Source organism: Salmo trutta, chromosome 28 (assembly GCF_901001165.1).
Source record: "Salmo trutta chromosome 28, fSalTru1.1, whole genome shotgun sequence".
NCBI classification, from domain to species: Eukaryota; Metazoa; Chordata; class Actinopteri; order Salmoniformes; family Salmonidae; genus Salmo; species Salmo trutta.
In genome coordinates this window covers 14,739,571-14,852,333 of record NC_042984.1, presented here as the reverse complement: position 1 = coordinate 14,852,333, position 112,763 = coordinate 14,739,571, and the positions used below count along the sequence as shown (strand labels likewise).

Genomic DNA, 112,763 nt, shown 5'->3' with positions numbered 1-112,763 from the left:
TACATAAGAGTACAGCATATTCCATAAAAATAACATTATCAAAAATAACATGGACGTACAGTATAGGCTACATGTAATATGTGATCGATTTCTTATTCATTTTTGTGTCTCAATTGTAAAGTGTGAGTCCATAACCATATTTCTTAAGAGTTATATGTATTGGAGGTATATTGGTGCTCAGCACTGGGTTGCAATTTTCTGTATAAAAGAATGAAGGAATATGTATCTGTACGTAGTTATTATGTGCTCCGTCTCTCACAAATGTATTTCTAAGAACATAGTAATTAGTGTGTAAAAAAATCTTACGTTTGTTTTATTTTTTGCTATTGATTGCTAAATGTTTTAAACTTATTTTTGTCTTTAAAGTTTAACTGAACTTAATCTGATCTGCCTCATGATTGCTTGGACTTATTTGTAATTTATTGACTTTTCTGCTATTTCCTAATCATTTATATGCCTATTTTCAAAACACAGCAGATTAAATCAAATCAAATTAAATCTATTTGTCACATGTGTCACATATTTGTCACATGTGCTGAATACAACAGGTGTAGACTTTACCGTGAAATGCTTACCTACAAGCCTTTTAACAATGCATTATTAAAAATTAAGAAACATTTTCTAAATGAAAAAAGGAAATAGTAACACAATAAAATAACAATAACGAGGCTATATACAAGGAGTACTGGTACTGAGTCAATGTTCAGGGGGTTTGAGGAAATTGAGGTAGTTGAGAAAATTGAGGTAATATGTACATGTAGGTAACGGTTAAAGTGTCTAGGAAATCAGAATAGATAAAAATAGGTAGCAGCAGCGTACATGTAGAGGGTGAAAGTGTGTCTATGTGTGTGCATGTGTATGTGTGTGTTGGTGTGTCAGTGTAGTATGTGTTAGTGTGTCGGTAGGGTCCAGTGAGTATGCATAGAGCCAGTGCAAGAGAAGCAGTGCAAATCAAAATGGATCAATGCAAATACACCGGGTAGCCACTTGATTAACTGTTCAGAAGTCGCATGGCTTGGGGGTAGAAGCTGTTCAGGAGCCTTTTGGTCCCAGACGTTGCGTTCTGGTACAGCTTGCAGTGTGGTAGCAGAGAGAACAGTCTATGACTTTGGTAGCTGGAGTATTTGGCCATTTTTAGAGCCTTCCTCTGACACCGCCTGGTATAGAGGTCCTGGATGGCAGGGAGCTTGGCCCCAGTGATGAACTATCCTCTGTAGCGCCTTATGGTCAGATGCCAAGCAGTTGCCCTACCAAGCAGTGATGCTGCCAGTCAAGATGCTCTCAAAGGGTGCAGCTGTAGAACTTTTTGAGGATCTGAAGGCCCATGGCAAATCTTTTCACTTCCTTAGGTCCTTAGTGATGTGGAAACCGAGGACCTTGAAGCTCTTGACCCGCTCCACTACAGCCTTGTCTATGTGAATGGGAGGCATGCACGGCCCTCAGTTTCCTGTATTCCAGGATCAGCTCCTTTGTCTTGCTGACGTTGAGAGAAAGGTTGTTGTCCTGGCACCACACTGCCAGGTCTCTGACCTACTCCCTATAGGTTGTCTCATCGTCGTCGGTGATCAGGCCTACCACTGTCGTGTCGTCGGCAAACTTGGAGTCATGGGTGAACAGGGAGTACAGGATGGGACTAAGCACACACCCCGTGTTGAGGGTCAGCGTGGAGGATGTGTTGTTACCTTCCTGGCCCACCAGGAAGTCCAGGATCCAGTTGCAGAGGGAGGTGTTCACTCTCAGGGTCCTTAGCTTAGTGATGAGCTTGTCCAGGTGGGAGAGGGCAGTATGGAGTGCAGTAGAGATTGCGTCATCTGTGGATCTATTGGTGCGGTATGCGAATTGGAGTGGGTCCAAGGTGTCTGGGAGGATGACGTGAGCCAAGACCAGCCTTTCAAAGCATTTCATGGCTACAGATGTGAGTGCTACAGGTTACCGTGGCGTTCTTGGGCACAGGTGGTCTGCTTGAAACATGTTGGTATTACAGGCTCAGTCAGGGAGAGTTTGAAAATGTCAGTAAAGACACATGCCAGCTGCCTTGCGTGTCCTGGTAATCTGTCTGGCCCTGCTGCCTTGTGAATGTTAACCTGTTTAAAGGTCTTACATCGTCTATGGAGAGAATGATCACACAGTCCTCTGGAACAGCTGGTGCTCTCATGCATGGTTCAGTGTTGCTTTCCTCACAGCGAGCATAGAAGGAATTTAGCTCATCTGGTAGGCTCACGTCACTAGACAGCTCGCTGCTGGGTTTCCCTTTCTAATCCGTGGTAGTTTGCAAGCCCTGCCACATCCAACGAACATCAGAGTCGGTGTAATAGGATTCAATCTTAGTCCTGTATTGATGATTTGCCTGTTTAATGGTTCGTCGATGCATATAGCGGGATTTCGTATAAGCGTCTGGATTAGTGTCCCTCTCCTTGAAAGCGGCAGCTCCTTAGCTCAGTGCTAAATCCATGGCTTCTTTGCCAATGGCCCTATAGAGCTCGTTGAGTGCGGTCTTAGTGCCAGCATCGGTTTGTGGTGGAAAAAAAACAGCAATGAAAAATATGGATAAAAACTCTCTTGGTAAATAGTATGGTCTACAGCTTATCATGAAGTATTGTAACTCAGGCGAGCAGCACCTAGAGACTTCCTTAATATTAGAGATCGCACACCAGCTGTTGTTAACAAAGAGACACACACCACCTCTCTTGAGTTTACCCGACGCTGCCGCTCTGTCCTGCCGATGTGTAGAATAACCATCTAGATTTATATTTTCCATGTCCTTATTCAGCCACGACTCAGAGAAACATAGAATATTATGGTTCTTCAGATCACATTGATAGGATAGTTTAGATTGGAGCTCGTCCAGTTTATTCTCTAGTGATTGCACATTCACCAATAGAACAGAGGGTAGAGGCGGTTTATCCACTCGCCGATGTAGTCTCGTTACGGATCCCACACGCCGGCCTCTATAACGCCTGGTCCGGGATGAGCAGTATATCCTTCGCCGCCGACTCATTGAAGAAGAAATCCTCATCCAAATCGAGGTTAGTGATCGCTGTTCTGATGTCCAGAAGCTCTTTTCAGTCATAGGAAACGTTGGCGGAAACATTATGTACAAAAAAAGTAAAGATCAAAGACAAAAATATGTATAGCACAGTTGGTCAGCACAAAATGGCTGCTATTCCCTCCATCGCCATTCTTATTAGAATGGCTCATTAATTTGTCTACTTTAGTGTGTTTTCATGGTTTTCACACTAGAATGTTCTCCTCAAGCCTGTAATGATGATTCCTATGAAATGCACAAGTTGAGAGCAGTTCATGACGAGTCCACATAGAATTTGCTTTCCAGACAGAGATCCTATGGTTGAGTGATGTTACCATTTCTTGTATATAAAAGTAGAAATGTAAATGTATTTAAAAGTACACTGTATATAAAAGATAAGAGACATACAGCTACTTTTCATTGATAAATACAGTACCATGTTTTAATAAACACTACTTTTACGCCACTTCGATACAGCTACAACTAAAAGTGATGTTCTCGTAGCAGTTTAAGAGAACTTACGCAGCAGGTTAGGAGAATTAAGGGTTTGGGTTAGCAAAAATGCTGGATCGAAGTGGCGTGAAAAGAGTGTGCCCCACCATGTTTTCCCCTCTCACCTGTACTGACAATTCCTGGTCACCTGAGTAACTGTAATCATGTGACAAGTGACCCATAGATTCAAGTTTCAAGTTTTATTAGTTGTATGTATGGAATACGCATGTTATACACTGAGTATACAAAACATTAACAAATCCTGCTCTTTCCATGACAAAGACTGACCAGGTGAATCCAGGTGAAAGCTATGATCCCTTATTGATGCCACTTGTTAAATCCACTTCAATCAGTGTAGATGATGGGGAAGAGACAGGTTAAAACCTCTTACATCTAGATGTGCCGCTAGCGGAACGCCTCGCCAATATCCAATGATAGAGCGTGGCGCAAATTACAAACTCAAAAATCCCAAAACTTCAATTTTTCAAACATACAACTATTTTACACCATTTTAAAGATACACTTCTCCTTGATGTAACCACATTGTCCGATTTCAAAAAGGCTTTACAACGAAAGCAAAACATTAGATTATGTCAGGAGAGTACCCAGCCAGAAATAATCACATACCCATTTTTCAAGCTAGCATTTAATGTCACAAAAACCAAAACCACAGCTAAATGCAGCACTAACCTTTGATGATCTTCATCAGATGACACTCCTAGGACATTATGTTATACAATACATGCATGTTTTGTTCAATCAAGTTCATATTTATATCAAAAAAACAGCTTTTTACATTAGCATGTGACGTTCAGAACTAGCATACCCACCGAAAACTTCCGGTGAATTTACTAAATTACTCACGATAAACGTTCACAAAAAACATAACAATTATTTTAAGAATTATAGATACAGAACTCCTTTATGCAATCGTGGTGTCCGATTTTAAAATAGCTTTTCGGTGAAAGCACATTTTGCAATATTCTGAGTAGATAGCCCGGCCATCATGGCTAGCTATTTTGACACCCACCAAGTTTGGCACTCACCAAACTCAGATTTACTATAAGAAAAATTGGATTACCTTTGCTGTTCTTCGTCAGAATGCACTCCCAGGACTTGTACTTCAACACCTAATGTTGTTTTGGTTCCAAATAATCCATAGTTATATCCAAATAGCTGCGTTTTGTTCTTGCGTTCAAGACACTATCCGAAGGGTGATGCGCCGGCGCGTATCGTGACAATAAAATGTAAAATATTCCATTACCGTACTTCGAAGCATGTCAAACGCTGTTTAAAATCAATTTTTATGCGATTTTTCTCATAAAATAGCGATAATATTCCAACCGGGAGACCTTGTTTTCGTTCAAACACTGAAAATAGAAAATGGAGTCTTCACATGCACATGCGCTGCCGTGTCATTGTTCTCAGAACGACCACTTTCCAAAACCCCTACTGTTTTTCGCCCAGGGACTGCAGAGTCATCATTCCCCGTTCTGGCGCCTTCTGAGAGCCTATGGGAGCCTTAGAAAATGTCACGTTACAGCAGAGATCCTCTTTTTTCGATAAAGAGGCTATAGAAGGCCAAGAAATGGTCAGAGAGGGCACTTCCTGTATGGAATCTTCTCAGGTTTTGGCCTGCCATATGAGTTCTGTTATACTCACAGACACCATTCAAACAGTTTGTCACGGTTGTCGTCTGGAATGGAGGACCAAAACGCAGCAGGAATGTGGATGCTCATCTTGTAGTTTATTTTAAATCAAAGAGAACACCAAAATAACAAACAAAAGAACGAACGATCAACAAAACAGTCTTGTCAAGCATAGACACGCAAAACAAGAGACAATCTCCCACAAACACTAAACCAAACAATTACCCATATATAGGACTCTCAATCAGAGGCAACGAGAAACACCTGCCTCCAATTGAGAGTCCAGCACCCAAACCTAAACATAGAAAACCTAAACTAGACAACATGCAGAAATCCAACCTAGAACAACTAACCTAGAACATACACCCAACACCCAGGAACACATAAATCAAACACCCCTCTCTAACACACACAAAACCCCCACCATACAAAACAAACATCCCTCTGCCACGTCCTGACCAAAATACTAAACAACTACTCCCTCTGCTGGTCAGGACGTGACAGTACCCCCCCCCCCCCCCCTAAAGGTGCAGACCCCGGATGCACCTCACAACTAAACAAAAAACCCAAAACAACAACAACAAAAAATCCCCCTAATCTAAAGGGAGGGTGGGGGGGGTGGCTGCCGTCACCGGCGGCACTTGTGCTACACCCCCCCTCCCCAACCCACCTATACAGGTGGTGGTTCAGGCTCCGGCCTACTCTCCTCCAGAATGCAGACAGACTTGATCAGTTTTGGGCGTAGGCAGACTCCCCTCGTTCCGGATCGTAGGCAGACCTCTTCCGTTCCACACTGTAGGCAGACTCATTTGAAACACAGTTACTTATATTTAGTTCTGGATCGTCGATATACTTACTCAGTTCCGCATTGCTGATAGACTCCCTTGGTTCCGGGTCATAGGCAGACTCACCCGGTTCTGGGTCACAGGCAGACTCACCCGGTTCTGGGTCACAGGCAGACCCCTTCGGTTCCGGGTCACAGGCAGACCCCTTCGGTTCCGGGTCACAGGCAGATTCCCTCCGTCCCGGGTCGCAGGCCGACCCCCTCGGTTCCGGGTCACAGGCAGACCCCTTTTGTTCCGGGTCACAGGCAGACCCCCTCGGTTCCGGGTCGTAGGCAGACCCCCTCGGTTCCGGGACGCAGGCAGACTCCCTCGGTTCCGGGTCGCAGGCAGACTCCCTCGGTTCCGGGTCACAGGCAGACTCCCTCGGTTCCGGGTCGCAGGCAGACTCCCTTGGTTCCGGATCACAGGCAGTCTCCCTCGGTTCCGGACTAGACACTGCTGCCGGATACTCTGGACTGCACACTGGTGCCGGATACTCTGGACCGCACACTGTTGCCGGATACTCTGGACCGCACACTGTTGCCAGATACTCTGGACTGCATACTGTTGCCGGATACTCTGGACTGCACACTATTGCCGAACTCTCGAGGCTGGGCTGACGCACTGGAAGCCTGATGCGTGGTGCTGGTACTGGAGGTATCAGCCTGGGAACACGCACCTCAGGGCTAGTGCGGGGAGCGGGAACAGGCCGAGTCGGACTGGGTTGACGCACTGGAAGCCTGATGCGTGGTGCTGGTACTGGAGGTATCAGCCTGGGAACACGCACCTCAGGGCTAGTGCGGGGAGCGGGAACAGGCCGAGTCGGACTGGGCTGACGCACTGGAAGCCTGATGCGTGGTGCTGGTACTGGAGGTATTAGCCTGGGAACACGCACCTCAGGGCTAGTGCGGAGAGCGGGAACAGGCCGAATCGGACTGGGTTGATGCACTGGACCGTAGAGGCTTACTGGCGGTCTCGAGCGCAGAACTGGTATCACTTTTACGGGCTGGATGCCCACTACCCCCTGGCAAATGCGGGGTGCTGGTATAGCGCGTACCGGCCTAAAAATACTTGGCCTCGCCACAGTACCCATTACCCCGAAGCACGGGACCTGTCCATTCACTGGTTGCCCAGAAAAGGTACGGGGATTTGGCCTGGGGCTCAAACCTCGCCCAGCCAAACTACCCATATGCCCCCCCAAAAAAAATTATTGGGGCTGCCTCTCGGGCAGGTTAAAGAAGGATTTTTAATCCTTGAGAGAATTGAGATATGGATTGTGTATGTGTGCCATTCAGAGGGTGAATGGGTAAGACAACATATTTAAGTGCCTTTGAATGGGTTTGAGTAAAAAACTGCAATGCTGCTCGGTTTTTCACGCTCAACAGTTTCCCATGTGTATCAAAAATGGTTCACCACCCAAAAGATATCCAGCCAAGTTGACACAACTGTGGGAAGCTGTCACGTTCGTCATAAGGATGGAACCAAGGCGCAGCGGGAATGTGTATGCTCATCTTCTTTATTCAGATGAAAACCAAAATAAACACTTAATACAAAAACAACGACGAGAAAACAGTCCTGTGAGGCACACAGCTACACACATGGAACAACTACCCACAAAAACCCAAGAAAAACACCCCTACTAAATAGGACCTTCAATTAGCGGCAACGAGAAACAGCTGCCTCCAATTGAAGGTCAAACCAATAAACTAATCATAGAAATAGATAAACTAGATACAGACATAGAAATAGACTAACATAGAACATTGCCCAACAAACCCCGAAACACATTAAACAAACACCCCCTGCCACGTCCTGACCCAACTACAATAACAAATAACCTCTTTACTGGTCAGGACGTGACAGTACCCCCCCCCCCCCCCCCCCCCCCCCCCCAAAGGTGCAGACCCCGGATGCACCTCAACCAAAAAAAACACCAAAATAAACACAAAAATAAACCCCAAAACAAAAATAATCCCAAACTAAAGGGAGGGAAGGGAGGGTGGCCACCGTCACCGACGGTTCTTGTGCAACACCCCCCCGATCCTCCTACTATGGAGGTGGCTCAGGCTCTGGCCTTAGTCCCCAACCTAACCTGTCCGCCCCCGCTGAAGGCTCAGGGCTAAGGCACGTTGCTGGAGACCTCAGGCTGATGCGCGTCGATGGAGACCTCGGGCTGATACGCGACGATGGAGACCTCGGACTGGAGGGCGACTCTGGCTGCGCCGGTTCCGGACTGGAGGGCGACTCTGGCTGCGCCGGTTCCGGACTGGAGGGCGACTCTGGCTGCGCCGGTTCCGGACTGGAGGGCGACTCTGGCTGCGCCGGTTCCGGACTGGAGGGCGACTCTTGCTGCGCCGGTTCCGGACTGGAGGGCGACTCTCGCTGCGCCGGTTGCGGACTGGAGGGCGACTCTGGCAGCACCGGTTGCGGACTGTGGGCCGTCTCTGCAGGCTCCGGACTGTGGGCTGTCTCTGCAGGCTCCGGACTGTGGGCCGTCTCTGTAGGCTCCGGACTGTGGGCCGTCTCTGCACGCTCCGGACTGTGGGCCGTCTGCAGGCTCCGGACTGTGGGCCGTCTCTGCAGGCTCCAGACTGTGGGCCGTCTCTGCAGGCTCCGGACTGTGGGCCATCTCTGCAGGCTCCGGACTGTGGGCCGTCTCTGCAGGCTCCAGACTGTGGGCCGTCTCTGCAGGCTCCGGACTGTGGGCCATCTTTGCAGGCTCCGGACTGTGGGCCGTCTTTGCAGGCTCCAGACTGTAGGACATTGCCGGAAGCACAGGACGGGGAACTGTCTCCGGAAGCTATAGACGGGGAATTGTCGCCGGAAGCTCTAGACGGGGAACAGTCGTCGGAAGCTCTAGACCGGGAACTGTCGTCGGAAGCTCTGGACGGGGACTGTGCACTGCAGGCCTGATGCATGGTGCTGGCTTTGGAGGCACCAGACTATTTTCACGCACCACAGGGCTAGTGCGAGGAGCAGGAACAGGACGTACTGGACTGGGCTGACGCACTGGAGGCCTTGTGCATGGTGCTGGCTTTGGAGGCCCCAGACTGGAGACACGCACCTCAAGGCTAGTGCGAGGAGCAGGGACTGGATACACCGGGCCATGAACAAGCACTGGAGGTCTGGAGCGCACAGCCTGCACAACCCGTCCTGGCTGGGTGGTAACAGTAGCCCTGCACCCGGCGGAATGCAGGCACAGGGCGAACTGGGCTGTGCAGAGGCCTGATGGCTGCCGTACGTAGAGCAGGCGTAGGGTAGCCTGGGCCTAGGAGACGTGCTGGTGGCCAGATGTACTGCGCAGGTATACTCCTACGTGGCTGGATGCCCACTCTAGCACGGCACTTGCGAGGGGCTGGAATCGCTCGCACCGGACTGTGCGTGCGCATGGGCGAGATTGTGCCACTTCCGCATAGACCGGCGCTCTTCTGATCCGCTGCTCCCCATAATAAGCACAGGGAGTTGGCTTAGGGCTTGGCCCAGCCAAACTACCCGTGTGCACCCCCATTTCTTGGGGGTGCCTCTCGTGCTTCAGTCGTTGTGGACACTCTTCGTACTTTCGCCGTTCCTCCCTTGCTGTCTCCACCTGTTTCCATGGCAGGGTCTTGTCCCCTGCCATTACCTCCTCCCATGTCCATGATGTCCTCCACTCCCTTCTCTCCCTGGCCCAGGATCCTTGCTCCTCCTGGGCCCGCTGCTTGGTCCTTTGGTGGTGGGTAGTTCTGTCACGTTCGTCGTAAGGATGGGACCAAGGCGCAGCGGGAATGTGTATGCTCATCTTCTTTACTCAGATGAAAACCAAAATAAACACTTAATGCAAAAACAACGACGAAAAAGCAGTCCTGTGAGGCACACAGCTACACACACGGAACAACTACCCACAAAAATCCATGAAAAAACACCCCTACTAAATAGGACCTTCAATTAGAGGCAACGAAAAACAGCTGCCTCCAATTGAAGGTCAAACCAATAAACTAAGCATAGAAATAGATAAACTAGACACAGACATAGAAATAGACTAACATAGAACATTGCCCAACAAACCCCGAAACACATTAAACAAACACCCCTGCCACGTCCTGACCCAACTACAATAACAAATAACCTCTTTACCGGTCAGGACGAGACAGAAGCACTGGAGTCAACATGGGCCAGCATTCCTGTGGAACGTATTCCATACCTGGGGGGTACAACTCAATATAGGAAGGTGTTCCTAATGTTTGGTATACTCAGTGTACATCGTCTGATGAAATGCTTACTTGCAGGTTCCTTCTTGACAATGCAACAACAATAAGAAATAAGAAAAGTCCAAAATGTACACGTGTATTGGGGAAGGGGGTATGGTGGGCAGTGTATCAACTGAGCAGTATAATAACAGCAGTTGTGATGTGTGTGTAGCATGAATGTACTGTATATGTGTGTCTAGTTGGGTGTGTGCACGAGTGAGTGCATGAGTGCTAAGCTGCAGAGAATCAGAGCAGGTGGTCAGTCCAGTTCAAGTGTAGCAGTCTGATGGCTTGTAGATAGAAACTGTCTCTGAGCCTGTTGGTATCAGACCTCATGCTCCGATACCGTCTGTCCAACAGTAAGGGAGAAAACAACTCGTGGCTGGGGTGTGTGGGGTCCTTGATGGTGCTGCGTACCTTCCTCAGGCACCATTTTGAGTAGATGTCCTGGATGGGTTGTAGCACGGCCCCAGTGATGTATTGGACCGTGTTCACCACCTCTCATACCAGTCTGTGATGCAACCGGTCAGGACCCTCTCGTTGGTGTAGCAGTATTGTTTGGAGAGGACCCAGGGTGGCATGCCGAATTTCTTGAAGTTTGGGATAGGGGGCAGTATTTTCACGGCCGGATAAAAAACGTACCTGATTTAATCTGGTTACTACTGTTTCCCAGAAACTAAAATATGCATATAATTAGTAGATTTGGATAGAAAACACTCTGAAGTTTCTAAAACTGTTTGAATGGTGTCTGTGAGTATAACAGAAGTCATATGGCAGGCAAGAACCTGAGAAGATTCCAGGCAGGAAGTGGCCTGTCTGACAATTTGGAGTCCTTCTGTTGCATCTCTATCAAAATTACAGCATCTGTGCTGTTACGTGACACTTTCTAAGATTCCATTGGCTCTCTAAAGCCTTTAGAAAGTGAAATGACGCGTCTCCTGTCTCTGGGCAAAGTACAGCAGCAGAGTTTGTAAGTGGGCTGCCTGGGGACCGTGCGCATTCACGAGACCTCACAATTTTTTTCTTTCACTCTTTGAATGAATACAACATTGCCCGGTTGGAATATTATCGCTATTTTATGAGAAAAATAGCATTAAAAATATTTTGAAATTTTTTGTCACGAAATGCGCTCGCGCGTTACCCTTTGGATAGTGACCTGAACGCACGAACAAAACGGAGGTATTTGGATATAACTCTGGATTATTTGGAACCAAAACAACATTTGATGTTGAAGTAGAAGTCCTGGGAGTGCATTCTGACGAAGAACAGCAAAGGTAATCCAATTTTTCTAATAGTAATTCTGAGTTTAGGTTGCCCCAAACTTGGTGGGTGTTTAATTAGCTAGCCGTGATGGCTGAGCTATGTACTCAGAATATTGCAAAATGTGCTTTCGCCGAAAAGCTATTTTAAAATCGGACATAGCGATTGCATAAAGGAGTTCTGTATCTATAATTCTTAAAATAATTGTTATGTATTTTGTCAACGTTTATCATGAGTAATTTAGTAAATTCACCGGAGGTTTTCGGTGGGTATGCTAGTTCTGAACATCACATGCTAATGTAAAAAGCTGTTTTTTGATATAAATATGAACTTGATTGAACAAAACATGCATGTATTGTATAACATAATGTCCTAGGAGTGTCATCTGATGAAGATCATCAAAGGTTAGTGCTGCATTTAGCTGTGGTTTGGGTTTTTGTGACATATATGCTTGGTTTGAAAATGGCTGTGTGATTATTTGGGGCTGGGTACTCTCCTGACATAATCTAATGTTTTGCTTTCGCTGTAAAGCCTTTTTGAAATTGGACAATGTGGTTACATCAAGGAGAAGTGTATCTTTAAAATGGTGTAAAATAGTTGTATGTTTGAGAAAGTTGAATTATGACATTTTGTTCTTTTTGAATTTGCCGCCCTGATATTTCACTGGCTGTGTCCCGCAGGTGGGACGCGTTCCACGTAGCCCATAGAAGTTAAGTAGTCTGTGATTGTCTATAGTCCTTGCTTCATGTGATGCTAGTCTGAGTTGTCGAATATCACTTAAAGTAAGCTACAGGACTGTTTTGCTAGCACAGACTGGAATATGTTCTGGTATTATCTGATGGCATTGAGGAGTACACCACATCAATCACTGGCTTCATCAATAAGTGTATCGATGACATCGTCCCCACAGTGACCGTACGTACATACCCCAACCAGAAGCCATTGATTTACAGGCAACATCCGCACTGAACTAAAGGGTAGAGCTGACGTTTTCAAGGAGCGGGACACATCAAGGCCAACAAGCAAACAAGCTATCGGCCAATAGCTTTAACATCACATGTATGTAAGATCATGGAACGTATGATTACGGAGAGGCTAACTTACTTCCTGGAGAGCAGGGGGCTAGTGTCACCCCATTAGAGTGGGTTCAGGAAGCGTAGGGGAACTACGGACCCAGTATTCTGCTTAGAGTACCGCTTCCAGACAAACTAAACACCTTCTTTGCCCGCTTTGCGGATAATACAGTGCCACCGTTGCGGCTTTCTAACAAAGACAGCACCCCCCCCCTCCTTCACCGTGGCCAACGTGAGTAAAACATTTGAACTTGTTAACCCTCGCAAAGCTGCTGGCCCAGACGGCATCCCTAGCCGCGTCCTCAGAGCATGCGCAGACCAGCTGGCTGGTGTGTTTACGGACATTTTTAATCGTTCCCTATCCCAGTCTGTTGTCCCCACATGCTTCAAGATGGCTACCATTGTTCCTGTACCCAAGAAGGTAAAGATAACTGAACTAAATGACTACCGCCCTGTAGCACTCACTTCTGTTATCATGAAGTGCTTTGAGAGGCTAGTCAAGTATCATATCACCATGTAACGCTAGGGCGTAGTGGGTGCAGAGTCAGGAGCAGGAGGCAGAGAATGCAGGGTAGTGTTATTTATTTAACACACAACGGCAAAACACAAGCCGCCTCAACAGCGAACTAGAGCACACACCAAAACCAACGTGCCCAAACACATGGGAAAAAAACAGGTTGGCGCAAAATACGCACTCCAAAAATACAAATGAGCGTGTATACACAAGCAATACAGTACCAAACAATCCCGCACACAGAGCAGGCGGGCCTCCTGGCTAAAATAGCCCAGCTAATCAGCCCAAACCAAAAACAGGTGCACACAATCAACAAAAAGGGGGGAAAGGAAATCAGTAGTAGGCCGGCGACGACGACCGCCGAGCACAACCCGAACAGGAGGGGGAGCTACCTACGGTAGTAGTCGTGACACACCACCACCTTACCGGCCACCCTAGACCCACTTCAGTTTGCATACCACCCCAACAGGTCCACAGACCCTATTTAAAATATATATATATATTTCACCTTTGTTTAACCAGGTAGGCTAGTTGAGAACAAGTTCTCATTTGCAACTGCGACCTGGCCAAGATAAAGCGTAGCAATTCGACACATACAACAACACAGAGTTACACATGGAATAAACAAAACATACAGTCAATAATACAGTAGAACAAAAGAAAACAAAAAGTATATATACAGTGAGTGCAAATGAGGTAAGTTAAGGCAATAAATAGGCCATGGTGGCGAAGTAATTACAATATAGCAATTAAACACTGGAATGGTAGATGTGCAGAAGATCAATGTGCAAGTAGAGATACTGGGGTGCAAAGGAGCAAGATAAATAAATAAATACAGTATGGGGATGAGGTAGGTAGATAGATGGGCTGTTTACAGATGGGCTATGTACAGGTGCAGTGATCTGTGAGCTGCTCTGACAGCTGGTGCTTAAAGCTAGTGAGGGAGATATGAGTCTCCAGCTTCAGAGATTTTTGCAGTTCGTTCCAGTCATTGGCAGCAGAGAACTGGAAGGAAAGGCGGCCAAAGGAGGAATTGGCTTTGGGGGTGACGAGTGAGATATACCTGCTGGAGCGCATGCTACGAGTGGGTGCTGCTATGGTGACCAGTGAGCTGAGATAAGGTGGGGCTTTACCTAGCAGAGACTTGTAGATAACCTGTAGCCAGTGGCTTTGACGACAAGTATGAAATGAGGGCCAACCAACGAGAGCGTACAGGTCGCAATGGTGGGTAATGTATGGGGCTTTGGTGACAAAACGGATGGCACTGTGATAGACTGAGTCCTGTATGTTGAGTAGAGTGTTGGAGGCTATTTTATAGATGACATCACCGAAGTCGATGATCGGTAGGATGGTCAGTTTTACGAGGGTGTGTTTGGCAGCATGAGTGAAGGATGCTTTGTTGCGATATAGGAAGGCGATTCTAGATTTAATTTTGGATTAGAGATGCTTAATGTGAGTCTGGAAGGAGAGTTTACAGTCTAACCAGACACCCAGGTATTTGTAGCTGTCAGAGCCGTCCAGAGTAGTGATGCTGGACGGGCAGTGATCGATTGAATAGCATGCATTTAGTTTTACCTGCGTTTAAGAGCAGTTGGAGGCCACGGAAGGAGAGTTGTATGGCATTGAAGCTCATCTGGAGGTTAGTTAACACAGTGTCCAAAGACACCTATCCCATCTGGACAAAAAGAATACCTACGTAAGAATGCTGTTCATTGACTACAGCTCAGCATTCAACACCATAGTATCCGCCAAGCTCATCATCAAGCTGCAGTCCCTGGGTCTTAACCCCGCCCTATGCAACTGGGTCCTGGACTTTCTGACTGGCCGCCTCCAGGTGGCGAAGGTAGGAAACAACATCTCCACTTCGCTGACCGTCAACACTGTGGCCCCACAAGGGTGTGTGCTCAGCCCTCTCCTGTAATCCCTGTTCACCCATGACTGCCTGGCCATGCACGCCTCCAACTCAATCATTACGTTTGCAGACGATACAACAGTAGTGAGCTTGATCACCAACAACAACGAGACAGCCTACAGGGAGGAGGTGAGGGCACTCGGAGTGTGGTGTCAGGAATACAACCTCTCACTCAACGTCAACAAAACAAAGGAGATGATCATGGACTTCAGGAAACAGCAGAGGGAGCACCCCCCATCCACATCGAAGGGACAGCAGTGGAGAAGGTGGAAAGTTTTAAGTTCCTGTGTGTACACATCACAGACAAACAGAAATGGTCCACCCACACAGACAGCATGGTGAAGGCACAACAGTGCCTTTTCAACCTCAGGAGGCTGAAGACATGTGGCTTGTCACCCAAAACCCTGACAAACTTTTACAAATGCACAATCGAGAGCATCCTGTTGGGCTGTATCACAGCTTGGTACGGCAACTGCAACGCCCTCAACCTCAAGGCTCTCCAGAGTGTGGTGCGGTCTGCACCGGGGGCAAATTACCTGCCCTCCGTGACACCTACAGCACCCGATGTCACAGGAAGGCCAAAAGATCATCAAGGACAACAACCACCCGAGCCACTGCCTGTTCACACCGCTAACATCCAGAAGGCGAGGTCAGTACAGGTGCATCAAAGATGGGACCGAGAGATTGAAAAACAGCTTCTATCTCAAGGCCATCAGACTACTAAACAGCAATCACTAACTCAGAGAGGTTACTGCCCACATTGAGACCCAATCACTGGACACTTTAATAAATGGATTACTAGTCTCTTTAAACAATGCCACTTTAAATAGTGACACTTTAATAATGTTTACATATCTTACTCATATCACATGTATATACTGTATTTTATACCTTCTACTGCACCTTGCCTATGCCGTTCGGCCATCACTCATCCATTTACTTATATGTACATATTCTCATTCACCCCTTTAAATTTGTGTGTATTAGGTAGTTGTTGGGGAATTGTTAGATTACTTGTTAGATATTACTGCACTGTCGGAACTGGAAGCACAAGCATTCCGCAAGCATTCTGCTACACTCGCATTAACATCTGCTAACCATGTGTATGTGACCAATAAAAATGTATTTGATTTGATTTGAGAAGCACAAGGAATCTGTTGTAGCTGTCTTTTTTGATGTGGTGAAGGCGTATGATATGATGTGGAAGGAGGGGTTGTTAATCAAGCTTGATATTATGTGGGTAGGAGGAAGAACGGATGAAGGATTTCCTGTTTGGAAGGTGAGGGTAGGGAAGTCTCTATCAGGCAGCTACCTGGTGATATCGATACACCGCAGGGGAATGTGATTAGTCCTCTGTTGTTCTCAATCATGATCAATGATGTTTACTCTCAGGTACAGCCGGATATCGGGAGGTCGTTATTTGCAGATGATGAGGCCTTATGGAAGAGGGGAAGAAATGTGCCAGACATAGTCAGGAAGGTACAGGAAGCAATTGATGAAGTAGAGGGGTGGGTATTAATGTGGGGATTCAGGTTCTCTATAGAGAAAACTCAAGACTGTGTTTACCAGGAGGACGGTGGGAGATGAGGTATGCATGAGGGCAGAACACATTGAGAGAGTGGTGGGAAAGTGTAAGAAGGCGCTAAATGTGATGCGCTGTCTGACAGGGAAGGAGTGGGGGGCTGGGTGTTCCTCATTGAGGACCATGTATGTTGCATTGATTCGATCTGTAATAGACTATGGCAGTATTGTGTATGGTTCAGGCAGCAAGGACCTCATTGGAAAGGCTAGATGTCATCCAGGGGCAAGTATTTCGGACATCCCCAGTGTCTGTACTACAGGTGGAGATGGGGGATATGCCATTGCAGGTTAGGAGACAGCAGCTGGCAATTAATTATTGGGTCAACCTACAGGGACATGGGGTGTCTCATCCTGCGAAAGGGATTTTACAGGCATGCTGAGAACATGAGCGAAGACAGAACACAATCTTTGGGTAGGTGGGTCATACCCAGGCGAAGGAGATGGGACTGTATGGAATGGAGTTTACTCCAATGGTAGCTATTCCTGTATATCCACCATGGCTACTCCTGCCTCCAGTAGTTGATCTAGAAGTGTTGAAGAGACTACAGAAAGATAGGGAGGGAGGGTGTTGATCTATCTAATTTGTTTAAGAGACATCTGAATACTGTCTATCAGGATTTTGTGGCCATTTTCACAGATGGTTCAAAAGATCCAAGGACAGGACATACTGGGCCAGCATTTATAGTGGAGGAATGTGGGATGACAGTCCGGAAACATTACAGATCATCTGACTGTATATATACGAAGGAGCTGATGGCCATACTGTTGGCCTTGCAGTGGATGGAGGAAGTCAAGCCAGACAGAGTAGTTATTTGCTCTGATTCAGGTGCAGTGTTGATGAGTCTCCAGCCCTTTATATCACATATCAGACAAGACCTGCTTTATGAGGTGCTACAAACCCATGGCTGGATTAGACAGATGGGTATACAGATAAGATTTACTTGAATCCCAGCCCATGTGGGGGTGGAGGGGAACGAGGCAGTTGATGTACTGACTAAACAAGCACTTAGTAGTGGGGATGTTGATGTAGTTTCAATGAGCAAGGCAGAGGCAAAAAGCCTGATATGGACAGTGATAGTGCGGAGATGGTGGGAGCAGTGGAATAGAGATACTAAGGGCAGGCATTTATTTCAAGTACAGAGTAAAGTCGAAGAGGGGAGGACGGCAGGAAGGGACAGAAGAGAGGAGGCTATTTTTACAAGATTAAAGGTTGGACACAGCCGGTTGAAGAGGACCTTAAATGTGATAGGAAAGCATCCAACAGGAAAGTGTGATTATTGCCAGGAAACAGAGACTGTGGAGCATGTATTGCTACAGTGTAGGCAGTATCAGAGAGAAAGAGAGAGGCTGAGATATAGTATGAGGGAGAAGGGGATCCTGGAAATTAAAGTATATTGAGAAGTATGGCATTAGATATAGTCTCAAATATTTTGTTATCTTTTTTCAAGAGCAACAGGTCTGGCAGGTAGGATTTAGTTTCTCCCTGTCTCTGACCCACACTCCAGTACAGTACAGTACAGTAGGTGGCAGTAATTCACCATAACTTTGGATGCCAACCACCGATAATCCCCACAGAAGAAGATGCACAACGTTTGTGGGAAGTGGGAGAGGTTGAAACTGGGCCGATGTAATTTTCTCATCGCAATAAATGTTTATGTTCCCAAAATTAGAATCTGTTACGAACACAGTGCACTAAGTTTTATACACTTGGTGCTTTGCCGAAGACCAAAACGTCATAAAATGTCGTCATAATATATGCACTAACTGTTTCGAATGGGAAGCATGTGGACGTCTTTACCCCATCCTCCCCTCCTTTTCACTGTCAATGTTTTGATCCTGAATTCTCTTTGCTTGTGTGATAGGCCTACTATCCGCAGCAGTGAACGCAGGAGCCTAGATATGTTTCTACCACAAAATCTAGTCATATCTATCCTTTGATTTCAAGGCAGTTGGCAAAGAGCTGGATACTCTTTCATAATTAGGGATTCAAATGATTGCTGCAATCAGACTAGTTCCGACTGCTGCCCTGATTCTCAGGCAATCCCCGTCTTGGTCTAGCCCGCCCCTCCGGTTGAATGGGATCCCTCCGCATCAGTTCGACCATCGATTCTCTGCTGTGAACGTCGTCTGAAATCGGTTATAATTTTGGGGTTTACTTCGATGACTGAGTCTGTGACATTTTGTCGTTACATTCGATGAACTATTGCCCATCTCGTAAATAAACAAGCAACGGCAATACACTGGTACTCGTCAGGGTAAGTGACTTGTTATTTTTGTATGTGATGAAACCAATGATTGAACATAAACAATGTATCCGGGCCGTCAAGTTGCATTGAAATCAAATACGTTCTGAACTCAACATTGCCGCAATGCTTCTAATAAAGCTGATGTGAAATAGCTCCCTGGATCAGGATGTTCGGGAAGGTCTTTCTAATCCAATAATTAATGTCTTAATGATAGTAGGCTAAGTGTTGCCTAACATTTTACATAGTTATTAAGTACCTAGTTTTATTATTGGGACAAAGCTATGGAACGCTATTGACCATCACATTATTGGCTCTTCAAGTAGCTACATTCATGCCAAGATATGTCAATCAGCAATACACTAGTCTGTGTGTGTGAGAGAGAAAGAGAGAGATATGTAATAAAGTGTAGCTATATAGGCCATAGAGCTCTCACTAGCTCTCTGCCGGTGGCTATAGCCTACTTCTAAACTATGGGCTGTGTCATATGCTCAGGATTAGTGTTCTCCTACTCAAGATGAGTCAACAAGCCAAATATTGACTCTTGATGAAGCGTAACATGTCTCATTTCAGTTTTTGAACATATATGTTTTTTACTTATTGAGAATGGCTATGACTAAGGACATAAAAAAACTGGTTTCAGTGTTGACAATTGGGAGTGGTATACAGTAATAGGATCACCTTGCCCCATGGCAATTGTATTTATTCAACACAGAGTTGCCATAATCCTAAAACACACACATACACACTATACAGTATACATTCACTTTGTTTCCACCCCCACTGAGTGTTATCTTGTACCTTTTGATCTATCTGAAGTCTAGATAATGTATGAACAAACAAAGCCAAAATCTCCACTGGAATTGTCTCTCCAGGAATTCACTCAGTTAATTTTAGAATCACAAAGAATTTGACATTTCCCAAGGAATTATATTTTTGTTTAGAATGTGCCATTGAATTGGCCAGTACATTGTAAACTGTGGATGATTAGATGAATTGAAGGACCCATCCTTAATTGAATATGAATTATGAACCACTCCGTTTCTGTAATGATGAGAATATGTATCTGTTTCTGCATTATTGAGGAATTCTGTTGTTCGGCAAGAGCATTCTGAAGCTATTAGTCTCTGTATAGGCTAGCCTATATCCCTTCCCAAAATCTGCTCCTCTGTCTCCAAAAATCTGACACGCAAACCAAACGTATGCTCCAAGGAGATTTAGTTCTAATGTCAAAAATCATACATGATGACGAGAAAAGCACTGCAGTGTTTTAGTCACACAATTTCAATTAAATGTGTTTATTTTGTACTAAAACAATGGGAGAATTCAATATGATTTTGCTGCATTCTTGGCAGCCATCCTCTCTCTCTCTGCAGGTCTTTTCAGATGGTCTGTCAGTCATAAGTGTTTTATCAACATGCCTAACTGAATCTTCCCTGGTTGATGTAGGCGCCATTGATAAAGGAAATGCCCCTTGGAATCCTTCGAAAGAATGTCCCTCAGTGAAACCTCTGGAACTTTGTTGGCTCCAATGAGATCACTGCAAAGTGGCAGAATGTCCTGTTAGTTGGTGGATTGACCCCTTTGTCCCCCTATATACTGAAGCATTCTTTTTGACAGAGTAGTACACTACACTGGGCCTGGCGGGAGTCAATGACTCGCTTGTTTCCAAAGCCAGGCGTCCAAGCCTTGAGAATGATCTGCCTATGCAACAATTGTGACTGGTTCTGTTAAAATGTATTTGTGCACTTAATGGAAAGGGCATTTCGAGGGGCCTTGTAGAGCCACTTGAGGAGTGACTATTACTATGAATAAAGTTTTGACCCTATATTGTTACCTTGAATTTGAGAGTTCACCTTATTTAGCTGTAGGAGGCAAACAAGGCAAATAAAATGAAAACAGAACAGGCTAGTTTGCTAGCAAATGTCATTTCAACCGAGTTGTCCTGGTTTCCTTCAGGTCAGACGAGGATTAATTAGCGTAAAGTTCTAACAACTTAATTGGCTATAATATTATGAGTAGGGGGGCTGGTTCTTGGGCCCGAGGAATAGGATTGTAGTGATGCGGGATGGTGAAAAGAAAAACCCAGACACAAGCGTAGACACGTGCTATGTTGTTGGTCCAAGTAGAACAGCACAACGTTCCCTGATGGCTTATTGAGGAGTTCTTAACAAACAAAACACTTATCTGATGCCAACAATGCCTAGAACATTCTCACTTCAATTTGGCCTTTGGATTTATAATTCAGTTACAGCACTCACTGCAGTTGTATTGGTACTTTGGCCGGCTGGCGCGAGGACTGCGACAGCCTCCCACTGAACTCATTGAATTTTTCATGTGGCAGACGTACACACCAAACTTATGTTGCTTTGTCTGGCCCAGTTTTAGTACTAATTAGTGCCCAGTGATTTTGAAGGGCAGCCATTTTAATGGTGAGGGGGAAATGCCACCTGTTCTCTTTCTCTGAAATGGGCTTTGTTTGGGGTAGGTAATCATAAATGGTGGAAGAGGACAACTTATTTTTCAAGAGAGCCCTGGCCACGTGAGTCCTAACCCATCTTCAGGGCGTGGACGTATGCATATAAAAGGGAACCAGACTTATGACCTGAAGTGTACAGTATTACCAAGTTTCACTTCCAGGTTACAGTCAGCTGAGCAGTGAACAGCCCGCAGGATGTCACATGAGTTACGTCAGAAGATTTACTTAAGGGTAACTCCATATGTAAAAGTCAAACCAATGTTAAATCGATATTGTTTAAGTGTTCAGCTTAGAAACCACTGTATATGACAATAAGCAGTCACTCACCCAGCCCTCTCTGCATGCAGCTATCTGATAGCAGTCACTCACCCAGCACTCTTTGCAAGATACAGTTGAAGTCGGAAGTTTACATACACTTATGTTGGAGTCATTAAACTCGTTTTCTACCACTCCACAATTGTATTTTTTGGCAAGTCGGTTAGGACATCTACTTTGTGCATGACACAAGTCATTTGTCCAACAATTGTTTACAGACAGATTATTTCACTTATAATTCACTGTATCACAATTCCAGTGAGTCAGAAGTTTACATACACTAAGTTCACTGTGCCTTTATTCCAGAAAAGGATGTCATGGCTAATTGACATCAATTGCGTCAATTGGAGGTGTACTTGTGGATGTATTTCAAGGCCTACCTTCAAACTCAGTGCCTCTTTGCTTGACATCATGGGAAAATCAAAAGAAATCAGCCAAGACTTCAGAAAACAAATTGTAGACCTCCACAAGTCTGGTTCATCCTTGGGAGCAATTTCCAAATGCCTGAAGGTACCACGTTCATCTGTACAAACAATAGTATGCAAGTATAAACACCATGGGACCACGCAGCCGTCATACCGCTCAGGAAGGAGACGCTTTCTGTCTCCTAGAGATGAACGTACTTTGGTGCGAAAACTGCAAATCAATCCCAGAACAACAGCAAAGGACCTTGTGAAGATGCTGGAGGAAACAGGTACAAAAGTATCTATATCCACAGTAAAACGAGTCCTATATCGACATAATCTGAAAGGCTGCTCAGCAAGGAAGAGCCACTGCTCCAAAACCGCCATAAAAAAGCTAGACTACAGATTGCAACTGCACGTGGGGACAAAGATTGTACTTTTTGGAGAAATGTCCTCTGGTCTGATGAAACAAAAATAGAACTGTTTGGCCATAATGACCATTGTTATGTTTGGAGGAAAAAGGGGGAGGCTTGCAAGCCAAAGAGCACCATCCCAACCGTGAAGCACGGTTGTGGCAGCATCATGTTGTGGGGGTGCTTTGCTGCAGGAGGGACTGGTGCACTTCACTAAATAGATGGCATCATGAGGTAGGAAAATTATGTGTATATATTGAAGCAACATCTCCAGACATCAGTCAGGAAGTTAAAGCTTGGTCGCAAATGGGTCTTCGAAATGGACAATGACCCCACGCATACTTCCAAAATTGTGGCAAAATGGCTTAAGTACAACAAAGTCAAGGTATTGGTGTGGCCATCACAAAGCCCTGACCTCAATCCTATTGAAAATTTGTGGGCAGAACTGAAAAAGCTTGTGCGAGCAAGGAGGCCTACAAACCTGACTCAGTTACACCAGCTCTGTCAGGAGGAATGTGCCAAAATTCACCCAACTTATTGTGGGAAGCTTGTGGAAGGCTACACAAAATGTTTGACCCAAGTTAAACAATTGAAAGGCAATGCTGCCAAATACTAATTGAGTGTATGTAAACTTCTGACCCTCTGGGAATGTGATGAAAGAAATGAAAACTGAAATAGAATGATTTATCTGCTATTATTCTGACATTTCACATTCTTAAAATAAAGTAGTGATCCTAACTGACCTAAAACAGGGAATGTTTACTAGGATTAAATGTCAGGAATTGTGAAAAACTGAGTTTAAATGTATTTGGCTAAGGTGTATGGAGACTTCTGACTTCAACTGTATCTGAAGCCCTATGGCTGGAGACATTTGAATGGAGTATCTGATTGTGGTTCATTGAGTGGAACAGAACAGAGGAGGGACTGTCCTCTCATTCCTCCCAGGGTTCCAGGCTTCCTTAAGCTAGTCACTTCCTGTTCTGGCCTAGCGTGCTCTGTGAACAGTGTGACCGGGCCCATACATCTAATCTCAATCCCTCCACTGTTGCTTGGGAGTAGAGACGGGAGGGTTATCAGTCGAAAGGTCTTGTTTGGATTTTCTTCTCACTCCCACCAGTTCTCTTGACAAGAAAAGGCTCCTTTTCATTCAGAGAGATGTCTCTCTGTGTCTATGCAGTCACAGCTGGGCCACTAAGTCAAGTTATATGACTGCATGACTGCTTGCTGATTGCTTCCTCAGGGCCAAGGCTGACTTGAAAAAGAGACTCCTATCTCAATGGGACCCGCCTGGTTAAATAAAGGATTAATGAACGTTGATATTCATACTCATCCTCTTTGAGATGCTGGACCAGCCTTGATCTTTGTTCCTCTCAGGGTCCCCTGCCTGAAAATCACTATATTGAAATGGGTTTTATGTAAATGTTGTATTGACAAAATGACCCCCTCAAGTTGGACTTGCTGGCCTTTTCCCTGCAGATGTAGTCTAATTGAAGGCACAACACACAGACTTTTTGTGTTTACTGATCTGAAGTACCATGTCATTATGAGTACAACAGGATGTAGGTAGATGACACAATCTCAGATTCTGTCATTTTCAAGGGAATGGAAACACAATTCTCATTTCTGGATTGAGAGTGTGTAGGAGGTCTAGGAATTTAATCAGCAATGCTTGAAGAGTAGCCTATTTTTTTATTTATTTTACTTTTATTTAACTAGGCAAGTCAGTTAAAACCTGTTGAGGAACGCCTAGTCAATATCCAATGGAACAGCGTGGCGCGAAATACAAAACCTCAAATGCAATAATTTATATTTTTCAAACATACGACTATTTTACACAATTTTAAAGATAAGAATCTCGTTAATCTAACCACATCGTCCGATTTCAAAAAGGCTTTACAGCGAAAGCAAAACATTAGATTATGTTAGGAGAGTACATAGACCAAAATAATCACACAGCCATTTTCCAAGCAAGCATATATGTCACAAAAATCCGAAACACAGCTAAATGAAGCACTAACTTTTGATCTTCCTCAGATGACACTCCTAGGACATTGTTATACAATACATGCATGTTTTGTTCAATCAAGTTCATATTTATATCCAAAAACAGCTTTTTACATTGGTGTGTGTGATGTTCAGAACATGCATTCCCACCAAACACTTCCGGTGAATTTACTAAATTACTCATCATAAACGTTGACAAAATACATAATTATTTTAAGAATTATAGATACAGAACTCCTTTATGCAATCGATATGTCAGATTTTAAAATAGCTTTTCGGCGAAAGCACATTTTTCAATATTCTGAGTACATAGCTCAGCCATCACGGCTAGCTATTTTGACACTCGCCAAGTTCGGGGCACACTAAACTCAGAATTAGTATTAGAAATATTGTATTACCTTTGCTGATCTTCGTCAGAATGCACTCCCAGGACTGCTACTTCCACAAGAAATGTTGTTTTTGTTCCAAATATTCCACAGTTATGTCCAAATACCTCCGTTTTGTTCATGCGTTCAGGTCACTATCCAAAGGGTAACGCGCGTGCGCATTTTGAGACAAAAATAATGTTCCATTACCGTACTTAGAAGCATGTCAAACGCTGTTTAAAATCAATTTTTATGGTATTTTTCTCGGAAAATAGCGATAATGTTCCAACTGGACAATGGTGTATTCATTCAAAGAAGAAAAGAAAAAACAGCGTTCTCGCGTGAACGCGCATATCCAATCCCTTTGTCACCAGGCAGACCACTGAGAAACTGAGCTACTATACTCTGCCCAGAGACAGAAGACGCCACAATCCGCTTTCTGAAGGCTTTAGAGAGCCAATGGAAACCTTAGAAAGTGCAACGTAACCCCACAGATACTGTAGTTTCGATAGAGAATCAAAAGAAGAACTACAAATTCTCAGACAGGCCACTTCCTGCTTGGATTTTTCTCAGGTTTTTGCCTGCCATAGGAGTTCTGTTATACTCACAGACACCATTCAAACAGTTTTAGAAACTTCAGAGTGTTTTATTTCCAAATCTACTAATGATATGCATATTCTCGTTTCTGGGCCAGAGTAGTAACCTGTTTAAATTGGGTACGTTTTTCATCCGGCCATGAAAATACTGCCCCCTAGCCCAGACAGGTTAACAGGTTATTAAGAACAAATTCTTATTTACAATGACGGCCATGGGCAGAACGACAGGTTTTTACCTTGTCAGCTCAGGGATTTGATCTAGCAACCTTTCGGTTACTGGCCCAATGTTCTAACCACTAGGCTACCTGCCGCCCCTATCCATCTTAAACTAAAAACCTTTTCCACTCCTCATAGTCCTCACATGGAGGTCAGGCAGGAGCAGTTTTCCTGAGCGGTGGCCATAGTCCCCCCTGATGCTTATCTGTGTGAGTGTGAGAGCCGCTCCATGGGGTCCTTTTCTTCCTCATCAGTCTTGTCGAGGGTGCAACAGCGTCTTTATTTCCTAAGGTGGCTGAAAAAATTCTGCATGCCGCCCTGGGTCCTCTCCAAATACTACCGCTACACCATCGAGAGCGTCACGGCCTGGTACGGGAATTGCTCCATCCACAACCGCAAGGTCCTCCACCCGCCAGCGGGTGGTGAAGACAGCCCAGTACATCACTGGTACCATGCTCCCACCCATCCAGGACATCTACTTGAAATGGTGCCTGAGGAAGGTATGCAGCATCATTAAGGACCCCACACACCCCAGCCTTGAGTTCTTCTCTCCCTTAACGTCGGGCAGACCACGCTTAAAAGTCACTCGTTTTGCCCATTCTAACATTCAAGCGAACAGTAACTGGATGCCTGTCTGCCTGCTTTATATAGCAAGCCACAGGCACGTGACTCACTGTGTGTAGGAGCAAACCATTTTTGTGTTGGTGTACCTAATAAACTGGCAACTGGATGTACATTCATACAGCTGCTACCAGACTTATATTATACTGCTCAATATATACACTTCTAAATATTGGACTATTAATTGTCTTATCTTGTATTATACTTAGGCTAAAATGTATTATTATATTTTACTGCCATTTATACTGAACAAAAATCTAAATGCAATATATTCAAAAGCTGTCCAGAACTTGCAAACTGCTATTTCTACTGTTCAACATACCTTGTGTCAATTGAAGCTTATCCTCAATACTGACAAAACTAAACTAATGGTGTTTTCTAAAGCAAGAAATATACCTCAACTTTTACCTATTATTACCTGTCAGGGCAATGAGATTGAGACTGTAACCTCATATAAATATCTTGGAATTTTAATTATGACTGCCTCTCTTTTTTAAATTGCATATTCAACAACTTACAAAAAAATTGAAGCTGAAATTGGGATTTTATTTTAGGAATAAGGCCTGTTTTTCTTTTGAAGCCAGAAGAAGGCTAGTACCAGCTACATTTATGCCTTTACTAGACTATGGGGATATTTTATATATGAATGCTTCCGCTCAGTGTTTGAGATCAATTGACACCCTTTACCATGGCACTTTGAGATTTATTATAAACTGCAAAACCCTTACGCACCTTGTATACCAGGCTTGGCTGGCTTTCTCTAGTCACTCGTAGGCTCAGTCACTGGTATACTTTTATTTACAAAGCCATTTTGGGTTTATTACCTTTTTATTTGGGCATTTTTATTGTTCAGAAATGTGGTGGGTACTCTCTTCGTTTGCTGGACTTTATCCTGCTAACTGTTCCAAATGTCCGAACTGAATTTGGTAAAAGGGCTTTTATGTACTCTGCGCCATCGTCTTGGAACGCCTTACAAAATACTTTTAAACTGGAAGAACTTGTCCCAATTGGTATTTTTAAATCACTGATGAATGATCTTGAGACTGATGCCCTGACCTGTCAGTATTTTAAATGTGCTGTTTTTGATTGTGTTATACTCTTGTGAATTCTATGGTTTTTACTAGATTACTTGTAGTTTTTCATGTTGTTTGTCTGTAATTTTTGTAATGACTTGGTGCTGCCTATCTTGGCCAGGATGCTCTTGAAAAAGAGCCCAATGAGCCCTTCCTGGTTAAATAAAGGTTAAATAAAATATGCAACAATTTAAAAGATTTTACAGAGTTACAGTTCATATCAGGCCCTGCAAATCAGAACAAGTTTTTCCCCACAAAGGGCTTTAATACAGACAGAAATACTCCTCAGCACCCCCCCCCTAACCCCCGAGGTGAAGATGCTGGATGTAGCGGTCCTGGACATACTGTAATATTTTCGTTGGAGGTGGCTTGTGGTAGAGACATTAACAATAAATTATCTGGCAATAGCTCTGGTGGACATTCATGCAAGTCAGGAAAGGGGGATACCTTGTCAGTTGTACACCTTTATGTATTCAACTCAAATGTGTCTTCGCATTTAACCCAAAACAGCATGCCAATTGCACGCTCCCTCAACTTGAGACATCTGTGGCATTGTGTTCTGTGACAACTGCACATTTTAAAGTGGCCTTTTATTGTCCCCAGCACAAGGTGCACCTGTGTAATGATCATGCTGTTTGATCAGATTATTGATATGCCACACCTGTCAGGTGGATGGATTATATTGCAAAGGAGAAATGCTCACTATCAGGGATGTAAACAAATTTGTGCACAACATTTGAGAGAAATAAGCATTTTTGTACGTATGAAATATTTCTGGGATCTTTTTATTTCAGTTCATGAGACCAAAACTTTACATGTTGCATTTATATTTTTGTTCCGTTTACTTTATCTTCATATTCTTATCTGTTATTGTATTTTCGAGAAGGAACCTGCAGGTAATCATTTCGTTGGATCATGCGTATCCTGTACATTCGACTAATAAAACTTGAAATTTGAGTTGTGTGAGCTGAGCAGCCACGCCCTGTGGACTGGAAGCTGTACAGCTACTGCTACAGCTGCATGTTCTGTCCTGTGAGGAGGGACCACATGCCTGGGGTGTATTCGTTAGTGCACACTGTAGCAAAACATTTTGCAATGAAAAACAACCAAGTGTTTCTTATTGAGTAAGACCAGGTAGTTCCTCCCTGTTTGTCTGTTTCCTTCCATTTAGTGCCGAATGAACACAACCCTGCTGTCCTCTAAGCAAAGGAAGTTTACCCTGGTCTTCACCTATGAATGGATGAAATCGGTTCATTGATGGGGCCCATCTCCCTAAAATCTGTTATGAAAATGCTAGCCTCAGCCGAGTACCCAACAACCGGATGTTCTGGTTTTCAGGGGAAATGAAAAGAGAGCCTGTGACACGACTTCCGCTTTTGGATGTTAACAAAGCCAACACTCTTAACTCCTCCTCCACATTTACTGGATTGGTGCAGAAGAGAACCTCCCCTGACAGTTTAAAAAAAATATATATTCTGGTAAAGACCAGTATGTAGGGGATCTAGTTTCAGGCCTTTCTTTTATCCCTGCTACGTTAGGTTGTGGAAATACTAACCAAGGCGTGGAGGAGACCTGTTATATTTTAATGATCATGCGTGACGATCACATTTGTTTCATGTAGGGAGGGCCTCAGCTGTTGTTTTATTGTCATCTTGTTTATCTACCACTGGCTCTGCTGGAGAAGCATTCCAATCTGTTACAAAGTGCTGAATCTATTGACAAACATTAGAAAAGTGTGGTTCAGCATCTACACCATCAAATGTAGCCATATTGGCTTCCCCCTCCCCCAAATATGTTCATTGTACAGGTCCCATTGGTGCAGTTACTGGCAAGAGAATAGGTCAGGGCTCTCCAACCATGTTCCTGGAGAGACTACCTTACCGTCCTGTAGGTTTTCACTCCAAACCTAATCTAGCACACCTGATTCTAATAATTAGACATGTATAGCTTAATCTTGGTGCAAATCTATAATGAATGTTTGTACTTTTGTAGAAAGGTCATTTATGTTTTTCTGACCTCTTCTATTCTGCTTAAGGATAGTTCTTGTCTCACTGAGGAAGTGCTCTTGGCAGCCTCAAAAAGGGAAAATATGAAGGAAACTTGTAATATTTCCAGACAAGTGACGAACCAAACACTGTCACCTGATTCAGTCGATTCTAAATCCAAACATCCACTAGCCTAAGGAAGTCTGTTGACGAGAACAACAATCAATCTTCTTTTGGTTTAGTACTGCTTATTGGTTTCAGGAATGGAAACTAACGTTTTTCCTACTCTAAGTTGTTGTGAAATGTCCCTGGCTGACGGTGCGGGATGTTAGGATGTTCTGTGATTGAATCAGTGGCCAGTGGCATCATGAACTTCTATCCACGTCCTGGGTGTAGGGTGCCTCTACCTGCTCTCAGAACATTCCTCGTATGGTGTGTGAGATGGAGTGGTGTCAGGACTTGTCTCATTCTTCACTCTGCATTCCACAGACATGACTGGGGCTCACACTGATATCACAAACCTGAGTGTACAGACACCTGAGAGTACACATACAGACATGCACATGCAGTGTTCCCCTAGGACATTTTCCAAAAGCAGTGGCAAAGTTAGTGTGTGTGTGTGTGTGTGTGTGGGGCATGGACAATGGGGCCATCTTCTTGGCCACAGAGACAAAATGGTGCTGTTTTAATGCACATGTTCTGCAATTCTACACATTTTGCCATGGGGCTCAGAGAAAATGTGCAGTTTTAAAGATAATTTCCTGCAATTCTACACATCAGTGACTCAAACATTATAACAAAATCAATGTGGGACCCATGCCATTCAATTTTTTGGATTTTTGATTCTCCCTGACTGCCTAGTTTTTATGTTGGTGGTTGAGAACTAACAAAGATGGTCTTATTTAAAAAATATATGCTCCATTACTTTTCCACATACAGTATATTGTATGTCTTATGGAGTGGTGGCAACGATTTAGCAGGGCAGCCCGCTACTGCTAAAGGAATATAGGGGAAACACTGACGTGTGTGTGTGTGTGTGTGTGTGCGTGCGTGCGTGCGTGCGTGCGCGCACAGACACACACACCAAACCTCTTCAATACACACACCTGCTTGTCTCATTCCTCATACCTGTAATGGAGACTCTAATATTTGGACTTGTGTTTACACACACATGATTATGTTTAGAGTTGCTGTGAACTGCCATTTTACATCCATATGGTTTCCTGCTGGGACCTCAGATTTCAGAGGTACATGGAGTTTTCTTAAATGGTAACAGTACTCGGCACTTCTGCCTAAATCAGACGTTAAACAATCAAAGCCCTGAGTTGGTGGATGCTAGCTGCTTAGAAGTTCCCTCTTTTTAAAATAAGATTAAAAAGAAGGGTCATTGACGGGCTAGGTTATACTTCAAAGCATCTCGGTGCTTTGTGTAAGTTTTTACACCGAGATTTTGACTGGTTCTCTTCTTTATTATCCTAGTTTCTGCCTCTGACATTTATGAGCTAGAGCGGTGTTTTTGCGACGAGGGCAGATCCCGAAGGGGCCGGGTCTTTTTTTTACAGAAACCTATGTAGAGTCAAAGTGTTTGGTTTGAGCTACAAACTATTCATCTATGAAAAGCTGAGACTCTCACAAACACGCACATGTAACATGTTTTGCTCTATGACGCTTACAAGCTACATGAGTCATTTGAAGGGAAGGGGATGTTCTACATACGTGTAGATCATAGGAAATCCCAGGACATAGTGTCTATAATACTGTAATAAGCTCACATAGTTGCTGTCACAAACCCCACACAGTTGGATAATTGGATATTAATTTCCCACTGAGAGAACAATTTATGTTTCTTACAGCATTCATATAAATGCACTTTTATCATATTTTTGCTTTGGCTGACCTAATTGTTTTAATTGACATTTGCCAATGAAACTCATGAATGCAACTTTATGTCAAATTGTTTTGTATTCTATTTGTAGCCTTGGTTGTCCTGAAAGGAAAACGGTAAAACACTTCATTGTGAGGCTGGATCAATAAAAGTCAGATAAATGAAAATCCTATTTTTGTGGGGATTTCAGGACTGATGGGGTTAAGAGGATCTGTGTGTTTTCCCAATACTTAGTGTTGTTTAGTTCAATAACATTTTGGAAGCTGGGAAAGTTTTTTTTTTTTTTTTTGTGTGTGTCACATGCCATAGGTTGTGGAAGGAATTGTATTTTATTTCCATTTGGAAATCTCCTGAAAGGATTGGAGAGGGAGAGAGAAAGAATGGGAGAAAGCTAAACCCTTAGAGGATTCTATTTTTCTTCTGTCTCTCTTGCTCTCTATCTACTTGTCCCTCAAACATATGACCATATTTAGATGAAGGGAAGAGCTGGGAAGGGGATTTGATCGTTTGGGGGTAATGGCAGAAGAACATAGGGTACCCAAACATTACACAGACTTCCATTAAGGCTTCCAAGATTCAAGTGTGAAGCTATGGCAAAGCAGATTTAAACAATAAATCAACCATTGTATTGTTAGTCTAAATATACCATAGTGGAACAATATGGAGCTTCTTATGGTCTCTATAGACCATAATACACACGCGAAGGTCACTGCAGTGCAGTCCCATTGCTGAGGCCCAGGTGCTTAAAGAGACAGTTCAGTTATAGATTTCGATGAACCATCCCTGTAAGATCCTTTACTTTCAGGCAGGAGAAAGTGACTTAGGCTTCGGTTGCTTGCTTCAGTCTCTATATTTATCTGAAGATATATGGCCAAGATAGCAGCCGTGAATCGTGAGGCCAGGCAACCGAACACGCTTTTGTATTAACACGGTTTCACAAGATAACTGGAACCTAACCAACTGCTCTTTATAAGTGTCATTTCTCACATATAGGAATGGCACAACTGCTCTTATAACGGCTACTTCGAAGCTGTCCTTTTACACAACAAGATGAACTGCTGTCACACCTGCCCAGTGACTTCCTTACTGTTAAACAGTAGCCTCTGCAAACTGTAATCTATTTTTAAGGCTTCACTGCTGCTCTGAAGCTGTCCACATAAGTTGTTTTTGTTTGCTACCTTTTTATTAGTTCAGCAGTGATTATCACTTTTGCACCCTCGGATTTATCTCTTTCATAGTCTAAACGGTGTACGCATCATCAGAAAGAGTTATATGTAGCAAATCCACATCCCGAACTTGTGTAATCTAACCAAGTTGAAGCTGATGAAAGGATCTTATTTCTCCATGTCTGTCTCTTAAGAGCCTCTTATAAGCCACTAGGTATGGTACAGCACAGTCGGGGATGGGATAGGTTTAGGCCTATGGCTCAGTCAGTCAAAGTTGCGTGGGAAACGGTGCTGTTTAACATGTGATTTGACATGCCCACAGAGGTCTAATCTGTGGATGATTCACACACACAGCTGATGTTGGACTTGTTTGTGATTCAGATCAGATGGGCCAGGCTGGGCTGGGAGGCTCACTGCAGGGATGAAGTGAGACTGGTGTTCTGCACTCTGCTAGCTCTGCTCTGCTCTCGTCTTGCCACACTCTCATGTTGTCACAGAATAGATGTAATTGTCCTCTACTGACTTTGCTATGTCTCTGAATCATGGTTGCAGGGAGTGTGATAGAAGTTGCTTTTCTCTGCTCTCGCTAGACTCTCATTTTGTCACATGATACTTTGTGATTAAATATTTGATGTGTCCTATATAGAGGTCGACCGATTTATGATTTTTCAACGTCGATACCGATTATTGGAGGACCAAAAAAGCAGTTGCCAATTTTTTATTTTATTTGTTGTAATTGTCATTATTATATATATATATATCGGCCAATTAATCGGCATCGGCTTTTTTGATCCTCCAATAATCGGTATTGGCGTTGAAAAATCATAATCGGTCGACCTCTAATATATATATATATATATATATATACTCCACACAGTTGGACACTCTCTTTTTTATATATATATATATATACATACACACACACACATTTGTAATAATGACAATTACAACAATACTGAATGAACACTTTTTATTTTAACTTAATATAATACATTATAAAAATCTATTTAGTCTCAAATAAATAATGAAACATGTTCAATTTGGTTTAAATAATGCAAAACAAAGTGTTGGAGAAGAAAGTAAAAGTGCAATATGTGCCATGTAAAAAAGCTAACGTTTAAGTTCCTTGCTCAGAACATGAGAACATATGAAAGCTGGTGGTTCCTTTTAACATGAGTCTTCAATATTCCCAGTTAAGAAGTTTTAGGTTCTAGTAATTATAGGACTCTTTCTCTCTATACCATTTATATTTCATATACCTTTGACTATTGGATGTTCTTATAGGCACTTTAGTATTGCCAGCCTAATCTCGGGAGTTGATAGGCTTGAAGTCATAAACAGCGCTGTGCTTCAAGCATTGCAAAGAGCTTGCTGCTGCCTACCACCGCTCAGTCAGTCAGCTTTATCAAATATCAGACTTAATTTTAATACAATAAAACACACTGAAATACGAGCCTTAGGTCATTAATATGGTCAAACACAGAAATACGAGCCTTAGGTCATTAATATGGTCAAATCCGGAAACTATCATTTCGTTATTCTTTCAGTGAAATACGGAACCGTTCCGTATTTTATCGAACGGGTGGCATCCCTAAGTCTAAATATTGCTGTTACATTGCACAGCCTTCAATGTTATGTCATAATTATGTCAAATTCTGGCAAATTAATTACGGTCTTTAGGAAGAAATGGTCTTCACACAGTTCGCAACGAGCAAGGTGGCCCAAACTGCTGCATATACCCTGACTCTCTGCTTGCACAAAACGCAAGTGAAGTGACACAATTTCCCTAGTTAATATTGCCTGCTAACATGAATTTCATTTAACTGAATATGCACGTTTAAAAAAATATACTTGTGTATTGATTTTAAGAAAGGCATTGATGTTAATGGTTAGGTTCATTGGTGCAACGATTGTGCTTTTTTTGCGAATGCGCTTGTTAAATCATCACCCATTTTGTGAAGTAGCCTGTGATTCGATGTTCTAGTCTTTAATTTCTATGTTGGTGTGAGTATGGTTCCCAATTGGAGGCAGCTGATGATCGTTGCCTCATACTTAGTGTGGTCTTTTTCCCACCTGCATTGTGGGATATTGTTTTGTTTAGCGCTATGTGCGCTACGAACGGCACGTTCGTTTATTTATTTGCTGCTTTGAAGTTTCATTAAAATAAATATGTGGAACTCTGCCTTGGTCCACTCATTATAACGAACGTGACAGACAAGCTAGTTAAACTAGTAATATCATCAACCATGTGTAGTTTACTAGTGATTATGTTAAGATTGATTGATTGTTTTTTATAAGATAAGTTTAATGCTAGCTAGCAACTTACCTTGGCTCCTTGCTGCACTCGCGTAACAGGTGGTCAGCTTGCCACATAGTCTCCTCGTGGAGTGCAATGTAATCGGCCATAATTGGCATCCAAAAATGCCGATTACCGATTGTTATGGAAACTTGAAATCTGCCCTAATTAATCGGCCACGCTGATTAATCGGTCAACCTCTAGTCCTATAATGAGTAACTTGACTGAGTAATCTGTCTGTGCCCTTGAGCAAGGCACTTAACCCTAAATGCTCCTGTAAATCGCTCTGCATAAGAGTGTCTGCTGAATGACTAAAATAAAAAAGTTAATGATTAAAGAAAGCATAAGTAGGGAAAGATGAAAATGGTGAGAAATATCTAACCTTTTTGTTGCTTGATGTGAAGTTAACTTTGGGACTTCAACATTCTCTTCTGTTTTGGTTCATTCAGCACTTCCTCCCTCCGTGACGCTCCTCCCTCCACGACGCTCCTCCCTCCACGACGCTCCTCCCTCCCTCCACGACGCTCCTCCCTCCCTCCACGACGTCACAGGAACTGTCCTCTAAACGAATCCCCTCCTAATACAAAATGGCCTAGATATTTTCGAGTTGAGCCTCAATTCCAAAATGATTTCATATGTGTTGCAGTGAGATTAGGCACCGGGCATAACTGGCCTTTAGAAAAACCATGGACCTGGGAACCCTGCCAGACCAGTGGCTCGTTTGTTGATTTTCAAGTCGTAAATATGTAACCTGCCTGTGGAGGGAGAGGGTTTTAAGCCCAACCAGCCTCAGCCTTTTTTGAGGGCAGTGTGACTTTTTTATGGTAACACTGACTGGATGTTTTGTTTTGAAAACGGTTAGTGATATGAACTTAGATTGGGTAAAGCAGAAGTATCAGTGCTGCTGACACACACACACACACACACACACACACACACACACACACACACACACACACACTTGAACAGTGGAAGGGATCAGGACTCACAGGCTCTGATCCTATTAAGAACCACAGTACAGTAGTCTCCTAAGAGTGAAAATGAAAAAAGGATAAAGGCTGTGTTTTTCTCTTTATCTGAGAAGCTTGCTACCGTTTTCTGCACGTTTCTCTGACAAATAAGTGTGAGCGTACAAGTGCATCAGAGCCGTTGCTTGTGGAATGCGAGGAATCACCTCCATGGCAACGGCTGGTGTGTTCTGTGTGGAGAGGTAAATATTGGCTCCATTCACTCCCCATCCTGACCGGGTGTCTCTCAGTGATTGGAGAGCAGAGGAGGGTCTCTTTCTGGGCTGACAGCCCTGTTGTCCTCAGGTCAACACTCACTTGCAGCCACTGTCCTCCTCTCCCTGTGGGTGGATGTTTACCTTTGGCCCTTCCAAACATGGGAGAGCTATTTGGCTTTAAGTGTTCCTGGTTTGACTTGATACACACATATCACATGAAAAGAGTTTGAACACAACAAGCTTGAGCGTTTTAAATGGTGTGTGTGTGGATGGACTTCATTGAAACTACACAGAAATAATTAGCCTATTAATGGCTTACTGAATAGGACGCGTGCATAGTGGAGGTAGGCTAGGTCCTGTTACCGAGGTGTAGGTTGGCTGAATCGAATAGAAGGATGTGTAAACACTGCGTGACATTTAACCATTTCAAGTAAAATAAAAATTGTTACATGCTTCGTAGACTAACAGTGCAATGCTTACTTACGAGCCCTTCCCAACAATGCAAAGAGGGTAACATTTTTTTAGAAATAGTAGAAAAATCTTCTTGTTTGTGGGGAAAATAATGAAAAACCCACATTCTGTAACTGAACTTTAAGGGCTATGAACGAGAGCAGCTCTCTGTCTGAGCAGGATAAGCATGACTTAAGTTACTTAATGAATTCTCTGACTGAGTCCAAGCTCTGTGGAGTCTGTAGGGGAGATTTACTGTCGGGTGCCTGCCCGTATTTAGCACACTGCAGCAGATGGATTTGTCTAGGCAGGATGAGATATGTGCTCGGCTGCAGTAGCTGCCTGCAGTGAGTATTCAGGCCCCCTGACTTTTTTCCACATTTTGTTAGGTTATTCTAAAATTGATTAAATTGTTATTTTTCCTCATCAATCTACACACAATGCCTCATAATGACAAATCAAAAACAGGTTTTGAGAAATGTTTAATACTTAATAAAAAAATATAAATCACATTTACATAAGTATTCAGACCCTTTAGTCAGTGCTTTGTTGAAGCACCTTTGGCAGCGATTACAGCCTCGTCTTCTTCGGTATAACGCTACAAGCTTGGCACACCTGTATTTGGTGAGTTTCTCACATTCTTCCCTGCAGATCCTCTCAAGCTCTGTCAGGTTGGATGGGGAGTGTTGCTGCACAGCTATTTTCGGGTCTCTCCAGAGATGTTCGATCGGGGTCAAGTCCGGGCTCTGACTGGGCCACTCAAGGACATTCAGAGACTTGTCCCGAAGTCACTCCAGCGATGTCTTGGCTGTGTGCTCTGGAGCAGGTTTTCATCAAGGATTTCTCTGTACTTTGCTCTGTTCATCTTTGCATCAATCCTGACTAGTCTCCCAGTCCCTGCCACTGAAAAACCATGCTTCACTGTAGGGATGGTGCCAGGTTTCCTCCAGATGTGATGCTTGGCATTCAGGCCAAAGAGTTGAGACTTGGTTTCATCAGACCACAGAATCTTGTTTCTCATAGTCTGAGAGCCTTTAGGTGCCATTTGGCAAACTCCAAGTGGGCTGTCATGTGCCTTTTTACTGAGGAGTGGCTTCCGTCTGGCCACTATATCATAAAGGCCTGGTTGGTGGAGTGCTGCAGAGATGAAAGGTTATCCTAGCACCACAGAAGAACTCTAGAGCTCTGTCAGAGTGACCATTGGGTTCTTGGTCACCTCCCTGACCAAGGCCCTTCTCCCCTGATTGCTCAGTTTGGCTGGACGGCCAGCTCTGTAAAGAGTCTTGGTGGTTCCAAACTTCTTCCATTTAAGAATGATGGAGGCCACTGTGTTCTTGAGGACCTTCAATGCTGCAGAAATGTTTTGGTACCCTTCCCCAGATCTGTGCCTCGACACAATCCTGTCTCGGACAATTCCTTCGAACTCATTGCTTGGTTTTTGCTCTGACATGCACTGTCAACTGTGGGACCTTATATAGACAGGTGTGTGCCTTTCCAGATCATCATGTCCAGTCAATTAAAACATCTCAAGGATGATCAATGGAAACGGGATGCACCTCAGCTCACTTTTGGGTCTCATAGCAAAATGTACTTATGTAATTAAGGTATTTCTGTTCTTTATGTTTAGTTAATACATTGGCAAAAAAAAAAATCTGTTTTTACTTTGTCATTATGGGGTATTGTGTGTAGATTGGTGAGTTTATTTATTTAATCCATTTTAGAATAAGACTGAAAAGTAACAAAATGTAGGAAAAGTCAAGGGGTCTGAATCCAGTCCTTTAACATGTATTGTAACCAATGTTGTTCAGTTACATCTAGTCCTGACTCCCCAGATGGAATGTCATCACGGCATATCCAAATGCAATTACGGAATTGATGTTGATAATCTGGGGAGAACAAGCGGCTGGATTAGGACTGCGATCGGTGGGCAGTGACGCAGGGAGGGCCAAGGCCAAAGCCTCCCACTTTTCCTGCTTTCCCTGGAGTAATTACATAGAGAGCATTAAGATGAAGGAATACTTCTAAGGCCTGATTGAGGGCTGGGTCTGAAAACATCAAATCCTTGTTTCCTCTGTCCTTGTTTTCAATTCCTCTCAAAGTGCTTTGGAGGAGGTCAAAGGTCCCTCCCTCGGACCTCATCCAATTAACTTTGAGCATGCAATGGAGGAAACAAGGACTGGAGAAAGCAAGGATTTTATGGTTAGTAAACTTTTCTGACACAGCCCCACTGGGGTGTTCTACGATGCTAGCTAGATTTACTTCGGATTCTATAAAGCTAGCCAGCTTCAGTTAGCTTCACATTCCTTCTCCGGCTTCATCCATGTTATGAAGGTGGATATTGATCATCCAGCTGCCGTTACATCCAGTCAGGCTTGTAACTGCACTTGCATGTCACACGTGGATAAGCCCAGCGAGTCAAATGCTGAACTCTTCATTGATCCAATGCTGAGGAAATTACCTTGATAACAGCATTTTCAGCTGTTAAATGCAACATCAAAGCACGTGAATGCATCCAACTGGTATTTATGACTTCACAAGTGGTAAATTCCCACCTTCCACTTGGTTACGAATGCAGCATTATCCCCGAGTTACCCTGCCCCGGAGCAGGTTAGTTCTGAGGGATTCGTTGCCACTTTCGTGTCAACTGTTATCCCGATTTGGGTTGAACTCAGAGGAGTTAGTGAGCTAACTCTATCTCGTGTCATAGTACACCCCTCAACTTTAATGCGGCCTAGTCTTTGTTCACTTGATGCCCTCCCTCTACGTTTACGTCATTTAGCAGACGCTCTTATCCAGAGCGACTTACAGGCGAAATTAGGATTAAGTGCCTTGCTCAAGGGCACATCGGCATATTTTTCACCTGGTCTCCTCGGGGATTCAAACCAGAAACCTTTTGGTTACTGGCCCAACACTCTTAACCGCTAGTCTACCTGCTCCCACTCAACTCTTCTTCTCTAGAAGTTGATGTGTACCTTCCGCCTAAATAAGAACATTGAGCAAGGACATGAAACCTAACCCTCAGGGATATTTTACCTAGGATCTGATTGGTCGATTCTTGATCTACAGTACCTCAGTTTTTGATATGTTTTTCTCTGAATTTCATTCTTTAGCATCCCTGTTGAGTATACCTGTGGCTCAGACTTGTCTCCAGCTGATAACGATGGTAGTAGCCTGGGATGCAGGTCACATGTTATGTAACAGGACAGAGTCATTCTGTATGTTGATTTGTTGTCTAGAACCTGTGTGGTTAGATGTACTATAAGTTGCACACCAAGAGAAGGAAGAAGCACATCTAGAGTACATGTTTGTTTCCTGGCCTGATCCTAAAAGCCTCAGTACAGACTGCAGAGCTGTCCAGGGCTCCGATGCATACAGCATATTAAAACAATGTTTGATGTCTGACTCATGCAAATGCAATATAAATGTGATGGCCACCTCGCCAACCTGTTGTTCTGTCACAGGTGTGATGGGAGGACTCACTACGGAAGGAGGTTAGTGGATAGGATGGCGCTTTAATGTCAAACCTTACCACTGATGTCAGACTGACTGTCACAGCAAGGCCACAATGACAGCTTTTTTTGGGGGGGGGGACTCTCTTTGAAGTTCTGTCTCTATTTTCCCACAGGTGATTCTCCTTTCACTGCAATGAGAGTGCAATACTACGTAAATATTGGCTTAAACATTTCCACTGTGAACACCCTATCATCATCATTTTAGTTGGCTATAGGGTTTCAATCTTAGCCTGAACAAATAGAATCAAGCCTGTATGCTGTTTTATTACTTTCATAATATAAGAATGTGCCATATGCTATTTTCTCCAATGCGACTTACAAATGTGCATACAAATTCATTTGGGTGGCCCCAGCGAGAATCAAACCCACAACCCTGGCGTTACACAGGAGCAATATTCATGAGTAAATGAAGACTGCTTGATGATCAAAAAGGGGATTCACGTTTACTTTACAGAAACATTAACTGAATTCATCAGGGAAATGTTATGAATGTGTTATTGAATTAATAGGAAATGTTCAGACAAAGAAGCGATTTAATGCACAGTCTTAAATAGATGAATGACACAATAGCCTTTGAATTGTCTCAGTTTCACTTTCTTATTCAGAGATTAACATTGTTATCCTATCAGAAGAAACATAAAAATGAGAGTGGGGGGGAAAAAAAACGGAATATACAAAAGACAACCCGGCAGCTAAATTAAAAGATGATTCCCCCGTTCAGCCAAAGCCCATGAGACTTGAAGGATTTTGTATCCGTTGCTGGTTTCTTGTGCATAATTAAGCAAATCCATCATCCCCCCCCCATGCCTTGTTGCCAGAGGGATTTTGCTGGGTTTATTTCTGCCTTGTAGTGGGTAGAGCAGGTGCTGAGTGCTTAGTTACCTCAGGCTTATTAGACCCAATAAGGCACAGACTAGACCTCACTGGTTTATCATCACAGAAAGGCAGAATCTGGGTGGTATAGTTCTCGCTCTCTCTCGCCCTTTGTTGTATCTCTGTCTCTCTCTGTCTGTCTCGCTGCCTCGCTCGCTCTCTCTCTCTCTCTCTCGCTGTGTCTCTCTCTCTCGCTGTGTCTCTCTCTCACGCTCTCTCTCTGTGTGTTTCTGTCTCTCGCTCTGTCTCTCTCGCAGTCTCTCGCTCTGTGTATGTCTCGCTATCTCTCTCTCTCGCAGTCTCTCTGCCTTTTTTTCCCTTTTCCCGCCCAAACATGGAGGTCGCTTCATGACTTTAATGATCCATTTCCATAATTTCCGGTGGCTGTCATCTGTGGAGAGGCGGTGTGTGAAGAGAAGATTTTGGTCGATCTCAGTCCATAGCAAGCACAGTGTCTTGCGCATGAGCACGGTGCAGCCTGACTCAAACCATACAGTAGGGCCGAGCCAGCACAGTGCAGCCTGACTCAAACCATACAGTAGGGCCGAGCCAGCACAGTGCAGCCTGACTCAAACCATACAGTAGGGCCGAGCCAGCACAGTGCAGCCTGACTCAAACCATACAGTAGGGCCGAGCCAGCACAGTGCAGCCTGACTCAAACCATACAGTAGGGCCGAGCCAGCACAGTGCAGCCTGACTCAAACCATACAGTAGGGCCGAGCCAGCACAGTGCAGCCTGACTCAAACCATACAGTAGGGCCGAGCCAGCACAGTGCAGCCTGACTCAAACCATACAGTAGGGCCGAGCCAGCACAGTGCAGCCTGACTCAAACCATACAGTAGGGCCGAGCCAGCACAGTGCAGCCTGACTCAAACCATACAGTAGGGTGTGAATTAGGCATATTGTGTTTGATTGCAGGGTTTGCTGTGAGTGTGAGCTGACAATAGACTTGTTTGTTTGACCAGTAGTGTAATCGAGGATGGGTGGAATGCCCCAGAGCCATGACTTAGAGACTTTACTCAGCTGACTGAGACATGGGTAGATTTGGTCAGATCTGACAAACAAGCTCTGTTGGAGTTTTGTTTTGGAGTATTGTGATAGAACACCACTGGCTAGATATTAATGGGATGAAATTCTGTTTTATTTACGGAAAATAGGGAGAAAAAAATGTAATCACATGGTATTTTAAGCAGCTATTCATATTGGTATAGTCTAAAGCTGATTTAGTATTGAGAAATAACATGGTTTCAGCATATTCACAAGCTGTAATGTATATTTAAGCAATAAGGCACGAGGAGGTGTGGTAATGGCCAATATGCCACGGCTAAGGGCTGTTTTATGCACAACGCAACGTGGTGCCTGGATACAGCCCTTAGCCGTGGTATATTGGCCATATATCACAAACCTCTGAGGTGTCTAAACGCTATTATAAACTGGTTACCAACGTAATTAGAACAGTAAAAATGTATGTTTTGTCATACCTGTGGTATACGGTCTGATATACCACAGCTGTCAGACAATCAGCATTCAGGACTCGAACCACCCAGTTTATAATGCTAAATAAATACCTGCGACATATCGTTCAAATAACAACTCCATCATAAAAGTGCCAGTTGTGTGAAATATGAAGGGTTTATTTGATGGAGTGAGATGGGAGAGGAAATGTGTTATTAACCGTGCAACCATTCTAGTGGATGAGACACACAAAGACACAGACCAGCTTGCTGTGCCACCCGTCCTCTTTGTGTCTGCCTGAGTGTGCTCTCTAACCTGACCAGACTGTTAGCTACTTTACAGTAGAACTATCCCGTTGTACAGCCATACCCTTGGGGGACATATCGACCGCCTCTCTATCCTCATTGACCCCCTCTCTCTACCCACCAGCCCCCCTTCCCTCTCAACAACCAGCCCCCTCCCACACCCTGACGCCGGCTGGGCTAGAAATGTAATGAGCCCCGCTGGTTCAGCTTTTCTCCCTCATGAAAAGTGTCTGTGTGGGTGTTTGTGTGTGAGAAAGAAAGAGGATGGGCTGCTGCTGTAGTGTACATCTGATCCATAGGAATCTCCTCAGCTGTTTGATAAGCAGCAAGAGGCTGGGGCCCTCCGTCTCCAATCTCCTGGCTGCCTGCCAGGTGTGTGTGTGTCCTCCGACAGACGTGAAGCATGGATGGGTCTCACAAATTGAGAGATGGGTGTTATTCTTTGTGTGCCATACATTTTTCCAGCATGTGTCTTCAGTACATTGCAACCCTCTGAGAAGCTGTCTCAGCCTTGCTGTCTTACGCTTCAAACACATCGACAGCGTCATTGCATTTTGGTACACCAGAATTACATTAATTTCCAATGAAGCGCTGCATTTGCCTTGCAGCATTGTATTGATTGCAGAGGCAGATGCAGTGCGTTCTGTATGGTGCATACGTTGGATTTATCGAAAGTATGCGTCAAACTGTATGTGTAGACGGCTTGACAGAAATGGTAGCAGAAGGTGAATGTTGTACTGTTGTTACACACATATCCAGATGATGCTGCGTACTATTTTGCGCATTGATGCTGTTGGTGTGTTCGAAGTGTTAGCCTAGCCTTGCTGTCTCAGCCTTGCTGTCTCTGTCTCAGCCTTGCTGTCTCTGTCTCAGCCTTGCTGTCTCTGTCTCAGCCTTGCTGTCTCTGTCTCAGCCTTGCTGTCTCAGCCTAGCCTTGCTTTCCTGCTTTAGCTTAGCAGGCTTCCAGTAAGACATATGTCAGTCTGTTGAATGAGACCACTACCACACACTGACTGACTGACTCCATAGTTAGAGCCACAAAATTGAAAGTAGCTGTAGTAGGGCTGGCACAATAACCGTGTAACTGGCGGTTACAGATGAAGGCCGTCATAAAATAAAAACTGTGTGGCACGAACAGCTGACTGACGACGGGGCGGCCGGGCATTCGTGCGGTTAAGTCCGTTTCTGCTGTAAAAAAAAAAAAAGTGACCCCCGTGGTCATTTGGCTGACCAATAACCGCCATTTAAAATTCCATGACTGTCACGGCCCTTGGCTGTAGTCTCATTAGTATGAATAGCACTAGTAATGAATAGCACTAGGAGTGGCAGGTAGCCTAGTGGTTAGAGCATTGGGGATTCGATCTTGCAACCTGGCCCAATCTGACAAGGTAAAAATCTGTCGTTCTGCCCCTGAACAAGGCAGTTAACCCACCGTTCCTAAGCCGTCATTGTCAATGAATTTGTTCTTAACTGACTTGCCTAGTTAAATAAAGGCCCTGGTAACAGGGCTCATTAGCCCACCTACTGCTACCATAACCATAGAGATGTCGGTTCTAGGTCATAGAAATATCTGACCCCCAGACAAGCAAAAGCAAAAAAAGACGCTACCAGTAATTACCTTATTTCCAGTCAACTTGACACTTTCTAGTTTAGGTGACTACTGCTAGGACTTTGAAAAAAACATCCCAATCCCTGGCCCTGCCTCTTCTCTTCAAATTAGTATTTATACGTAGCAAACCCCTACTGCTAGGCCTATATCCATCCATGACAGTAGTGGAGGGTTGGGTCCCTAAATTATCCTTGTGTAATGATTTCGTGCACTAAACTGTGATTAGAGAAGACTGAAATGCTTAATGTGTTTATAACTGGAGTCTCTAAGAATACAGGCAGGACGCTGAGGAGGAGTAGAGAGCAAGTGTCTTCAAGTGATCTTAGCACCTTACTTTGGGAAACTTCTGTATTTTGGCAATGACTATCTACTTCCCCAGAGTCATATGAATTTGAGGATAACATTTTTATGTCTCTACGTGGATTTTGAAGGAAGTTGCTAACTAACGTTAGCGCAATGACTGGAAGTCTAGTATGCTAGCAGACACCCAGGGACTTCCAGTCATTGCGCTAACGCTAGTTAGCATTAGCTTGAGAAGCTGCCTCTAACTTCCTTCATACTGGACACAGAGACATACAAATGGTATCTACGTGTTCATCTGACTGGGGATTTTTCCGAAATCCTGAAGTATCCCTTTAATTGTGTGTTAAATAGTGTAAACACTCCTCAGTTGTCATTGGTATACGCTTGACAAAATCTCTTGTCTTTGAGAACATCTACTTTATTAATCCAGGTTATTCTCATTGAGAACTGTTTTGTGTACAGCTGCTACAGTACTTATACGCACTGATTCAGCAACGTGTAAATATTTATGCTCAATTGAACTCTAGCCCTTTGTTTATGAGCCCATATGGAGCCGGATGGACTTAGTCACCTTGGGCAACATGATCACAGCATTCATCTGGAGAAAATGAGCTCGAGCGATGACACAGCACCAGGAGGGTGTGAATAAGGGGTTAGGTTGGGTACCGTACTGTACAACCAGCCCTTTGATCTGACTGGGAGGGAGTCTATTGATCCTGACTCATTAATAGGCTATCGAGGACTGCACCCTGTACCATCGACTGTTGTAGTGCCCCTGCAAAACCATGATGGCGGAGAACAATATGTGCTCTGCCACTGAATACTGGAGGCCACACAGTGGCACAAAGCTATGATGACAGCCATGATGGCCTACACAGCCATGTCCATATAAACACTGCCTTGGGAAAGTATTCAGACCCCTTGACTTTTTCCACATTTTGATAGGTTACAGCCTTATTCTCAAATGGATTAAATAAAAATCCTCAAATCTACACACAATAACCCATAATGACAAGAAAAAAAACAAGGGGAAAAAACGATACCTTATTTACGTAAGTATTCAGACCCTTTGCTATGAGACTCAAAATTGATCTCAGGTGCATCCTGTTTTCATTGATCATCCTTGAGATGTTTCTACAACTTGGAGTCCACCTGTGGTAAATTCAATTGATTGGACATAATTTGGAAAGGCACACACCTGTCTATATAAGGTCCCACAGTTGACAGTGCATGTCAGAGCAAAAATCAAGCCATGAGGTCGACGGAATTGTCCATAGAGCTCAGAGACAGGATTGTGTCGAGGCACAGATCTGGGGAAGGGTAACAAAAAATGTCTGCAGTATTGAAGGTCCCCAAGACCAGGAGGATGGGGTGGGACAGGTATATGGGGGTGGGACAGGAGGTGGAGGATGGGGGTGGGACAGGTATATGGGGTGGGACAGGTAATGGAGGATGGGGTGGGACAGGTATATGGGGTGGGACAGGTCATGTGGGTGGAGGATAGGGGTGGGACAGGTATATGGGGTGGGACAGGTAATGGTGGATGGGGTGGGACAGGTATATGGGGGTGGGACAGGTGGGTAGAGGATGGGGATGGGACAGGTATATGGGGTGGGACAGGTATTGGAGGATGGGGGTGGGACAGGTATATGGGGGTGGGACAGGTGAGTGGAGGATGGGGGTGGGACAGGTATATGGAGGATGGGAGTGGGGCAGGGTCTCATAGCCATGGATTCCTGTTTGGTAGCTAAGGAGTGGCAGCTACAAGCCCATCCTTAGGGAAGCTTAGGTTTAGCATGTATTATTACTGCACATGATACTGTATTGCTGTGGTTAGAACATAGCAACTGTATGACTTCACATGTACTTCAGTTTCCACTCTTGGCCCTGCCCTCGGCTAAGCTGCCTAGTGTAAGAGGGTAGTTGGCAAAAAATACTGTAGCTATTCTCTAAGCCTTTACCATCCATGTAGAAAGGAGAAGAACTAGGTTTAACTAGCGAACTGCGTTCTATTTCAATAGACACTTTAGTATATATTTTTTTATTGAATTGCAGAAGCTCATTCGTCTGTCTGTTTGTCTTATAGGTCTAGGCCATGGGGGGAACCAAAAGCAAGCCCAAAGACATCAGCTCGGGAGGAGGGGCTGGCAGCCTCAACTTCAGCCCTGCCCAGCACACCCTCAATCGGAACCCTGCAGTGGACGGGACACGCCAGCCCACTCAGCCCCTGACCAATACCCCGGAGCTGGCCCTGTTTGGGGGTGCGGAGTCCACTAGTAGCGTCACGTCTCCTAACAGAGGGACACTCGCAGGTAAGACACTTGGGCCCAGATTCCCCACTAATAACCTAGTATGGCATAGAAATACATTATTAAATCATTTAACCTTTCTGGGAAGGGGGTTCCGCTAGCGGAACACCTGGCCTACAGCCAGTGAAATTGCAGGGCACCAAATTCAAACCACAGAAATCTCATAATTAAAATTCCTCAAACATACAAGTATTATACACCATTTTAAAAATAAACTTCTTGTTAATCCAGCCACAGTGTCCAATTTCAAAAAGGCTTTACGGTGAAAGCACACCTTGCGATTATGTTAGGTCAGCGCCTATCCACAAAAAACCATACAGCCATTTTCCGAAGAAGGAGAGGTGTCACAAAAGTCAGAAATAGCATTAAAATGAATGCAATAAATGCTAGCCACAAAAACCATACAGCCATTTTCCAACCAAGGAGAGGTGTCAGAAAAGTCAGAAATAGCATTAAAATGAATCACTTACCTTTGATGATCTTCATCGGGTGGCACTCCCAGGTCTCCAAGTTAGACAATAAATGTTTGTTTTGTTCGATAAAGTTCATCTTTATGTCCAAATACCTCCTTTTTGTTCGCGCGTTTAGTCCAGTAATCCAAATGCACAAAGCGCGGGCACAAAGTCTAGACGAAAAGTCAAAAAAGTTCCATTTCAGTTCGTAGAAACATGTCAAACAATGTTTCTAATCAATCCTTAGGGTGTTTTTATAATAAATATTCAATAATGTTTCAACCGGACAATACTGTTTTCATTAGAAAGGAAAGGGAACAGAGCTCGCGCCCACGTGTGACGAAACTAAAGGCTTTCACCGGGGCCATATGCTTAGAGTGCTCTTATTCACTCCCCTTTCACAATAGAAGCCTGAAACAACTTCTAAAGACTGTTGACATCTAGTGGAAGCCTTAGGAAGTGCAATCTGACCCCACAGACACTGGATATTCGATAGGCATTCACTTGAAAACTACAAACGTCAGAATTCCCACTTCCTGGCTGGATTTTTCTCAGGTTTTTGCCTGCCATATGAGTTCTGTTATAATCACAGACATTATTTTAACAGTTTTGGAAACTTTAGAGTTTTCTATCCAAATCTACTAATTATATGCATATTCTAGCTTCTGGGCCTGAGTAACAGGCAGTTTACTTTGGGCACGCTTTTCATCCAAACTTCCCAATGCTGCCCCCTATCCCTAAACAGATAATTTCACTAAAGGAATGATAGTTATATAAAACGGCTCAAGCTCCATTGGATGCCATATATTTGATGCTACTGACTAGTATATGCAAATCTTATTTAGTACAATTTGAAACACTGTTTACTCAGGGATATCTGAATTGTACATATGGTGTATTTTTAAACATGGTATTGCTATATCACTTAATATTTCATGACCCTCTCCCTTGAGATAAGTGTCTGTCTGTCTGCTCTCTCCCCCACAGGAGGAGTGACGACGTTCGTGGCGCTGTATGACTACGAGTCTCGCACTGCCTCCGATCTGTCTTTCAGGAAGGGCGAGCGGCTACAGATAGTAAACAACACGTGAGGCAACACCACACACACACACACACACACACACACACACACACACACACACACACTGGGATGAGGATAATGTCACACCTACATGGATAGACTCATATCAAATTGTATTTTTTACATGCGCTGAATACAACAGGTCAGATGCTTACGTACAAGCCCTTAACCAACAATGCAGTTTAAGAAATAGAGTTAAGCCGGTGTTTGGAGGATATATTGGAACACTGCCTTCAAGGGCATTATCACTTTTATACAACGGGTTACCAACATATTCAAATAATGATTGACATATTTTCATTAAAAGTGATTATTTATTCATACTATTTCATCCTTCCACAAGATATAGTCCCGACACATCTAGGGTTGCTACCCAAGCCGGCTGGTTGTTCTTCCTTCTATCCGTTCGGTTGCCAGATACGCGACCCAGTCGTTAAGTCTTTTTGTTCTGTATCTGGACGCGACCCAGTTGTTCGTTCTAAATGTTCTATTGTCATACTGGCTGGCAACGTTCTTATCCCTTGCTTGCTAGCTAGCCAACTACGTCTAACTTAGTCAGGTCAAACAGTGCAGCCAGAATAACAACAGTAGCTGCATTTGCATTTGTTTAGGCTGTTTTCTAGTGACATTTGTTTGGAGACATCCATAACAATGAGCTAATGAGGCGTGATTTCACCTGGCATAGAAAATGTGCTCTCTTGTCAGGACATTGTTGTTGAGAGGAGCTAGCCAACAACACAGCAAACAAGCTGGAAAGACTGCAAACTAACTGCACTTCAAAAAGCTGCCTGCCCGTCTGTCTCATCACGTATGTTGTAGAGACAGATGGCAAGGTTTATACAAGTCTCCTCTGCTGAAAACGAAATGTTACTGGAGTGCCAAGTCTAGGACAAAAAGGCTTCTCAACAGTTTGAACCCCTAAGCCATAAGACTCCTGAACAGGTAATCAAATGGCTACTCGGACTATTTGCATTGTGCCCCCCCCCCCCAACCCCTCTTTTTACGCTGCTGCTACTCTCTGTTTAGCATATATGCATAGTCACTTTAACCATATCTACATGTACATACTACCTCAATTGGCCCAACCAACCAGTGCTCCCGCATATTGGCTAACCGGGATATCTGCATTGTGTCCCGCCACCCGCCAACCCCTCTTTTATGCTACTGCTACTCTCTGTTCATCATATATGCATAGTCACTTTAACCATATCTACATGTACATACTACCTCAATCAGCCTGACTAACCGGTGTCTGTATGTAGCCTCGCTACTTTTATAGCCTCGTATATAGCCTGTCTTTTTACTGTTGTTTTATTTCTTTACTTACCTATTGTTCATCTAATACCTTTTTGCACTATTGGTTAGAGCCTGTAAGTAAGCATTACGCTGTAAGGTCTACACCTGTTGTATTCGGCGCACGTGACAAATAAACTTTGATTTGATTTAGTCTAAAAGAAATGTGAGATAATGTGTAGATGCTTTTATAGTGGAGATCATAAGTTGCCTGGCTGGGCTGATGAGACAGTGGATTGCGCAGTCAGATGGAACAGAGTAAATAGGCATTTTAACGTCATAGATTTAGCAGGTGGTAACTTGTGGAATAGACACCGGCTGGGATGCCCTTTTAACCAATCAACATTCAGGATTAGATCCACCCATTGTATACACACACACTGTACTCTGCATGACTGATCTCTCACTGCGCTGGCTGGCTGTTCTGCCCCCAAACCGCGCGTCAGTCCCCCCTCTGTACAGCCCGTAACCATAGGAACAGACTCCCTTCATAAGGATCTGTTTTGTGTGAGCTGACAGGGTTTTGTTGTAGATTTACTTTTTTCTCATTCACAAAAGCACAGCTGTATGTCTCACTGGTGCTTCTACTTGGAGGCTGATATTTATTTTGTTGCGACTAGCCCCTTATTTTTTTTACCTTAGTTGAATGCACTGATTGCTTGATAAGAGTTTCTGCTAAATAACTCAAATGTAGTTGTTCAAATGATAAAAATAACTGTTCATTCATTCTGATAATGTAACCCAATCATAGGGAGTCAGTCTGTGATGCATCTCTGATCAATAGAAGTGCAATGGACCATATTATTCTAGTGAGCCGCCAATACTGCAGCTATAACAAGTGTTGACCTAGAAGGGCCGAGCTGAGGACAATATAATGATAGTTTGTTGTTATTATTATAATAATAATATTTACCACTGAAGCTGATGCAGCTTTACTCTTAGTGTTTACATTTTTATATTTTTGTCATTTAGCAGACGCTCTTATCTAGAGCGACTTACAGTAGTGAGCGCATGCATTTTCATTCTTTTTTGTACTGGTCCCCCGTGGGAATCGAACAACCTTGGCGTTGCAAGCACCATGCTCTACCAACTGAGCCAAACAGGACCTACAGTGTTACCAGGTCAAACACATAAAACTAGTGAACCCTCCCCGAGATGATAAAAACATAGATAATGTTTCATTATTATTTATGACCCAAACCCATTGTCTTAGCTTTAGGTAGTTTCGGGGCGGCAGGTAGCCTAGCGGTTAAGAGCCAGTAAACGAAAGGTCGCTGGTTCGAAATTGGTTGATGTGCCCTTGAGCAAGGCACTTAACGCTAATTGCTCCTTAAAGTTGCTCTGGATAAGAGCGTCTGCTAAATGACTAATATGTCAATGTAAATGGTTATAATTTCTGCACTTGATATGTATCGTTAGGCATTCTTGAAATTGATATTAGGTCTACACCACATTTTTGTGCTTGGAATCACCTCTTCTGTTCTCTGTTTTAAATATCGCTGCTTTTAATCTCTTCTGTCTATAAAATCAATGAAAACCCTGCTTTGATGTGAAAGCTTTAGACCAACCTCTGGTTTAATGGTGAGCTAGGCCTATAGCTTCCGCTGTAGTGTTGGGATGAGGGTGTGGTGGATAACTACTGTTGTAATGAATCTTCTGTTCTGTACACTGTATCTCTACAAATCGACTTTGCTAACACGCTTTCTGTCTCTTTTTTTAACCCAACCCACCCCTTTCGCATCTCCTCTATCTCCCCAAACTATTTCTCCATCGCATACCTTCATAATTGTATTTAGGAGAAAGTTGAACAGCAGGTTAGTGATGCTTCTGTTGTCTTTGTGTGTCCTTCATGTAAATGTACTGTGTGTGTGTCCTTCATGTGAATGTACTGTGTGTGTGTGTGTGTGTCCTTCATGTAAATGTACTGTGTGTGTGTCCTTCATGTGAATGTACTGTGTGTGTGTGTGTGTCCTTCATGTAAATGTACTGTGTGTGTCCTTCATGTGAATGTACTGTGTGTGTTTGTGTGTCCCATTGTGTTCATGTCACTAACGCATCATAGTAGCTGGTTCACATGATAACTTCCCTGCATTTGTTTAATTGTGTCACAGTACACTTTGGTGTTTTGAATCCCTTGTGGATCCATTCCATTAGTATTCCTAGTAGTTGTAGGGCTGATTTCCTAGGACCAGTCCTGGAAACCTCCCTGTAATCTATGGATATTGTAAATCATCTCCTCCTGTTGTTGAGTCCACTCATGAGGAATGTGTGTTCATTTTTCACCGAGTCCTGTCTTTAGAATCACTCCAAGTGAAGTAGAATCACTCTGAGTAAAGTAGAACGCCAGTGATATTCTGTTATCCTTGTCTCCACAGAGAAGGGGACTGGTGGCTGGCTCGATCTCTGACTACGGGAGAAAGCGGTTACATCCCCAGCAATTATGTGGCTCCCTCCGACTCCATCCAGGCAGAAGAGTAAATCCCTCTCTCTCTCTCTTATCTATTTATCCTTCCCGCCTTTTCTTCTCTCTCGAAGTATTTAATTGAAAATGGAATGCACCTTGAAGGCGTACATACTGTACAAGCTGACATGCATAGACACACATTACAATAACACAAACAAACTAACCTGTGTAATGATTCCATTTCTCACCTTTATCCTACCAGTCATCTCAGATTGCCTATGGCTTCCAGGTAAGGGGCAGTAATCAGAATGCAATACTTATTTGATTGGGGCATGCACAGAAGGAGTTTACAAGTCACTTATTTTCAGAAACCAGCACGGGCGGTTCTTTCTCTCTCTCTCTCTCTCTCACAAAGACACACCTTTTCCCTTCCTCTCAACCTGGTCCCCGTGTTTCGTGCTCTCTCCCCTCTCTTCCCTAGGTGGTATTTTGGGAAGATCACACGTCGCGATTCGGAGCGGCTCCTGTTGGGTTTGGAGAACAGGAAAGGAACGTTCTTGGTGAGAGAGAGCGAGACCACCAAAGGTGAGTGTCTAAGGCTAGCATCTCCAGTGGAAACATATCACAAAGCGTCTCTACTGACAATTAAGACCACATTGGAATGCCGGCCCATTGGCATTGTCCTTTTTCTTGGGATGAAGCGGTGTAGCTGTGTAAACATGTTCTTTTAAAGTAGCTGTTTGCAGCTTTTTTTTATCAATAAAAAACTCTGATTTGTAAGATAAGAATAGAGATTGAGGAAGCACATCTTCATTTAGAATGGACAAAATTGAAAAAACAGTGCACTGTCTGATAAGACATTGTTCCTCACTGTTCTAGTTCTTGTGCCTTGCTGTGCTGTTTGCTAGATGAATGCTGTTTTAGACTAAAGTGAAGTATTAGGGCAACTGGGGAAAGGTTAGATGTGATGCCTCTGATACTGCACTACCATGGTCATATTACACACTCTCCATGGGCTGTGTGCGTACGTGGCCAAGCTCAATGGAGAGAGGGAGGGTAAAAAGGGGAACGGGGGTGATACCCTGCCGGTAGCTGAGTGGGAGCAGTGGGGAGGCCTCGGTGACTGAGTGGGACAGAAGTAGGTCATTGTAGACCCAGGGGCGTGTTCGGCAGGGAAAAACGGAGGGGAACAAGCGTTCAGATAGAAATATGTTAGGTAGAACAAACATGCCTCGCAATAACATGTAGAATAAGGAATCATGTTGGCTCTTTTCATGACATCTCTATCTGCAATGTTTGACAACCACAAGCCCTACCGCCTAGTTCAAACAGAGAGGGAAGGAGGGGAGAATTCCCAGGCTTTGAGTTCAATCATCAGGCTGGCTCACTGGGCTGGTGCTGCCCTCTGGTGAGAGACTGGCTACTGCTTAGTTTTTGTGGGACTTGTCACAAGGGAAAGGAACTTGTCAACACAAAAGGACCCATTCAAACTACTCTTCCTTTGGAACTCAGGAAGACGAGAAGTCGCCTAAGGCATCAGCTAATGGAATGAAGAATAAAGGAGGAAGCAATATTTCCACCCCAAGGTTATCTTGCTTTCTTTACTGATTTCCTCTCTTATGTTCCCCTCCCCAGGTGCCTACTGTCTGTCAGTCTTGGACTATGACAACACTAAAGGGCTGAACGTGAAACATTACAAGATCAGGAAGCTGGACAGTGGAGGGTTCTACATCACCTCACGCACTCAGTTTAACAACCTACAGCAGCTTGTCGCACACTACCACAGTGAGTCATTCTTTCTAAACAAAAATAGAAAATGGAGACTCTTTACTGCTGAACATGTGTGAAGAACAACTAACAGTAACACTACCAGAAGATGATATTGGAGCTCACCATGTTTTCTTTCCTTCCTCCCAGAGCATGCAGACGGACTGTGCCACTGTCTGACAGAGGTGTGTCCTGTACTGAAGCCTCAGACCCAGGGCCTAGCACGCGATGCCTGGGAGATCCCCAGGGACTCCCTCCGCCTCGACCTCAAACTGGGACAGGGATGCTTCGGAGAGGTCTGGATGGGTAAGGCAGTCTCTCTCCACTATCACTACTGTCTTTGGGATTTAATCAGCTACTGTAGGAATCAGTGTGATTCTCCTGCTCTTCAGCCGACTCCCTAAACCGATCTGACAATCAGGGCGTATTGCCATGTAGAGGACCTCATGTTTATAGAGTGCATTTATCATTGCATCAAAAACATTTTCCTTGACAGTTGGCATTATTTTTAAAAACATGATCTGATGACAATTGTTACTTCAACTACATAACTAACTGTGTAACCTTCGTCTGTGAAGGCACGTGGAATGGTACGACGCGGGTAGCAATCAAGACCCTGAAGACCGGTACCATGTCCCCCGAGGCCTTCCTCCAGGAGGCTCAGGTCATGAAGAAGCTGAGACATGAGAAGCTTGTCCAGCTCTATGCTGTGGTGTCTGAAGAACCCATCTATATTGTTACTGAGTACATGGGACAAGGGAGCTTATTGGACTTCCTGAAGGGAGACATGGGCAAGATGCTCCGTCTTCCTCAGCTGGTAGACATGGCCTCACAGGTAAGATAGTTTACATATGGTAAATACTGTCTAGTCAATTTATGTATCCCTTCACACACACACATACACACTGTCAGTCAAAGCTAAACCTGTGTCTCCTCTTCAGATTGCCTCAGGGATGGCGTACGTAGAGAGGATGAACTATGTCCACAGAGACCTCAGGGCTGCCAACATCCTAGTGGGAGACAACATGGTGTGTAAAGTGGCTGATTTCGGCCTGGCCCGCCTCATAGAAGACAACGAGTACACCGCCAGGCAGGGTAAGACCACTAGAGAGCATTGATTACCATCTCTCTCTTTCTATTGTCTCTCTCACCTCACTCTTAATCTTTCAGTTTCCAGACAAATTGGAATGCTGTCCTCAGATATTACTGAGATGTCTCTAGTTTAATGTGCGTCTCTCTTTCTTGTTGAAGGAGCAAAGTTCCCCATCAAGTGGACAGCCCCTGAAGCTGCGCTGTATGGCCGCTTCACTATCAAGTCTGACGTCTGGTCCTTCGGGGTCTTGCTGACTGAGCTGGCCACTAAAGGCAGAGTGCCATATCCAGGTAGCTACCATGACTTCTAAAATGTCACTTAGTTAACAGATCCCATATTTGATCGAATTGCTTATCCCTCTCAGAGCACGTTCCTTGACTTCTTGCCAAAGACACACAGTGCTGGCAAGCAAGACTTCCTATGTGATGACACTTATCCTTTGAAACCATGAAGGTTGACTGAGTATCTTTGGGGTCATCATTATGTGCCTGCGAGTGGTCCCTGTATATTGATGTTTGTGTTCTCCTTTCTCCCTTTACCCTTTCTCTCTGTCTCCAACTCCCTCGCCCAGGCATGGTGAATCGGGAGGTGTTGGACCAGGTTGAGCGTGGTTACAGGATGCCCTGTCCAGCTGAGTGCCCTGAGTCCCTCCACGACCTCATGTTGACCTGCTGGAGGAAGGACGCCGAGGAGCGGCCCACCTTTGAGTACCTGCAGGGCTTCCTGGAAGACTACTTCACCTCCACTGAGCCCCAGTACCAGCCTGGAGAGAACCTGTAGTGCTGTAGCAGGGCTCAGGGTGGAAGAGAGGAACAGTGCTCTGGATACAACCACACTAACCTCTGATGCTCTGACCTCTGTTGTGCACCTGGAACTGAACTACCAATGGCCACACACACACTCCTGACTACCATTAGCATTATTCATTGTGATGATATCATGATTTAGTTATCTTATTGATATCCTTCTGATTTGGAAAGGACAGTAGGAATCTACTGGTTTATTTTGAGTTGTGTTCATGCCTGTCAGTTACTGTATGCTCCTATTGACGTTGTGCGGTAACTCCAAACGCATCATCAGACATTTGACACGAGTAGCCACCTACTGTAAGCACCACTTCAATGTATCTCTTTATAGCTACACCTTCGGAGGGCTAAATAATCGACTGACTTCTCATATTCCAATTGGTTCCTTTCTACAATGAGGATGTTTGAGGATGTTTTCTTGGTATGTGGTATGCTGGACACTGTCTTCCAATCTATACCCACAGACTGCTTGAGAAGTAACTCTGAGGGGTACTTTTTTCAGGATATCACTTACTGTATGTTATGTTTTTGATGAATTTAGTTATCAAACCTGAATTAACTGGAATATTTGACATTATTATCAGGTCACAGGCATTTCAGGTGAATATTTCTCCTCTACATTGTAGCCATTCTTGACTAAGCATTTATGCTACTACTGACAGTTTGAGAAGTTGGCCGAGGTGGGCGGGACTTCGACTTCACAGAGACTTTCTATACATGGAACACCTCTTCAGGCACTTCTAAAGAAGAGGAGATGGGAATGATTTGTTTGTTTATTTGCATTCTCTATTTACAACTTTTCTAGAAGAAGACAAAAAGGCTACTGATGAACAGTCTCCTCTCAGGACTGGGACCATGAATCCTGCTGTAATGTTTTTGTGCCAATGATCAAAACAACTATTTTCTACTCTCTTCTATTGTTTAAAGTGTATTTTTATTACTCTTGATTAACTTTTATATCTACGAAGTTCAATAAGCGTTTTCCTGTAATTATATACTTCAATGATAATCGACTTATTTGTGAATCATGCTCAACACTTGTGTACTGCATACCTAATAATACCATCCATATTCCATACAATATCTAAGGAATGCATTTTAAGTCTTTGGTTGTTCAAACATTCAGATTAAAACCCAGTCAATGTTCTGCAATGGTTTTCAGTTATTTTCAGTAAAGCAGTAACCATAAGACCTTTCACAATATATTCTTTGAAAAGTGTTATCACTGCAGCTGCTGGTCATTTTGGAGGTAATTAATGTGGTTTTGTTTTCATTGAATGATGGAGAGATGATTCTGAAGATATGAGGACTGAGCTTTCCAGTGGCTGGGGAAGCTGAATTGGCATTTTGAATATCCACTGTCATTGGGAAATTGTACATAAATATCCTCAATGCTAATATTTTTGTATATATCCTGTTGGTAATTTATTAATTTTTAAAGATACTTTTGGTTTGTCTTGTCTATTTTCAGCATCATTCTACCACTGGCCATCATGTCTATCTTTCGGTGAAGAAAGTGGTGTATTTTCTTTATATAATTACATCCTTATTTGTTCCACTTTTATCTTTATACGTTGTGTTCATATTGTGTCCATCTATCTATAAAACTAAGCTATGTGGTACTCTGCAATCAAAAAAATAAATAATGACTCGTATTGAAAACAATCTCTTCATCTTGTCAGAATAAGAGAACACCTTTTTCTATATCCTATAAAGTTGTCTCTGATTATACTTTTGTTATCAAAAACTGTAGTCAACTCAATTGCTCAACTGCTATCAAAACTGAATCATACAGTTGGGGCCAAATATATTGGTACCCTTGCACTTTTCTTAACTTATTCCCTATTTCTTCCTAGATAAGTTTAAATTGAAAAAATGATTGGTCTCCACAACTTGTTATTGGATTTTCAACATTGCAGAACTCATTTCATTTTTGCAAACCTAAGTTTACAATTTTAATTTAGAAAATAAAGAAAAATGGCATTGACAAAATTGTCACCTATAGCTAGTACTTAGTTGCACAGCCATTGCCAACAAAGGCTTCTTGTAGTTTGCTGCATCTATCTACTGGCAATTTGGCCCACTCTTCGGCAGCAAACTGCTCTAATTCTTTAATGTTTGATGGGTGCCCTCCACCAACTGCTGATTTCAGCTTTCGCAGTAGGTTATGGATGCGATTCAGATTTGGACTCTTGACTGACCACTCCAGGGCAGTCCATCGTTTCTTCTTGGTGCTTTTTATGTGTGTTTGTTGTGGTTGTCATACTGGATGACCCCAACATTTAACAGAGAGACAGTTTTTCGAACATTGCACTCCATGATTTCTTGCACACTTTCATGTCCCCCAGTACCAGAGACCGCAAAGCAACCCCACAGTATGATTAAACCTTCCAATATAATTGATATTAGGAAGGGTGTTTTTTTCTTTGAATGCTTAATTTGGTCATTGGTAAATATAGAAAGACCCCACTGCTGAAAGAGACAAAAGAAAGCCCTATTGAACAAAAACCCACCTAAACAAGCATAAATCCTGGGGGAAATGTTCTGTGGACAATGAAAAAAAATCAGAGCTCTTTGGCAATAGAGATTATCAGGTGTTTTTTTTGTTTGTTCCATGTTCAACCCATTGTCCAAAAACTGGGTCTCCATTGAAGGTTCTGGGTCTTCCCAGCAGGACAACAACCCCAAACACCCACATCAAAAAGCATCCAGGAATGGTTAAGAAGGGATGCTGAACTGTTCTGGAGTGGCCAGCGAAGAAGAGTCCAGATCTGAGACATCAAAAAGCTATGGCAAAATCTGAAAACAGCAGTTGGTTGAGGGCACCCCTCAAATATTGAAGAATTAGAGCAGTTTGCTGCTGAAAAGTGGGCCAAATTGCCAGTAGAAAGGTGCAGCAAGCTAATTGGTGGCTACAAGAAGTGTTTGTTTGCAGTTATCTTGGCCAAAGGCTGTGCAACCAAGTACTATCTATGGGTGACAATTTTGTCGATGCCATTTGTCTTTATTTTCTCAATTAAAATTGTAAATTTAAGTTTACAAAAATATAATTGGTTCTGCAATCTTGAGTTAGTGGTTAATAAATGTTTTATTTATTTATTTCAATTTATTTGAGAAGAAATAGGGAATTATTTAAGAGAAGTGCAAGGGTGCCAATATATTTGGCCACAATTGTACATTTACATGTCGACATCTATTTCTAAGGACATTGATGGGGAGGCTGGTTTGCGAACTGTTCCTCTGTTATTGTTGCAATGAATGTCAGTGTTTTTATAGAAGACATCTGATGTACTATGGCACAGCATAGTGTATTTCTAACTGTGGATAGAAGACTTACATTATAAATGCAACCTTTTTTATTTAGGTAAGACCAACTCCAGGAGAATGCCAAGATTTCATAAACCACTATAAATGCATACACTGTTTTTCCTCAGACATGAATTATTAATCTTCTATGAAACTGCTATTATTAATCTGACTTGTTATTTTATGTCCTGTGAACATATGGAGCAGCAGATTGACAAGGCTGTTGTCTTAATCATAATGTAATCCCTATTGTTCCATCCTCTTGAAAAACCAAGGACATGTCTCCATTGGGTTTTTTGGGTCTTTCTCCTCAACCTATGCAGTTTTTGGATTTGTGATATTCCTGTGTATATTCTTGTTTACTGCATTCAGTGGAACATTTTAGAATTGAAGGCAATGTTTTTGCTGTTGTCTAAATACTACTGTACATTGTTTAAAATTAAAATGACAATGTTGGAATAAAATGTTTAAATTGCCAAACTGTAATCTGTCACGTTGTAATTTGTTGAAAACGCAATAAATTATGTTTCTTATATTGACGGTAACCAGACAGTGAGTCAATTGATGCTTATCCATTGACAGGAAATGGTGTCTAGCTACACATAGAGAGAAATAGTAATGGCGTATTTTTGTAGGCCCTAACTCTGCCATGGTTCGTTGGACAAAGCTTATGGGAAAATTTAGTTTTTGGAGGGTTTTTAGATAAACTCAGAAAATAAGGTCTGTGGGAACACAGGCTCATGAGATCTTAAACATTTTGTTCCAAGAGATCATTTTTTTATCAGTTACCGTCACTTTTTGTGAATTTGAAAGCATTTATGTAATTTTAAAAAAGCGCATAAAGAACATAATTCCTAAAGGTCATGATTGATTATCTCATAGAAGAAAACATATAAGATCTCCTAAGTCTGTGTTAACCTCAGACCTTATTTTCATCATTTATCCCAAAAAACTATTATTTTCCCATTCATTTTCCCCGTAGGAATGGTTGAACGAACCAGAGGTAACTCATTTCCAGTTTTTAGGACTACTAGCCGGCGAGCTCTATTCTCCTTATCCACAACAGACTGGATGGCAAATTGAACTTCAGGCCTACAACTCGAGCCCATTAGCCTTTCGTTTCATTCTGAAGTGATGGCATCCTTTCAGTGAGTTTATACAGGGTGGAGGTAAGGGTGCAGTGACTCACTGTCATTTTATCCAAAACTTACTTTGAGCTAGATTGGTCTAATTGCAAATCTTTGAGAAACTAACCTGATATCATTTTTAGAGGTTTTGAACATAACATTCCTGATGTCATGTGTTCTAAACATTAAAAAAAATAATGTCAAATACATTTTATGTTATTGAGTAGCCTAGGCTAGATATTATAGTAGGCTATTGTAGGCCTGTTTGTCACATCTTCATTCAATATACGATATGATAGAGAGCAACATAAAAACAATGACGTGAACATTTTAGTGTTATATTACTTTAAGGGAAGCAATACCCTGACATTACATAATTGGCAGAAACTCGTGGAAAAGTTATCATAATGTCTGCTGGGCGCGCGTACAGCTGTAGGTGAGCAAATGTACGATTTCGGTTTTTCACTTCCTGATTTCAATGGAATAACCAATGAACGGACAATACACCGACCGATTTCTTTCGGGAATTAACCTCCACTGAACAAAAACGGATTGACCGAACAGTTCGAACTTCATGATTACGCTCTATTTATCCCTTTACTCGACAAGGTAATGTATTAATCTGTTTTTTAAATGTGTCAACATGTTGTGTTGTTGCGCTGATGCATTTTATTCGAAAACTTACTGACTGAATTCAGGGATAGACACAACCGAGTCCAGTAATTTGGGGCGGCAGGTTGCCTAGTGGTTGGGCCAGTAACCGAAAGGTTGCTGGATCGAATCCCCGAGCTGACAAGGTAAAAATCTGTCGTTCTACCCCTGAACAAGACGGTTAACCCACTGTTCCTAGGCCGTCACTGTAAATAATAATTTGTTCTTAACTGACTTGCTTAGTTAAATAAAGGTTCAATAAAAATGTTCACAAAAAATAAAAATATTCCAGATACTGGGCTATTTTGAAATAGTAATCAGATTGTTCTGTTGGGGAGGATTGGCAACACCATTAACTGTTATTTTTAATCTCTCTCAACCCCCCCCCCCACTCTCTCTACCCCCCATCTCTCTCTACCCCCCCATCTCTCTCTACCCCCCCATCTCTCTCTACCCCCCATATCTCTCTCTACCCCCCCATATCTCTCTCTACCCCCCCATATCTCTCTCTACCCCCCATATCTCTCTCTACCCCCCATATCTCTCTCTACCCCCCATATCTCTCTCTACCCCCCATATCTCTCTCTACCCCCCATATCTCTCTCTACCCCCCATCTCTCTCTACCCCCCATCCCCCTCTTTCCCTTCCCCTCTCTTTCCCTCCCTCTCTCCCCCTTCTCTTTCCCTCCCTCTCCCCCTTCTCTTTCCCTCCCTCTCCCCCCTCTCTTTCCCCCCCTCCCTCCATCCCCCCTCTCTCCCTCTCCTCTCTCTCTTTCACTTTCTCTCTTGAATTTATATTGTGGCTACTGTTCTACTGTTCTGCTGTCCTGCCCCTTTACTGGTTCCAACTTTCGGCTGCTCTGTCATGTTACAGAGGCATCCAGCATCCTGACAATATACACAGCATTGGCAGACCCTTTGTTCTCAGCCGACCTTGTGACAGGGTAAGTCAACAAACGTTTTCCACTGTTGTTTTCTCAAAAGTATTGAAATAACTTGTTGATCATTGCCCTGTCAGTCTACTTCATAAGGAAGATTCTTCCTCACTCTTGTTCATATTTGTCATGCCAAAATGTGTTTCAGTAGAACCTGTAATGGTTCATTCCTGACTCTAAATGGTGTATTTGTACCAGTCAGATTCTCTGTGTTTTGCAGTGTAGCATTCTTACCCACATCACCACAATAGTTAAGAACAGGTAAGACCGGTCTGCTTTTTATCTTCCACCACAGTAGCCAACGCTGCATTGAGGATGTCATCTGTCTTTCGACAGTATGAGCAAGTATACTACTGTTCTTCTCTCTTAAATTATATACTCCGGATATTGAGTATGAAGAAGAATTAAATAGCTTTATGAAATCAAAATCAAGTCAAATTGTATTGGTCACACTGTATTTAGCAGATGCTATTGGGGTGTTGCAGAATGCTTGTGTCCCTGGTGCCAACTGTTCAGTAATATCTGTTAGAAGTCTGCTGCATGACCAATAAGAAGTACCAAAATATGACATCCAAAATCAGGCTGAGCAAACAGTCATAAGAGTGTGACAGACACATGACTGAGAGAAGAAGAGATGACGATGAAAAGCTGGGGACAGTAGGATGGTAGGACATTTAAGTTGCACACCACTATTTACTGTTACTGCATTTGACACACTTTTTTTATTTGTTTCCCTAAGGAGGTCTATTGAGAGAGGGACTTTAACCTAGACTTTTGTGCCCACATGCAAGCTGTTAATCATTGTTAATCAAGGAAGCATTAATCATTGTTTGAACACAACTATTTCCGTTTGTGTGTGCGTGTGTGCTTCTCTGGTAGTGCCAGCTGTATGGCATGTACCAGTATGATGTACCAGTCACTGCTGTTTAAATGCATGACTTGTTAAAGAGCTTTTTGGTAATGAATTGACTCATGACTGGGTAATGATGTTGGTCATGATTTGATTGTGGTTAGTCATCTCCAGTGCAGTAAATTGATAGATGGCATTTCTTTCTGTGTGACTGTTGGTCACAAAACTGAAGATGTGGATCTGACAGCTATAGGGTTTCAACTGTACATTCTGCAGTCATTGCAGTGGAACTAATAGGTCATTTTTTTACTACAAAATCTGACTTCAAAGTCTTCTGTCTCGACAGACAGCAATTTTTGATTATCCATGATATATTCTGATCAATTGGCTTGTTCTTGTGTCAGGAAACTAAATACCACATTAATCGATAATATACCTGACCATTACAACCGATCAAAGATTTTGACCAAATTCATAGTTACTGCATTTTGCCTTTTGTAGGGCAGTTCATTTACTCTATGCTAGATTAATGGATAACATCAAGCTGTCGACGAGCTGTCCTTTAGGTTTCAAACACGACACGCAGCTACACATAGGTTGGCAGGAGTGGGACTGTTGTCGGATATATTGGCCAGTCAATTGCAAGTGATCTAAGCTGTGAACAGCAGTAATAATTTGATGGTGTAAGATGAGCCTGGGTTGAGGACAGGCCATGGTAGTTAGATTTAGCTCTATGACAGTGCAACTATATGAGGGCCAAAGAGAAATCAGGAAAGACATGGTTGCCCTGTTTCTAGCACCTAGCCAACAGTATTTTTGTTGCTGTTTCTCACATTATTTACTCAGAATGTTTTTTGCATTATTACCTACAGCCGAAAATAACTTTTGGATATTAGATCGGCGGTCAATAGAAATTCTACCAGAAATTAGACTTCTCTGAATTGGATCCTGTGTTTGAACTCCCCGAGGCAGTTCCATTCAACCTGGGGGCTGCACTAAAACCCTGACTCTGGAGAAGAGGAAGAAGGAGCTCAAGTCAGACTCGGGAAGCGTGCATACCATCCACTTTTGCCCAGCATATTACTCGCTAACGTTCAGTCCCTTGACTATAATGTACACATTCTCCAGGAGAGGATCTCCTACCAGAAAGACATCAGGGACTGTAACATACTCTGTTTTACTGAATCATCGCTCTCCCCAGATATATTGTCTTGTCCATTCAGCCAGTGGGGTTCTTTGTCCATTGTGCGGACAGGAAGAATGAACTCTCCTGGTGTATGTTTCATGATAACCTACTCATGGTGTGATTGTGGTAACGTACAGGAACTCAAATCCTTTTGTTCTCCCAATCTGGAATACCTCACTATTAAATGCCTACCACATTACTTCCCCAGAAAATTTTCTTCAGTCAGCGTCACTTCCGTGTATATTCCCGGGGTCTGCAGGGGTGTGTACTACGCCACATAAGTTAAGTATAACTATAAGAAATCTAAGATGTGTCAAATAAATTATATCCAGCTTAGGGCTCCAGCGATGCATTTCAAATCAAATCAAACTTTATTTGTCACATGCACTGAATACTTACAAGCCCTTAACCAACAGTGCAGTTCAAGAAGAGTTAAGAAAATATTTACTAAATAAAATAATATATATAATAAAAAGTAACACAATAACGAGGCTATATACAGGGGGTACCGGTACAGAGTCAGTGTGCGGGGGTACAGGTTAGTTGAGGTAATTTGTACATGTACAGTTGAAGTCGGAAGTTTACATACACTTAGGTTGGAGTCATTAAAACTTGTTTTTCAACCACTCCACACATTTCTTGTTAACAAACTATAATTTTGACAAGTCGGTTAGGACATCTACTGTGTGCATGACACAAGTATTTTTTCCAACAAGTGTTTACAGACACATTATTTCACTTGTAATTCACTGTATCACAATTCTAGTGGGTCAGAAGTTTACATACACTAAGTTGACAGTGCCTTTAAACAGCTTGAAAAATTCCAGATAATGATGTCATGGCTTGAGAAGCTTTTGATAGGCTAATTGACATAATTTGAGTCAATTGGAGGTGTACCTGTGGATGTATTTCAAGGTCTATCTTCAAACTCAGTGCCTCTTTGCTTGACATCATGGGAAAATCAAAAGAAATCAGCCAAGACCTCAGAAAACAATTGTAGGCCTCCACAAGTCTGGTTCATCCTTGGGAGCAATTTCCAAACGCCTGAGGGTACCACATTCATCTGTACAAACAATAGTATGCAAGTATAAACACCATGGGACCACGCAGCCGTCATACCGCTCAGGGATGAGACGCGTTCTGTTTCCTAGAGATGAACGTACTTTGGTGCGAAAACTGCAAATCAATCCCAGAACAACAGCAAAGGACCTTGTGAAGATGCTGGAGAAACAGGTACAAAAGTATCTATATCCATAGTAAAATGAGTCCTATATCGACATAACCTGAGCGGCCGCTCAGCAAGGAAGAAGCCACTGCTCCAAAACCGCCATAAAATGCCAGACTACGGTTTGCAACTGGACATGGGGACAAAGATCATACTTTTTTGGAGAAATGTCCTCTGGTCTGCTGAATCAAAAATAGAACTCTTTGGCCATAATTGACCATTGTTATGTTTGGAGGAAAAAGGGGGAGGCTTGAAAGCCGAAGAACACAATCCCAATCGTGAAGCACGGGGGTGGCAGCATCATGTTGTGGGGGTGCTTTGCTGCAGGAAGGACTGGTGCACTTCAAAATAGATGGCATCATGAGGCAGGAAAATTATGTGGATATATTGAAGCAACATCTCAAGACGTCAGTCAGGAAGTTAAAGCTTGGTTACAAATGGGTCTTCCAAATTGACAATGACCCCAAGCATACTTCCAAAGTTATGGCTTAAGGACAATAAAGTCAAGGTATTGGAATGGCCATCACAAAGCCCTGACCTCAATCCTATAGAAAATTTGGCATCAGAACTGAAAAAGCGTGTGCGAGCAAAGGAGTCCTACAAACCTGACTCAGTTACACCAGCTCTGTCAAGAGGAATTGGCCAAAATTCACACAATTTATTGTGGGAAGCTTGTGGAAGGCTACCTGAAATTTTTGACCCAAGTTAAACATTTTAAAGGCAATGCTACCTAATACTAATTGAATGTATGTAAACTTCTGACCCACTGGGAATGTGATGAAAGAAATAAAAGCTGAAATAAATCATTCTCTGTACTATTATTCTGACATTTCCCATTCTTAAAATAAAGTGGTGATCCTAACTGACCTAAAACAGGGAATTTTTACTAGGATTAAATGTCAGGAATTGTTTAAATGTATTTGGCTAAGGTGTATGTAAACTTCCGACTTCAACTGTAGATAATAAACAGTGAGTTGCAGCAGTGTACAAAACAAATGGGGAGGGGGGGATGTAATAGTCTGGTGGCCATTTGATGAAGCTGTTAAGGAGCCTTTTGGTCCTAGGCTTGGCGCTCTGGTACCGCTAGCCTTGCGGTAGCAGAGAAAACAGTCTATGACTTCGGTGACTGGAGTCTCTGACAATTTTATGGGCTTTCCTCTGACACTGCCTATTATATAGGTCCTGGATGGCAGGAAGCTTGGCCCAAGTGATATACTGGGCCGTACGCACTACCCTCTGTAGCGCCTTAAGGTCAGATGCCGAGCAGTTGCCATACCAGGTGGTGATGCAACCGGTCAGGATGCTCTTGATGGTGCAGCTGTATAACTTTTTGAGGATCTGGGGACCCATGCCAAATCTTTTCAGCCTCGTTAGTGATGTGGACAGCAAGGAACTTGAAACTCTCGACCCGCACCACTACAGCCCCGTTGATGTTAATGGGGGCCTGTTCGGACCCCCTTTTCCTGTAGTCCCCGATTAGGTCATTTGTCTTGCTCACATTGAGGGAGAGGTTGTTGTTCTGGTACCACACTGCCAGTTCTCTGACCTCCCTATAGGCTGTCTCATTATTGTCGGTGATCAGGCCTACCTCTGTTGTGTCGTCAGCAAACTTAATGATGGTGTTGGAGTTGTGTTTGGCCACACAGTCGTGGGTGAAAAGGGAGTACAGGAGGGGACTAAGTACACACCCCTGAGGGGCCCCAGATTTGAGAATCAGCATGGCAGAAGTGTTGTTGCCTACCCTTACCACCTGGGGGGCGGCCCGTCAGGATGTCCAGGATGCAGTTGCAGAGGGAGGTGTTTAGTCCCAGGGTCCTTAGCTTAGTGATGAGCTTCGTGGGCACTATGGTGTTGAATGCTGTGCTGTAGTCAATGAACAGCATTCTCACATACTGTAAGTGTTCCATTTGTCCAGCTGGGAAAGGGCAATGTGGAGTGCGATTGAGATTGCGTCATCTGTGGATCTGTTGGGGCGGTATGCGAATTGGAGTGGGTCTAGGGTATCCGAGAGGATGCTGTTGATGTGAGCCAAGCCTTTCATAGCATTTCATGGCTACCGATGTGAGTGCTACGAGGCGGTAATCATTTTGGCAGGTTACCTTCGCTTACCTTAGCTTCCTTGGTTTGCTTCCTTTGATTTAAGTGGCTAGATGTCAAGATCAAGCTTCTTGGTTACAGCAGAGACATTCAAACCCCTCCTGCATCAAGGTACCTGTTGCCTAAATAATTTTGTGTGTCACCCCCCCCACCCCCCAAAAAAGTAGCACCCCTTGTGTGCACTTCTGGTAATACCGTATATGGTACAGAAATGGTATGACAGTATAAAAAATGGGGATGCCGCCCAACCCTAATCTGCACTGGACTTTGTGCAAACTGGAAGCCGCATACCATGAGGCCGCATTTATTTTAACTGGGGACTTTAATAAAGGAAATCTGAGGAAAACGCTACCGAAATTCTATCAACACATCTCCTGTGCTACTCGCGCATCGAACACCCTGGATCAATGCTACTCCTTGTCCCGGGTTGGCTCTGAGAATTGTATCAACGTACACTATATATACAAAAGTATGCGGACACCCCTTCAAATTTGTGGATTCGGCTATTTCAGTCACACCCTTTGTTGACAGGTGTATAAAATCGAGCACATAGCCATGCATTCGCCATACGTAAACATTGGCAGTGTAAATCCTTGCTGAAGATGTGACACCGTCATAGGATGCCACCTTTCCAACAAATCAGTTTCGTCAAATTTCTGCCCTGCTGGAGCTTCCCTGGTCAACTGTAAGTGCTGTTATTGTGAAGTGGAAACGTCTAGGAGCAACAACGCCTGAGCCGCGATGTGGTAGGCCATACAAGCTCACAGAACGGGACCACTGAGTGCTGTAGCGCATAGTTCGTAAAAATTGTCTGTCCTCCGTTGCAGCACTCACTACCAAGTTCCAAACTGCCTCTGGAAGCAACGTCAACACAATAACTGTTTGTCGATTTCCATGGCCGAGCAGCCACACACAAGCCTAAGATCACCATGTGCAATGTCATGTAAATAAGGTATTTCTGTTATTTATTTGTAATAAATTTGCACATTTTCCAAAAAAACTGTTTTCGCTTTGTCATTATGGGGTATTGTGTGTAGATTGATGAGGAATTGTTTTTAGAATTTTACAATAAGGCTGTAACGTAACAAAATGTGGAAAAAGTCAAGGGGTCTGAATACTTTCGGAATGCACTGCAAATGTTTCTAAAAAACATGTTTCACTTTGACATTATGGGGTATTGTGTGTAGATTTCTGAGGAACACTTTAAAAAAAAATGTATAACAAGGCTGTAAAATTGATTAAATCATTTTTGTAATAAGGCCTTAATGAAACAAAATGCAGAAAAAGTCAAGGGGGCTGAATACTTTCCGATTGCACTGTAAATTCTGGACACTGACTGATCATTGTGATGTTTCTCAATTTTTATTTTTGGATTTATATTACTGCATTGTTGGAGCTAGAAATACACGCATTTTGCTGTACCTGCTACATCTGCAAATATGTGTACGCAACCAATACAATTTGATATGAAAAAGGCTACAGTATAGAGTTAGAGGGAGTTACTGTACAGAGAGGATGAGGATTTTCCACTCATAGGCCTACACACATTAGAGTAGAGCCTGTGATATTACCCTATTCTCTACATCCACAGAATTCACATGGACAAACTCAGTCCATTGAATGAATAGCTCTTGGTTTATGTTTGATTAGCAGTAGCCTATATCTTTTTACAGCTCTCTGTGGTTTTAAAAAGCCCTTTACCCACTCTGACCAATAGGGTTTGTCTATCTGTCTCAGGTGTGTAGCAGAGGATGCTGAATGTCATGTCACAACCAGGAAGTTATAGTATGTGTAAATGTTATCTCATTGACATGTCAATGTTTTTCCAGTATGTGATACTAAGTAAGAGCTTTTCAAATCTCTTGACATCACTCTGCCCAGAGCAAATGTGATTTATTTCTAACCAGTTGTTTAAGTAGGGTGTGTGTGTGTGTGTGTGTGTGTGTATGTGTGTGGCCAGAGAGGCTGAGTTTATCACACATCTGATCAGTGTGATGTGGCTAACCACTTTTGTCTCTGTTCCCTCTGGCAGAGACACTGGACCACAGATACAGGAAGTGTTTATTTTAGAGTAGTATCCTCACAATTGAGAGAGAGAACACTTGGCCTGAGGCTGATTGGCACATGTCCTCCATTGTACTGTATATTTGTCCTCAAAGTGAATGTTGTGTTTTGTTCGTACAGTGAAGAGGTCAGGCAAAACATCTAGAGTTTCTAAATAAAATCAATTTGTCACATACACATGGTTAGCAGATGTTACTGCGAGTGTTACGAAATGCTTTTGCTTCTAGTTCCGACAGTGCAGTAATATCTAACAAGTAATCTAACAATTCCCCAACAACTACCTAATACACACAAATCTAAAGGGGTGAATGAGAATATGTACATGTAAGTATATAGATGAGTGATGGCGAAGGTGCAATAGATGGTATAAAATACAGTATATACATGTGATATAAGATATGTAAACATTATTAAAGTGGCATTACTTAGAGTGCATTGTATAGAGTGACTAGTGATCCATTTATTAAAGTGGCCAGTGATTGGGTCTCAGTGTAGGCAGCAGCCTCTCTGAGTTAGTGATTACTGTTTAACAGTCTGATGGCCTTGAGATAGAAGCTGTTTTTCAGTCTCTCGGTCCCCGCTTTGATGCACCTGTACTGACCTAGCCTTCTGGATGGTAACGGTGTGAACAGGCAGTGGCTCGGGTGGTTGATGTCCTTTTTGGCCTTCCTGTGACATGAGGTGCTGTAGGTGTCACGGAGGGCAGGTAGTTTGCCCCCAGTAATGTGTTGTGTAAACCACACCACCCTCTGGAAAGCCTTGCGGTTGAGGGCGGTGCAGTTGCCGTACCAGGCGGTGATACAGCCCGACAGAATGCTCTCAATTGTGCATCTGTAAAGTTTGTCAGGGTTTTGGGTGACAAGCCAAATTTCTTCAGCCTCCTGAGGTTGAAGAGGCGCTGTTACGCCTTCTTCACCACACTGTCTGTGTGAGTGGACCATTTCAGTTTGTCTGTGACGTGTACACCGAGGAACTTAACTTTCCACCTTCTCCGCTGCTGTCCCTTCAGTGTGGATAGGAGGGTTCTCCCTCTGCTGTTTCCTGAAGTCCACGATCATCTCCTTTGTTTTGTTTACGTTGAGTTCTACTTGTGAGGTTCAATCCTGAGCAAACCTGTTTAATGTAATAACAACAAAAAGATCGGGTTCGTGTTATAGATAAAGGGATACATTTTACTTTCAAATGTCCACTAACCACTATCTTAGTTGTGTGAAATATATTGTCACTAAGTTCAAACACCGTCACGGTATCATTCACAACCTTAAAGACCACATGTACTGTATACACAGAACACATGGTTGGGGAAGTTAGTGATGACGTGGACTCATCTCATTTCAGTGTTGTATTTTCAGACAGAGGGAATTGTCACCAGTCGTTGTGTCTGTTAGTTAGACCTCAGGACCACCTCCGTATATAACCTCAACGGCAATATTGCAGGACTAATCTTTCATTATATTAAGTGCTATAACTGAGCTCAGTTATTTTTTTTTCTTCCGATGACAATTTTATTACTATAACAAATATATTTTTTATAATATATTTGTATTCACAGAAAATGAAAGATGACTACAATATATATTGTAGTTTTCTCATGGTGTTGGTATTTGCTTTCTCCACAGTAAACTCCAGAGATTCTGAGCCAAGGCACCGGTGCACCACACCATCCACTACCATGGCCAACCAGGACTCGACCAGCCCGTCCCATGCCTTGTTTGATCAGTTCGTCCAAGCCCAGACCTGTAAGGAGGTGCAGCGTACATTCTCAGAGCTTTGCCACCACCTACAGGTGGATCCCAGGGACTACCAGAGCTTCTACACCAAGCTCAAGGAGAGGCTCAACTACTGGAAGGCCAAGTCCCTCTGGGTCAAGCTGGACAAGCGGGCCCAACACCAAGACTACCAGCAAGGCGAAGTCTGTGCCAAAAACAAGGTGTGTATTTATTTATTCTCATTTAAGAGAAGAAGAGAAATACTCAAGAAGTTCTCTAAAGTAAAATATGTTTGTACAAGGATGGTGGCTATGTAGTGGTTAAGGTTTCTACATCAGTGTTGTGGATCTACGTTGGTAGAGTACTGTCTGTTCTTTTAATACTATCACGGTGCATTCATCCCTGCAGACCTTAGTCTCTCCTTCCTCATTTCTTCCTCCTTTTTTATTTCTCTTCTCTCTCTCTCTCCCCTCTCCTCAGTGCCTGGTGCTGGGTGCAGGGCCGTGCGGGCTCAGGACAGCCATAGAGCTGGCTCTGCTGGGGGCTCATGTGGTGGTACTAGAGAAGAGAGACTCTTTCTCCCGGAATAACGTGCTGCACCTGTGGCCCTACACCATCTATGACCTGCGTGGGCTGGCTGCCAAAAAGTTCTACGGCAAATTTTGCACGGGGGCTCTGGATCACATCAGTATGTCCACCAGTACCATACTAGATCACCCTGATTTCTTGGTGTCATAATGCCAATCATATTTCTTTATTTATTACGTATGACTAAATCAAACCAGTCTCTTATCAGTTTGCTATGATGCTATTAAGGTTCTTGAACATAGTGTCTGAGTATGTCTGTATTATCGTACATCAGTTAACTGTTTAAATTGAAGAGGATTGTTTTAATTCCCTGTGTGACAATATCATGCATATTTGTACGCGTCTGTATCTTTCAGGCATCCGTCAGCTCCAGCTGATACTGCTGAAAGTGTGTCTTCTCCTGGGGGTGGAGGTTCAAACAGGGGTGGAATTCAAAGGATTTGTGGAGCCCTCAGGAGCCACAGGTACATCTAGAGGAATAAAATACAAAATATTTCCGTGGTAGTAGAAGCTAGTAGTGCAGTTTTAAATATTTGTCCGGAGTGTCCACTGTGAGTGGAAATATACCTTAACTCTCTACTCTTCCTGTCTCTCTCCCTCTGTCGTTGTATGTCTCCATCAGGCTGGATGGCAAAGCTGTTTCCTGACAATCACCCTGCTGGGAAGTTCCAGTTTGATGTCTTCATATATGCAGGAGGAGGAAGCTTTGTCCCGTATGGTGAGGAGAGAGGACACACTCACACTGTCCTCCTACCGAGCAGACTGTACACACTTTAGACCAGTATGTTGAATTCAGGCTGCATGTGCGTCTGTCTTTGTCCCCACTCCCCAGGCTTCAAGAGGAAGGAGCTGCGAGGGAAGCTGGCCATCGGCATCACGTGTAACTTCATCAACCGTCACACTGCAGCCGAGGCCCAGGTGGCAGAGATCAGCGGTGTGGCACGTATCTACAACCAGAAGTTCTTCCAGGACCTGCTCACAGAGACGGGTAGGATTCTATTCTATTCTACGCCCCGGGTTTGGGGCTACGAGTGCCAACACTTCTACTGGTGGTTGCTATGGTGTCAGCGACTGGGGATCAGAATAAAGAATAACATACAGGCTGGGTGGGCATGGTGACAGAGGAGTGACAGTGCTGTCTTTTAATCGCTGTCCCTCTTCCTCTTTTGTAAATCTCCTGTGTAATTTTCTGTGCTCCATTGCTGTTTCACTTGTCCTGTCATTGTCTTGTAACTAGTTTATTTCACTCATTCAGTGCCTCTTTATTCCCCTTCTCTCAATCACTCTCTCGGTCGCTCTCGCTCTCTCCCTGTGTGTCTCTCTCTGTGTCTCTCTTTCGCTCTCTGTGTGTGTGTCTGCTCTCTCTCTTTGTCTCTCTCTCTCTTTGTCTCTCTCTCTCTTTGTCTCTCTCTCTCTTTGTCTCTCTCTCTCTTTGTCTCTCTCTCTCTCTCTCTCTCTCTCTCTCTCTCTCTCTCTCTCTCTCTCTCTCTCTCTCTCTCTCTCTCTCTCTCTCTCTCTCTCTCTCTCTCTCTCTCTCTCTCTCTCTCTCTCTCTCTCTCTCTCTCTCTCTCTCTCTCTCTCTCTGTGTCTCTCTCTCTCTCTCTGTGTCTGTGTCTCTCTGTGTCTGTGTCTCTCTCTCTCTCTCTCTGTGTCTGTGTCTCTCTCTCTCTCTCTCTCTCTGTCTGTGTCTCTCTCTCTCTCTCTCTCTCTCTCTCTCTGTCTGTGTCTCTCTCTCTCTCTCTCTCTCTCTGTGTCTGTGTCTCTCTCTCTCTCTCTCTCTCTGTGTCTGTGTCTCTCTCTCTCTCTCTCTCTGTCTGTGTCTCTCTCTCTCTCTCTCTCTCTCTCTCTCTCTGTGTCTCTCTCTCTCTCTCTCTCTGTGTCTCTCTCTCTCTCTCTCTCTCTCTCTCTCTCTCTCTCTCTCTCTCTCTCTCTGTGTCTGTGTCTCTCTCTCTCTCTCTGTGTCTGTGTCTCTCTGTGTCTGTGTCTCTCTCTCTCTCTCTCTCTCTGTGTCTGTGTCTCTCTCTCTCTCTCTCTCTCTCTGTCTGTGTCTCTCTCTCTCTCTCTCTCAATTCAATTCAATTCAATTCAATTCGCTTTATTGGCATGACGTAACAATGTACATATTGCCAAAGCTTACTTTGGATATTACAATATAAAAATAAATAAAAATGAGAATCAAAAATTGTCAACGGGACAACAGTAACAACAATAACCAACGGTCAATATAACCATACATTCAACAATAACAATAATCATACAGTTGAGGACATGTGCAGGTTTATTGGTCTGTCAGACACTGTCCCTCAACTTATGGCAGGCAGCAATGTAGTGCGCTGCCAACCCACAGCTCTCTGCGTCCTCCCCCAACAGGATGGGTAGCCTATCCTCATCAGAGAGGTCTTTAAAACCTTGAATAAGGATTTCAAATTTGGGGAAATGACACTCTCTAATTGTTTTATATTTTTGACATTTTGTCAGGAAATGCAGCTCCGTCTCAGGTTCTGCTGTTGTGCAGTGGTTGCACAGCCTTTCCTCTACAGGGAGCCAGGTTTTCCTGTGTCTACCCTTCTCAATGGCAAGGCTGTGCTCACTGAGCCTGTACTTTGTCAAGGTTTTTCTAAGGTTTTGATCAGTAACCATGGTCAAATATTTAGCCATAGTGTACTGTCGATTTAGGGCCAGATAGCACTGCATTTTGCTTTGTGTTTGTGCTTGTGTTTCCCAATAAGCAATGTAGTTTTGTTTTGACTGTGTTGTAATTTGGTTTATTCTGATTGATTGGATGTTCTGGTCCTGAGGCTTCAGTGTGTTAGTAGAACAGGTTTGTGAACTCAGCCCCAGGACCAGCTGGATGAGGGGACTCTTTTCTTTGCTCAGCTCTTGGCATTGCAGGGCTTGGTAATGATATGAGAGGGGGTCACTGTATTTTAGATGTTTCCAAAACTTAATTGCTCTTTTTTGAGTTTTTATTATTAGTGGATATTGGCCTAATTCTGCCCTGCATGCATTGTTTGTAGTTTTCCTCTGGACACGTAGGAGAATCTTACAGAACTCTGCATGTAGGGTTTCAATGGGGTGTTTGTCCCATTTGATGAAATCTTGTTTTGCAAGTGGACCCCACACCTCGCTGCCATAAAGTGCCATAAAGAGTCTCTCTCTCTGTGTCTGTGTCTCTCTCTCTCTCTCTCTCTCTCTGTGTGTCTGTGTCTCTCTCTCTCTCTCTCTCTCTCTCTGTGTCTGTGTCTCTCTCTCTCTCTCTCTCTCTCTCTGTCTGTGTCTCTCTCTCTCTCTCTCTCTCTCTCTGTCTGTGTCTCTCTCTCTCTCTCTCTCTCTGTGTCTCTCTCTCTCTCTCTCTCTGTGTCTCTCTCTCTCTCTCTCTCTGTCTCTCTCTCTCTCTCTCTCTCTCTCTCTGTGTCTGTGTCTCTCTCTCTCTCTCTCTGTGTCTGTGTCTCTCTCTCTCTCTCTCTCTCTGTCTGTGTCTCTCTCTCTCTCTCTCTGTGTCTGTGTCTCTCTCTCTCTCTCTCTCTCTCTGTGTCTGTGTCTCTCTCTCTCTCTCTCTCTCTCTCTCTCTGTGTCTCTCTCTCTGTGTCTCTTTCTCTTTCTTTCTTTCTTTCTCTCTCTTTCTGTCTTTTTCTCTCTTTCTGTCTTTTTCTGTCTTTTTCTCTCTTTCTGTCTTTTTCTGTCTTTTTCTCTCTTTCTGTCTTTTTCTGTCTTTTTCTCTCTCTTCTCTCTCTTTCTGTCTTTTTCTCTCTTTCTCTCTCTTTCTGTCTTTTTCTCTCTTTCTCTTTCTGTCTTTTTCTCTCTCTCTGTCTTTTTCTCTTTTTCTCTCTCTCTCTCTCTCTCTTTCTCTCTCTCTTTCTCTCTCTCTTTCTCTCTCTCTTTCTCTCTCTCTTTCTGTCTTTTTCTCTCTCTCTGTCTTTCTCTCTCTGTCTTTCTCCCTCCAGGTATTGATCTGGAGAACATAGTCTACTATAAAGACGACACCCACTACTTTGTCATGACTGCTAAGAAGAAGAGCCTGTTAAAGATGGGGGTCATTAAACAGGTGAGGAAAACGCATCCATTAGTACCAGCAGCAGCAGCTCTATACTAGGCCTCTAGAGGTCAGATAGCAACAATGACAAGAAGCTGCCATGTGGGGAATCATAGGTGGCTCGTATCTTGTTATTGATACTGTGTCTTGTTTTGACTGATGTCTCATCTATACTAATATGGCTAGAATTCGCTAGTTAGCTAACCAACAACTGTAACGATGTATTTGAGAGACAACAAATACTCAATGTGTAAATATATTTTAGATGAAATATAGTTTACATGTTGTCAACAGTCTAAGCCAGCTCCGTCTGTTTTGCCCCAGAGTTGCACACGTGTCGGTTTTATTACTAAACCACCAACCCATCTATTTCTCTAGTCTATTATCCATCTCTAGCTCCTCTGTCCTTTGCATCCCAATATAGTCCTCCCCAGACAGGCTGGGGGCCTTTCCTGCTGTAAGGGATTAGATGCTAATAAACACTTGTAATGGAATTGATGTTTGTGCAGCACAGGGTCTCCCCAGCCATGCTACTGTATACCTGCTCACTCCCTCTTCTCACACTACAAGTCTGGAGGGACTAAGCTAGATAATCTTGTTTTGTCTTCAATGATTAGAGCTCACACTGACTTTCCCCAAAATATATATACTTCCTCTGTGTCCTCTTGTTCTGCTCAATAACTGTTTAGTAATCATTTTATATACAGTATTTGTGCATGATTATCGGGGTTGTTTTTTTTGTAGTTCTTGTCACTGTTCCATTTTGTTTAAAAAAACATATTGACATGCCAGTAGAGTAATCTATTTTTTCCAATTGATTCACTGTGTATGCTAATTTCTTTATGTGGAGCATGTAATGCTTGGCTAGAATATGTGGAAGGATTATACCCAATGTTTTCACATAAAGCAGCATCTAGATTCTAGTCAGTGATAGACATCTCTCAGATGTGTGCCACCACCACCCCAGTGCTTGAATTAGGCATGTCTGCTACTGTTGTACAGAGTACCAGCTCCTCCAATTTTCTTCTGCTTGAGTACTGGCACTTCTTATAGAATATTTGCTAGTAACAACACAGGTACTGTAAAAATGTAAATGAGTACCAGCCCCTAAAATAAGTACTGGGTGGCAGGTAGCCTAGTGGTTAGAGCGTTGGGCCAGTAAACGAAAGGTTTCTAGATCGAATCCCTAAGCTGACAAATTAAAAATCTGTTGTTCTGCCCCTGAACGAGGCAGTTAACCCACTGTTTCCCGGGCCTTGTGAATGTCGATTTCAAGGCAGCCCTCCGCACCTCTCTGATTCAGAGGGGTTGGGTTAAATGCAGAAGACGCATTTCAATTGAAGGCATTCAGTTGTACAGCTGACTAGGTATCCCCCTTTCTCCCTTATTTATTTTACTTCAAGCACTGACCACTCCCAATATGTCCTCTATAGAGATGCATTCATTTACGATTTCTGTTCTATTTGATGATGTGGTGTAAAGTACTTAAGTAAAAATAGTTTAAAGTACTACTTCAGTAATTTTTTGGGGTATCTGTACTTTACTATTAATATTTTTGACAACTTGTACTTTTACTTCATTCCTATAGAAAAGTATGTACTTTTTACTCCATACACTTTCTCTGACACCCAAAAGTACTTCTTACATTTTCAATGCTTAGGAGGAGAGAACATGGTCCAATTCACACACTTATCAAGAGGACATCCCTGGTCATCCCTACTGCCTCTGATCTGGCAGACTCCGTAACACAAATGCTTTGTTTGTAAGAAATGTCTGAGTGTAAATGTAAAGAAAACGCAAACATTGTTCCTACTGGTTTGCCTAATATAAGTAATTAGAAATGATTCATACTTTTACTTTTGATACTTAAGTATATTTAAAACCAAATACTTTTAGACTTTTAAGTAGTATTTTACTGGGTGACTTTCACTTTTACTTGAGTCATTTTCTATTAAGGTATCTTTTTACTTTTACTCAAGTATGACAATTGGGTACTTTTTCCACCACTGATGTTGTTCCCTCTGTGACCACCATAGATATAAAACAGTTATATATCTCTACGGTGACCACCTCCAATATGTTCCCTCTGCCTCTAGGACTTTAGTGATGCCGATAAGCTTCTGGCCCAGGTAAATGTGGACCAGGAGGCCTTGTTGCGTTACGCCTACGATGCTGCCCAGTTCTCCACGGGCCACTGCCTGCCCGACATGCAGTTTGCCCAGAACCACGCGGGCCAGCCTGACGTGGCCATGTTCGACTTCACCTGCATGCACCGAGCTGAGAACGCCTCGCTGGTCAGGGAGAGAAAGGGCCAGAAACTACTCATGGGCCTGGTGGGAGACTGCCTGGTAGAGGTGAGAGGTCATGTCAGTGTGTTGGAGGACTTGATTCACTCATGCGTACACATGCTCCGGCACAGACATGGACGTGTGTGTGTGTGTGTGTGTGTGTGTGTGTGCTTACAGTTGAAGTCGGAAGTTTACATACACCTTAGCCAAATACATTTAATCCTAGTAAAAATTCCCTGTTTTAGGTCAGTTAGGATCACCACTTTATTTTAAGAATGGGAAATGTCAGAATAATAGTACAGAGAATGATTTATTTCAGCTTTTATTTCTTTCATCATATTCCCAGTGGGTCAGAAGTTTACATACACTCAATTAGTATTTGGTGGCATTGCCTTTCAATTGTTTAACTTGGGTCAAATGTTTCAGGTAGCCTTCCACAAGCTTCCCACAATATGTTGGGTGATTTTTGGCCCATTCCTCCTGACAGAGCTGGTGTAACTGAGTCAGGTTTGTAGGCCTCCTATCTCTCACACGCTTTTTCAGATCTGCCCACAGATTTTCTATGGGGTTGAGGTCAGTGCTTTGTGATGGCCAGTCCAATACCTTGACTTTATTGTCCTTAAGCCGTTTTGCCACAACTTTGGAAGTATGCTTGGGGTTATTGTCCATTTGGAAGACCCATTTGCGACCAAGCTTTAACTTCCTGACTGATGTCTTCAGATGTTGCTTCAATATATCCACATCATTTTTCTTCCTCGTGATGCCGTCTATTTTGTGAAGTGCACCAGTCCCTCCTGCAGCAAAGCACCCCCACAACATGATGCTGCCACCCCCGTGCTTCACGGTTGGGATGGTGTTCTTTGGCTTGCAAGCCTCCCCCTTTTCCTCCAAACATAATGATGGTCATTATGGTCAAACAGTTCTGTTTTTGTTTCATCAGACCAGAGGACATTTCTCCAAAAAGTACGATCTTTGTCCCCATGTGCAGTTGCAAACCGTAGTCTGGCTTTTTTATGCCGGTTTTGGAGCAGTGGCTTCTTCCTTGCTGAGCGACCTTTCAGGTTATGTCGATATAGGACTTGTTTTACTGTGGATATAGATACTTTTGTACCTGTTTCCTCCAGCATCTTCACAAGGTCCTTTGCTGTTCTGGGATTGATTTGCACTTCTCGCACCAAAGTACGTTCATCTCTAGGAGACAGAACGTGTCTCCTTCCTGAGCGGTATGACGGCTACGTGGTCCCATTCTGTTTATACTTGCGTACTATTGTTTGTACAGATGAATGTGGTACTTTCAGGTGTTTGGAAATTGCTCCCAAGGATGATCCAGACCTGTGGAGGTCTACAATTATTTTCTGAGTTCTTGGCTGATTTCTTTTGATTTTCTCATGATGTCAAGCAAAGAGACACTGAGTTTGAAGGTAGGCCTTAAAATACATCCACAGATACACCTACATTTGACAAATGATGTCAATTAGCCTATCAGAAGCTTCTAAAACCATGACATCATTTTCTGGAATTTTCCAAAGGCACAGTCAACTTAGTGCATGTAAACTTCTGACCAACTGGAATTGTGATACAGTGAAATAATCTGTCTATAAACAATTGTTGTAAAATTACTTGTGTCATGCACAAAGTAGATGTCCTAACCGACTTGCCAAAACTATAGTTTGTTAACAAGAAATGTGTGGAGTTGTTGAAAAACGAGTTTTAATGACTCCAACCTAAGTGTATGTAAACTTCCGACTTCAACTGTACACCTGCTCTTTCCAAGACATAGACTGACCAGGTGAATCCAGGTGAAAGCTATGATCCCTTATTGATGTCACTTGTTAAATTCACTTCAATCAGTGTAGATGAAGGGTAGGAGACAGTTAAAGAAGCCTTGAGACATGGATTGTTTATGTGTGACAAAATATTGAATTGCCTTTGAACGGAGTAGGTGCCGGGCACACCAGTTTGAGTGTGTCAAGAACTGCAACACTCCTGGGTATTTCATGCTCAACAATTTCTTGTGTGTATCAAGAATAGTCCACCACCCAAATTACATCCAGCCAACATGACACAACTGTGGGAGGCATTGGAGTCAACATGGGCCAGCATTTCTGTGGAACGCTTTTGACACCTTGTAGAGTCCATGCTCCGACGAATTGAGGCTGTTCTGAGGGCAAAAGGGGGTGCAACTCAATATTAGGAAGGTGTTCCTTATGTTTTGTACACTTAGTGTACACAGTGCATTCGGAAAGTATTCAGACCCTTGACTTTTTCCACATTTTGTTACAGCCTTATTCTAAAATGGATTAAATGTTTTTTTCCCCCTCATCAATCTACACACTACCCCATAATGACAAAGCAATTTTTTTATTTTTTAATGTTTGCTAATTTAGAAATAAAAAAACTGAAATCACAGTACTTTGTTGAAGCACCTTTGGCAGCGATTACAGCTTCGAATCTTCTTGGGTATGACGCTACAAGCTTGGCACACCTGTATTTGGGGAGTTTCTCCCATTCTTCTCTGCTGATCCTCTCAAGCTCTGTCAGGTTAGATGGGCTGCGTCGCTGCACAGCTATTTTAAGTTCTCTCCAGAGATGTTCAATCTGGTTCAAGTCCGGGTTCTGGCTGGGCCACTCAAGGACATTTAGAGACTTGTCCCGAAGCCACTCCTGCATTGTCTTGGCTGTGTGCTTGGGGTTGTTGTCCTGTTGGAAGGTGAACCATTGCCCCAGTCTGAGGTCCTGAGCGCTCAAGGATCACTCTGTACTTTGCTCCGTTCATCTCTCCCTCGATCCTGACTAGTCTCCCAAGATCTTCCGATGGAAAAACATCTCCACAGCATGATGTTGCCACCACTATGCTTCACTGTGGAATGGTGCCATGTTTCCTCCAGACGTGACCCTTGGCATTCAGGCCAAATCTTGGTTTCATCAGACCAGATAATCTTGTTTCTCATGGTCAGTCCTTTAAGTGCCTCTTGGCAAAATCCAACCGGGCTGTCATGTGACTTTTACTGAGGAGTGGCTTCCATCTGGCCACTACCATAAAGGCCTGATTGGTGGAGTGCTGCAGAGATGTTTGTCCTTCTGGAAGGTCCTCCCATCTCCACAGAGCAACTCTAGAACTCTGTCAGTGACCTTCAGGTTCTTGGTCACCTCCCAGATCAAGTCCCTTCTCCCCCGATTGCTCTGTTTGGCCCGGCGGCCAGCTCTTGGAAGTGTTTTGGTGGTCCCAAACTTCTTCCATTTAAGAATGATGGAGGCCACACAAAATATTTTGGTATCCTTCCCCAGATCTGTGCCTCGACACAATCGTGTCTCGGAGCTTTGTGGACAATTCCTTCCACCTCATGATTGGTTTTTGCACTGTCATCTAAGGTACCTTATATAGACAGGTGTGTACCTTTCCAAGTCATGTCCAATCAATTGAATTTACCACAGGTGGACTCCAATCAAGTTGTAGAAACATCTCAAGGATGATCAATGGAAACAGGATGCACCTGAGCTCACTTTCGTGTCTCATAGCAAAGGGTCTTATGTAAATAAGGTATTTTGTTTTTTTATTTTTAATACTTTTGAAATGTCACGGTTGTCGTCGGTGATGGAGGACCAAAACGCAGCAGGTATGTGTATGCTCATCTTGATGATTATTTATTTTCAAAATGAATACAAAAATAACAAAACACGAGAACTAACGAATGAACAACAACAAACAGTCTGGCAAAGCATAAGGCTCAACACAGAACAATCACCCACAAATAACAACCACAAACACACCCTAATATATGGGACTCTCAATCAAAGGCAGATAGACAACACCTGCCTTCAACTGAGAGTCCCAACCCCAATCAACACAACATAGAAACACACTCACCAGACTACACATAGAAATACATAAACATAGACCATCAACCAAAAACCCGGAAATACTAAATCAAACACCCTTTAAACAAACACACCACCCTGAACCACATAAAACAAATACCCTCTGCCATGTCCTGACCAAACTACAATACTAATTAACCCTTATACTGGCCAGGATGTGACAGTACCCCCCCTTAAAGGTGCTAACCCCGGAAGCACCTTAAAAACAAAAAACAACAACCCCAAACAACAACAACAACAAAAAATTCCCCCTTACTAAAGGGAGGGAAGGGAGGGTGGCTGCCGTCAACGACGGCACTGTGCTACACCCCCCTTCCCCAACCCACCTATATCAGGAGGTGGCTCCGGTTCTGGCCGTTCCAGGCCGTTGGGCCACTCTGGCAGTTCGGGGCAGTCTGGCCAGTCTGGCCGCTCGGGGCAGTCTGGCCGCTCGGGGCAGTCTGGCCGCTCGGGGCAGTCTGGCCGCTCGGGGCAGTCTGGCCGCTCGGGGCAGTCTGGCAGCTCGGGACAGTCTGGACAGTCTGGCAGCTCGGGACAGTCTGGCAGCTCGGGACAGTCTGGCAGCTCGGGACAGTCTGGCAGCTCGGGACGGTCTGGCAGCTCGGGACGGTCTGGCAGCTCGGGACGGTCTGGCAGCTCGGGACGGTCTGGCAGCTCGGGACGGTCTGGCAGCTCGGGACGGTCTGGGCAGTCTGGCCACTCGGGACGGTCTGGGCAGTCTGGCCACTCGGGACGGTCTGGGCAGTCTGGCCACTCGGGACGGTCTGGGCAGTCTGGCCACTCGGGACGGTCTGGGCTGTCTGGCCACTCGGGACGGTCTGGGCAGTCTGGCCACTCGGGACGGTCTGGGCAGTCTGGCCACTCGGGCCGGTCTGGGCAGTCTGGCCACTCGGGACGGTCTGGGCAGTCTGGCCACTCGGGACGGTCTGGGCAGTCTGGGCACTCGGGACGGTCTGGGCAGTCTGGCCACTCGGGACGGTCTGGGGCAGTCTGGCCACTCGGGACGGTCTGGGCAGTCTGGCCACTCGGGACGGTCTGGGCAGTCTGGCCACTCGGGACGGTCTGGGCAGTCTGGCCACTCGGGACGGTCTGGGCAGTCTGGCCACTCGGGACGGTCTGGGCAGTCTGGCCACTCGGGACGGTTCTGGGCAGTCTGGCCACTCGGGACGGTCTGGGCAGTCTGGCCACTCGGGACGGTCTGGGCAGTCTGGCCACTCGGGACGGTCTGGGCAGTTTGGCCACTCGGACGGTCTGGGCAGTCTGGCCACTCGGGACGGTCTGGGCAGTCTGGCCACTCGGGACGGTCTGGGCAGTCTGGCCACTCGGGACGGTCTGGGCAGTCTGGCCACTCGGGACGGTCTGGGCAGTCTGGCCACTCGGGACGGTCTGGGCAGTCTGGCCACTCCGGCAGTTCAGGGCAGTCTGGCCACTCGGGACGGTCTGGGCAGTCTGGCCACTCGGGACGGTCTGGGCAGTCTGGCCACTCGGGACGGTCTGGGCAGTCTGGCCACTCCGGCAGTTCAGGGCAGTCTGGCCACTCCGGCAGTTCAGGGCAGTCTGGCGGGCAGCTCCGGCGACTGTTGACTGGCGGGCAGCTCCGGCGACTGTTGACTGGCGGGCAGCTCCGGCGACTGTTGACTGGCGGGCAGCTCCGACGACTGTTGACTGGCGGGCAGCTCCGACGACTGTTGACTGGCGGGGCTGGGTTTACGCACTTGAAGGCTAGTGCGGGGAGCGGGAACAGGACGAGTCGGACTGGGTTGACGCACTTCCGGGTCCGCACGAGAGACAGGAGCTGGAAACCCAGGGCTATGGAGGCGCACAGCCGGTCTAGATCTTACCTCCTGCACAACCCGCCTTGGCTGGATGGAACTAGTAGCCCTGTACGAGCGGGGTGCTCGTACAGGGCAGACTGGGCTGTGCAGGGGCCTGATGGTAGCCGTGCGTAGAGCGGGAGTTGGGTAACCTGGTCCTCGGAGGCGTACCGGCGACCAGATGCGCTGCGCAGGCATCCTCCTACCAGGCTGGATGCCCGCTCTAGCACGGCACCTGCGAGGGGCTGGAATAACTCGCACCGGACTGTGCGTGCGTATGGGTGAGAGAGTGCGCTTCTCAGCGAAACATAGCGCTCTTCACCCCATACGCTCCTCCATATAACCACGGGTAGCTGGCTTCCGGTTCTTCCTACGCCTAGCCAAACTACCCGTGTGCCCCCCCCCCCAAAAAAAATTATTGGGGGTGCCTCTCGTGCTTCTCCCTCAGTGCGTCCATGGCCTCGTACCTCCGCCTCTCTGCCTTGGCTGCCTCAATTTCCCACTGCGGGCGGCGATAATCCCCAGCCTGGTGCCAAGGTCCGGCCCCGTCTAGAACTTCCTCCCAGGTCCACTTCTCCCGCCAGTCCAACTCGAAGTCCCTCTGCTCCTTCCTCTGCTGCTTGGTCCATAGTTGGTGGGTGATTCTGTCACGCTTGTCATCGGTTAAGGAGGACCAAAACGCAGCAGGTATGTGCAGGCTCATCTTGATGATTATTTATTTTCAAAATGAATACAAAATTAACAAAACACGAGAACTAACGAACGAACAACAACAAACAGTCTGGCAAAGCATAAGGCTCAACACAGAACAATCACCCACAAATAACAACCACAAACACACCCTAATATATGGGACGCTCAATCAAAGGCAGATAGACAACACCTGCCTTCAACTGAGAGTCCCAACCCCAATCAACACAACATAGAAACACACTCACCAGACTACACATAGAAATACATAAACATAGACCATCAACCAAAAACCCGGAAATACTAAATCAAACACCCTTTAAACAAACACACCACCCTGAACCACATAAAACAAATACCCTCTGCCACGTCCTGACCAAACTACAATACTAATTAACCCTTATACTGGCCAGGACGTGACATGCAAACATTTCTAAAAACCAGTTTTTGGTTCATCATTATGGGGCATTGTGTGTAGATTGATGAGGATTTGTATTTATTTCATACATTTTAGAATAACGCTGTAACGTAACAAAGTGTAAAGTCAAGGGGTGTGAATACTGTATATGTGTGTGTATACAGTATATAGACACAGAGCTCTGTTAAGAAATGGGTCACTAAATCAGCTTAATGCAGCAGCTTGTGGGTATTAAATCAGCACAGAGCATCATACCTTTATTTCCTTCCTTTTAAATCTGACAAGTTATCGTGTCAATTAATAATTCTAAAGTGTGTGTGTGTGTGTGTGTGTGTGTGTGTGTCCACAGCCGTTTTGGCCTCTGGGAACAGGTATTGCCCGTGGGTTCCTGGCTGCCTTCGACACAGCATGGATGGTTAGGAGCTGGGGCAAGGGAAGACCCCACATGGAAGTCCTTGCTGAACGGTAAAGAAGCTTTTTCCTATATGATCAATAACATCACCTTTAAAAGCATGTGACCATTCCTCTTCCCTGTATAGAAGGAACTACCCTGGCTGGGCCTTTCAGAGAGAATTCTTCAACTAGTAATGTCACTCTAGTCTTGTAACTGTATATCTTTGAACATCCATTAATTCACAAGCAGCTGCTTGTAAAACAATCTTACTGTACAAACTCATCGGAATCTTCTGTTCCTTAGTTGGAGCTTCTTCAGTTCCATAGTGAGTTTCTGAGGTAGAACTATCTCTTAAAATGTATTTTCCTCTGACTGAATAGAGAGAGTATCTACCAGCTCCTGTCCCAGACCACGCCAGAGAACACCAGTAAGAAATATAGCGCCTTCAGCATAGACCCGGCTACACGCTACCAACACGTCAACCTCAACTCCGTCAAGGCCATCCAGGTCAAAAACCTAAATATAATCTATTCCTTTTATTTCTATAGTCAGCGCCGACACAAAGCTACATTCATGCCTGATTCACATTATTGGGCGGACCAGAACTGCACAGTGCTGGCTTGGACATTTCCTTTTTTCAGCACGGTTCCAGCAGCTATAGGGGATGCGTAACCAGGTCAGCTCAGTAAGGTTTGGGTTGGTACGACAGTACGAAAGGGTATGACTGCCTCACTGTGCCAACACTAGTAAAAAATATATAGTGTATATCGTGCTGTGTAACATTGCGCCCACATTTTGGTGGATATTTCAGGAAACTGCTGTGTGTTTGTATTTTGTGGTGAGCCGAAAGGGATTTTAAACCCCCCCCCCCCCCCCCCGCCACCACTAGAGGAGTATTGATCTAAAAGGCTTTAGAGAGTTTTCACAAGCTACCAGATCAATTACACTGCATCAAACCAAACCCCAGCTTCTGCCTTTATGAAGCCTGCTGTGTTCTTAGCCTGGTCCCAGATCTGTTTGTGCTGTATAGCCAACTCCTATGCTTGTTGCTTGACAATGACCATAGGAGTTGGCAAGACGGCACAAACGCATATGTTACCAGGCTACTATGTTCTGGCTTCAGTGTGAAGTTGATCTCAACTCTATTGTTTCTTTGGTATTCCCTCTCTTTGCATGCATTACATAGGTGAAACGCCTCTATGACGTGGAAGAACGCCTTAATCCTGGCCGACCCACCAAGAAGCCGAAAGGCAAGTGGTCTCACCTGCAACAAGGTCAGTCTGGCTTCACATTACTAAAGCAATAATGCATGAGGGGCAGGGGTGTGATTCATTTTGGTTTTGGCACGGCTGTGCTGTGCTGAGATCATTGGCACGCAGAGACTACAACCCATTAAATACATGTCAATATATTTTTTTTTATTATGTTTCCTGATCTTTGTTATATCTCTCAAATAAATATAGGTCAGACACTTCAGGACAAACTGCCCTTAGATTTTTTTTTGGGGGGGGGAATTATCTGTTCCATGTAGTGAATCTGTTATTCAATGCGTTTGTATGGGCTAATAGCAGTAAATCAAATCAAATTTTATTTGTCACATTCTCCGCATACAACAGGTGTAGACCTTACTGTGAAATGCTTATTTACAAGCCCTTAACCAACAATGTAGTTCAAGAAAGATCTAAGAAAATATTTACTAAATAAACTAAAGTAAAAAGGCTATTTACAGGGGGTACCGGTACCGAGTCAATGTGTGGGGGTACAGGTTAGTCGAGTTATTTTGTACATGTAGGTAGGGGTAAAGTGACTATACATAGATAATAAACAGCGAGTAGCAGCAGTGTAAGAACAAAGGGGGGGTGCGTGTCAATGTAAATAGTCTGGGTGGCGTTTTGATTGATTAATTGTTCAGCAGTCTTATGGCTTGGGGTAGAAGCTGTTAAGGAGCCTTTTGGTCCTAGGCGCTCCGGTACCGCTTGCCGTGCAGTAGCAGAGCGAACAGTCTATGACTTGGGTGACTGGAGTCGTTTACAATTTTTTGGGCCTTAATCTGACACCGCCTAGTATATAGGTCCTGGATGGTAGGAAGCTTGGCCCTAGTGATGTACTGGGCCATACGCACTACCCTCTGTAGCGCCTTACGGTCAGAAGCCAAGCAGTTGCCACACCAGGCGGTGATGCAACCTGTCAGGGTGGGCTCGACTGTGCGGCTGTATAACATTTTGAGGATCTGGGGACCCATGCCAAATTTTTTCAGTCTCCTGAGGGGGAAAGGTGTTGCCGTGCCCTCTTGTCAACTGTCTTGGTGTGTTTGGACCATGATAGTTTGTTGGTGATGTGGACACCAAAGAACTTGAAACTCTCGACCCGCTCCACTACAGCCCCGTCGATGTTAATGGGGGCCTGTTCGGCCGGCCTTTTCCTATAGTCCATGATCAGCTCCTTTGTCTTCCTCACATTGAGAGAGAGGTTGTTGTCATGGCACCACATTGGTGGTGATCAGGCCTACCACTGTTGTGTCGTCAGCAAACTTAATGATGGTGTTGGAGTCGTGTTTGGCCACGCAGTCATAGGTGAACAGGGAGGGGACTAAGCATGCACCCCTGAGGGGCCCCAGTGTTGAGGATCAGCGAGGCAGATGTGGCCCGTCAGGAAGTCCAGGATACGGTTGCAGAGGGAGGTGTTTAGTCCCATGGTCCTTAGCTTAGTGATAACATTTGTGGGCACTATGGTGTTGAACGCTGAGCTGTAGTCAATGAACAGCATTCTCACATAGGTGTTCCTTTTGTCCAGGTGGGAAAGGGCAGTGTGGAGTGCAATTGAGATTGTGTCATCTGTGCATCTTTTGGGGCGGTATGCGAATTGGAGTGGGTCTAGATTTTCCTGGATGATGCTGTTGATGTGAATCATGACCAGCCTTTCAAAGCACTTCATGGCTACTGACGTGAGTGCTACAGGACAGGAATCATTTAGGCAGGTTACCTTCGCTTTCTTGGGCACAGGGACTATGGTGGTCTGTTTGAAACATGTAGATATTACAGACTCGGTCAGGGAGAGGTTGAAAATGTCAGTGAAGACGCTTGCCAGTTGGTCCGCGCATGCTTTGAGTACACGTTCAGGTAATCCATCCCGAGCAAACACAGCTGATTTAATCAAATTTCATTCTAAACTGAAGATCATGATTAGGTGATTTATTTGAGTCAGGTGTGTTAGCTTGGGCTTGGGCTAAACTGTGACACCAATCAGGCCCTCGAGGACTGGAATTGCCCACCCCTGGCATAGCGGCCAAATAATTGTTTTAATAAAATAATTTTTGTATACATTTGTTTTGATAATTGTAAGTGTTAAAATTCCGAAATAAATTGCAATGGCTGAGACCTTTCTGTTGCATCCTTAGATGCCCAACTTGGAATGTAAACTGTCTGTGTATGAATCACAGCATTATTTCAATGCCTGCCTTGATGCAATGTCACTATGTTTCATCGTCCTAAAGCAGTGTTCCTATGTGTGTTCATGGCCCAGATTCGGTTGGAGCGTTTGAGGTGCTTTTGAAGTGGTGCCAGCAGCACACTGCAGGATATGACAGGGTGAAGGTGAACGATCTGAACCAGTCCTGGAGGTCTGGCCTGGCCCTGTGTGCCCTCATCGACACCTTCAGACCCCGTGTCATGTGAGTCTCTGGGCTTTACAAGGGGGGCAAGTCAACGTATCCACCACCTATGTAGCAAATGCACAAGTAGTACTACAGAAGGAAAAACTTCCCCATAAGCCTAGTCAAATTTAATTGGTCTGACTTTTCCTGTTCAAGTTATTCATGGTACTAACTGTCCAATAAGAAAACAAACTTCTGCGTTCTGTTACAAATAGTTTTGCTATTGTGTGCCCTCCTGAACATGCCCTTGGTCAACATAGTAGCTATCCCTAACCTCTCCCTCCACAGTGACATGTCCTCTCTGGAGGAGTCTAATGCAGTCTACAATAACCAGCTGGCCTTCAACTTCCTGGAGAGAGAGCTGGGCATCCCTCCCATAATGTCAGCCAATGAGATGTCTTTCAAGGGACAGATAGACAAGCTCTCCATGGTGCACTACCTCACACAGATCCACGATGCATTCAATGAAAGGGCACCTACTAAAGGTATGCATTAGGGCAGTGGTTCCCAAACGTTTTATAGTGCCGTACCCCTTCAAACATTCAACCTCCAGCTGCGTACCCCCTCTAGCACCAGGGTCAGCGCACTCTCAAATGTTGTTTTTTGCCATCATTGTAAGCCTGTAAGATACATTTATTAAACATAAGAATGAGTGTGAGTTTTTGTCACAACCCGGCTTGTGGGAAGTGACAAAGAGCTCTTATAGGACCAAGGCACAAATAATAATCAATAATTTTGTTCTTTTTTTAACCATCTTACATATAAAACCTTGAATAACTCACCACAGGTTAATGAGAAGGGTGTGCTTGAAAGGATGCACATAACTCTGCAATGTTGGGTTGTATTGGAGAGAGACTCAGTCTTAAATCATTTTCCACACGCAGTCTGTGCCTGTATTTAGTTTTCATAATAGTGAATTTTCATGCTTGAAAGACCTGTGTCTTGTCCTTGTTAATGTAGACAGAAAAGAGCTCTAACTTCTTCATCATAGCCTCAATTTTGTCTCGCACATTGAATATAGTTGCGGAGAGTCCCTGTAATCCTAGATTCAGCTCATTCAGGCGAGGAAAAAACATCACCCAGAAAGGCCAGCCGTGTGAGAAACTCGTCATCATGCAAGCAGTCAGACAAGTGAAAATTATGGTCAATAAAGAAAACTTTAGGCTCGTCTCTCAATAAAAAAAAATAAAAAACGTGTCAATACTTTTCCCCTTGATAACCAGCGCACTTCTGTATGTTGTAAAAGCGTTACATGGTCGCTGCCCATATCATTGCATAATACAGAAAATACACGAGTTCAGAGGCCTTGCTTTAACAAAGTTAACCATTTTCACTGTAGTGTCTAAACGTCTTTCAAGCTGTCTGGCATTTCCTTGGCAGCAACAGCCTCTCGGTGGATGCTGCAGTGTACCCAAATAGCGTCGGGAGCAACTGCTTGCACACACATTACCACTGCACTATGTCTCCCTGTCCTGTCATGGCTTTTGCGCCATCAGTACAGATACCAACATGAACAGCAGCTACGTTTAGCTACATACTGACCGTTAGTGGAATTTCCACGAGAGAGTAACAGTTAATGTGATTGGATGTTCATTATTTGACTAGGCTACCTGTATTTGACATGGTGTTGTTATTTTGCTGAACACTAGATGGTTTAATTTTACGCGAGAAAAAAACCTCATCCAAATGTATAGCCCCGTTTGTTTTTTCATTAAAAAAAAAAATTTGAATCACATTTTTATATTGCGTACCCCCGATGTAATTTGGCGTACCCCAGACAATGCCCCAGTTTGGGAATACCTGCATTAGGGGAATGATTGTCGTACATGTTATGTAATAATCACCGGGATTGTTTGTTTGATCACTTGTAGCCTTGACTCCAGCTATCTGGATCAAGAATGTGGTGTTGGTCTGTTTTCACGAGACTACATTATGTATATTTATATCATTTTCTGTTACTGTGACATTGTTATCTTGTCATTGAACATAGTTGTATTCATTACATAAAGATGTTTATTGGCATATTTCTAGTTGGCATTTCTTAAAACGCTGGACCAAGATTAACTGTATCAATAGCGTATTATTAGTGAAAGGAATTGAATCTGGTCCCAAGTCAGTTGTTTAGACAGTACACAGCTTATGTAACCCCGTTTGTACAAGGGCTCAGGTGTTTTTCCCTCTGAAATGTGTTTGACGTTGATAAAAGGGAGAGCGCTGTCATTGTCGCTTTAAGAGCATTACCCAGCACGCCTCTGGTTAGAGTAGCTGGGGCTGAGCTCATAACCAGCCCTGATTGGCTGCCAGGGTTGTGCCGCTCTCCTGCGCTCGGTGGGTAAGCCAGGTAGCAGCCAAAGCAAACAGCACCAGCCTCTGAGGAAATGGCTTATCAGGTTCGGGTGGGACTAGCCTCAGCCTCACCGAAAAGAGATCTAGCTACTATTCCTGTGAGGAGTACGGATTTTCCCAGGCTGTTTTTGCTGCCGGAGGTATTTCTGGTAAATACTAGCAGAGTGTGTAGGAGAGAGATTTTCAGTGGGGATCCAGCATTTTGAAGCAGGCTTGGAGAGCGGTTGCTCCGCTTGGCTTTGTCTTGTCTCTGTGATGCTGGAGGTAGAGTACCACTATGTAAGGGGATCGGCTGGCTGGCTGACACACAGATAAGCCTGTTTGTTGTTCCGCCAGAACAGCGCAGGAGGACACTAAAGCTTGTGTGTGTTTCTCTCTCTGCTGCAGAACCTCAGAGCCTTCCCCTGAAGCCATCCAAGACCCTGTCTTTTCGGGCTGCTGTGGTCTTCCTCAACAACCTCAAGCATAACTCTCTGCAGCGACGCAAGGTAAGGTTCAGGCAAGCAGCTGCATGTTGTCACTGAGACCACTGTAGTTGGCTGTTTAGTGTTTATTTAATATCAGGGATCGACTGGACAAGAACATTTGTGCAAAACCAGTTGTCTTTTGGGTGAAAAGGGGAATAGGCCAACCTCAAGTTCATATGGACGTCATTCTTTTTCATGCAACTCCCTGCAGAGCCGCGAGGTGAGCTAAAACAAGCAGCTGCATGTTGTCGCTGAGACTACTGTCGCTAGATTATTTACTTAATATCAGAGTTTTCTAGATGAGAACCTCATTCATATGCCCTGTCATTTTAGTTTGTTTCTTGTGATTATACTTTCATTGTACATTCAATTTTCACTAGTTACAGTATTTTAATGATCGTTTGATTGTTTTAGTTCTGTATTATAAATAAGACCATACTGCATGAGGTTTACAATTTATTTTGGCCTTTTCCAAAATCAACTGTAATGGCAAAGATACTTTTCAAACATGCAAGATAATATCTATAGCATTGTTCATTTTGAGGTCATCCGTTATTCAGTTACTGTAATTTAAACCATAAACGTGGTCACATGACTGTTTTCTCTTTTACACAGGAGAGACTGGCAAGCAAGAAAGAAAAGGGGATGATGGGAGAGGAAAAGGATGTGAGTAGTGTCTAGAATACAAATTCTATGCTTATTATCAGAGGCTCACAAACAGTACAGAGCTAACCTTTCCCTTTACAGATGAATGTATCTGCAGACTTCAGGACTACTCCAACTGCTATACTATAATGTGTTTCTGTGCTTTGTTCCTCTATTTGATTACTACTGGGAAACAGCACCCAGAGACATGTACAAAGTGAAGAATTGTTGAGCCCATCAGATTTGTCATGTTTTATTGTGCGTCTTTCTTTGGCCTTCAGGACTACTCCCTAATGTTGAACCATAAGCACGTGTTTTTGTGCTATGTTATTGAACTACTGTAAAAATTACCGTTGCTCTCAATTTCTTTCCCCCCAGCCTGTAGCTCCTCTCTCAGCCCCTAAGGTGACCCCTGACCCTGTGAAACCTGACCCTGAACTGAGCCTGACGCCAGGCATCAGTAGCAATGAGGAGTGTTACTTCTGTTGCCAGCGGGTCTATGTTCTGGAGAGGATCAGTACTGAGGGAAAGTTATTCCACCGTAGCTGCTTCACCTGCCATCAGTGCGGCACCACCCTTAGACTGGGCGGGTATACCTTCAACCAGCACACTGGTGAGTAGTGAGCACCGCCTGTACCACAGCCTATACTCGGGTACTCTTTTTCAGGGCAATAGGCTAGTGGGAAATCTGCAATTTTAGTAACCACAGATGTTATTTCTAGGGTCCCAATGAGCCTCTTGAATCTTTTAGAAGCAGGATATTTTTTCTTTACAAGATTCTATAATATAACATAATGTTACTGTACAATAGAACAATAAAACATGTTACTGTACACTAGAACATCATGTTACTGTACACTAGAACATCATGTTACTGTACAATAAATCATGTTACTGAACAATAGAACATCATGTTACTGTACACTAGAACATCATGTTACTGTACACTAGAACAAAATAACATCATGTTACTGTACACTAGAACATCATGTTACTGTACACTAGAACAAAATAACATGTTACTGTACACTAGAACATCATGTTACTGTACATTAGAATAATAGAACATCATGTTACTGTACAATAGAACATCATGCGACTGTACAATAGATCATGTTACTGTATACTAGAACAATAGAACATCATGTTACTGTACACTAGAACAATAGAACATGTTACTGTACACTAACAATTCTACTGTACACTAGAACATGTTACTGTACACTAGAACTTCATGTTACTGTTCAATAGAACAAAATAACATGATGTTACTGTACACTAGAACATCATGTTACTGTACACTAGAACAAAATAACATCATGTTACTGTACACTAGAACATCATGTTACTGTACACTAGAACATCATGTTACTGTACACTAGAACATCATGTTACTGTACACTAGAACATCATGTTACTGTACACTAGAACAAAATAACATGATGTTACTGTACACTAGAACATCATGTTACTGTATACTAGAACAATAGAACATGTTACTGTACACTAGAACATCATGTTACTGTACACTAGAACATCATGTTACTGTACAATAAATCATGTTACTGAACAATAGAACATCATGTTACTGTACACTAGAACAATAGAACATGTTACTGTACACTAACAATTCTACTGTACACTAGAACATGTTACTGTACACTAGAACATCATGTTACTGTACATTAGAATAATAGAACATCATGTTACTGTACACAGGAATAATAGAACATCATGTTACTGTACAATAGAACATCATGCGACTGTACAATAGATCATGTTACTGTATACTAGAACAATAGAACATCATGTTACTGTACAATAGAACTTCATGTTACTGTTCAATAGAACAATACATCATGTTACTGTACAGTAGAACATCATGTTACTGTACAATAGAACATCATGTTACTGTACAATAGAACAATACATCATGTTACTGTACAGTAGAACATCATGTTACTGTACAATAGAACATCATGTTACTGTACAATAGAACACCATGTTACTGTACAACAGAGTATGTTCCTGTACAGTAGAACTTCCATGTTACTTTAAAATAGAACACCATGTTACTGTACAGTAGAACAATAGAACATCATGTTACTGTACCATAGAACATCATGTTACTGTACCATAGAACATCATGTTACTGTACCATAGAACACCATGTTACTGTACAATAGAACAATACATGTTACTGTACAGTAGAACTTCATGTTACTGTACAATAGAACATCAAGTTACTGTACAATAGAACAATAGAACGTCATGTTACTGTACAATAGAACATCAAGTTACTGTACAATCGAACAATAAAACAATGTTACTGTACAGTAGAACATCATGTTACTGTACAAGTGAGACTTCCATGGTCATTATTTACTCAAACATGGAAAATATTTTGTGTGAAATACACTGCTCAAAAAAATAAAGGGAACACTTAAACAACACAATGTAACTCCAAGTCAATCACACTTCGGTGAAATCAAACTGTACACTTAGGAAGCAACACTGATTGACAATAAATTTCACATGCTGTTGTGCAAATGGAATAGACAACAGGTGGAAATTATAGGCAATTAGCAAGACACCCCCAATAAAGGAGTGGTTCTGCAGGTGGGGACCACAGACCACTTCTCAGTTCCTATGCTTCCTGGCTGATGTTTTGGTCACTTTTGAATGCTGGCGGTGCTTTCACTCTAGCGGTAGCATGACACGGAGTCTACAACCCACACAAGTGGCTCAGGTAGTGCAGCTCATCCAGGATGGCACATCAATGCGAGCTATGGCAAGAAGGTTTGCTCTGTCTGTCAGCATAGTGTCCAGAGCATGGAGGCGCTACCAGGAGACAGGCCAGTACATCAGGAGACGTGGAGGAGGCCGTAGGAGGGCAACAACCCAGCAGTAGGACCGCTACCTCCGCCTTTGTGCAAGGAGGAGCAGAAGGAGCACTGCCAGAGCCCTGCAAAATTACCTCCAGCAGGCCACAAATGTGCATGTGTCTGCTCAAACGGTCAGAAACAGACTCCATGAGGGTGGTATGAGGGCCCGACGTCCACAGGTGGGGGTTGTGCTTACAGCCCAACACCGTGCAGGACGTTTGGCATTTGCCAGAGAACACCAAGATTGGCAAATTCGCCACTGGCGCCCTGTGCTCTTCACAGATGAAAGCAGGTTCACATTGAGCACGTGATAGACGTGACAGAGTCTGGAGACGCCGTGGCGAACGTTCTGCTGCCTGCAACATCCTCCAGCATGACCAGTTTGGCGGTGGGTCAGTCATGGTGTGGGGTGGCATTTCTTTGGGGGGCCGCACAGCCTCCATGTGCTCGCCAGAGGTAGCCTGACTGCCATTAGGTACCGAGATGAGATCCTCAGACCCCTTGTGAGACCATATGCTGGTGCGGTTGGCCCTGGGTTCCTCCTAATGCAAGACAATGCTAGACCTCATGTGGCTGGAGTGTGTCAGCAGTTCCTGCAAGAGGAAGGCATTGATGCTATGGACTGGCCCGCCCGTTCCCCAGACCTGAATCCAATTGAGCACATCTGGGACATCATGTCTCGCTCCATCCACCAACGCCACGTTGCACCACAGACTGTCCAGGAGTTGGCAGATGCTTTAGTCCAGGTCTGGGAGGAGATCCCTCAGGAGACCATCCACCACCTCATCGGGAGCATGCCCAGGCGTTGTAGGGAGGTCATACAGGCACGTGGAGGCCACACACACTACTGAGCCTCATTTTGACTTGTTTTAAGGACATTACATCAAAGTTGGATCAGCCTGTAGTGTGGTTTTCCACTTTAATTTTGAGTGTGACTCCAAATCCAGACCTCCATGGGTTGATAAATTGGATTTCCATTGATTATTTTTGTGTGATTTTGTTGTCAGCACATTCAACTATGTAAAGAAAAAAGTATTTAATAAGATTATTTCTTTCATTCAGATCTAGGATGTGTTGTTTAAGTGTTCCCTTTATTTTTTTGAGCAGTATATTATGTTACATTTTGTCTGTTCGCAAAAAGGCTGCACATTACTCCCTCTTGTCAATACAGAAACAGAATATAGCTATGTCTATTCCAAAAGCTGTCTTACCTGTAGTAAGTTAAAACTTACATTTCCGGATGATAAATACAGCACAGTTTAATTTATTTCTGCACCATATGAAAAATGTATGAAAGATACCCTTTTACATGTTTTATGGTTCATGTGAAAAGGGGAACAGGAGAAAGGGTTATCAAGTAGCGTCTCAGATCCAGTCTCTCTGAAAGCTGCTGTTTTCCTTCTCAGGGAAGTTCTACTGTGAGCTGCACTCTGAACAACTAGAGATGGACAACGGGGAACAATGCCCATCCGTCCAGGTGGGTCTCTGTTCTGGGTTTGAGCAGATGGGAAATGAAACCGTTCTGTTGCGCACCATGTTGCCAGCTTGTGGCTTACTTGTCTATGTAGTACGTTGCTTTTGAGTCACAAGACGAGTTCATTTCACAGGACATTGTGCTGTAACCATTCATGTATAGAGGAATGTTTAATCACATGATACTACGCCAATGCTACAGTGCTTCTTCCATTCATTTAATTTTTTCCCTTCCAGGATACAATAGAAGATCACAATGAGAAGGAGAGAGGTGTGAATGGGATCTCCAGTGAAGAGCACTCACCTTGTCCCTCTGAAGATGATGATGAAGAGTACTCTCTAGACTTGGGTCTTCCTAAACCAATCGCTCCTCAGGGTGAGGAACACCCCAGCAGCAAACAATCTAATCCTGTAGAGGAGCCCCAAATCCCACCAAATCCACCCATAGACGTTTTCCTGAAGAAAGGGTTTAATGTGGAGGAAGAAAAGGAGGGGAAGGAGAGGGTCGAGGATCCCCCCTCATATCCCCCGACCCCTGTCCCAAAACCTCGCCTGTCTTGTTCGGACATCCCCAGCCCTCAGGCCTCCCCTCCTGTACCCAAACCACGCACCGTCCTCCCCACACCAAAAAGGGACATGTCATCGGCCCATGTAGGGGAGAAGGGGTCACTCAGAGCAGCAGGAGAGAAAGGGACCCCCAAGGCAGCCCCAGACCCTGACTCCAGGGCGAAGCAGTCCCTGCGGAAGCTGCAGCTCACCGACAAGGAGAAGAACCAGTTAGTCAACCTGAGCTTCAGCCTGGACTCTGACTCAGAGACACCTGGTTCTTCCTCCTGCTCCTCTTCAACAGCCACTGCAGGGGGTCCCAGCCCACCCAAACCTCCAGGTATTCCTCCTCTTTTATTATTGCTTTTGTTTGTTTTGATCTCTTTTATTATTGCTTTTGTTTGTTTTGATCTCTTTTATTATTGCTTTTGTTTGTTTTGATCTCTTCTACTGTGTTTTAACTGTAAGTGTTAGGATTTTAAATGGGGAGGATTGAATATACAGTGCATTTGGAAAGTGTTCATACCCCTCCACTTTTTCCACATTTTGTTACGTTACAACCTTATTCAAAAATGACCCTTTATTCAGTACTTTGTTTAAGCACCTTTGGCAGCGATTACAGCCTTGAGTTTTCACGGGTATGACACTACAAGCTTAGCACACCTGTATTTGGGGAGTTCTTCTCTGCAGATCCTCTCAAGCTCTGTTGGGTTAGACTAGCTCAGGTTGACTGCACAGCTATTTTCAGGTCTCTCCAGAGATGTTCGATCGGGTTCAAGTCCGGGCTCTGGCTGGGCCAGTCAAGGACATTCAGAGACTTGTCCCTAAGCCGCTCCTGCGTTGTCTTGGCTGTGTGCTTAGGGTCGTTGTCCTATTAGAAGGGGAACCTTCGCCCCAGTCTGAGGTCCTGAGTGCTCTGGAGCATGTTTTCATCAAGGATCTCTGTAGATTGCTCAGTCCCTGCTGCTAAAAAACATCCCCACAGCATGATGCTGCTACCTCCATGCTTCACCGTAGGGATGGTATTAGCCAGGTGATGAGCAGTGTCTGGTTTCCTCCAGACATGTCGCTTGGTATTCAGGCCAAAGTGTTCAATCTTGGTTTCATCAGAACAGAGAATCTTGTTTCTCGTGGTCTAAGAATCCTTTAAGTGCCTTTTGGCAAACTCCAAGCGGGCTGTCATTTCCCTTTTACTGAGGAGTGGCTTCCGTCTGGCCACTCTACCATAAAGACCTGATTGGTGGAGTGCTGCAGAGAAGTTTCTCCCATCTCCACAGAGGAACTCTTGAGCTCTGTCAGTGGCCATCAGGTTCTTGGTTTGGCCGGGCGGCCAGCTCTAGGAAGATTTTTGGTGGTTCCAAACTTCTACCATTTTAAGAATGATGGAGGCCACTGTGTTCTTGGGGACCTTCAATGCTGCAGAAATGTTTTTGTACCCTTCACCAGATTCGTGCCTCGACATAATCCTGTCTCTGAGCTCTATGGACAATTCCTTCAACCTCATAGCTTAGTTTTTGCTCTGACATGCACTGTCAACTGTGGGAACTTATATAGACAGGTGTGTGCCTTTCCAAATCATATCCAATCAATTTAAGTTAACACCAGTGTACTCCAAGTTGTAGAAATATCTCAATGAGGATCAATGGAAACAGGATGCACCTGAGCTCAATTTCATTATTAATCAATATTAGAATAAGGCTGTAATGTGGAAAAAGTGAAGGGGTCTGAATACTTTCTGAATGCACTGTAACTCCTTTTGAGGTATGATAAGTTATTTTCAAAATTACCACAGTTAGTAGCTTGAGGGTTAAATCGAGTTTGATTTGAGGTGCAGATGGCCAGGAGGAGGAGGAGGGCTACTGGATTGGGGGCCCGAGGCCGGCGGGACACATCCGGGAGCTCAGGAACCGCCGCTGCTTCAGAAGGAAAGAGGAGCCTGATGAGGGCCAGGGTCAACACGGCAGGGTCCGCTCCAAGTTCTCCCCCTGGAACCTCTCCTCCCCTCGGCCGAGGAGAGACTACCGCTTCAGCGTCCTCAACAGCCACCCAGGTAAAGCTCCCTGTAAAGTGGTGTTGTTGGACTGTCTCAGCTTTGCCACAGTATTTGTCTATCTATTTAATCAATAGCATGGATTTGTATAGGCTTTGTACAGCAACAGTTGTCACAAAAGTGCTTTACAGATACCTGACCTGGACCCCCCAAAGAGCAACCAGAAGTTTTTGATTCCCATGTTCTTCATATCTGTCCTGAATGAATTGTTTAAGTTCTCTATCTTCATATCTTCACAGAAGTACACTATCACCACAGTGTATCCGAAGATGGGGGTGCTGATCATGATCATGATGATGATGATGATGATGATGATGAGTTGGATATGTTTGGAGTAGATGGCATGGATTTATATGATGATAAGGTAAGGACTGGGTCTTGTTTAGCTGGCATTTTAATTCCATCTATGGAATTTCATTATATATACAGTACCAGCCAAAAGTTTGGACACACCTATTCATTCCAGGGTTTTTCTTAATTCTTTACTATTTTCTACATTGTAGAATAATACTGAAGACATCAAAACTATGAAATAACACATGGAATAATGTAGTAACCAAAAAGGTGTTAAACAAATCAAATATATTTTATATTTGAGATTCTTCAAAGTAGCTACCCTTTTCCTTGATGGCAGTTTTGCACACTATTGGCATTCTCTCAACCAGCTTTGAGGTTGTCACCTGGAATGCATTTCGATTAACAGGTGTGCCTTGTTAAGTTGTGGAATTTCTTTCCTTCTTAATGCATTTGAGACAATAATTTGTGTGACAAGGTAGGGGTGGTATACAGAAGATGGCCCTATTTAGTAGAAGACCAAGTCCATATTATGGCAAGAACAGCTCAAATAAGCAAAGAGAAACGACAGTCCATCGTTACTTTAAGACATGAAGGTCAGTCATTCCGAAAAATGTTAAGAACTTTGAACGTTTCTTCAAGTGCAGTCGCAAAAACCATCAAGCGCTATGATGAAACTGGCTCTCATGAGGACCGCCACAGGAAAGGAAGAAACAGCGTTACCTCTGTTGCAGAGGATAAGTTAATTACAGTTAACTGCACCTCAGATTGCACCTCAGACACATCTCAACATCAACTGTTCAGAGGAGACTGCGTGAATCAAGCCTTTATGGTCAAAAGGCTGCAAAGAAACCACTACTAAAGGACACCAATAAGAAGAAGAGACTTGCTTGGGCCAAGAAACACAAGCAATGGACATTAGACCAGTGGAAATCTGTCCTTTGGTCTGATGAGTCCAAATTTTAAAATTGTTTGTTCACAAGTGCTCAGCATATGTGGGAACTCCTTCAAGACTGTTGGAAAAGCATTCCAGGTGAAGCTGGTTGAGAGAATTCCAAGAGCGTGCAAAGCTTTTATCAAGGAAAAGGGTGGCTACTTTAAAGAATCGAAAATATATTTTGATTTGTTTAACACTTTTTTTTTAGTTACTACATGATTCCATATGTGTTATTTCATAGTTTTGATGTCTTCACTATTATTTTACAATGTAGAAAATAGTAAAAAATAAAGAAAAACCCTTGAATGTGTAGGTGTGTCTAAACTTTTGACTGGTACTGTATAATAATAATAATATTATTATTATTATTATTATTATTATTATTATTATTATTATTATTATTAGCTTCACACACACTCACCCTTACTCTGCTGTCTCTAGTTCCAGATCGTCCCTTCAGACCCTGTGAAGGCTGAGAAGCTACAGCTGATGAAGGTGAGGACTTTGGCGCGTCGGGCCAAGACATCTGAGATGCAGCGCTTCCACAAAGCCCAGGTCAGTTCACAGTTCACCAAGTTATCTAATCAGCTCTGCTTTGTAATAGTTAAAGGGATACTGCGAGATTCTGGCAATTAAGCTATTTTTCTACTTACCCAGAGTCCTATGGACTCGTGGTGGATACAGTTTTTATGTCTCTGCGTGCAGCCATTGCGCGCTAACACTAATTCGTTTTGGCTCGTGAAACTACCTCTAACTTCCTTCATACTGCATGCAGAGACATCAAATGGCTACCCAGACTATTTTCATTGCCCCCCCCCTCTTCTACACTGCTGCTACTTTTTGTTATTATCTATTCATAGTCACTTTAATAACTCTACCTACATATTACCTCAACACTGTTGCCCCTGCACATTGACTCTGTACCGGTGACCCCTGTATATAGCCTCGCTTTTGTTATTTTAATGCTGCTCTTTAATTATTTGTTACTTTTATCTCTTACTTTTTTTGGTATTTTCTTAAAACTGTATTGTTGGCTAAAGGCTTGTAAGTAAGCATTTCACTGTAAGGTCTACACTTGTTGTATTCTGCGCATGTGACAAATAAAATTTGATTTGACATACAAATGGTATCCACGAGTTCATCTGACTCTGGGTAAGTAAAAACAATTGCCAGAATCTCGCAGTATCCCTTTAACACTGGACGCAGTACTGACGATTGCTGCTTATCCAATATTACCCATCTTCTGCTTGTACTCTCCAGTCTATCCAGAGGCGACTGGAGGAGATCGAGGTGACGTATAAAGAGCTGGAGGATAAAGGTGTGGTGCTGGAGCAGGAACTCAGAGGAGAGGAAGGTGGGAACCCAGACAGATCCATTTTCTCTAACAAACACAATGACCACTAACAATAACTAGGACAATATTGACCTTAGCTTGCCCTGAACAACAGAGATTTGACTTTTCATCTTTGATCCTTTGATATTCTGATGGAAGTAATTACACTGAAACATTGGTATTTGGTTAACTTTAGTAAGCCAGCAATGTACAGCTGGACTTTTTAGTCTTCGCCCTTTAGCAATCATATACAGTGCCTTCGAAAGTATTCAGACCCTTGACTTTTTCCACATTTTGTTACGTTACAGCCTGAAAAATGGATTACATTTAGATTTTGTGTCACTGCATGTGTGGGGTACAGAGATGAGGTAGTCATTCAAAAATCATGTTAAACACTTATTGCACACAGAGTAAGTCAATGCAACTTATTATGTGACTTGTTAAGCACATTTTTACTCCTGAATTTATTTAGGCTTGCCATAACAAAGGGGTTTAATACTGTGAAATGTCTTGAGTCAATAAGAATTAAACCCCTTTGTTATGGCAAGCCTAAATAAATTCAGGAGTAAAAATGTGCTTAACAAGTCACATCAGTTGCATGGACTCATTCTAACATGATTTTTCAATAATTACCTCATCTCTGTACCCCACACATACAATTATCTGTAAGGTCCGTCTGTCGAGCAGTGAATTTCAAACACAGATTCAACCACAAAGACCAGAGAGGTTTTCCAATGCCTCGCTTAAGAAGGGCACCTATTGGTAGATGAGTAAAACAAATAACAGCATTTCCCTTTGAACATGGTAAAGTTACAGTGCATTCGGAAAGTATTCAGACCCCTTGACCTTTTCCACATTTTGTTGCGTTACATCTTTATTCTAAAATGGAATAAATAGCTTTTTCCCTCGTCAATCTATACACAATACCCCATAATGACTAAGCCAAAATGTGTATATATATTTTTGGGGGGCTGATTTATAAAAATAAAATAAAAACATATCACAGTTACATCAGAATTCAGACCCTTTACTCAGTACTTTGTTGATGCACCTTTGACAGTGATTACAGCCTCAAGTTTTCTTGGGTATGATGCTACAAGCTTGGCACATCTGTATTTGGGGAGTTTCTCCCATTCTTCTCTGCAGATCTTCACAAGCTCTGTCAGGTTGGATGGGGAGCTTCGCTGCACAGCTATTTTCAGGCCTCTCCAAAGATGTTAGATCGGGTTCAAGTCCGGGCTCTGGCTGGGCCACTCAAGGACATTCAGGGACTTGTCCCGAAACCACTCCTACATTGTCTTGGCTGTGTGCTAGGGTCGTTGTCCTGTTGGAAGGTGGACCTACGCCCCAGTCTGATGTCCTGAGCGCTCTGGAGCAGGTTTTCATTGAGGATTTCTCTGTACTTTGCTCCGTTCATCTTTCCCTCGATCTGGAGTAGTCTTCCAGTCCCTGCCACTGAAAAACATCCCCACCGCATGATGCTGCTACCACAATGCTCCACCGTAGGGATGGTGCCAGTTTTCCTCCAGACGTTGACAATGCTGGTCATTTATGAACATTTGAACATCTAGGCCATGTACTGTTATAATCTCCACCCGGCACAGCCAGAAGAGGACTGGCCACCCCTCATAGCCTGGTTCCTCTCTAGGTTTCTTCCTAGGTTTTGGCCTTTCTAGGGAGTTTTTCCTAGCCACCGTGCTTCTACACCTACATTGCTTGCTGTCTGGGGTTTTAGGCTGGGTTTCTGTACAGCACTTTGTGATATCAGCTGATGTAAGAAGGGCTATATAAATAAATTTGATTTGATTTGACGTGAGGCTTGGCATTCAGGCCAAAGAATTCAAGCTTGGGCTGATCAGAACAGAGCATCTTGTTTCTCATGGTCTGAGAGTCCTTTAGGTGCCTTTTGGCAAACTCCAAGCAGCTTGTCATGTGCCTTTTTCTGAGGAGTCCATCTGGCCACTCTAGCATAAAGGCCTGATTGGTGGAGGGCTGCAGAGATGGTTGTCCTTCTGGAAGCTCCTCCCATCTCCACAGAGGATCTCTGGCGCTCTGTCAGTGACAATCGGTTTTTGGTCACCTCCCTGACCAAGGCCCTTCTCCCCTGATTGCTCCGTTTGTCCGGGTGGCACTGTGTTCATGGAGACATTCAATGCTTCCCCAGATCTGTGCCTCGACACAATCCTGTCTTGGAGCTTTACGGATAATTTCTTTGATCTCATGGTTTGATTTTTGCTCTGACATGCACTGTCAACTGTGGGACCTTATATAGACAAGTGTGTGCCTTTCCAAATCATGTTCAATCAATTGAATTTATGACAGGTGGCTCCAATCAAGTTGTAGAAACAACTCAAGGATGATCAATAGAAACAGGATGCACCTGAGCTTAATTTGGAGTCTCGTAGCAAAGGGTCTGAATACTTATGTAAATAAGGTATTTCTGATTTGTATTTTTAATAAATGTGCAAAAATATCTAAACATGTTTTCGCTTTGGCATTATGGGGTGTTGTGTGTGTGTGTGTGTGTGTGTGTGTGTGTGTAGATAGATTTTTGTATTTTTTTGTCCATTTTAGAATAAGGCTGTAATACTTTCCGAATGCGCTGTATTAATTACGCTTTGGATGGGGTATCAATACACCCAGTCACTACAAAGATACAGGCGTCCTTCCTAACTCAGTTTCTGGAGAGGAAGGAAACCGCTCAGGGATTTCACCATGAGACCAATGGTGACTTAAAAACAGTTGCAGAGTTTAATGGCTGTGATAGGAGAAAACTGTGGATGGATCAGTAACATTTTAGTTACTCCACAATAACCATAATGACAGAGTGAAAAGAAGAAAGCCTGTACAGAATAAACATATTCCAAAACATGCATCCTGTTTGCAATAAGGTACTAAAGTAAAACTGCAAAAACTGTGGCAAAGAAATTAACTTTATGTCCTGAATACAAAGTGTTATGTTTGGGTCAAACGCAACATATCTCTGAGTACCACTCTTCATATTTTCAACCATGGTGGTGGCTGCATCATGTTATGGGTATACTTGTCATCGGCAAGGAATAGCAAGAAGGTGCCGACAGAGATGGTCGCCTCGCTTCGTGTTCTTAGGAATCTATGCAGTATTTTGTTTTTTTTATGTGTTATTTCTTACATTGTTACCCCAGGAAATCTTAAGTATTATTACATTCAGCCAGGAAGAACTATTGGATATAAGAGCAACGTCAATTTACCAACATTACGACCAGGAATAACCACCACCCAGGAGAATGGATCTGATCCCAGTAGGTGACCCAAAACAACAGCGCCACAGAAGGGGCAGACGGAAACGGTCTTCTGGTCAGGCTCCGTAGACGGGCACATCGCTCACCGCTCCCGAGTATAATACTCGCCAATGTCCAGTCTCTTGATAACAAGGTAGACGAAATTCGAGCAAGGGTTGCCTTCCAGAGAGACATCAGAGATTGTAACATTCTCTGTTTCACGGAAACATGGCTCACTTGGGATATGTTATCAGAGTCGGTACAGCCACCCGGTTTCTTCACGCATCGTGCCAACAGAAACAAACATCTCTCTGGTAAGAAGAAGGGCGGGGGTGTATGCGTTATGATTAACGACTCGTGGTGTAATCATAACAACATACATGAACTCAAGTCCTTTTGTTCACCTGACCTAGAATTCCTTACAATCAAATGCCGACCGCATTATCTACCAAGAGAATTCTCTTCGATTATAATCACAGCCGTGTATATCCCCCTCCCAAGCAGATACCTCGACGGCCCTGAAATAACTTCACTGGACGCTATGTAAACTGGAAACCATATATCCTGAGGCTGCATGTATTGTAGCTGGGGATTTTAACAAAGCTAATCTGAAAACAAGTCTCCCTAAATTTTATCAGCATATCGAATGCGCAACTCGAGCTAGCAGCATTATTGGTCATTGCTACTCTAACTTCCGTGACGCATACAAAGCCCTCCCTCGCCCTCCTTTCGGGCAAATCTGACCACGACTCCATTTTGTTGTTCCCAGCCTATAGACAGAAACTAAAAAAGGAAACGCCCGTGCTCAGGTCTGTTCAACGCTGGTCCGACCAATCGGATTCTACGCTTCAAGATTGCTTCGATCACGTAGACTTTGATATGTTCCGGATAGCCTCAGGCAACAACATTGATGTATACGCTGACTCGGTGAGCGAGTTTATTAGCAAGTGCATCGGTGATGTTGTACCCATGGTGACTATTAAAACCTTCCCTAACCAGAAACCGTGGATTGATGGCAGCATTCACACAAAACTGTAAGCTCGAACCACTGCTTTTAATCCTGGCAAGGCAACCGGAAACATGACCGAAAATAAACAGTGTAGCTATTCCCTCCGCAAGGCAATCAAACAAGCTAAACATCAGTATAGAGACAAAGTAGAGTCGCAATTCAACGGCTCAGACACGAGATGTATGTGGCAGGGTCTACAGTCAATCACGGATTACAAAAAGAAAACCAGCCCCGTTGCGGACACTGATGTCTTGCTCCCAGACAAGCTAAACAACTTCTTTGCTCGCTTTGAGGACAATACAGTGCCACTGACACGGCCCACTACCAAAGCCTGTGGGCTCTCCCTCACCGCAGCCAACGTGAGTAAAACATTTAAACGTGTTAACCCTCGCAAGGCTGCCGGCCCAGACGGCATCCCTAGCCGCGTCCTCAGAGCACGCACAGACCAACTGACTGGTGTGTTTACTGACATATTCAATCAATCGCTATCCTAGTCTGCTGTGCCGACATGCTTCAAGAGGGTCAAGAGGGACTTTCTGACGGGCCGCACCCAGGTGGTGAGGGTAGGAAACAACATCTCCACCCTGCTGATCCTCAACACTGGGGCTCCACAAGGGTGTGTTCTCAGCCCTCTCCTGTATTCCCTGTTCACCCATGACTGCGTGGCCATGCACGCCTCCAACTCAACCATCACGTTTTCAGACGTTGTTCCTGTCCCCAAGAAAGCTAAGGTAGCTGAGCTAAACGACTATCGCCCGTAGCACTCACTTCTGTCATCATGAAGGGCTTTAAGAGACTAGTCAAGGTTCATATCACATCCACCCTACCTGATATCCTAGACCCACTCCAATTTGTCTGCCGCCCCAATAGGTCCACAGACGACGCAATCACACTGCACACTGCCCTAACCCATTTGGACAAGAGGAATACCTATGTAAGAATGCTGTTCATTGACTACAGCTCAGTATTTAACACTATAGTACCCTCTAAACTCGTCATTAAGCTTGAGACCCAGGGTCTCGACCCTGCTCTGTGCAACTGGGTCCTGGACTTTCTGACGGGCCGCCCCCAGGTGGTGAGGGTAGAAAACAACATCTCCACCCCGCTGATCCTCAACACTGGGGCTCCACAAGGGTGTGTTCTCAGCCCTCTCCTGTATTCCCTGTTCACCCATGACTGCGTGGCCATGCACGCCTCCAACTCAATCATCAAGTTTTCAGATGACACTACAGTGGTAGGCTTGATTACCAACAACGACGAGACAGCCTACAGGAAGGAGGTGAGGGCCCTCGGAGTGTGGTGTCAGGAAAATAACCTCTCAGTCAACATCAACAAAACAAAGGAGATGATCGTGGACTTCAGGAAACAGCAGAGGGAGCACCCCCCTATTCACATTGATGGGACAGTAGTGGAGAAGGTGTAAAGTTTTAAGTTCCTCGACGTACACATCATGGACAAACTGAAATGGTCCACCCACACAGACAGCGTGGTGAAGAAGGCACAACAGTGCCTCTTCAACCTCAGGAGGCTGAAGAAATGTGGCTTGTCACCGAAAACACTCACAAACTTTTACAGATGCACAATCGAGAGCATCCTGTCGGGCTGTATCACTGGCTGATACGGCAACTGCACCGCCCTCAACCGCAAGGCTCTCCAGTGGGTAGTGCGGTATGCACAACGCATCACCGGGGGCAAACTACCTGCCCTCCAGGACACCTACAGCACCTGATGTCACAGGAAGGCCAAAAAGATCATCAATGACAACAACCACCCGAGCCACTGCCTGTTCACCCCGCTATCATCCAGAAGGCGAGGTCAGTACAGGTGCATCAAAGCGGGGACCGAGAGACTGAAAACAGCTTCTATCTCAAGGCCTTCAGACTGTTAAACAGCCATCACTAACAGAGTGGCTGCTGCCAACATACAGACTCAAATCTCTAGCCACTTTAATAATTTATGTAATAAATGTATCACTAGTTACTTTAAACAATGCCACTTTATATAATGATTACATACCCTACATTACTCATCTCATATGTATATAATGTACATATCTTGCCTATGCCGCACGGTCCATCCATAAACTTATATGTACATATTCTTATTCGTCCCTTTAAATTTGTGTGTGTATAAGGTAGTTGTTGTGAAATTGTTAGATTACTTGTTAGATATTACTGCACTGTCGGAACTAGAAGCACAAGCATTTCGTTACACTCGCATTAACATCTGCTAACCATGTGTATGTGACCAATAATATTTGATTTGATTTGACTATGGATTTTTTTTTTAGGATAAAAAGAAACGGAATGGAACTAAGCAAAGGCAAAATCCGAGAGGAAATTCTAGACAAATGCACCTTTCAGCAGGACAATAACATAAAACACAAGGCCAAATATAATATACACTGGTGTTGCTTACCAAGACAATGAGTGGCCTAGTTACAGTTTTGACTTAAATTGACTTGAACATGGCTGTCTAGCAATGATCAACAACAAATGAATAATTGTTTTTAAGAATAATGTGCAACTATTGTACAATACAGGTGTGCAAATCTCTTAGAGACTTATCCAGGAAGACTCACAGCTGTGATCGCTGCCAAACGTTGATTCTAACATGTATTGGTTCAGGGGTGTGAATAGTTATGTAAATTAGATATTTATTTTTCAATAAATTAGCAAAAATGTCTAAACATGTTTTCACTTGGTCATTATGAGGTATTGTGTGTAGATGTGTTTACAAAAAAAATATATATAATAATATTTCATAAAGAAATTATTCAGGCTGTAACACAAAAGTCAAGGGGTATGATTACTTTCTGAAGGCGCCCATATTTTCACCAACAAATGGTGGGAAATACTTTTGACATTCAACCTCTGTTTCCTCCCCCAGACAGCTGTGGTTCTCCTGGGATGATCGATCAGTGGGTCCATCTGGTCCACCAGAAGAACACTCTGGTCTCTGAGGAGTCAGACCTTATGGTGGCGTGAGTATATAGCCCTGTTTTATTTTTTTGTTTTTGTTTTTATTCATCACATTTCAATACATATTGAGTAAAGCTTTGTTTTCTGTGTAGCACATAAGTTCCCAGCAAGCCAGTGGGGACACAGCAGAAGACGTCCCTCTCTCCACACTGTCACTATTGTTTACGCTGACCCTTATTCAACAGTTACTTCCTTGTTTTGTTGCCTCATGAGCTGTGTCAGTGTGGGGGTTTGCTCACAGCTTACTTGTAGGCTCCATTGACTGTAAACAGCCAGAAGCAGTCTTCTAGGTTGAGTCACCCTGTTCTTATCCAGCTGATGTTTCCTTCTCTTGGCCCCTCAGGTCTCGACAGCTAGAGCTGGAGGACAAACAGAGCACGCTAGAGATGGAGCTGAGACAATACGAGCTGGATGGTAAGTTACCCTACACAAACAGTTTATTTTCTTTATATTCATGATGTTTACTGTATTTCAATGTGAAACACAGACCGAAACGTTGCATTTGTGTCACTAACCACGTTTCCATCCAGTTTTTATGCGATTAAAGTCATACAATATAAAATAAATCACAAGAGCTGTGATGGAAACAGGAAGTTTCGGTACAACTTTATAAATGCAGACAGATAATTTGTTCGTTCAACATGGTGGGATCTTTTTTGTGTAAAATGTACTATGCGAGAAATGGCAGTGTAAATGCCTTTATGCGCAAATATTTATATAATAACCATTATATCGAAGTAAACTTGGAGTCACACGATGACATGGTGTATTGTCGTCACACTATGACTCAAAAAAGCATGCAGTTTAAATTAGGCTACAGATGAAATAAGTTATGATGAACTTCACAGTGGCTCCCGAGTGGTACTGTGGTCTAAGGCACTGCATCTCAGTCTGTATCACATCCGGCCATGATGGGGAGTCCCATAGGGCGGCGCACAGTAGGCCCAGCGTCGTCCGGGTTTGTTCGGGATAGGCCATCATTTTAAATAAGAATTTGTTCTTAACTGACTTGCCTAGTTAAATAAAGGTTAAATAACATAAAAAACCATGGTGAAACTACATGGTATGAGCTTGATGCCCCTTTCCAATAAATGTTGAGGGTCTTATTTTGGTGACATGATGATCGATGCTTGACTGCCATTTTGACGGTCATAATCCATAATCTCATCATGTAGACTAGCCTACCCAAAGAGCAGTGGAGGCTGGTGGGAGGAGCTATAGGAAGGTGGGCTCGTTGTAATGGCTGGAATGGAATAAATGGCACGGAGTCAAACATGTTGTTTCCATATGTTTGATACTGTTCCATATATTCCATTCCAGCCATTACAATAAGCCTGTCCTCCTATAGCTACTCCCACCAGCCTCCACTGCCGCAGAGCCTATCCACACTATCTGCGAGCTGTTGGCTAGAGCGCATGTGCCATGACCAGAGTAGGCACATTGGCTATTTTAACACACTGCTAGAGTAGAAAATGTGATAGAAACACATTGAACTTTAGATTTTTATTCGGGTACATGAAAACTTACATTTTGTATGCACTACATCATCATGCACTGATTTTTATCTGTAACAAGTCAGTTTATTTGGAAATACACCACTAGTGGGAAAATGCACATATTTTCTTTATGCGGATTTGAGAATATTTGCATGAAAGTCTGTCGCCAATTGGATGGAAACCTAGCTACTAATAGCATTGTTGAAAGATCACTTATCGGGAGCAGCAAACAGTGTGCGGATAGACTTCTTTCTGTTCAGCTCCTGTTCAAAGTTTGTCATTTTCGTTCTGTCCGTGTCCACCCCAGATTCTGAGAAGACTGTGGAGCAGCAGGCAGAAGAGGAGCGTGTGCTGCAGGATATGCTGGAGGTGGTGGACATGAGGAACTCTCTGGTGGCCTTCCTGGACGAGAAGAGACTACAAGAGATGGAGACTGATGAGCAGCAGTCCACCTCGCTGCTAGAGGTCAAGAGACACTCTACAGCCTCAGCGGGGGCACAGGTGTACTGGGCGTGAGAGTGACTTGGACTGTAATATACACCGACTATACAAAACATTAAGAACACCTCAGAACAGACTCAATTTGTCGGTGCATGGACTCTACAAGGTGTCAAAAGCGTTCCACAGGGATGCTGGCTCATGTTGACTCCAGTGATTCCCACAGTTGTGTCAAATTGGCTGGGTGGTGGAGCATTGTTGATACACACAGGAAACTGTTGAGCGTGAAAAACCCAGCAGCGTTGCGGTTCTTGACACACTCAAACCAGTGCGCCTGGCACCTACTACCATACCCCGTTCAAAGGCACTTAAATCTTTTGTCTTGCCCATTCACCCTCTGAATGGCACACATAGACAATCCATGTCTTAATTGTCTCAAGGCTTAAAAATCCTTCTATAACCTGTCAACTCCCCTTCATCTACACTGACTGAAGTGGATTTAACAAGTGACATCAATAAGGGATCATAGCTTTCACCTGGATTCACCCGTTCAGTCTGTCATGGAAAGAGTTCCTAATGTTTTGTACACTCCGTGTATTTGCACACACACACATGTGCAGGTACACCCACTGCCACACACACACACACACACACACACACACACACACACACACACACACACATGAATACATGTGCAGTTACATACACACTTAAATATATTAGTAGAGAATTGCTGCTTACAGACACACCCATAATGTTGCATTTGTGAAGCCAAAGATGTATTGGTGAAGGTATTTCTCCACAAGTGTTGTGCTCAGTGTTGAGGCACAGTATACTGACCAGAGGCAACGACACAGACCCTGGCCTGGAGAACTGGCTGTCCTTCCTGGCCTGTCCCCATGGACAGTCCATCCGCAGTCAAGGCAGTCCTGCTCCAGCAGCAGCCCCAGGATAGAGAGACCACCACAGCCTGCTGAACTCACACCAACCTCACTGAGGACCTGCTGACAATACAAAGCCAAGGACCCAAAGTCGCATGTTCTTAACACATGGTGGATTGTGGAGATATTATATTCTGTGGGTTGAACCTTAATGTTTCAAATGGATTCATGTTCATTTATTTTGGTAAACCAAAATCAGCTAGTTCTGCTAAGCACAAAGGTAATGAGATTATCGCAATTCTACTTTTTTTCAATGTAATGACAAAATTAGATATAATACAAAAACAATTGTAGTTTTGAGATTGGGCCATAAGAATGTGTTTTTGAAATGTCCTTATTTTCCATGAAAACATACATGAAATAAGTTGCAAAATGAACAGGAAATATAGTCGAGGTGTTGAAAGGTTATAAATAATGATTTTTAATTTAAATAATAATTGTGTCCTTCAAACTTTGCTTTCTTCAAAAAATCCTCCATTTGCAGCAATTACAGCCTTGCAGACCTTTGGCATTGTAGTTGTCAATTTGTTGAGGTAATCTGAAGAGATTTCAATCCAACACTGAAGCAACTCCCACAAATTGAATTGGCTTGATGGGCACTTCTTACGTACCATACGGTCAAGATGCTCCCACAACAGCTCAATAGGGTTGAGATCCGGTGACTGCTGGCAACTCCATTGTAGACAGAATGCCAGCTGACTGCTTCTTCCGTAAATAGTTATTGCATAGCTTAGAGCTGTGCTTTGGGTCATTGTCCTGCTGTAGGAAGAAATTGGCTCCAATTAAGCGCCGTCCACAGGGTATGGCATGGCGTTGCAAAATGGAGTGATAGCCTTCCTTCTTCAAGATCCCTTTTACCCTGTACAAATCTCCTACTTTACCACCTTCAAAGCACCCCCAGACCATCACATTGCCTCCACCGTGCTTGACAGATGGCGTCAAGCACTCCTCCAGCATATTTTAATTTTTTCTGCATCTCACGAACACCTCAAACTTAGATTCGTCTGCCCATAACACTTTTTTCCAAACTTCCTCTGTCCAGTGTCTGTGTTCTTTTGCCCATCTTAATCTTTTCTTTTTATTGGCCAGTCTGAGATATGGCTTTTTCTTTGCAACTCTGCCTAGAAGGCCAGTATCTCGCCTCTTCACTGTTGAAGTTGAGACTGGTGTTTTGTGGGTACTATTGAATGAAGCTGCCAGT

General features: G+C 43.8%; 2 protein-coding genes and 1 long non-coding RNA gene across 5 annotated transcripts; 2 read left to right on the top strand and 1 right to left on the bottom strand.

Annotated features, from left to right (window-relative positions):
• The first annotated feature begins 18,357 nt into the window (after positions 1-18,357).
• Positions 18,358-57,220, top strand: LOC115165589 (proto-oncogene tyrosine-protein kinase Src). Of its 2 annotated transcripts, XM_029718794.1 has the most exons (12): positions 18,358-18,811; positions 46,437-46,662; positions 48,099-48,198; positions 51,282-51,299; positions 51,861-51,959; positions 52,371-52,474; positions 53,525-53,674; positions 53,807-53,962; positions 54,235-54,491; positions 54,598-54,751; positions 54,908-55,039; positions 55,321-57,220. In XM_029718794.1, exons 2-12 carry the CDS (start codon positions 46,446-46,448, stop codon positions 55,527-55,529), a joined length of 1,596 nt encoding a protein of 531 aa, XP_029574654.1. In that variant the 5' UTR covers positions 18,358-18,811; positions 46,437-46,445; the 3' UTR covers positions 55,530-57,220. The 2 variants fall into 2 exon arrangements, with proteins under 2 accessions (XP_029574654.1, XP_029574655.1); XM_029718795.1 differs by lacking the exon at positions 51,282-51,299 and having other exon boundaries at positions 18,361-18,811.
• A 3,156-nt stretch (positions 57,221-60,376) lies between these two features.
• On the top strand, positions 60,377-110,737 carry LOC115165585 (F-actin-monooxygenase mical1). 2 transcript variants are annotated; one of them, XM_029718789.1, is made up of 26 exons: positions 60,377-60,597; positions 61,514-61,583; positions 70,616-70,926; positions 71,186-71,393; positions 71,650-71,757; positions 71,916-72,011; positions 72,126-72,281; positions 75,238-75,338; positions 77,423-77,680; positions 84,765-84,880; positions 85,190-85,316; positions 85,996-86,083; positions 88,332-88,479; positions 88,750-88,946; positions 91,195-91,295; positions 91,890-91,940; positions 92,298-92,532; positions 96,211-96,281; positions 96,515-97,163; positions 98,658-98,873; positions 99,113-99,237; positions 100,546-100,659; positions 101,365-101,458; positions 108,596-108,689; positions 109,031-109,101; positions 110,491-110,737. In XM_029718789.1, exons 3-26 carry the CDS (start codon positions 70,669-70,671, stop codon positions 110,697-110,699), a joined length of 3,891 nt encoding a protein of 1,296 aa, XP_029574649.1. In that variant the 5' UTR covers positions 60,377-60,597; positions 61,514-61,583; positions 70,616-70,668; the 3' UTR covers positions 110,700-110,737. The 2 variants fall into 2 exon arrangements, with proteins under 2 accessions (XP_029574649.1, XP_029574648.1); XM_029718788.1 differs by having other exon boundaries at positions 98,652-98,873.
• LOC115165588 (uncharacterized) lies at positions 110,176-111,784 on the bottom strand. Its single transcript, XR_003870203.1, has 2 exons — positions 111,462-111,784; positions 110,176-110,600 (listed from the first exon to the last, which is right to left on the bottom strand). It is a non-coding gene; the product is annotated as an uncharacterized LOC115165588 (long non-coding RNA).
• Between the last annotated feature and the right edge of the window lie 979 nt (positions 111,785-112,763).

What these genes read in the sequence shown, in the direction of transcription:
- LOC115165585 (XM_029718788.1), top strand. Translation starts at nt 70,669, where the DNA reads ATGGCCAACCAGGACTCGACCAGCCCGTCCCATGCCTTGTTTGATCAG. An exon ending in GGAGCCCTCAGGAGCCACAG is followed by an intron (nt 71,758 to 71,915) that starts GTACATCTAGAG and finishes TGTCTCCATCAG; the next exon opens with GCTGGATGGCAAAGCTGTTT. An exon ending in GAGACAATACGAGCTGGATG is followed by an intron (nt 109,102 to 110,490) that starts GTAAGTTACCCT and finishes TGTCCACCCCAG; the next exon opens with ATTCTGAGAAGACTGTGGAG.
- LOC115165589 (XM_029718794.1), top strand. Translation starts at nt 46,446, where the DNA reads ATGGGGGGAACCAAAAGCAAGCCCAAAGACATCAGCTCGGGAGGAGGG. An exon ending in GACTCCATCCAGGCAGAAGA is followed by an intron (nt 51,960 to 52,370) that starts GTAAATCCCTCT and finishes TCTCTTCCCTAG; the next exon opens with GTGGTATTTTGGGAAGATCA. An exon ending in AGAGAGCGAGACCACCAAAG is followed by an intron (nt 52,475 to 53,524) that starts GTGAGTGTCTAA and finishes TCCCCTCCCCAG; the next exon opens with GTGCCTACTGTCTGTCAGTC.